Source organism: Pleurodeles waltl, unplaced genomic scaffold (assembly GCF_031143425.1).
Source record: "Pleurodeles waltl isolate 20211129_DDA unplaced genomic scaffold, aPleWal1.hap1.20221129 scaffold_58, whole genome shotgun sequence".
NCBI lineage: Eukaryota > Metazoa > Chordata > Amphibia > Caudata > Salamandridae > Pleurodeles > Pleurodeles waltl.
In genome coordinates, this window is record NW_027150290.1 from 767,448 (window position 1) to 911,626 (window position 144,179).

The following is a 144,179-nucleotide window of genomic DNA, read 5'->3' on the forward strand; positions in this document are numbered from 1 at the left end:
TCTGTGGAGTCCCCCAAGGGTCCTCTCTCAGCCCCACACTCTTCAACATTTATATGATCCCCTTAGCCAACATCCTCCGATCACACGGAATCACTATCCTCTCCTACGCAGATGACACCCAACTCATCCTCTCCCTCACCTGCAACCCCACCACCGCCAAAACCAACCTACACGCAGCTCTCCTCGACACCGCCAACTGGATGACAACTAACCACCTCAAGCTTAACTCCAACAAAACCAAGATTATCATCTTCGGCCCCAACAAAACCATATGGGACGACTCCTGGTGGCCCACCGCCCTAGGACCCGCACCCACCCCACAAACCACGCACGCAACCTCAGCATCATCCTGGACCCCTCCCTCTCCATGACACAGCAAATCAATGCTCTTACCTCCTCCTGTTTCCTCACACTCTAAAAAAAATCCTTCAAATGGATTCCCCCAGAGACCAGGAAGACAGTCACCCATGCACTCATCAGCAGCAGACTAGACTACGGTAACGCCCTCTACGGCGGCACCACACTCACACGCAAACTCCAGAGAATCCAGAACACAGCCGCGCGCCTCGTCCTTGGCCTCCCCCGCCACGAAAGAATCTCACCACACCTCAAAACCCTTCACTGGCTCCCCATAAACAAGAGAATCACATTCACGATCCTGATCCACGCACACAAATCCCTCCACAACACCGGCCCGACATACCTCAACGAAAGAGTGAACTTTCACACTCGCAACCTCCGATCAGCCAACCTCCCCTAGCCACAGTCCCCCGCATCCAAAGCACCACCACAGGAGGCAGGTCCTTCTCCTACCTTGCCCCCAAAACCTGGAACTCCCTCCCCACCCACCTCCGCAAAACCAAAGACCTCCTGCTCTTCAGAAAAAACCTCAAAAAATGGCTGTTCGAACAGTGACCCTCCAGCCTCCGCCCCCCCCCCCCCCACCAAGCACCTTGAGACCCTCACGGGTGAGTAGCACGCTATATAATTTTTTTTTATTGATTGATTGATCGATTATCGCCAGGTCTGATTGCCACTTCCGCTTGCAGAGATATCACCCGGTCGGTGAAGTGACCCTTACCGGTTTGCTGGTTCCTTGCGGTTCCTTTGGTTTCTTGAGTGGTGCCTATACTCAGGAGGGAGTTCTCTGGCTATTTGAGAAGCCTGGAGGTCCTTGGGGTCTTTTGAGGTTGGTACAGTGGTCAGCTCCTCTGCAGCGGTGACTGTCGGGACTCTGGTGCAGCAAGCAGGGGTCTTGGAGCCTCTTCTGGTGCAGCAGTTCCTCTGTTCTCGTCCTGTCGGGTTCTTTTCTTCCAGATTAATCTAAATTCTTGGTCTAGGGGAGCCCACTAAATACTGAATTTAGTGGATGTTTTAGCAGGACCTGGTAGTGTCCAATGGGACACTTATCCTTGGGTGGCTATACCCACCACAGTGACCACTTCCTGTGGGAAGGGTCACTTCCTTGAACCTCATTGGATATTTTCCTGCCATCCAACATGGAGGTAAAGAAATGGGGGGTCCACTTCGCCTGCAAGCCCCTTGGAGACTCCTCCTCCTACCTGTGAGAAGGTAGCCTCTTTCTAGCCTTGTTACCCCCACTTTTGGCCTGTTTGTGAGTGTATGTCAGGATGTTTGTCACTGTTTTCACTGTCTCACTGGGATCCTGATAGCCAGGCCTCAGTGCTCATAGTGAAAACACTATGTTTTCAGTATGGTTGTTATGTGTCACTGGGATCCTGCTGGTCAGGACCCCAGTGCTCATAGGTTTGTGGCCTATATGTATGTGTCACTGGGACCCTGTCACACAGGGCCCCAGTGCTCATAGGTGTGCATGTATATGTTCCCTGTGTGGTGCCTAACTGTCTCACTGAGGCTCTGCTAACCAGAACCTCAGTGGTTATGCTCTCTCATTACTTTCAAATTGTCACTAACAGGCTAGTGACCAATTTTACCAATTTACATTGGCTTACTGGAACACCCTTATAATTCCCTAGTATATGGTACTGAGGTACCCAGGGTATTGGGGTTCCAGGAGATCCCTATGGGCTGCAGCATTTCTTTTGCCACCCATAGGGAGCTCTGACAATTCTTACACAGGCCTGCCACTGCAGCCTGAGTGAATTAACGTCCACGTTATTTCACAGCCATTTTACACTGCACTTAAGTAACTTATAAGTCACCTATATGTCTAACCTTTACCTGGTAAAGGTTAGGTGCAAAGTTACTTAGTGTGAGGGCACCCTGGCACTAGCCAAAGTGCCCCCACATTGTTCAGAGCCAATTCACTGAACTTTGTGAGTGCGGGGACACCATTACACGCGTGCACTACATATAGGTCACTACCTATATGTAGCTTCACCATGGTAACTCCGAATATGGCCATGTAACATGTCTATGATCATGGAATTGCCCCCTCTATGCCATCCTGGCATTGTTGGTACAATTCCATGATCCCAGTGGTCTGTAGCACAGACCCTGGTACTGCCAGACTGCCCTTCCTGGGGTTTCACTGCAGCTGCTGCTGCTGCCAACCCCTCAGACAGGCAGCTGCCCTCCTGGGGTCCAGCCAGGCCTGGCCCAGGATGGCAGAACAAAGAACTTCCTCTGAGAGAGGGTGTGACACCCTCTCCCTTTGGAAAATGGTGTGAAGGCAGGGGAGGAGTAGCCTCCCCCAGCCTCTGGAAATGCTTTGTTGGGCACAGATGTGCCCAATTCTGCATAAGCCAGTCTACACCGGTTCAGGGACCCCTTAGCCCCTGCTCTGGCGCGAAACTGGACAAAGGAAAGGGGAGTGACCACTCCCCTGACCTGCACCTCCCCTGGGAGGTGTCCAGAGCTCCTCCAGTGTGCTCCAGACCTCTGCCATCTTGGAAACAGAGGTGCTGCTGGCGCACTGGACTGCTCTGAGTGGCCAGTGCCACCAGGTGACGTCAGAGACTCCTGCTGATAGGCTCCTTCAGGTGTTAGTAGCCTATCCTCTCTCCTAGGTAGCCAAACCCTCTTTTCTGGCTATTTAGGGTCTCTGTCTCTGGGGAAACTTTAGATAACGAATGCATGAGCTCAGCCGAGATCCTCTGCATCTCTCTCTTCACCTTCTGATAAGGAAACGACCGCTGACCGCGCTGGAAGCCTGCAAACCTGCAACATAGTAGCAAAGACGACTACTGCAACTCTGTAACGCTGATCCTGCCGCCTTCTCGACTGTTTTCCTGCTTGTGCATGCTGTGGGGGTAGCCTGCCTCCTCTCTGCACCAGAAGCTCCGAAGAAATCTCCCGTGGGTCAACGGAATCTTCCCCCTGCAACCGCAGGCACCAAAAAGCTGCATTACCGGTCCCTTGGGTCTCCTCTCAGCACGACGAGCGAGGTCCCTCGAATCCAGCGACGCTGTCCAAGTGACCCCCACAGTCCAGTGACTCTTCAGCCCAAGTTTGGGGGAGGTAAGTCCTTGCCTCACCTCGCTGGGCTGCATTGCTGGGAACCGCGACTTTGCAAGCTACTCCGGCCCCTGTGCACTTCCGGCGGAAATCCTTCGTGCACAGCCAAGCCTGGGTCCACGGCACTCTAACCTGCATTGCACGACTTTCTAAGTTGGTCTCCGGCGACGTGGGACTCCTTTGTGCAACTTCGGCGAGCACCGTTTCACGCATCCTCGTAGTGCCTGTTTCTGGCACTTCTCCGGGTGCTACCTGCTTCAGCGAGGGCTCTTTGTCTTGCTCGACGTCCCTTCTCTCTGCAGGTCCAATTTGCGACCTCCTGGTCCCTCCTGGGCCCCAGCAGCGTCCAAATACGCCAAACGCACGATTTGCGTGTAGCAAGGCTTGTTGGCGTCCTTCCGGCGGGAAAACACTTCTGCACGACTCTCCAAGGCGAGAGGGATCCGTCCATCAAAGGGGAAGTCTCTAGCCCTTTTCGTTCCTGCAGAAACCTCAGCTTCTTCTGTCCAGTCGAAGCTTCTTTGCACCCGCAGCTGGCATTTCCTGGGCATCTGCCCATCTCCGACTTGCTTGTGACTTTTGGACTTGGTCCCCTTGTTCCACAGGTACCCTAGATTGGAAATCCACAGTGTTGCATTGCTGGTTTGTGTCTTTCCTGCATTATTCCTCTAACACGACTCTTTTGTCCTTAGGGGAACTTTAGTGCACTTTGCACTCACTTTTCAGGGTCTTGGGGAGGGTTATTTTTCTAACTCTCACTATTTTCTAATAGTCCCAGCGACCCTCTACAAGGTCACATAGGTTTGGGGTCCATTCGTGGTTCGCATTCCACTTCTGGAGTATATGGTTTGTGTTGCCCCTATCCCTATGTTTCCCCATTGCATCCTATTGTAACTATACATTGTTTGCACTGTTTTCTAAGACTATACTGCATATTTTTGCTATTGTGTATATATATCTTGTGTATATTTTCTATCCTCTCACTGAGGGTACACTCTAAGATACTTTGGCATATTGTCATAAAAATAAAGTACCTTTATTTTTAGTATAACTGTGTATTGTGTTTTCTTATGATATTGTGCATATGATACTAAGTGGTACTGTAGTAGCTTCACACGTCTCCTAGTTCAGCCTAAGCTGCTCTGCTAAGCTACCATTATCTATCAGCCTAAGCTGCTAGACACCCTATACACTAATAAGGGATAACTGGGCCTGGTGCAAGGTGCAAGTACCCCTTGGTACTCACTACAAGCCAGTCCAGCCTCCTACACTACCCTTTGTGTAGTTTCCCATCTTTGCTCCCGCCAAAAGTGGGGGTTGACAAAGGGGGAAGCCATTTGCTGCTAGCGGCAGGCCTGGGGGCTCGAGCTTCAAGGGCAGTAGCCCTTTGAAGCTCACCACCAGGAGAGTGCACATTCCTGAGGGAGGGGGCGTTAGCTCCTCCACCCAGGAAGGACATTGTTTTACAAACCAAAGAGCCATGGCTCTCCCCAGGTTTGTATACTGGTGTGAGAAAGTAGCCTCTTTCTAGCCTTGTTACCCCCACTTTTGGCCTGTTTGTGAGAGTATGTCAGGGTGTTTTCACTGTCTCACTGGGATCCTGCTAGCCAGGGCCCAGTGCTCATAGTGAAAACCCTATGTTTTCAGTATGTTTGTTATGTGTCACTGGGACCCTGCTAGTCAGGACCCCAGTGCTCATAAGTTTGTGGCCTATATGTATGTGTTCCCTGTGTGGTGCCTAACTGTCTCACTGAGGCTCTGCTAACCAGAACCTCAGTGGTTATGCTCTCTCATTTCTTTCAAATTGTCACTAACAGGCTAGTGACCATTTTTACCAATTTACATTGGCTTACTGGAACACCCTTATAATTCCCTAGTATATGGTACTGAGGTACACAAGGTATTGGGGTTCCAGGAGATCCCTATGGGCTGCAGCATTTCTTTTGCCACCCATAGGGAGCTCTGACAATTCTTACACAGGCCTGCCACTGCAGCCTGAGTGAAATAACGTCCACGTTATTTCACAGCCATTTTATACTGCACTTAAGTAACTTATAAGTCACCTATATGTCTAACCTTTACCTGGTAAAGGTTAGGTGCAAAGTTACTTAGTGTGAGGGCACCCTGGCACTAGCCAAGGTGCCCCCACATTGTTCAGGGCCAATTCCCCGGACTTTGTGAGTGCGGGGACACCATTACACGCATGCACTACATATAGGTCACTACCTATATGTAGCTTCACAATGGTAACTCCGAATATGGCCATGTAACATGTCTATGATCATGGAATTGCCCCCTCTATACCATCCTGGCATAGTTGGCACAATCCCATGATCCCAGTGGTCTGTAGCACAGACCCTGGTACTGCCAAACTGCCCTTCCTGGGGTTTCACTGCAGCTGCTGCTGCTGCCAACCCCTCAGACAGGCATCTGCCCTCCTGGGGTCCAGCCAGGCCTGGCCCAGGGTGGCAGAACAAAGGACTTCCTCTGAGAGAGGGTGTTACACCCTCTCCCTTTGGAAAATGGTGTGAAGGCAGGGGAGGAGTAGCCTCCCCCAGCCTCTGGAAATGCTTTCTTGGGCACAGATGTGCCCAATTCTGCATAAGCCAGTCTACACCGGTTCAGGGGACCCCTTAGCCCTGCTCTGGCGCGAAACTGGACAAAGGAAAGGGGAGTGACCCCTCCCCTGACCTGCACCTCCCCTGGGAGGTGTCCAGAGCTCCTCCAGTGTGCTCCAGACCTCTGCCATCTTGGAAACAGAGGTGCTGCTGGCACACTGGACTGCTCTGAGTGGCTAGTGCCACCAGGTGACGTCAGAGACTCCTTCTGATAGGCTCCTTCAGGTGTTGCTAGCCTATCCTCTCTCCTAGGTAGCCAAACCCTCTTTTCTGGCTATTTAGGGTCTCTGTCTCTGGGGAAACTTTAGATAACGAATGCATGAGCTCAGCCGAGTTCCTCTGCATCTCCCTCTTCACCTTCTGATAAGGAATCGACCGCTGACCGCGCTGGAAGCCTGCAAACCTGCAACATAGTAGCAAAGACGACTACTGCAACTCTGTAACGCTGATCCTGCCGCCTTCTCGACTGTTTTCCTGCTTGTGCATGCTGTGGGGGTAGCCTGCCTCCTCTCTGCACCAGAAGCTCCGAAGAAATCTCCCGTGGGTCGACGGAATCTTCCCCCTGCAACCGCAGGCACCAAAAAGCTGCATTACCGGTCCCTTGGGTCTCCTCTCAGCACGACGAGCGAGGTCCCTCGAATCCAGCGACGCTGTCCAAGTGACCCCCACAGTCCAGTGACTCTTCAGCCCAAGTTTGGTGGAGGTAAGTCCTTGCCTCACCTCGCTGGGCTGCATTGCTGGGAACCGCGACTTTGCAGCTACTCCGGCCCCTGTGCACTTCCGGCGGAAATCCTTCGTGCACAGCCAAGCCTGGGTCCACGGCACTCTAACCTGCATTGCACGACTTTCTAAGTTGGTCTCCGGCGACGTGGGACTCCTTTGTGCAACTTCGGCGAGCACCGTTTCACGCATCCTCGTAGTGCCTGTTTCTGGCACTTCTCCGGGTGCTACCTGCTTCAGTGAGGGCTCTTTGTCTTGCTCGACGTACCCTCTCTCTTCAGGTCCAATTTGCGACCTCCTGGTCCCTCCTGGGCCCCAGCAGCGTCCAAAAACGCCAAACGCACGATTTGCGTGTAGCAAGGCTTGTTGGCGTCCTTCCGGCGGGAAAACACTTCTGCACGACTCTCCAAGGCGAGAGGGATCCGTCCACCAAAGGGGAAGTCTCTAGCCCTTTTCGTTCCTGCAGAAACCTCAGCTTCTTCTGTCCAGTCGAAGCTTCTTTGCACCCGCAGCTGGCATTTCCTGGGCATCTGCCCATCTCCGACGTGCTTGTGACTTTTGGACTTGGTCCCCTTGTTCCACAGGTACCCTAGATTGGAAATCCACAGTTGTTGCATTGCTGGTTTGTGTCTTTCCTGCATTATTCCTCTAACACGACTATTTTGTCCTTAGGGGAACTTTAGTGCACTTTGCACTCACTTTTCAGGGTCTTGGGGAGGGTTATTTTTCTAACTCTCACTATTTTCTAATAGTCCCAGCGACCCTCTACAAGGTCACATAGGTTTGGGGTCCATTCGTGGTTCGCATTCCACTTCTGGAGTATATGGTTTGTGTTGCCCCTATCCCTATGTTTCCCCATTGCATCCTATTGTAACTATACATTGTTTGCACTGTTTTCTAATACTATACTGCATATTTTTGCTATTGTGTATATATATCTTGTGTATATTTCCTATCCTCTCACTGAGGGTACACTCTAAGATACTTTGGCATATTGTCATAAAAATAAAGTACCTTTGTTTTTAGTATAACTGTGTATTGTGTTTTCTTATGATATTGTGCATATGACACTAAGTGGTACTGTAGTAGCTTCACACGTCTCCTAGTTCAGCCTAAGCTGCTCTGCTAAGCTACCATTATCTATCAGCCTAAGCTGCTAGACACCCTATACACTAATAAGGGATAACTGGGCCTGGTGCAAGGTGCAAGTACCCCTTGGTACTCACTACAAGCCAGTCCAGCCTCCTACAACTGGCTGTCTGGAAGTGGCAGGCTGGATGGAACCAGTCAGCAACTATGCCAGTTAGGTTAGCTTTTGCAGGGGGCACTTCTAAGGTGACATCTGGGTACTTTTGGGGTTAAATCCAATAATGGTACCAGTTTGAATTTATCATCCTGAGCTGATACCAAACAACTCAGGTTGCAGAGTGGCCATCATGTTGCTGGGGAACTCGTGTTTGACCAGTGTCCAGTACATGCACTTAAATGGCTGCTCTGTTCGCTCACTATGTCCCAGATTTGGCAAGGCCACAGTGGGGCTTATTGCTCATGCAATTATGCCCTCACATATAGTATAGTGCACCCTGCCTTAGGGCTGTAAGGCCTACCAGAGGGGTGACTTACCTAGATCATATGCTGTGTAGGGTGGACAGGGCACACAGGGAATGTACCATGTTGGGTTTACCTTTTTATGTTTGCCCCAGTACACTCAACCTGCACTGGCAGAGCTGGGTGCATCTGGGTGCAGGGCACTTGTGGGTGGCACAATCAGTGCTGCTGCCCTCAGGGGCCTACTCATACTGTCCCAGGCCCTAGGTACTGGGGTAACCATTTACTACGGTCTTACATTGATATGTAAGGGTATGTCCAATTGTGCCAAGCATCACAACCGATTTAGGGAAAGAGCTCTGGCCCAGGGAACCTGGATAGCAGAGGCCCTGGGCACTACAACTTCTACGGCACATCAACATCAGGCAAAAAGTGGGGGCTAACCATGCAAAAAGCGGCCTCCTCTGACACTGATGAATCTCCCCCCTACATTAGTTCAGGATCTACAAGCGCCAAGTATTTGGAGTGGGGACTTCAATGCAGTGCACGACACCACATTAGACAGGTTCATCTCCCCACTACATGGCAATACAGCGGGAAAGAGTGCACAGGCCTTTCAAGCCAGGCCAGATAATGGTCAAATGCACTTCTCTCTGAATCCCCCTAGTGACTGTGAATAAGTCCCCAACAGGGGTACTGCTGAACGCACAAGACAACAATAATAAATCCTTCTCAGATTACTATAGCAAGCTACACAAAGGGACATGCGGGGACGGTCCTCCCCTACAAGATTACTCAGATGGCATCCAGGTACTGCAGCTTGACCCACTGCAATGTTCTATGGAGCTACACGCAACCCAAAACTCTTACAACTGTAGAACCAGGTGTGGGAATTGGGGATCCTACTAGCGACTTTTTGCAAAGCATTGATCTCTGTTCTCCCCAGACCTGGCGGAGACCCTTTAGAGGTGTGTTCTTTCAGACTGCTCTCCTCAAACAGACTGCAAAATTTTGGGGGAAGGTTATAGCTAAAATATTACTACCACTGCTTCCCATGTTGGTACACGCAGCTCAAAACGCCTTTATACCAAATAGGAATATTTTCTTAAACCTACTGCATCTCTTCTGAATCATGGAAGAATCTGAGTGCACAGACCTGTTCCCTACAGCCTCATCTCTTGATATATAGAGAAGGCTTCTGACACCTTAGGGTGGCCCTACCAAACTGCTGTATTAGAGAAAATGGGCTTTGGCCCAGAAATACTACTTTAGATAGGCATATTATATGCCAACCCAGTAGCTCGGGTCCATACATGAGGTGAGATTTCTGACGTGTTCAGTATACACCAGGGCACCAGGCAAGGATTTCTATCATTACCGATCATATCTGCCCTGTGTTTACAGGGTCCACAGTGGGGGGAAACTAAGCGGTGGCAACTAGGAGGCTATTTTGCTGGATGCGGATGTTTGCCTGGTGCACCTCCATGAACCCCAAGGAACATTCCCACAGGCAAAGGAAAAGCTTGAAGATTTCAGAACCATGCCGGGCTTAAAACTGAATTGGACTAAATCCTGCTTGTTCTTATTGCGTAGTCTTACACAAGAGAGCAGGGCTGCATCTCCTGGTTCTGGGATGGTAGTGCGACATATTCAAATATTTGAGGAATATACATATCAATCTGAGGCAGATCTAGTACAAGGGTACCTGGTGGAGGGCTGGCTGGCACGCACAACTCCTCAACATTCTAGGGATCATTTCCCCTCTCTCTCATGGGCAGAATGATGATAGCCAAACTGCTAGTATTACCAAAGATATTGTACCATTTTTCAGCACTGCCTGTCCAGTTACAAAAATGCTTCTATCAAGACCTTAATTCTACCCTTATCAATCTGATTTGGGGATCGGATCAGAAGAAAGCAGCACTGCACAAACTATATGCTCCACTTGAACGAGGGGACTGGGTGCCTCCAACTTCAAACTCTACTGCACCGCAGCCCAATTGCGGTGGGCGACACACAGTCTGCCGGATCCCCCACCTCTTAGCGGTTAGTCCTTTTCCGTAACTTAAGGGCTGCCTTATAGTGGAATGGCTCCTGGACCACTGTCAAGATCCCTCCTGCATTGGCCGCAAGGCCAAAACAGCCAAGTTCTACTGGCGGACATACTTCCAACCTAAGCAGGCTCGTATGCTGTACTCACTTGCTCTACCCCTGTGACACTCTCGGATCTTCACACCCTAAAGGAACATCATAAGGTTGGCCTGCGGACTGAAGCAGGTTGGGCTGCCTGGGAGACCTGTACACACACAAGACTTCTAGAAACTTAGAGAACAATATGATAAAGAATGGAGGTGAATTCTGACTTGTAACCAGAGGCTCACCCTCTCTTGAAGGAACTATTAGCACTTGGGAATGACAGATGAGCGATCACAGACTCCAGCACTATGAACACACCTGCACAGTAAGAAAAATGGGCCGGCAGTGAGGATCAAGACATCCCAGACAAACAATGGTCCACAACAGTGGGATATGTCTGTAAGGTCTCCAGGAACCCCTGCCTAAAATACAGTCAGTTCCACTACCTACACCAGAAGTATCTCACACCTCTGCATTTACACCACATTTTCCCTGGAATCCGCCCCAATTCTCCCCTTTGCATGTGCCTTATGGTGGAATTTTACCACATAGCGTGGATCTGCCCTGTCACAGGGTGATTTGAGGCAAAGGCGCTATCACTGTTAACAGAGATCATGGGATGGGCTCCCTGGACTCCATGACCCCCACCCCTCCAGAGTGCATATCAGGAGTTCTTGCACGTACATGCAAAAACAAATATGTGTAGAAATGTATTGACCTAGCTTTTATACTAGTTAAAAGGCACACAGAAATGGCCTCGAAGACAGCGGATGCCCCCGACATACTGTTGCGGTTGAGGTACCTACTCACCATCACCAGTATAACACGACATTACAGGGTCAATATGTCAATACTGGTAGTGGGTCCAAAAGCCTCCGGAATTTGGCAACGAAGGACTTTTTTAAGAGTGGACATCTTTATTATATGAGGGGACTGGAGACAGCAACGTATTTCCTAGAATTCTGTTCTTGGTGGATAACTCTAGGCTTTGTTAAGAGGTGGCAATGAGTTTATTTAGATAGTCAGTGCGGGAGGCAATGTGCTGGCCACACACATTGAACAAGGCTTCCATGAACTGTGCGAGGATCTCGGTTGGAGAAAGTTACTCATAAGATTCCAAGTGCCACGTCTGCAGTGACCAGGCAAAGCCAAACACTCAAACACAAAAGCATTTCTAGGATGCTGTCATGTGCTTTGTCTCTGTCCCGTTTTTGTGCACAGCATGTTTTGTTTTTCATTCACAAATTTATCCATCTGCATTGAAAGCAACATCCCAACGTACTGTTGTGGTTGAGGTACCTACTCAAATGGGCAACTGCGGAGGTCATGGCCTGGCGCTTGCTTTCTACGCACACAAGGGATACCTCATGCAGCGATGCCTGGGATGCATACAAAGCTGGAAACAGATGACAGGCCACAGTGAACGTCCAGTTTTCTGCTAAAACTGTCAAAAGGAGCCAAGCAAGAACACTCATTTCCCTTCATCCATCTGCACAAGAAGCGATATCACCGGAATTTCCATCAGACATCTGCCGAGGCAGACCTAGTCAAACACCTCTCATTCTTATCCAAAGAACCAATGCTGGCCCGTCATCACCCCAGAAGAAGCAACCCACACCATGAAGTTCATTCTGTCAGGGGCCCCATCGGACCCCTTGCCCACAACACACCTACTCCAGAGCACCGCAACCCATAAGTGCCACGCCCACACCCGTTTGTGATGCTTCCGCCGCTTCCACAACATTGCCAGATGCTTGGAAACTGTCAGAATCCCGGTTGTGCGTGCTCTAGTGCCTGCACCCGAAGCGATCCCTCGCCTACCTCAGGGTTACTCCGGCAAAGCCCAGTGGTTTGCAGAGACCACTGAATGGGGGCCCTGTTGTGAATTCCACTGTGTCCGGTAAAGCCCTGACCTCTGCCTGTGTCGGGGTTTACATTTACTGCAATATGCAAATAATATTGCCTGCTGTGATTCAACGTGAGAGCTAATATTGCCTGTGGTTGCCGCCTTGGACCACTGCCTGTATTGGGGATGTATGCAGTGCGATCTACAATCAATATTCCACGCTGTGATTCTGTGATGATTTAATATGGGAACTATTATTGCACATCATTTATTTCCAGAGAAGTAGTGCGCGCCAGGACCAGGGTTCATCCACCAAGCGCCTTAGATAGTGCCTGGCTAGCTTGGCCAGGTGGATGGAACAGAGGTGCCTCAAATTGAATGCAGAGAAAACTGAAGTAGTGGTGATAGGGAATCAGCCCTCAATCTGGGTCTCGGCTTGGTGGGCAGATGCTCTGGGATCAGTGCTGGTTCCAAAGCAATCATTGAAAAACCTCAGCATCTAGTTACCTCAGCTAGTTTGATGCCAACCTTAACTTTAAAAAACAGATTTCCAGCCTGGCAGGCACCTGCTTTGGCATCCTAAAAATGTTTCGGAAAATCATAGGTTTCCTGGCGGTGGGAAACAGCCTTTCCTACACGGCCAGAGACATGCAGACCTTAACCACGCAATCGTTACCACACTTACCAGACCCACGCATGTGACTGAACCATGCAAATGCGTGGATAAGGCACCATGCATATACGTGGTTCAGGCACACAGCGGGAACAGCCTGGAGAGGAACGTGCTGGAGGGTAAGTAGGCCTGGGGCAGGTTGTAGGTTTTGGGGGTAATTTTTACGGACAAGGTGGGGTCGGAGGGCTTGGGGGAAGGGCAGTTTTGGGGGGAGGGGTCAGGGCATTTTTTTTTGTTAATGGGGTTGGTGTAAGGGCTCAGGGTGGAGGGAGGCCGGGGTAGTTTTTAGGACAGGGCAGGTAGGTTTTAGGATTCAGGGTGGGGCGGGCTTTTGTGGTCGTTTTTAGGACAGGGCGGGCAGGTTTTAGGATTCAGGGTGGGGTTGAGGTAGTTTTTAGGATATGGTGGAGTAGGGTTTAGGGCAGGGATCGGGGTAGTTTTTAGGACAGGGTGGGGTAGGTTTTAGGGTTCTGGGTGGGGGCGGGTCGGGGTGCCTTTAGAACAGGTTGGTGTAGGTTTTAGGGTTTAGGGCAGGGGTTCGGGGTAGTTTTTAGGACAGGGTGGGGTAGGTTTTAGGGTTCATGGCAGGGGGCTGGGGAGGGGTAATTTTAAGGGCTGGGTTGCTTTTAGGGCTTAGGAGGGTGTAGGGCTCAATAGCAGAAGGGTCCATTTTAGGGGCTGCGGTGGGCTGGATTGTAGAATATGGTATCAGGTGTAAGGGGGGCAGGGTGGGGGACAATTGACCACACATGTTCCTTTACCAAACATGCTTTTACAACAAAATTCAATGTTAAGGCATGCATGGTAAAAATGGAGTCATTGTTGAGACCACATTCTTAAGGGATGCGTGGTTCAGGCATGCATGATTGCATCATACAACGCCTGCCAGCAGCTGCCAGGGAAACTGTGGTTCATGCTCTGATCACTTCAAGGCCGGGTTACTGTAATGTACTCTACCTAGGTGCCACAGATTATAAACGCTATTATGGACAAAGTACCTAGCGACAAAACTGTCTTCTGGATTGCTTGTAGCACCAGCCAGACAAGCAGTATTTTGACTATGTGACGTCCCTTGGAATGGTGCCTCCATCAGAGGAGTTCAACACCTGGGGAACTATCTACACAACTACGCATGGCAGACCCTCACTGGCGGTACTACCTGATGTACTAAGGCGAGTACAAACGAGTGCAAACCTGCACCAGCTCTAGATCTAGGAATTAAATGAATGGGAAATTGTAAATCAGTTTCCTCAATCATTCTGAGCAGAGAAGCAGCAGCTTTGTCCATGGATTACCGTTATATTGCGATAGTGGAAACGCAGGTACTGTTTGGCAAAGGATGCTCATGCACATTTGCATTTTTAACTGCACATAGATGATGCGCTTTACATGAGCATCAGGTGCATTATAGACAGACAGATTTATTATTATTTAGAAAATAAGTTGTAGGAAGGTAGCCTCTTTCTAGCCTTGTTACCCCCACTTTTGGCCTGTTTGTGAGTATATGTCAGGCTGTTTTTACTGTCTCACTGAGATCCTGCTAGCCGGGCCCAGTGCTCATAGTGAAAACCCTATGTTGTCAGTGTGTGTGATATGTGTCACTGGGATCCTGCTAGCCAGGACCCCAGTGCTCATAGGTTTGTGGCCTATATGTGTTCCCTGTGTGGTGCCTAACTGTACCACTGAGGATCTGCTAACCAGAACCTCAGTGTTTATGCTCTCTCTGCTTTTAAAATTGTCACTGCAGGCTAGTGACTAATTTTACCAATTCTCATTGGCACACTGGAACACCCTTATAAGTCCCTTGTATATGGTACCTAGGTACCCAGGGTATTGGGTTTCCAGGAGATCCCTATGGGCTGCAGCATTTCTTTTGCCACCCATAGGGAGCTCAGACAATTCTTACACAGGACTGCCACTGCAGCCTGAGTGAAATAACGTCCACGTTATTTCACAGCCATTTATCACTGCACATAAGTAACTTATAAGTCACCTATATGTCTAACCCTCACTGGGTGAAGGTTAGGTGCAAAGTTACTTAGTGTGTGGGCACTCTGGCACTAGCCAAGGTGCCCTCACATTGTTCAAGGCAAATTCCCCGGACTCTGTGAGTGCGGGGACACCATTACAAGCGTGCATGGCCATGTAACATGTCTAGGATCATGGAATTGTCATCCCAATACCATTTTGGTATTGAGGGGACAATTCCATGCATCCCCGGGTCTCTAGCACAGGACCCGGGTACTGCCAAACTGCCTTTCTGTGGTTTCCACTGCAGCTGCTGCTGCTGCCAACCCCTCAGACAGGTTTCTGCCCCCCTGGGGTCTGGGCAGCCCAGTCCCAGGAAGCCAGAACAAAGGATTTCCTATGAGAGAGGGTGTGACACCCTCTCCCTTTGGAAATAGGTGTGAAGGGCTGTGGAGGATTAGCCTCCCCCAGCCTCTGGAAATGCTTTGATGAGCAAAGATGGTGCCCATCTCTGCATAAGCCAGTCTACATCGGTTCAGGGATCCCCCAGCCCTGTTCTGGCAGGAAACTGGACAAAGGAAAGGGGAGTGACTACTCCCCTGACCAGTACCTCCCCAGGGGAGGTGCTCAGAGCTCTTCCAGTGTGTCCCAGACCTCTGCCATCTTGGATTCAGAGGTGTTGGGGCACAATGGACTGCTCTGAGTGGCAAGTGCCAGCAAGTGACGTCAGAGACCTCTCCCGATAGGTGCTTACCTCTTTCAGTAGGTAGCCAAGCCTCCTTTCTCAGTAGCCAAACCTCCTTTTCTGGCTATTTAGGGTCTCTCCTCTTGGCTATTCCTCAGATTACGAATACAAGAGCTCACCAGAGTTCCTCTGCACTTCCCTCTTTGACTTCTGCCAAGGATCGACCGCTGACTGCTCCAGGACGCCGGCAAAATCTCAACAAAGTAGCAAGACGACTACCAGCAACATTGTAGCACCTCATCCTGCCGGCTTTCTCGACTGTTTCCTGGTGGTTCATGTTCTGAGGGCTGTCTGCCTTCACCCTGCACTGGAAGCCAAGAAGAAATCTCCTGTGGGTCGACGGAATCTTCCCCCTGCTAACGCAGGCACCAAAATACTGCATCACCGGTCCTATGGGTCCCCTCTCATCCTGACGAGTGTGGTCCCTGGAACACAGGAGCTGGGCCCAAGTATCTCCCACAGTCCAGTGGCCCTTCTGTCCAAATTTGGTGGAGGTAAGTCCTTGGCTCCCCACGCCAGACAGTAATCATGTGTACTGCGTGATCTGCTTCTGCTCCGGCTTCTGTGCACTTTTCCAAGGATTCCTTTGTGCACAGCCTAGACTGGGTCCCCAGCACTCCGTCCTGCATTGCCCAACTAGCTGAGTTGAAATACGATGTTGTGGGATCCTCAGATCTTCTAAGTGCCTGCTCTGGTACTTCTGCGGGTGTTGCCTGCTTCTGCGGGGGCTCTCTGAGTACCTAAGCGCCCCCTCTGTGTCCTCCTCCAAGTGGCGACATCCTGGTCCTTCCTGGGCCCCAGCAGCACCCAAATTCCTCAACTGCGACTCTTGCAGCTAGCAAGGCTTGTTTGCGGTCTTTCTGCTTGGAAACACTTCTGCAACCTTCAGCACGCCGTGGGACATCTTCCATCCAAAGGAGAAGTTCCTGGCCCCTTCCTTCGTTGCAGAATCTTCGGCTTCTTCCACCCGGAGGCAGCCATTTTGCACCTTCATCCGGGGTTTAGTGGGCTCCTGCCCCCCCTGGACCCTTGCATGACTCTTGGACTTGGTCCCCTTCCTTTACAGGTCCTCAGGTCCAGGAATCCATCTTAAGTGTTTTGCTGGTACTTGTGGTTCTTGCAGAATCCCCTATCACAACTATTCTGTCTTTTTGGGGTAGTAGGGTAACTTTACTCCTACTTTCCAGGGTCTTGGGTTGGGGTATCTTGGACACGATTACTGTTTTCTTACAGTCCCAGCGACCCTCTACAACCTACACTAGGCCTGGGGTCCATTTATGGTTCGCATTCCACTTTTGGAGTATTTGGTTTGTGTTGCCCCTAGGCCTATTTCTACCTATTGCATTCTATTGTGATTCTACATTGTTTGCACTACTTTTCCAACTATTACTTACCTGTTTTTGGTTTGTGTGCATATAATTTGTGTATTACTTACCTCCTAAGTGAGGGTATCCTCTGAGATACTTTTGGCATATTGTCACTAAAATAAAGTACCTTTATTTTTAGTAACTCTGAGTATTGTGTTTTCTTATGATATTTTGCTATGTGATATAAGTGGTATAGTAGGAGCTTTGCATGTCTCATAGTTCAACCTAAGCTGCTCTGCTATGGATACCTCTATCAGCCTAAGCTGCTAGAACATCTCTAATATACTAATAAGGGATAACTGGACCTGGCACAAGGTGTGAGAACCACTTGGTACCCACTATAAGCCAGACCAGCCTCCTACATTGGTGGTACAGTGGTGGGATAAGTACTTGTAACTGCTCTACCACTTTGTCATTTGGTGCTTTTCATAAGAAAATCATATACCAAATAGTTCAGAATATGTACATTGAACCAAAACAGTTTACTTTTCAGCTCTAAAATGTTTTACTAAGTTTCTGAAAAGTTCTGAAAACTTTTAAAAGTTTTCCAAAAGTTTGAAAAAAAAAATTCTCTCTGCTTTCTAAAGTTCTAAAACTTTTTTCTCTCACCATCCTTAAACCTTTACTGTCATGTCTGTAGTAGAGCCCACTCCCAAGACTGTTAATGCAACATATGAGAGTTTAAACTACAAAAGTTTGAGGGGGTCTCTGCCTGGATAGAGGTTTGAATATAGGTAAGAATCCTACAAAAGAGTTTCCCTTCAACATGCTCATTGTAGATGACCAGAACCAGTCTGGCCCATCTCAGGAGAGGTTAGAAAAAGGGGAAGCTTCCCAGTCAGGCTCAGAGGAGTTCCCTGAAGAAGCTAGGGAGGGTTCTTACAAAGTCCTGCCCCCTAGCAGGGCACCTAGTGACACTGGTAGTGTTGAAGCGACGTTACTCAAAGTACAGACCTTCCTTGGCGGCCCGCGGACACGTACAGGAAACGCCATATAATAATGGCTGCAGTATATAAACATAGAAGAGGGCAGCGGGAGCATGCGCAATCGTGGCTTCTTTGCGCATGCTCCCACGGCGCTCTTCTATGTTTACCTACGGCGGCCATTATTTATGGCGTTTCCATGACGATCCTGGAAGCCAAAGCCCCATAAAAGTTAGCGCTTGCAGCTAACTTTTACGGGCTTTTTCGTCTGCTTCCTGTCACCGGCTCCACGTCTGCTGCCCGCCTGCCTGCCTGCCGTTCTACATTTGTGGCATCTTTACAGTGCTTTATTGAGGCATTTGGTTATTTATTTATTTGTTTTTAATGTAGTGTGTGTGTTACTGGGGAAGGGGTGAGAGCAGATGGCGCTGTATGTGTGCGCTGTGTGTGTTACTGGGGTAGGGGTGAGAGCAGATGGCACTGTGCGTGTTACTGGGGTAGGGGTGAGAGCAGATGGTGCTGTGTGTGTGTTACTGGGGTAGGGGTGAGAGCAGATGGCACTGTGTGTGTGCGCTGTGTGTGTGTTACTGGGGTAGGGGTGAGAGCAGATGGCGCTGTGTGTGTGTGTGTTACTGGGGTAGGGGTGAGAGCAGATGGCGCTGTGTGTGTTACTGGGGTAGGGGTGAGAGCAGATGGTGCTGTGTGTGTGTGTTACTGGGGTAGGGGTGAGAGCAGATGGCGCTGTGTGTGTTACTGGGGTAGGGGTGAGAGCAGATTGCGCTGTGTGTGTGTGTTACTGGGGTAGGGGTGAGAGCAGATGGCGCTGTGTGTGATACTGGGGTAGGGGTGAGAGCAGATGGCGCTGTGTGTGTATGGCGCTGTGTGTGTTTAGCAATGTTTTGAAAAAGGGGGCAGGGTGGTTGTGCCCCCTATAAGCCTCGCCCCCCCACCCGCGCTGTCACTTCAGTGCGGCCCTCTGCCGCAAACCATACTGCAATTTTGGCCCCGATAAAAAGTTTGTGAATACCCATGTGTTAGAGGGTCACACATCAGTACAACATCTTTCACTCCTATAGGCCAGGTTACTAGGATCCAGACAGTTAGGGACAGGTCTCCCTCTGAAACATCCCATATTTCCTCTGTGTCTAAACATTCCAAACCCACCCACCCTGAGGATAACTTGATGGAAAGGGAACTCAGAAAGCTGAGGGTAGAAGAGACCAGACTGAAGCTTAAACAGCAGCATTTGACCTTGGATAGGGAATCCCTAGACAGAGAGAGGGAAAGACAGAGGTAGGGGTTAGTTCCCCATGGTGGCAGCAGTAGTATTTCTGATAGCAATCCTGTTAGAGAGCAAGATTCCAGGAATCTGCATAAGATAGTCCCCCCTTACAAGGAGGGGGGTGACATGAATAAGTGGGTGTAGGAGGCTGGACTGGCTTGTAGTGAGTACCAAGGGGTACTTGCACCTTGCACCAGGCCCAGTTATCCCTTATTAGTGTATAGGGTGTCTAGCAGCTTAGGCTGATAGATAATGGTAGCTTAGCAGAGCAGCTTAGGCTGAACTAGGAGACGTGTGAAGCTACTACAGTACCACTTAGTGTCATATGCACAATATCATAAGAAAACACAATACACAGTTATACTAAAAATAAAGGTACTTTATTTTTATGACAATATGCCAAAGTATCTTAGAGTGTACCCTCAGTGAGAGGATAGGAAATATACACAAGATATATATACACAATAGCAAAAATATGCAGTATAGTCTTAGAAAACAGTGCAAACAATGTATAGTTACAATAGGATGCAATGGGGAAACATAGGGATAGGGGCAACACAAACCATATACTCCAGAAGTGGAATGCGAACCACGAATGGACCCCAAACCTATGTGACCTTGTAGAGGGTCGCTGGGACTACTAGAAAATAGTGAGAGTTAGAAAAATAACCCTCCCCAAGACCCTGAAAAGTGGGTGCAAAGTACACCAAAGTTCCCCTAAGGACAAAATAGTCGTGTTAGAGGGAAAATGCAAGGAAAACACAAATCAGCAATGCAACAACGATGGATTCCTGACTGAGGGTACCTGTGGAATAAGGGGACCAAGTCCAAAAGTCACAAGCAACTCGGAGATGGGCAGATGCCCAAGAAATGCTAGCGGTTGGTGCAAAGAAGCTCTTACTAGGCTGAAGAACTGTGAATACTGCAGGAACGACAAGGGCTAGAGACTTCCCCTTTGGAGGATGAATCCCCCACGCCTTGGAGAGTTGTGCAGAAGTGTTTTCCCGCCGGATGGATGCCAACAAGCCTTGCTACACGCAAATCGTGCGTTTGGCGTTTTTGGACGCTGCTGGGGCCCAGGAGGGACCAGGAGGTCGCAAATTGGACCTGCAGAGAGAGGGGACGTCGAGCAAGACAAAGAGCCCTCACTGAAGCAGGTAGCACCCGGAGAAGTGCCAGAAACAGGCACTACGAGGATGCGTGAAACGGTGCTCGCCGAAGTTGCACAAAGGAGTCCCACGTCGCCGGAGACCAACTTAGAAAGTCGTGCAATGCAGGTTAGAGTGCCGTGGACCCAGGCTTGGCTGTGCACGAAGGATTTCCGCCGGAAGTGCACAGGGGCCGGAGTAGCTTGCAAAGTCGCGGTTCCCAGCAATGCAGCCCAGCGAGGTGAGGCAAGGACTTACCTCCACCAAACTTGGGCTGAAGAGTCACTGGACTGTGGGGGTCACTTGGACGGTGTCGCTGGATTCAAGGGACCTCGCTCGTCGTGCTGAGAGGAGACCCAAGGGACCGGTAATGGCTAGTCTTATTGTCCTTCGTTTGGGGGGGGGTTTGTGTAGGAAAGTACCATCTTGCCTGGCATGTTACCCCCATTTTTCACTGTATATATGTTGTTTTAGTTGTATGTGTCACTGGGACCAGCCAGGACCCCAGTGCTCATAAGTGTGCCCTGTATGTGTTCCCTGTGTAATGACTAACTGTCTCACTGAGGCTCTGCTAACCAGAACCTCAGTGGTTATGCTCTCTCACTTCTTTCTAAATTGTCACTAACTGGCTAGTGACCAATTTTACCAATTCACATTAGCATACTGGAACACCCTTATAATTCCCTAGTATATGGTACTAAGGTACCCAGGGTATTGGGGTTCCAGGAGATCCCTATGGGCTGCAGCATTTCTTTTGCCACCCATAGGGAGCTCTGACAATTCTTACACAGGCCTGCCACTGCAGCCTGAGTGAAATAACGTCCACGTTATTTCACAGCCATTTTACACTGCACTTAAGTAACTTATAAGTCACCTATATGTCTAACCTTTACCTGGTAAAGGTTGGGTGCTAAGTTACTTAGTGTGAGGGCACCCTGGCACTAGCCAAGGTGCCCCCACATTGTTCAGGGCAAATTCCCCGACTTTGTGAGTGCGGGACACCATTACATGCGTGCACTACACATAGGTCATTACCTATGTGTAGCTTCACAATGGTAACTCCGAATATGGCCATGTAATATGTCTATGATCATGGAATTGCCCCCTCTATACCATCCTGGCATAGTTGGCACAATCCCATGATCCCAGTGGTCTGTAGCACAGACCCATGTACTGCCAAACTGCCTTTTCAGGGGTTTCACTGCAGCTGCTACTGCTGCCAACCCCACAGACAGGCTTCTGCCCTCCTGGGGTCCAGCCAGGCCTGGCCCAGGATGGCAGAACAAAGGACTTCCTCAGAGAGGGGGTGTCACACCCTCTCCCTTTGGAAAATGGTGTGAAGGCAGGGGAGGAGTAGCCTCCCCCAGCCTCTGGAAATGCTTTCTTGGGCACAGATGTGCCCAATTCTGCATAAGCCAGTTTACACCGGTTCAGGGACCCCTCAGCCCTGCCTGGGCGCGAAACTGGATAAAGGAAAGGGGAGTGACCACTCCCCTGACCTGCACCTCCCCTGGGAGGTGCCCAGAGCTCCTCCCGTGTGCTCCAGACCTCTGCCATCTTGGAAACAGAGGTGCTGCTGGCACACTGGACTGCTCTGAGTGGCCAGTCCAGGCAGGTGACGTCAGAGACTCCTTCTGATAGGCTCCTTCAGGTGTTGCTAGCCTATCCTCTCTCCTAAGTAGCCAAACCCTCTTTTCTGAATAATTGCACGACTTTCTAAGTTGGTCTCCGGCGACGTGGGACTCCTTTGTGTAACTTCGGGTGATCACCGTTTCACGCATCCTCGTAGTGCCTGTTTCTGGCACTTCTCTGGGTGCTACCTGCTGCTAAGAGGGCTCCTTGTCTTGCTCGACATCCCCTCTACCTCCTGGTCCAATTTGCGACCTCCTGGTCCCTCCTGGGCCGCAGCAGCGTCCAAAAACGCTAACCGCACGATTTGCAGCTAGCAAGGCTTGTTGGCGTTCTTTCGGCGGTAAAACACTTCTCCACGACTCTACAAGGCGAGAGGGATCCGTCCTCCAAAGGGGAAGTCTCTAGCCCTTTGCGTTCCTGCAGAAACCGCAGCTTCTTCAGTCCAGTCGAAGCTTCTTTGCACCCGCAGCTGGCATTTCCTGGGCATCTGCCCATCTCAGACTTGCTTGTGACTTTTGGACTTGGTCCCCTTGTTCCACAGGTATCCCAGATTGGAAATCCAGCGTTGTTGCATTGTTGGTTTGTGTCTTTCCTGCCTTATTCCCCTATCACGACTTCTTTGTCCTTTGGGGAACTTTAGTGCACTTTGCACTCACTTTTCAGGGTCTTGGGGTGGGCTATTTTTCTAACCCTCACTATTTTCTAATAGTCCCAGCGACCCTCTACAAGGTCACATAGGTTTGGGGTCCATTCGTGGTTCGCATTCCACTTTTGGTGTATATGGTTTGTGTTGCCCCTATCCCTCTGTGTCCCCATTGCATCCTATTGTAACTATACATTGTTTGCACTGTTTTTTAAGACTATACTGCATATTTTTGGTATTGTGTATATATATCTTGTGTATAATTGCTATCCTCATACTGAGGGTACTCACTGAGATACTTTGGCATATTGTCATAAAAATAAAGTACCTTTATTTTTAGTATAACTGTGTATTGTGTTTTCTTATGATATTGTGCATATGACACTAGTGGTACTGTAGTAGCTTCACAAGTCTCCTAGTTCAGCCTAAGCTGCTCTGCTAAGCTACCATTATCTATCAGCCTAAGCTGCTAGACACCCTATACACTAATAAGGGATACCTGGACCTGGTGCAGAGTGTATGTATCCCTTGGTACCCACTACAAACCAGGCCAGCCTCCTACAGTGTAACAAAGGGACGAGAGGCCTTTTATTGTCCCCTTCACCGGTGGGTGTAAAACTGAAGCACAGCTGAGATACAAGAGAACTGAAGGCTCATATTCAGGGCATCATTCTTCTGCCTTAGAAGCTCCCCCATCACTGAGAGAACTACCATGAGGCCAAACAAGCGTTAGAGATTTTACAACAAGAATACTTGGATATTATATTTAAATATATATAAAAGGGAAACTCTCTACTCTTTGTCTTGACTGTCCCCTTAAAGCCCACCGGCCGCTCTCCCCGCCCCGGCCCCCCAGGCCTCACCTCCTGTGTCACCCCGAAGCTCCCACTTCGTCCTCTGTGAGGAAGTGCTGAAGAGTTTTACTTCCGGGTGACCGGAGGCAGCGACAGCACCAGCAGCTGGTGGGGAGGCCTGATGAGCCGCTCTCAGCAGAGGCAGAAAAGCTTCAGAACCCGGTGAGGGCTCCGAGTAATATAACGTCCGGGTCAGCCGCGGTAGAGGCAGAACAAGCATCAGAAGCTGACGCGCTCCTCTCAGCAGTGGGAATGTAATAGTATCCGGGTCAGCGGCGGCAGAGTCAGCACAAGCAGCGGGTCTCAGCCTCCTCTGTTTCCAGCCTCCTGCAGGGGAGGAAGAGCCCCTGAGGGTCTGTGCAGTTAATCTTCAGACCCTCACAGACCCCGCCACCTCAGACCCCAAATCTGCACCTGCCCCCCCCAGCCCCAGGAGGAGGAGGAGAGAGCCTGGAAATGTCTGCACAGGTTTCTGCTCAGGTAGGAGATTGTCAGCACCTTCTGCTGTGTTTGTAGAAATAGACTGAATAATCCTGGAGGAAATCTCTGCCAGGAGCCGGGCTGAGCTGGGCTCTTCTATCCGGGGACCTCTGGGGGGCTTTCCTTCCGGCCCTGGGGGTGTTTGTGGTCATCATTTGTGTTACAGAGGTGATCTGTGCACTGCATCTTACTGCACTGAGGGATCTGTGCACTGCATCTTACTGCACTGTGGGGAATCTGTGCACTGAACTGCTTCTTACTGTGCTGTGAGGAATCTGTGTACTGCATGTAACTGCACTGTGAGGAATCTTCTGTGCAGTGCACTGCATCTGACTGCACATGAGGAACCTGTGCACTACATCTTACTGCACTGTGAGGAATCTGCGCACTGCATCTTACTGGACTGTGAGGACTCTGTGCACTGCACTGCATGCCACTGCACTGTGAGGAATCTGTACACACTTCACTGCACTGTGAGGAATTTGTGCACTGCACTACATCTTACTACACTGTGAGGAATATATGTACTGCATCTTACTGCACTGTGAGGAATCTTCTGTGCAGTGCACTGCATCTGACTGCACTGTGAGAAATCTGTGCACTCCATTTTACTGCACTGTGAGGATTCTGTGCACTGTGAGGAAAGTGTTCAGTGCACTGCTTCTTACTGCAGTGTGAGTAATCTGTGTACTGCATGTAACTGCACTGTGAGGAATCTGTGCACTACACTGCATCTTACTGCACTGTGAGGAATCAGTGCACTGCATCTTACTGCACTGTGAGGAATCTGTGCAGTGCACTGCATCTAACTGCACTGTGAGTACTCTGTGCGGTTCACCGCATCTTACTGCACTGTGAGGAATCTGTGCAGTGCACTGCATCTAACTGCACTGTGAGTACTCTGTGCGGTTCACCGCATCTTACTGCACTGCACTACATCTTACTACACTGTGAGGAATATATGTACTGCATCTTACTGCACTGTGAGGAATCTTCTGTGTAGTGCACTGCATCTGACTGCACTGTGAGAAATCTGTGCACTCCATTTTACTGCACTGTGAGGATTCTGTGCACTGTGAGGAAAGTGTTCAGTGCACTGCTTCTTACTGCAGTGTGAGTAATCTGTGTACTGCATGTAACTGCACTGTGAGGAATCTGTGCACTACACTGCATCTTACTGCACTGTGAGGAATCAGTGCACTGCATCTTACTGCACTGTGAGGAATCTGTGCAGTGCACTGCATCTAACTGCACTGTGAGTACTCTGTGCGGTTCACCGCATCTTACTGCACTGTGAGGAATCTGTGCACACTGCATTTCATCTTACTGCACTGTGAGGAGTTTCTGCACTGCATGCACTGTAGTTTACTGCACTGTGAGCGATCTGTACACTGCATCTTACCGCACTGTGAGAAGTCTGTGCACACTGCACTGTGAGGAATCTGTGCACTGCATCTTACTGCACTGTGAGGTATCTGTGCCCTGCACTGTGTCTTACTGCACTGTGATGAATCTGCACTGCACTGCATCTTAGTGCAATGTGAGGAATCTGTGCACTGTATCTTACTGTACTGTGAGGAATCTGTGCACACTGCACTGCATCTTACTGCACTGTGAGGATTCTGTGCACACTGCATTTCATCTTACTGCACTGTGAGGAGTTTCTGCACTGCATGCACTGTCCTTTACTGCATTGTGAGCGATCTGACCATGCATCTTACCGCACTATGAGGAGTCTGTGCACACTGCACTGTGAGGAATCTGTGCACTGCATCTTACTGCACTGTGAGGTATCTGTGCGCTGCACTGTGTCTTACTGCACTGTGATGAATCTGCACTGCACTGCATCTTAGTGCACTGTGAGGGATCTGTACACTGCATCGTACTGCACTGTGAGGAATATGTGTACACTGCATTTCATCTTACTGCACTGTGAGCGATCTGTACACTGCATCTTACTGCACTGTGAGGAATCTGTGCACACTGCACTGCATCTTACTGCACTGTGAGGATTCTGTGCACACTGCATTTCATCTTACTGCACTGTGAGGAGTTTCTGCACTGCATGCACTGTAGTTTACTGCACTGTGAGCGATCTGTACACTGCATCTTACTGCACTGTGAGGAATCTGTGCACACTGCACTGCATCTTACTGCACTGTGAGGGATCTGTACACTGCGTCTTACTGCACTGTGAGGAATATGTGCACACCACTGCGTCTTACTGCACTGTGAGGAATCTGTGCACTGCATCTTACTGCACTGTGAGAAATCTGTACTCTGCATATTACTGCACTGCGAGGAATCTGTGCGCACTGCATCTTAATGCATTGTGAGGAATCTGTGCACTGCATCTTACTGCACTGTGAGGAATCAGTGCACTGCATCTTACTGCACTGTGAGGAATCAGTGCACTACATCTTACTGCACTGTGAGGAAACTGTGCACACTGCATTTCATCTTACTGCACTGTGAGGAGTTTCTGCACTGCATGCACTGTAGTTTACTGCACTGTGAGCGATCTGTACACTGCATCTTACCGCACTGTGAGGAATCTGTGCACTGCATCTTACTGCACTATGAGGTATCTGTGTGCTGCACTGTGTCTTACTGCACTGTGATGAATCTGCACTGCACTGCACTGCATCTTAGTGCACTGTGAGGAATCTGTGCACTGTATCTTACTGTACTGTGAGGAATCTGTGCACACTGCACTGCATCTTACTGCACTGTGAGGATTCTGTGCATTGCACTGCATTTTACTGCACTGTGAGTGATCTTTACACTGCATCTTACTGCACTGTGAGGAATCTGTGCACTGCACTGCATCTTACTGTACTGTGAGGAATCTGTGCAGACTGCACTACATCTTACTGCACTGTGAGGATTCTGTGCATTGCACTGCTTCTTACTTCACTGTGAGGGATCTGTAGACTGCGTCTTACTGCACTGTGAGGAATCTGTGCACTGCATTGCATCTTACTGCACTGTGAGAAAGCTGTACTCTGCATATTACTGCACTGCGAGGAATCTGTGCACACTGCATCTTAATGCATTGTGAGGAATCTGTGCACTGCACTGCATTTTACTGCACTGTGAGGAATCTGTGCACTGCATCTTACTGCATTATAAGGAATCTGCACATGCGTCACTGCATCTTACTGCTCTATGGTGAGCTTGTGTCACTGCACTACATCATACTGCACTAGAAGAAATCTGTGCACACTGCACTGCATCTTACTGCACTATGAGGACTCATTGCACATTACACTGCATCTTACTACACTAAGAGGAATCTGTGCATGCTGCACCACATCTTACTGCACTATGAGAACTCTGTGCATGCTGTAGTACATTTTACTTTACTGTGAGAAATCTGTGCTCACTGCATCCTAATGCACTATGAAAAATCTGTGCACGCTGCAGTGCATCTTAGTGCACTATGAGAAATCTGTGCGCACTGCAGTATTTTTTCATCCAGACCCCTTGAGATGTAGATAAGCTTTATCTGTCGATCATACTGTGACCACAGGTGTCCTGGCACTAGTGGACCAAGAACAGACTCATGGAATATAACATACAGACACAGCACAAGCCAACAGGACAGTGCATCAACAGAATAAGTACATTGTCAGATTGTTCCTGAAGCAACTCTGACTTCATAATGGGAAAACATGAGTCCAGGGGCCAAAGGTAGCCCATTCCAAAGGTGGCGACCCTGCTCACTGAAGGTCCTCCGCCTACATCTAGTCCTCCAGAAACAAGAAATAGGATTTACGCCCTGTTGGCTGAATCGCAGATGCCATGTAAGAGTGTGGGCCACCAACTTGTCTGACAGGGACGTTGGACTACCTCTGTGCTTCGTAAAAGGCCTGATGAATAAAACAGAGGATTGTAAAGAGATTTTTTTTGCCTGGGAACCAGTGAAATGATATGATGATATTTCTACAGCACTAGCATCTGCATTACTGATATATTCAGTGCCTGCTGCAGTCTTCCCATCACAGCCTCCAGTAAGCCAAGATAGATAGTCTTCTTGGTAGAGAATAAATGCTCTTACCCCTTCCACTCTCTTAGGAGTGGGGAGTAATGCCAGAATCATTCTAAGGATCCACAGTTGTAAAACACAAGAACAGTTTTTTTCTGTTCATTTGTTGCTTGTAAACAACAAAAGAGTCTCTCAGGGAAGAAAATGGGGTTTCCTATCTGAAGCAGGCCACACCCACATGACCCTGATGTAGGTACAATGCATCCTTAGAGTGTAGTAAAAAGTAGTGCAGTGCAGAGATTTCCTCTTATGTTGCACTCCTTACAATGTAAGTAAAACACAGCATGATGTGCACAGATTCCCTCATTTAGTTAAAACCCCTCACAGTGCTAGTTGTGAGAAAAGGCCTCTTTTTGACATGGTTACCTCCCACTTTGTGCCTGATGTATGATGTAGCCTAGAAATTGTAGGGGTCAGTGCCCCTGCTAACCACGATCCCTGGGCCAGAGCTCTTTCCCTAAAACTGTTGTGATGCATTGACACAATTAGAACGCCTTTATCTTTAGCTTCAGCACTCTGTCCATCATCCTTTTGTGTTGCTAAAGTTGCCCTAAGTGGGAAGGGTATGCCTAAGTGTGGGTCCTGTGTTCACTGTGCTTCTGGATTCAAGCTAGCCTGGCCGAAGAAGGGTGATACCTTGAAACTGGTCCCAGGATGCTTGTTTCTGGTCCAGGGAGGACCTGGCCTGGCAGTTCCGGCTCAACTGTTCCTATGGGGAATAAGGTCAAGACTGATTGGCATATGGCTTGGTCCAAACTGAGGTGGCATGATGAGCAAAAGGACAATGGATTAAACCCATTTCTGTGACTGGGGGTGAGTGTTAGAAAAGTTTCAGCACTCCGTCCATCATCCTTTTGTGTTGCTAAAGTTGCCCTAAGTGGGAAGGGTATCCCTAGACATGGGTCCCGTGCTCACTGTGCCACTGGATTCAAGCTAACCTGGCTGATGAAGGGTGATACCCTGAAACCGGTCCCAGGATGCTTGTTTCTGGTCCAGGGAGTGTAGGAAGCTGGCCTGGTTTATAGTGGGTACCTAAGGTACTTACACCAGGTCCAGTTATCCCTTATTAGTGAAATGTAGGCAGTGTCTAGAAGCCAGGCTCTCTAGGGGTAGTGTGGATGAGCAGCCAAGGCCTATCTAGGAGACATGCTAAACTCATGTAATACCTTTGTAGTCACACAGTACTCACACACATGAAAGAAAATACTCAGTGTTACAAAAATAAAGGTACTTTATTTTGGAGACACAAATGCCAAAAATACCATAGAGACTATACTCCCTTAGGAGGAAAGTAATACACAAATTATATACACTAGTATGCAGAAATAGCTGTAAAAACAGTTAGAAAACAGTGCAAATAGTGAAAATCACAATAGTTAGAAATGGGCTTAGGGGGAACACAAACCATATACCAAGAAAGTGGAATGCGAAAGTCAGTTTCCCACCTAGGCAAGTGTAGTGTGTAGAGGGGTGCTGGGAGTATTAGAAAACATCAAAGGTAAGTAATAGAACCCACACCAGCGCCCAGGAAAGCAGGAGTAAATCACAGAAACCTTCCTAGAACACACAAGAACACGAGAAAGAAGATTATGTAAGAACCAGAAGAGACTGCAAGACACCAACGATGGACTCATGGACCTGAAGACTTGTGGAAGAAGGGGATCAAGTCCAAGAAGCACAGAAGAGTCCAGGAAGAACAGGAGCCCCTGCTAACCCGTATGAAGGTGCAAAAGAAGAGCATTCGGTGAAGAATAGTCAGTACTGCACCCAAGAAGATGGATGCAGGTTACTGGTTGGTGCAGATGATATCCCACGTCGGATGGATGAGTGCAGGCTGGTTTGCGTTGCTGGATTCCACCAACAAGCTTTGGCACATGCAAAGCTCACGGTTAGCGGAAAATGGCGCTGCCCGGGACCAGGAGGGACCTGGTGGACTCTACCCAGGAGAGGGAGACAGAGACGGCTCTCAGCAACTCAGACAGCCCTCAGAAGACCAGATAGCGCTCACAGGAGTCCCACAGCACGGGGGACAAAGTCGGTGCAAAAGGAGGCCCATGCAGTACTACACAAAGGGATCCCACGCCACCGGAGAACCACACAGGAGGCTGTGCATCGCAGGAAAGAGTGCTGGGGGCTGGAGCTGCACGGTGCATGAAGAAGTTCATGGAAAGATGCCATCAAGCCTTGGCAACTGCAAAACATGTGGTGCATGGGGGTACTGTCTTGTGTGGGGAGGCAAGCTCTTACCTCCACCAAAGTTGGACAGTTGGACGCCTGGACTGTCGGGACCACTTCAGTCCACCCCCGTAATGCTGGATCCATGCACTTTATCAGGAGAGGGGACCCAAGCCACCGGTCATCGCTGCAGAGGGGTGTCTGCTGAAGCAGGGAAGGGACTCCTTCACTTCAAGGGAAATTCCTTTGTTCTTCTGGTGTAGGCTGAAGACAGGCTGTCCTCTGAGGATGCAAACAGTTGCAGTTGCTGGCAGAAGCTGGATATACAATGTTGCAGAAGTCGTCTTTGTTTCTTTGTTGCAGTTGTAGAGTTCCTGGAGGGTCCAGATGCAGTTTCTTCATTAAGAAGATGAAGAAAAGGATGCAGAGGATTCCTGCTGGAGTCTTGCAATATAAGGAAACACCCAGAGAGACAGTAAACAGCGCCTAGGGACTTATAAGGGGGCACCAGTATGCCAATTATGAGTGGGATACTGTGTTAACAATATCCAACAATCAATTTAAAAGGAGAGAGAGCAGAAGCACTGGGGTCCTGATTAGCAGGATCCCAGTGACACAGTCAAACACACTGACAAACAGGCCAAAAATGGGGGTAACCTTGCTAGAAAATAGGCTACTTTCTCACACATAGCAGTTGCGCAAGCTCACATACCAGTTCCTATAATGTGTGGTATGGATTGTTTAAGTACCCTATAGATAGCCACTCGTTCTGTTAACAAATGTTTTAATTCTGGAGCAGCTAACTGCGGATGTTATGATGAGGGATGTAACCAACTAACTCCTGCCAAGTAGCGCCTGGAAGGCCTAAGGAACCATTCTAACTGTTCTCACCACAAATGGTAACTCATCCTTCAACAATGCTTGATATTCTTGAAAACCTACGGGGAAACGGTCAGAGGTTTCTAATATTGTGAATGGTTCATAATTTGCAGAAATATCAGGACAGTAGGAGCTCTGCATGTTGTGAAATGTCTAGTTGTAGGATCTACAGGTTCAATATTCTCCCCACAAATACAATATCTGAAAGGGGGTTGTTGCATAGAGACTACTAGAGTTAAGATGCCCTCAGCCTGGGGTACACTTGTCCCGTGAGTTACTGTGTTAATGAACCCCTAAAATTGATTCAAACTGATGAAACTGAAATGGGTATTTTTTTCTAATCTAATCAAGCATTAAGCAAACCCTAAAGTTACTAGGTAACTCCTTAGCTGAGAGGGATGTAATCAATATTATGAAAGGTGCCTCCTTGTTAGTCATAATTGGTCAGGTCTTGTGGGTGCGTCCCAGGGACACTCAAACTCTGCATTATTTATAAGTGAGTTCCCGAGACCTTTTCCCACGTGTGTGACCACACAGAAGAAATCCACACTTACATTTGAGAAGGCTTTAATGAAAATTAATTCCTAGGTGCCAATATTATGAATCCATGTAATCAATATAAACAGAACATACATGAAAACAGCAGCAATAAAACAGTAGATTAGCAAAAATGGCAATGTTATTGATGGTTTTAGATATAATCACTATATGATGGAACGTTCAAGGCCGTAGCTCATTTAAACCTGCTCAGCATGAAGAATGCCTACACAAGCTGGTCAGAAGGAAGGGGCATGTATACTTCAGAAGGTGTTTTGTCAATCTGCTGCTGTGAAAGGCTTTGCATTTCTTATTGGCATTCCATACTCAGAGAGTAGAGAGCTTGAGTCTTACTGAGCTACAAGTCCATGGCCTTTAGGACTGAGATGTTTGCATCTCAAGCCTTATTATCCCTTGAAACCTGAAGATGTCCTCTTTGATGAATTTCCTGTGCGTTCAGGTTGAATACACTTCGCATATTATCTTAGAATGAGTCAGATATCACGTTTTATGATGTTACATGCACAAATTAGCATATGAATTCAGTTGCACAAAAACAAAACCTGTATTTAAAATGAATGAATCTATGAATGAATGCATACTTGAGAAAAATGGAAACATCGCAACGCACAGGATAGTGTTCTGAAAATGCTTTCTGGGTTTGAATGTTTGGCATTCACTGCAGGTTTGTTGCTTGGAATCTAACTAGTAACCTCTAATCCAAACGCCTCACACAGGTCATGGGTTCATTGTTCAGTGTAAGTGATCAGCACATCCTCTTCCCACTGACTGTCTAAATCAGGGGTCGCCAACCTTCTCTGTAATAAGAACTACTTACGCTCAATGAAAATCATCCTGAGCTACTAATATTATTATTGTTGTAATAGTGTTCGCATCAGACAAGATTAATTTAGTGATCATCCCATGCAAGATTACAAGCAGTAATCACCTCAGTACATTGGGGGGGTACCAGTTGTAATGTCAAAAAAGGCTTTCCCAGTTTAGAATGCCTGTACCTAGGTCACACTTAATGGCATCTGCTATGCCCTTCGCACCAAGGTAGTAACATGAGTAAAGCACCTCCTCAGTGCCACAAACTTTATAACTCAAATATCAGCTTTAAATATATTTTGCAAATTTAACTATTTTTTCCAAAAATCAGCATTAGAGTTCTGAAAACACTCATGTTTAGTCTTGTATACACATTTTTTAATTTTTGGATACATTAATTAATTCAAACAAACAAAAGCTTTTAATGTAATAGGGTTGGCTGAACAAAGAAGAGCTACTTAAAAGTAGATGGAGAGCTACCAGTAGCTCATGAGCTACCCATTGGTCTAAATAAACTCATTGCCATCCTGGTAGAAATTGCGTTGATGTTTGACCTGGGTGTAACCTAGAGGCAAAGCATAAAGAATTTGTGCAACACTTCAAAGAGTAAAACAGTGAAAATACTACACAAAAATATTCCACACCAGTTTCGAAAAATAGATCTAAATTTAATATATAAAACAAGAACAAAATGACAAAAATCCATTAAGTAGAAACTGAGTCATGAATTTTTAAAGAGTAAACTGTAAAATAGTGCTTAGTGGAAAGAAGCGCCAACCGGGAATATCTGGTCACCCTGGACCAGGACAAACTCAAAACTTTCAGGCTGACCGCTATGGAGCACGAGTTGGCTACAGGAACCCAGCTAGGCCTGCTGAACGAAAGAACCTTTAAATCCTAGTTGCAGAAGATTGCGTGGGCCCGAACCACAGATGCATCACTCCGCTGCAACGGTTCCAACGAGGCGTGTGATGCAGTGGCAGCTCCTTTATAGGGGACAAAAGGGCGGCGACCCCCCAAACCATCATGCCTCAATCTGCATCTCATTACTAACACATCACAGCTTTTACATAAAACAAACAATCTCACTGATCATTTGTTTACATATAAAAGTGGAATATCATCTTGTGTCACAATATGGCTCCTTTGGCTGTACTGCGCATGTGTCAAGTGTGGGCTGTTACAGCCCATCCTTACACATACACAATACACATCTGACATACTGCACTAGCGTCAGGCAGCTTGTCAGATAATGGCAATATGGGGCCTGTCCATCATGCGCCCTTATGCCCCATCAGAAGTCACAATAATGGAAAAAGACAGCCTCATGTCCTATCTGAGCTTCTGATTGGGCATAAGGGGTTGTGCCTCGCTCTGGTGCCCTGTTTAGTGAATCTGGGCAGTTGCTAGTTGGGAATCGTGACTTTCATGTTGAGGACTACCCCACGTAAGTTTCACCTCGTGTGTATGAGGGGGAGGGTGTCTCTTTTGTTTACGTGACTGTCCATGAGCCTGCACCAGGGTATGTATATGTGAGTGTCTATGAGTCTGCACCAGTGCATGTATATGTGAGTGTCTGCGAGCCTGCACCAGTGTATGTATATGTGAGTGTCTGCGAGCCTGCACCAGTGTATGTATATGTGAGTGTCTATGAGCCTGCACCAGTGCATGTATATGTGAGTGTCTATGAGCCTGCACCAGTGCATGTATATGTGAGTGTCTGTGAGCCTGCACCAGTGCATGTATATGTGACTGTCTATGAGCCTGCACCAGTGTATGTATATGTGAGTGTCTATGAGCCTGCACCAGTGCATGTATATGTGAGTGTCTATGAGCCTGCACCAGTGTATGTATATGTGAGTGTCTGCGAGCCTGCATCAGTGTATGTATATGTGAGTGTCTGCGAGCCTGCACCAGTGCATGTATATGTGAGTGTCTGCGAGCCTGCATCAGTGCATGTATATGTGAGTGTCTGCGAGCCTGCACCAGTGCATGTATATGTGAGTGTCTGCGAGCCTGCATCAGTGCATGTATATGTGAGTGTCTGTGAGCCTGCACCAGTGTATGTATATGTGAGTGTCTGCGAGCCTGCACCAGTGCATGTATATGTGAGTGTCTGTGAGCCTGCACCAGGGTATGTATATGTGAGTGTCTGCGAGCCTGCATCAGTGTATGTATATGTGAGTGTCTATGAGTCTGCACCAGTGCATGTATATGTGAATGTCTATGAGCCTGCACCAGTGCATGTATATGTGAGTGTCTGCGAGCCTGCACCAGTGCATGTATATGTGAGTGTCTGCAAGCCTGCACCAGTGTATGTGTATGTGAGTATCTATGAGCCTGCACCAGTGCATGTATATGTGAGTGTCTAGGAGCCTGCATCAGTGCATGTATATGTGACTGTCTAGGAGCCTGCATCAGTGCATGTATATGTGACTGTCTATGAGTCTGCACCAGTGCATGTATATGTGAGTGTCTGCAAGCCTGCACCAGTGTATGTGTATGTGAGTATCTATGAGCCTGCACCAGTGCATGTATATGTGAGTGTCTAGGAGCCTGCATCAGTGCATGTATATGTGAATGTCTATGAGCCTGCACCAGTGCATGTATATGTGAGTGTCTATGAGCCTGCACCAGTGCATGTATATGTGAGTGTCTGTGAGCCTGCACCAGTGCATGTATATGTGACTGTCTATGAGCCTGCACCAGTGCATGTATATGTGTGTATATGAGCCTGCACCAGTGCATGTATATGTGAGTGTCTGCGAGCCTGCATCCGTGTATGTATATGTGAGTGTCTGTGAGCCTGCACCAGTGTATGTATATGTGAGTGTCTGCGAGCCTGCACCAGTGCATGTATATGTGAGTGTCTGCGAGCCTGCATCAGTGTATGTATATGTGACTGTCTATGAGCCTGCACCAGTGCATGTATATGTGAGTGTCTATGAGCCTGCATCAGTGCATGTATATGTGACTGTCTATGAGCCTGCACCAGTGTATGTATATGTGAGTGTCTATGAGCCTGCACCAGTGGATGTATATGCGAGTGTCTGTGAGCCTGCATCAGTGTATGTATATGTGAGTGTCTGTGAGCCTGCACCAGTGCATGTATATGTGAGTGTCTGCGAGCCTGCACCAGTGTATGTATATGTGAGTGTCTGTGAGCCTGCACCAGTGTATGTATATGTGAGTGTCTATGAGCCTGCACCAGTGTATGTATATGTGAGTGTCTATGAGCCTGCATCAGTGTATGTATATGTGAGTGTCTGTGAGCCTGCATCAGTGTATGTGTATGTATATGTGAGTGTCTGTGAGCCTGCATCAGTGTATGTATATGTGAGTGTCTGTGAGCCTGCATCAGTGTATGTATATGTGAGTGTCTATGAGCCTGCACCAGTGCATGTATATGTGAGTGTCTCTGAGCCTGCATCAATGTATGTATATGTGAGTGTCTATGAGCCTGCACCAGTGCATGTATATGTGAGTGTCTGCGAGCCTGCACCAGTGTATGTATATGTGAGTGTCTATGAGCCTCCACCAGTGCATGTATATGTGAGTGTCTATGAGCCTGCACCAGTGTATGTATATGTGAGTGTCTGGGAGCCTGCATCAGTGTATGTATATGTGAGTGTCTGCGAGCCTGCACCAGTGCATGTATATGTGAGTGTCTGCGAGCCTGCACCAGTGCATGTATATGTGAGTGTCTGCGAGCCTGCACCAGTGCATGTATATGTGAGTGTCTGCGAGCCTGCACCAGTGCATGTATATGTGAGTGTCTGCGAGCCTGCATCAGTGCATGTATATGTTAGTGTCTATGAACCTGCACCAGTGTATGTATATGTGAGTGTCTCTGAGCCTGCACCAGTGTATGTATATGTGAGTGTCTATGAGCCTGCACCAGTGCATGTATATGTGAGTGTCTGTGAGCCTGCACCAGTGTATGTATATGTGAGTGTCTGTGAGCCTGCACCAATGTATGTATATGTGAGTGTCTGTGAGCCTGCATCAGTGTATGTATATGTGAGTGTCTGTGAGCCTGCACCAGTGAATGTATATGTGAGTGTCTGTGAGCCTGCACCAGTGCATGTATACGTGAGTGTCTGTGAGCCTGCACCAGTGCATGTATACGTGAGTGTCTGTGAGCCTGCACCAGTGCATGTATACGTGAGTGTCTATGAGTCTGCACCAGTGCATGTATATGTGAGTGTCTATGAGCCTGCACCAGTGCATGTATACGTGAGTGTCTATGAGCCTGCACCAGTGCATGTATATGTGAGTGTCTATGAGCCTGCACCAGTGCATGTATATGTGAGTGTCTGCGAGCCTGCATCAGTGTATGTATATGTGAGTGTCTGCGAGCCTGCACCAGTGAATGTATATGTGAGTGTCTGCGAGCCTGCACCAGTGTATGTATATGTGAGTGTCTTCGAGCTTGCATCAGTGTATGTATATGTGAGTGTCTCTGAGCCTGCATCAGTGTATGTATATGTGAGTGTCTGGGAGCCTGCATCAGTGTATGTATATGTGAGTGTCTGCGAGCCTGCACCAGTGCATGTATATGTGAGTGTCTGCGAGCCTGCATCAGTGCATGTATATGTGAGTGTCTGCGACCCTGCACCAGTGCATGTATATGTGAGTGTCTGTGAGCCTGCACCAGTGCATGTATATGTGAGTGTCTGCGAGCCTGCATCAGTGCATGTATATGTGAGTGTCTGCGACCCTGCACCAGTGCATGTATATGTTAGTGTCTATGAGTCTGCACCAGGGTATGTATATGTTAGTGTCTATGAGCCTGCACCAGTGCATGTATATGTGAGTGTCTATGAGCCTGCACCAGTGCATGTATATGTGTGTGTCTATGAGTCTGCACCAGGGTATGTATATGTTAGTGTCTATGAGCCTGCACCAGTGTATGTATATGTGAGTGTCTATGAGCCTGCATCAGTGTATGTATATGTGAGTGTCTATGAGCCTGCACCAGTGCATGTATATGTGAGTGTCTATGAGCCTGCACCAGTGTACGTATATGTGAGTGTCTATGAGCCTGCACCAGTGCATGTATATGTGAGTGTCTATGAGTCTGCATTAGTGTATGTATATGTGAGTGTCTGCGAGCCTGCATCAGTGCATGTATATGTGAGTGTCTCTGAGCCTGCATCAGTGCATGTATATGTGAGTGTCTGTGAGCCTGCATCTGTGTATGTATATGTGAGTGTCTGTGAGCCTGCACCAGTGCATGTATATGTGAGTGTCTATGACCCTGCACCAGTGCATGTATATGTGAGTGTCTATGAGCCTGCATCAGTGCATGTATATGTGAGTGTCTGCGACCCTGCACCAGTGCATGTATATGTTAGTGTCTATGAGTCTGCACCAGGGTATGTACATGTTAGTGTCTATGAGCCTGCACCAGTGTATGTATATGTGAGTGTCTATGAGCCTCCACCAGTGTATGTATATGTTAGTGTCTATGAGCCTCCACCAGTGTATGTATATGTTAGTGTCTATGAGCCTGCATCAGTGCATGTATATGTGTCTATGAGCCTGCATCAGTGTATGTATATGTGATGTCTGCGAGCCTGCACCAGTGAATGTATATGTGAGTGTCTATGAGCCTGCACCAGTGTATGTATATGTGAGTGTCTGTGAGCCTGCACCAGTGCATGTATATGTGAGTGTCTGTGAGCCTGCACCAGTGCATGTATATGTGTGTGTCTATGAGTATGCACCAGTGCATGTATATGTGAGTGTCTATGAGCCTGCACCAGTGCATGTATATGTGTGTCTCTGAGCCTGCATCAGTGCATGTATATGTGAGTGTCTGTGAGCCTGCATCAGTGTATGTATATGTGAGTGTCTATGAGCCTGCACCAGTGCATGTATATGTGAGTGTCTATGAGCCTGCACCAGTGTATGTATATGTGAGTGTCTATGAGCCTGCACCAGTGCATGTATATGTGAGTGTCTATGAGCCTGCATCAATGCATGTATATGTGAGTGTCTCTGAGCCTGCATCAGTGCATGTATATGTGAGTGTCTGCGAGCCTGCATCAGTGTATGTATATGTGAGTGTCTGTGAGCCTGCACCAGTGCATGTATATGTGAATGTCCATGAGCCTGCACCAGTGCATGTATATGTGAGTGTCTATGAGCCTGCATCAGTGCATGTATATGTGAGTGTCTGCGACCCTGCACCAGTGCATGTATATGTTAGTGTCTATGAGTCTGCACCAGGGTATGTATATGTTAGTGTCTATGAGCCTGCACCAGTGTATGTATATGTGAGTGTCTATGAGCCTCCACCAGTGTATGTATATGTTAGTGTCTATGAGCCTCCACCAGTGCATGTATATGTGAGTGTCTATGAGCCTGCACCAGTGTATGTATATGTGAGTGTCTATGAGCCTGTTCCAGTGTATATATATGTGAGTGCCTGCGAGCCTGTTCCAGTGTATGTATATGTGAGTGTCTATGATCCTGCACCAGTGCATGTATATGTGAGTGTCTATGAGCCTCCACCAGTGTATGTATATGTTAGTGTCTATGAGCCTCCACCAGTGTATGTATATGTGAGTGTCTATGAGCCTGCATCAGTGTATGTATATGTGAGTGTCTGTGAGCCTGCATCAGTGTATGTGTATGTATATGTGAGTGTCTGTGAGCCTGCATCAGTGTATGTATATGTGAGTGTCTGTGAGCCTGCATCAGTGTATGTATATGTGAGTGTCTATGAGCCTGCACCAGTGCATGTATATGTGAGTGTCTCTGAGCCTGCATCAGTGTATGTATATGTGAGTGTCTATGAGCCTGCACCAGTGCATGTATATGTGAGTGTCTGCGAGCCTGCACCAGTGTATGTATATGTGAGTGTCTATGAGCCTCCACCAGTGCATGTATATGTGAGTGTCTATGAGCCTGCACCAGTGCATGTATATGTGAGTGTCTATGAGCCTGCACCAGTGTATGTATATGTGAGTGTCTATGAGCCTGCACCAGTGCATGTATATGTGAGTGTCTATGAGCCTGCACCAGTGCATGTATATGTGAGTGTCTATGAGCCTGCATCAATGCATGTATATGTGAGTGTCTTCGAGCCTGCACCAGTGCATGTATATGTGAGTGTCTATGAGCCTGCACCAGTGCATGTATACGTGAGTGTCTATGAGCCTGCACCAGTGCATGTATATGTGAGTGTCTATGAGCCTGCACCAGTGCATGTATATGTGAGTGTCTGCGAGCCTGCATCAGTGTATGTATATGTGAGTGTCTGCGAGCCTGCACCAGTGCATGTATATGTGAGTGTCTGCGAGCCTGCACCAGTGTATGTATATGTGAGTGTCTATGAGCCTCCACCAGTGCATGTATATGTGAGTGTCTATGAGCCTGCACCAGTGTATGTATATGTGAGTGTCTGGGAGCCTGCATCAGTGCATGTATATGTGAGTGTCTGCGAGCCTGCACCAGTGCATGTATATGTGAGTGTCTGGGAGCCTGCATCAGTGCACGTATATGTGAGTGTCTGCGAGCCTGCACCAGTGCATGTATATGTGAGTGTCTGCGAGCCTGCATCAGTGCACGTATATGTGAGTGTCTGCGAGCCTGCACCAGTGCACGTATATGTGAGTGTCTGCGAGCCTGCATCAGTCCATGTATATGTGAGTGTCTGCGAGCCTGCACCAGTGTATGTATATGTGAGTGTCTGCGAGCCTGCATCAGTGCATGTATATGTTAGTGTCTATGAACCCGCACCAGTGTATGTATATGTGAGTGTCTGTGAGCCTGCACCAGTGTATGTATATGTGAGTGTCTATGAGCCTGCACCAGTGCATGTATATGTGAGTGTCTATGAGCCTGCACCAGTGTATGTATATGTGAGTGTCTGTGAGCCTGCACCAGTGTATGTATATGTGAGTGTCTATGAGCCTGCATCAGTGTATGTATATGTGAGTGTCTGTGAGCCTGAACCAGTGTATGTATATGTGAGTGTCTGTGAGCCTGCACCAGTGCATTTATACGTGAGTGTGAGCCTGCACCAGTGCATGTATACGTGAGTGTCTGTGAGCCTGCACCAGTGCATGTATACATGAGTGTCTATGAGCCTGCACCAGTGCATGTATATGTGAGTGTCTATGAGCCTGCACCAGTGCATGTATACGTGAGTGTCTATGAGCCTGCACCAGTGCATGTATATGTGAGTGTCTATGAGCCTGCACCAGTGCATGTATATGTGAGTGTCTGCGAGCCTGCATCAGTGTATGTATATGTGAGTGTCTGCGAGCCTGCACCAGTGAATGTATATGTGAGTGTCTGCGAGCCTGCACCAGTGTATGTATATGTGAGTGTCTTCGAGCCTGCATCAGTGTATGTATATGTGAGTGTCTCTGAGCCTGCATCAGTGTATGTATATGTGAGTGTCTGGGAGCCTGCATCAGTGTATGTATATGTGAGTGTCTGCGAGCCTGCACCAGTGCATGTATATGTGAGTGTCTGCGAGCCTGCATCAGTGCATGTATATGTGAGTGTCTGCGACCCTGCACCAGTGCATGTATATGTGAGTGTCTGTGAGCCTGCACCAGTGCATGTATATGTGAGTGTCTGCGAGCCTGCATCAGTGCATGTATATGTGAGTGTCTGCGACCCTGCACCAGTGCATGTATATGTGAGTGTCTATGAGCCTGCACCAGTGCATGTATATGTGTGTGTCTATGAGTCTGCACCAGGGTATGTATATGTTAGTGTCTATGAGCCTGCACCAGTGTATGTATATGTGAGTGTCTATGAGCCTGCATCAGTGTATGTATATGTGAGTGTCTATGAGCCTGCACCAGTGCATGTATATGTGAGTGTCTATGAGCCTGCACCAGTGCATGTATATGTGTGTGTCTATGAGTCTGCACCAGGGTATGTATATGTTAGTGTCTATGAGCCTGCACCAGTGTATGTATATGTGAGTGTCTATGAGCCTGCATCAGTGTATGTATATGTGAGTGTCTATGAGCCTGCACCAGTGCATGTATATGTGAGTGTCTATGAGCCTGCACCAGTGTACGTATATGTGAGTGTCTATGAGCCTGCACCAGTGCATGTATATGTGAGTGTCTATGAGTCTGCATTAGTGTATGTATATGTGAGTGTCTGCGAGCCTGCATCAGTGCATGTATATGTGAGTGTCTCTGAGCCTGCATCAGTGCATGTATATGTGAGTGTCTGTGAGCCTCCATCTGTGTATGTATATTTGAGTGTCTGTGAGCCTGCACCAGTCCATGTATATGTGAGTGTCTATGACCCTGCACCAGTGCATGGTTATGTGAGTGTCTATGAGCCTGCATCAGTGCATGTATATGTGAGTGTCTGCGACCCTGCACCAGTGCATGTATATGTTAGTGTCTATGAGTCTGCACCAGGGTATGTACATGTTAGTGTCTATGAGCCTGCACCAGTGTATGTATATGTGAGTGTCTATGAGCCTCCACCAGTGTATGTATATGTTAGTGTCTATGAGCCTCCACCAGTGTATGTATATGTTAGTGTCTATCAGCCTGCATCAGTGCATGTATATGTGTCTATGAGCCTGCACCAGTGTATGTATCTGTGATGTCTGCGAGCCTGCACCAGTGAATGTATATGTGAGTGTCTATGAGCCTGCACCAGTGTATGTATATGTGAGTGTCTGTGAGCCTGCACCAGTGCATGTATATGTGAGTGTCTGTGAGCCTGCACCAGTGCATGTATATGTGTGTGTCTATGAGTATGCACCAGTGCATGTATATGTGAGTGTCTATGAGCCTGCACCAGTGCATGTATATGTGTGTCTCTGAGCCTGCATCAGTGCATGTATATGTGAGTGTCTGTGAGCCTGCATCAGTGTATGTATATGTGAGTGTCTATGAGCCTGCACCAGTGCATGTATATGTGAGTGTCTATGAGCCTGCACCAGTGTATGTATATGTGAGTGTCTATGAGCCTGCACCAGTGCATGTATATGTGAGTGTCTCTGAGCCTGCATCAGTGCATGTATATGTGAGTGTCTGCGAGCCTGCATCAGTGTATGTATATGTGAGTGTCTGTGAGCCTGCACCAGTGCATGTATATGTGAATGTCCATGAGCCTGCACCAGTGCATGTATATGTGAGTGTCTGCGACCCTGCACCAGTGCATGTATATGTTAGTGTCTATGAGTCTGCACCAGGGTATGTATATGTTAGTGTCTATGAGCCTGCACCAGTGTATGTATATGTGAGTGTCTATGAGCCTCCACCAGAGTATGTATATGTTAGTGTCTATGAGCCTCCACCAGTGCATGTATATGTGAGTGTCTATGAGCCTGCACCAGTGTATGTATATGTGAGTGTCTATGAGCCTGTTCCAGTGTATATATATGTGAGTGCCTGCGAGCCTGTTCCAGTGTATGTATATGTGAGTGTCTATGATCCTGCACCAGTGCATGTATATGTGAGTGTCTATGAGCCTCCACCAGTGTATGTATATGTTAGTGTCTATGAGCCTGCATCAGTGTATGTATATGTGAGTGTCTATGAGCCTGCACCAGTGCATCTATATGTGAGTGTCTATGAGCCTCCACCAGTGTATGTATATGTGAGTGTCTATGAGCCTGCATCAGTGTATGTATATGTGAGTGTCTGTGAGCCTGCATCAGTGTATGTGTATGTATATGTGAGTGTCTGTGAGCCTGCATCAGTGTATGTATATGTGAGTGTCTGTGAGCCTGCATCAGTGTATGTATATGTGAGTGTCTATGAGCCTGCACCAGTGCATGTATATGTGAGTGTCTCTGAGCCTGCATCAGTGTATGTATATGTGAGTGTCTATGAGCCTGCACCAGTGCATGTATATGTGAGTGTCTGCGAGCCTGCACCAGTGTATGTATATGTGAGTGTCTATGAGCCTCCACCAGTGCATGTATATGTGAGTGTCTATGAGCCTGCACCAGTGTATGTATATGTGAGTGTCTGGGAGCCTGCATCAGTGTATGTATATGTGAGTGTCTGCGAGCCTGCACCAGTGCATGTATATGTGAGTGTCTGCGAGCCTGCATCAGTGCATGTATATGTGAGTGTCTGCGAGCCTGCACCAGTGCATGTATATGTGAGTGTCTGCGAGCCTGCATCAGTCCATGTATATGTGAGTGTCTGCGAGCCTGCACCAGTGTATGTATATTAGAGTGTCTGCGAGCCTGCATCAGTGCATGTATATGTTAGTGTCTATGAACCTGCACCAGTGTATGTATATGTGAGTGTCTGTGAGCCTGCATCAGTGTATGTATATGTGAGTGTCTATGAGCCTGCACCAGTGCATGTATATGTGAGTGTCTATGAGCCTGCACCAGTGTATGTATATGTGAGTGTCTGTGAGCCTGCACCTGTGTATGTATATGTGAGTGTCTATGAGCCTGCATCAGTGTATGTATATGTGAGTGTCTGTGAGCCTCCACCAGTGCATGTATACGTGAGTGTCTGTGAGCCTGCACCAGTGCATGTATACGTGAGTGTCTGTGACCCTGCACCAGTGCATGTATACGTGAGTGTCTGTGCATGTATACGTGAGTGTCTGTGAGCCTGCACCAGTGCATGTATACGTGAGTGTCTGTGAGCCTACACCAGTGCATGTATACGTGAGTGTCTATGAGCCTGCACCAGTGCATGTATATGTGAGTGTCTATGAGCCTGCACCAGTGCATGTATACGTGAGTGTCTATGAGCCTGCACCAGTGCATGTATATGTGAGTGTCTATGAGCCTGCACCAGTGCATGTATATGTGAGTGTCTATGAGCCTGCACCAGTGCATGTATATGTGAGTGTCTGCGAGCCTGCATCAGTGTATGTATATGTGAGTGTCTGCGAGCCTGCACCAGTGAATGTATATGTGAGTGTCTGCGAGCCTGCACCAGTGTATGTATATGTGAGTGTCTTCGAGCCTGCATCAGTGTATGTATATGTGAGTGTCTCTGAGCCTGCATCAGTGTATGTATATATGAGTGTCTGGGAGCCTGCATCAGTGTATGTATATGTGAGTGTCTGCGAGCCTGCACCAGTGCATGTATATGTGAGTGTCTGCGAGCCTGCATCAGTGCATGTATATGTGAGTGTCTGCGACCCTGCACCAGTGCATGTATATGTTAGTGTCTATGAGTCTGCACCAGGGTATGTATATGTTAGTGTCTATGAGCCTGCACCAGTGCATGTATATGTGAGTGTCTATGAGCCTGCACCAGTGCATGTATATGTGTGTGTCTATGAGTCTGCACCAGGGTATGTATATGTTAGTGTCTATGAGCCTGCACCAGTGTATGTATATGTGAGTGTCTATGAGCCTGCATCAGTGTATGTATATGTGAGTGTCTATGAGCCTGCACCAGTGCATGTATATGTGAGTGTCTATGAGCCTGCACCAGTGTATGTATATGTGAGTGTCTATGAGCCTGCACCAGTGCATGTATATGTGAGTGTCTATGAGTCTGCATCAGTGTATGTATATGTGAGTGTCTGCGAGCCTGCATTAGTGCATGTATATGTGAGTGTCTCTGAACCTGCATCAGTGCATGTATATGTGAGTGTCTGTGAGCCTGCATCTGTGTATGTATATGTGAGTGTCTGTGAGCCTGCACCAGTGCATGTATATGTGAGTGTCTATGACCCTGCACCAGTGCATGTATATGTGAGTGTCTATGAGCCTGCATCAGTGCATGTATATGTGAGTGTCTGCGACCCTGCACCAGTGCATGTATATGTTATGTCTATGAGTCTGCACCAGGGTATGTACATGTTAGTGTCTATGAGCCTGCACCAGTGTATGTATATGTGAGTGTCTATGAGCCTCCACCAGTGTATGTATATGTTAGTGTCTATGAGCCTCCACCAGTGTATGTATATGTTAGTGTCTATGAGCCTGCACCAGTGCATGTATATGTGAGTGTCTGTGAGCCTGCACCGGTGTATGTATATGCGAGTGTCTGTGAGCCTCCACCAGTGTATGTATATGTGAGTGTCTGAGCCTGCACCAGTGCATGTATATGTGATGTCTGCGAGCCTGCATCAGTGCATGTATATGTGAGTGTCTATGAGCCTGCATCAGTGCATGTATATGTGAGTGTCTGCGAGCCTGCACCAGTGTATGTATATGTGAGTGTCTATGAGCCTCCACCAGTGTATGTATATGTTAGTGTCTATGAGTCTGCACCAGTGCATGTATATGTGAGTGTCTATGAGCCTGCACCAGTGCATGTATATGTGAGAGTCTGCGAGCCTGCATCCGTGCATGTATATGTGAGTGTCTGTGAGCCTGCACCAGTGCATGTATATGTGAGTGTCTGCGAGCCTGCACCAGTGCATGTATATGTGAGTGTCTGCGAGCCTGCATCCGTGTATGTATATGTGAGTGTCTGTGAGCCTGCACCAGTGTATGTATATGTGAGTGTCTGCGAGCCTGCACCAGTGCATGTATATGTGAGTGTCTGTGAGCCTGCACCAGGGTATGTATATGTGAGTGTCTGCGAGCCTGCATCAGTGTATGTATATGTGAGTGTCTATGAGCCTGCACCAGTGCATGTATATGTGAATGTCTATGAGCCTGCATCAGTGCATGTATATGTGACTGTCTATGAGTCTGCACCAGTGCATGTATATGTGAGTGTCTGCAAGCCTGCACCAGTGTATGTGTATGTGAGTATCTATGAGCCTGCACCAGTGCATGTATATGTGAGTGTCTAGGAGCCTGCATCAGTGCATGTATATGTGAGTGTCTATGAGCCTGCACCAGTGCATGTATATGTGAGTGTCTATGACCCTGCACCAGTGCATGTATATGTGAGTGTCTGTGAGCCTGCACCAGTGCATGTATATGTGACTGTCTATGAGCCTGCACCAGTGCATGTATATGTGTGTATATGAGCCTGCACCAGTGCATGTATATGTGAGTGTCTGCGAGCCTGCATCCGTGTATGTATATGTGAGTGTCTGTGAGCCTGCACCAGTGTATGTATATGTGAGTGTCTGCGAGCCTGCACCAGTGCATGTATATGTGAGTGTCTGTGAGCCTGCACCAGTGTATGTATATGTGAGTGTCTGCGAGCCTGCATCAGTGTATGTATATGTGACTGTCTATGAGCCTGCACCAGTGCATGTATATGTGAGTGTCTATGAGCCTGCATCAGTGCATGTATATGTGACTGTCTATGAGCCTGCACCAGTGTATGTATATGTGAGTGTCTATGAGCCTGCACCAGTGGATGTATATGCGAGTGTCTGTGAGCCTGCATCCGTGTATGTATATGTGAGTGTCTGTGAGCCTGCACCAGTGCATGTATATGTGAGTGTCTGCGAGCCTGCACCAGTGTATGTATATGTGAGTGTCTGTGAGCCTGCACCAGTGTATGTATATGTGAGTGTCTATGAGCCTGCACCAGTGTATGTATATGTGAGTGTCTATGAGCCTGCATCAGTGTATGTATTTCGAGTGTCTGTGAGCCTGCATCAGTGTATGTGTATGTATATGTGAGTGTCTGTGAGCCTGCATCAGTGTATGTATATGTGAGTGTCTGTGAGCCTGCATCAGTGTATGTATATGTGAGTGTCTATGAGCCTGCACCAGTGCATGTATATGTGAGTGTCTATGAGCCTGCACCAGTGCATGTATATGTGAGTGTCTAGGAGCCTGCATCAGTGCATGTATATGTGAGTGTCTGCGAGCCTGCACCAGTGCATGTATATGTGAGTGTCTGCGAGCCTGCATCAGTCCATGTATATGTGAGTGTCTGCGAGCCTGCACCAGTGTATGTATATGTGAGTGTCTGCGAGCCTGCATCAGTGCATGTATACGTTAGTGTCTATGAACCTGCACCAGTGTATGTATATGTGAGTGTCTCTGAGCCTGCACCAGTGTATGTATATGTGAGTGTCTATGAGCCTGCACCAGTGCATGTATATGTGAGTGTCTGTGAGCCTGCACCAGTGTATGTATATGTGAGTGTCTGTGAGCCTGCACCAATGTATGTATATTTGAGTGTCTGTGAGCCTGCATCAGTGTATGTATATGTGAGTGTCTGTGAGCCTGCACCAGTGTATGTATATGTGAGTGTCTGTGAGCCTGCACCAGTGCATGTATACGTGAGTGTCTGTGAGCCTGCACCAGTGCATGTATACGTGAGTGTCTGTGAGCCTGCACCAGTGCATGTATACATGAGTGTCTATGAGCCTGCACCAGTGCATGTATATGTGAGTGTCTATGAGCCTGCACCAGTGCATGTATACGTGAGTGTCTATGAGCCTGCACCAGTGCATGTATATGTGAGTGTCTATGAGCCTGCACCAGTGCATGTATATGTGAGTGTCTGCGAGCCTGCATCAGTGTATGTATATGTGAGTGTCTGCGAGCCTGCACCAGTGAATGTATATGCGAGTGTCTGCGAGCCTGCACCAGTGTATGTATATGTGAGTGTCTTCGAGCCTGCATCAGTGTATGTATATGTGAGTGTCTCTGAGCCTGCATCAGTGTATGTATATGTGAGTGTCTGGGAGCCTGCATCAGTGTATGTATATGTGAGTGTCTGCGAGCCTGCACCAGTGCATGTATATGTGAGTGTCTGCGAGCCTGCATCAGTGCATGTATATGTGAGTGTCTGCTACCCTGTACCAGTGCATGTATATGTGAGTGTCTGTGAGCCTGCACCAGTGCATGTATATGTGAGTGTCTGCGAGCCTGCATCAGTGCATGTATATGTGAGTGTCTGCGACCCTGCACCAGTGCATGTATATGTTAGTGTCTATGAGTCTGCACCAGGGTATGTATATGTTAGTGTCTATGAGCCTGCACCAGTGCATGTATATGTGAGTGTCTATGAGCCTGCACCAGTGCATGTATATGTGTGTGTCTATGAGTCTGCACCAGGGTATGTATATGTTAGTGTCTATGAGCCTGCACCAGTGTATGTATATGTGAGTGTCTATGAGCCTGCATCAGTGTATGTATATGTGAGTGTCTATGAGCCTGCACCAGTGCATGTATATGTGAGTGTCTATGAGCCTGCACCAGTGTACGTATATGTGAGTGTCTATGAGCCTGCACCAGTGCATGTATATGTGAGTGTCTATGAGTCTGCATTAGTGTATGTATATGTGAGTGTCTGCGAGCCTGCATCAGTGCATGTATATGTGAGTGTCTCTGAGCCTGCATCAGTGCATGTATATGTGAGTGTCTGTGAGCCTGCATCTGTGTATGTATATGTGAGTGTCTGTGAGCCTGCACCAGTGCATGTATATGTGAGTGTCTATGACCCTGCACCAGTGCATGTATATGTGAGTGTCTATGAGCCTGCATCAGTGCATGTATATGTGAGTGTCTGCGACCCTGCACCAGTGCATGTATATGTTAGTGTCTATGAGTCTGCACCAGGGTATGTACATGTTAGTGTCTATGAGCCTGCACCAGTGTATGTATATGTGAGTGTCTATGAGCCTCCACCAGTGTATGTATATGTTAGTGTCTATGAGCCTCCACCAGTGTATGTATATGTTAGTGTCTATGAGCCTGCATCAGTGCATGTATATGTGTCTATGAGCCTGCACCAGTGTATGTATATGTGATGTCTGCGAGCCTGCACCAGTGAATGTATATGTGAGTGTCTATGAGCCTGCACCAGTGTATGTATATGTGAGTGTCTGTGAGCCTGCACCAGTGCATGTATATGTGAGTGTCTGTGAGCCTGCACCAGTGCATGTATATGTGTGTGTCTATGAGTATGAACCAGTGCATGTATATGTGAGTGTCTATGAGCCTGCACCAGTGCATGTATATGTGTGTCTCTGAGCCTGCATCAGTGCATGTATATGTGAGTGTCTGTGAGCCTGCATCAGTGTATGTATATGTGAGTGTCTATGAGCCTGCACCAGTGCATGTATATGTGAGTGTCTATGAGCCTGCACCAGTGTATGTATATGTGAGTGTCTATGAGCCTGCACCAGTGCATGTATATGTGAGTGTCTATGAGCCTGCATCAATGCATGTATATGTGAGTGTCTCTGAGCCTGCATCAGTGCATGTATATGTGAGTGTCTGCGAGCCTGCATCAGTGTATGTATATGTGAGTGTCTGTGAGCCTGCACCAGTGCATGTATATGTGAATGTCCATGAGCCTGCACCAGTGCATGTATATGTGAGTGTCTATGAGCCTGCATCAGTGCATGTATATGTGAGTGTCTGCGACCCTGCACCAGTGCATGTATATGTTAGTGTCTATGAGTCTGCACCAGGGTATGTATATGTTAGTGTCTATGAGCCTGCACCAGTGTATGTATATGTGAGTGTCTATGAGCCTCCACCAGTGTATGTATATGTTAGTGTCTATGAGCCTCCACCAGTGCATGTATATGTGAGTGTCTATGAGCCTGCACCAGTGTATGTATATGTGAGTGTCTATGAGCCTGTTCCAGTGTATATATATGTGAGTGCCTGCGAGCCTGTTCCAGTGTATGTATATGTGAGTGTCTATGATCCTGCACCAGTGCATGTATATGTGAGTGTCTATGAGCCTCCACCAGTGTATGTATATGTTAGTGTCTATGAGCCTGCATCAGTGTATGTATATGTGAGTGTCTATGAGCCTGCACCAGTGCATCTATATGTGAGTGTCTATGAGCCTGCATCAGTGTATGTATATGTGAGTGTCTGTGAGCCTGCATCAGTGTATGTGTATGTATATGTGAGTGTCTGTGAGCCTGCATCAGTGTATGTATATGTGAGTGTCTGTGAGCCTGCATCAGTGTATGTATATGTGAGTGTCTATGAGCCTGCACCAGTGCATGTATATGTGAGTGTCACTGAGCCTGCATCAGTGTATGTATATGTGAGTGTCTATGAGCCTGCACCAGTGCATGTATATGTGAGTGTCTAGGAGCCTGCATCAGTGCATGTATATGTGAGTGTCTATGAGCCTGCACCAGTGCATGTATATGTGAGTGTCTATGAGCCTGCACCAGTGCATGTATATGTGAGTGTCTGTGAGCCTGCACCAGTGCATGTATATGTGTCTGTCTATGAGCCTGCACCAGTGCATGCATATGTGTGTATATGAGCCTGCACCAGTGTATGTATATGTGAGTGTCTTCGAGCCTGCACCAGTGCATGTATATGTGAGTGTCTATGAGCCTGCACCAGTGCATGTATACGTGAGTGTCTATGAGCCTGCACCAGTGCATGTATATGTGAGTGTCTATGAGCCTGCACCAGTGCATGTATATGTGAGTGTCTGCGAGCCTGCATCAGTGTATGTATATGTGAGTGTCTGCGAGCCTGCCCCAGTGAATGTATATGTGAGTGTCTGCGAGCCTGCACCAGTGTATGTATATGTGAGTGTCTTCGAGCCTGCATCAGTGTATGTATATGTGAGTGTCTCTGAGCCTGCATCAGTGTATGTATATGTGAGTGTCTGGGAGCCTGCATCAGTGTATGTATATGTGAGTGTCTGGGAGCCTGCACCAGTGCATGTATATGTGAGTGTCTGCGAGCCTGCATCAGTGCATGTATATGTGAGTGTCTGCGACCCTGCACCAGTGCATGTATATGTGAGTGTCTGTGAGCCTGCACCAGTGCATGTATATGTGAGTGTCTGCGAGCCTGCATCAGTGCATGTATATGTGAGTGTCTGCGACCCTGCACCAGTGCATGTATATGTTAGTGTCTATGAGCCTGCACCAGTGCATGTATATGTCAGTGTCTTAGAGCCTGCACCAGTGCATGTATATGTGTGTGTCTATGAGTCTGCACCAGGCTTTGTATATGTTAGTGTCTATGAGCCTGCACCAGTGTATGTATATGTGAGTGTCTATGAGCCTGCATCAGTGTATGTATATGTGAGTGTCTATGAGCCTGCACCAGTGCATGTATATGTGAGTGTCTATGAGCCTGCACCAGTGTACGTATATGTGAGTGTCTATGAGCCTGCACCAGTGCATGTATATGTGAGTGTCTATGAGTCTGCATTAGTGTATGTATATGTGAGTGTCTGCGAGCCTGCATCAGTGCATGTATATGTGAGTGTCTCTGAGCCTGCATCAGTGCATGTATATGTGAGTGTCTGTGAGCCTGCATCTGTGTATGTATATGTGAGTGTCTGTGAGCCTGCACCAGTGCATGTATATGTGAGTGTCTATGACCCTGCACCAGTGCATGGTTATGTGAGTGTCTATGAGCCTGCATCAGTGCATGTATATGTGAGTGTCTGCGACCCTGCACCAGTGCATGTATATGTTAGTGTCTTTGAGTCTGCACCAGGGTATGTACATGTTAGTGTCTATGAGCCTGCACCAGTGTATGTATATGTGAGTGTCTATGAGCCTCCACCAGTGTATGTATATGTTAGTGTCTATGAGCCTCCACCAGTGTATGTATATGTTAGTGTCTATGAGCCTGCATCAGTGCATGTATATGTGTCTATGAGCCTGCACCAGTGTATGTATATGTGATGTCTGCGAGCCTGCACCAGTTAATGTATATGTGAGTGTCTATGAGCCTGCACCAGTGTATGTATATGTGAGTGTCTGTGAGCCTGCACCAGTGCATGTATATGTGAGTGTCTGTGAGCCTGCACCAGTGCATGTATATGTGTGTGTCTATGAGTATGCACCAGTGCATGTATATGTGAGTGTCTATGAGCCTGCACCAGTGCATGTATATGTGTGTCTCTGAGCCTGCATCAGTGCATGTATATGTGAGTGTCTGTGAGCCTGCATCAGTGTATGTATATGTGAGTGTCTATGAGCCTGCACCAGTGCATGTATTTGTGAGTGTCTATGAGCCTGCACCAGTGTATGTATATGTGAGTGTCTATGAGCCTGCACCAGTGCATGTATATGTGAGTGTCTATGAGCCTGCATCAATGCATGTATATGTGAGTGTCTCTGAGCCTGCATCAGTGCATGTATATGTGAGTGTCTGCGAGCCTGCATCAGTGTATGTATATGTGAGTGTCTGTGAGCCTGCACCAGTGCATGTATATGTGAGTGTCTATGAGCCTGCATCAGTGCATGTATATGTGAGTGTCTGCGACCCTGCACCAGTGCATGTATATGTTAGTGTCTATGAGTCTGCACCAGGGTATGTATATGTTAGTGTCTATGAGCCTGCACCAGTGTATGTATATGTGAGTGTCTATGAGCCTCCACCAGTGTATGTATATGTTAGTGTCTATGAGCCTCCACCAGTGCATGTATATGTGAGTGTCTATGAGCCTGCACCAGTGTATGTATATGTGAGTGTCTATGAGCCTGTTCCAGTGTATATATATGTGAGTGCCTGCGAGCCTGTTCCATTGTATGTATATGTGAGTGTCTATGATCCTGCACCAGTGCATGTATATGTGAGTGTCTATGAGCCTCCACCAGTGTATGTATATGTTAGTGTCTATGAGCCTGCATCAGTGTATGTATATGTGAGTGTCTATGAGCCTGCACCAGTGCATCTATATGTGAGTGTCTATGAGCCTCCACCAGTGTATGTATATGTGAGTGTCTATGAGCCTGCATCAGTGTATGTATATGTGAGTGTCTGTGAGCCTGCATCAGTGTATGTGTATGTATATGTGAGTGTCTGTGAGCCTGCATCAGTGTATGTATATGTGAGTGTCTGTGAGCCTGCATCAGTGTATGTATATGTGAGTGTCTATGAGCCTGCACCAGTGCATGTATATGTGAGTGTCTCTGAGCCTGCATCAGTGTATGTATATGTGAGTGTCTATGAGCCTGCACCAGTGCATGTATATGTGAGTGTCTAGGAGCCTGCATCAGTGCATGTATATGTGAGTGTCTATGAGCCTGCACCAGTGCATGTATATGTGAGTGTCTATGAGCCTGCACCAGTGCATGTATATGTGAGTGTCTGTGAGCCTGCACCAGTGCATGTATATGTGTCTGTCTATGAGCCTGCACCAGTGCATGCATATGTGTGTATATGAGCCTGCACCAGTGTATGTATATGTGAGTGTCTTCGAGCCTGCACCAGTGCATGTACATGTGAGTGTCTATGAGCCTGCACCAGTGCATGTATACGTGAGTGTCTATGAGCCTGCACCAGTGCATGTATATGTGAGTGTCTATGAGCCTGCACCAGTGCATGTATATGTGAGTGTCTGCGAGCCTGCATCAGTGTATGTATATGTGAGTGTCTGCGAGCCTGCACCAGTGAATGTATATGTGAGTGTCTGCGAGCCTGCACCAGTGTATGTATATGTGAGTGTCTTCGAGCCTGCATCAGTGTATGTATATGTGAGTGTCTCTGAGCCTGCATCAGTGTATGTATATGTGAGTGTCTGGGAGCCTGCATCAGTGTATGTATATGTGAGTGTCTGGGAGCCTGCACCAGTGCATGTATATGTGAGTGTCTGCGAGCCTGCATCAGTGCATGTATATGTGAGTGTCTGCGACCCTGCACCAGTGCATGTATATGTGAGTGTCTGTGAGCCTGCACCAGTGCATGTATATGTGAGTGTCTGCGAGCCTGCATCAGTGCATGTATATGTGAGTGTCTGCGACCCTGCACCAGTGCATGTATATGTTAGTGTCTATGAGCCTGCACCAGTGCATGTATATGTGAGTGTCTATGAGCCTGCACCAGTGCATGTATATGTGTGTGTCTATGAGTCTGCACCAGGGTATGTATATGTTAGTGTCTATGAGCCTGCACCAGTGTATGTATATGTGAGTGTCTATGAGCCTGCATCAGTGTATGTATATGTGAGTGTCTATGAGCCTGCACCAGTGCATGTATATATGAGTGTCTATGAGCCTGCACCAGTGTACGTATATGCGAGTGTCTATGAGCCTGCACCAGTGCATGTATATGTGAGTGTCTATGAGTCTGCATTAGTGTATGTATATGTGAGTGTCTGCGAGCCTGCATCAGTGCATGTATATGTGAGTGTCTCTGAGCCTGCATCAGTGCATGTATATGTGAGTGTCTGTGAGCCTGCATCTGTGTATGTATATGTGAGTGTCTGTGAGCCTGCACCAGTGCATGTATATGTGAGTGTCTATGACTCTGCACCAGTGCATGGTTATGTGAGTGTCTATGAGCCTGCATCAGTGCATGTATATGTGAGTGTCTGCGACCCTGCACCAGTGCATGTATATGTTAGTGTCTTTGAGTCTGCACCAGGGTATGTACATGTTAGTGTCTATGAGCCTGCACCAGTGTATGTATATGTGAGTGTCTATGAGCCTCCACCAGTGTATGTATATGTTAGTGTCTATGAGCCTCCACCAGTGTATGTATATGTTAGTGTCTATGAGCCTGCATCAGTGCATGTATATGTGTCTATGAGCCTGCACCAGTGTATGTATATGTGATGTCTGCGAGCCTGCACCAGTGAATGTATATGTGAGTGTCTATGAGCCTGCACCAGTGTATGTATATGTGAGTGTCTGTGAGCATGCACCAGTGCATGTATATGTGAGTGTCTGTGAGCCTGCACCAGTGCATGTATATGTGTGTGTCTATGAGTATGCACCAGTGCATGTATATGTGAGTGTCTATGAGCCTGCACCAGTGCATGTATATGTGTGTCTCTGAGCCTGCATCAGTGCATGTATATGTGAGTGTCTGTGAGCCTGCATCAGTGTATGTATATGTGAGTGTCTATGAGCCTGCACCAGTGCATGTATTTGTGAGTGTCTATGAGCCTGCACCAGTGTATGTATATGTGAGTGTCTATGAGCCTGCACCAGTGCATGTATATGTGAGTGTCTATGAGCCTGCATCAATGCATGTATATGTGAGTGTCTCTGAGCCTGCATCAGTGCATGTATATGTGAGTGTCTGCGAGCCTGCATCAGTGTATGTATATGTGAGTGTCTGTGAGCCTGCACCAGTGCATGTATATGTGAATGTCCATGAGCCTGCACCAGTGCATGTATATGTTAGTGTCTATGAACCTGCACCAGTGTATGTATATGTGAGGGTCTGCGACCCTGCACCAGTGCTTGTATATGTTAGTGTCTATGAGTCTGCACCAGGGTATGTATATGTTAGTGTCTATGAGCCTGCACCAGTGTATGTATATGTGAGTGTCTATGAGCCTCCACCAGTGTATGTATATGTTAGTGTCTATGAGCCTCCACCAGTGCATGTATATGTGAGTGTCTATGAGCCTGCACCAGTGTATGTATATGTGAGTGTCTATGAGCCTGTTCCAGTGTATATATATGTGAGTGCCTGCGAGCCTGTTCCAGTGTATGTATATGTGAGTGTCTATGATCCTGCACCAGTGCATGTATATGTGAGTGTCTATGAGCCTCCACCAGTGTATGTATATGTTAGTCTCTATGAGCCTGCATCAGTGTATGTATATGTGAGTGTCTATGAGCCTGCACCAGTGCATCTATATGTGAGTGTCTATGAGCCTCCACCAGTGTATGTATATGTGAGTGTCTATGAGCCTGCATCAGTGTATGTATATGTGAGTGTCTGTGAGCCTGCATCAGTGTATGTGTATGTATATGTGAGTGTCTGTGAGCCTGCATCAGTGTATGTATATGTGAGTGTCTGTGAGCCTGCATCAGTGTATGTATATGTGAGTGTCTATGAGCCTGCACCAGTGCATGTATATGTGAGTGTCTCTGAGCCTGCATCAGTGTATGTATATGTGAGTGTCTATGAGCCTGCACCAGTGCATGTATATGTGAGTGTCTGCGAGCCTGCACCAGTGTATGTATATGAGAGTGTCTATGAGCCTCCATCAGTGCATGTATATGTGAGTGTCTGTGAGCCTGCATCTGTGTATGTATATGTGAGTGTCTGTGAGCCTGCACCAGTGCATGTATATGTGAGTGTCTATGACCCTGCACCAGTGCATGTATATGTGAGTGTCTATGAGCCTGCATCAGTGCATGTATATGTGAGTGTCTGCGACCCTGCACCAGTGCATGTATATGTTAGTGTCTATGAGTCTGCACCAGGGTATGTACATGTTAGTGTCTATGAGCCTGCACCAGTGTATGTATATGTGAGTGTCTATGAGCCTCCTCCAGTGTATGTATATGTTAGTGTCTATGAGCCTCCACCAGTGTATGTATATGTTAGTGTCTATGAGCCTGCATCAGTGCATGTATATGTGTCTATGAGCCTGCACCAGTGTATGTATATGTGATGTCTGCGAGCCTGCACCAGTGAATGTATATGTGAGTGTCTATGAGCCTGCACCAGTGTATGTATATGTGAGTGTCTGTGAGCCTGCACCAGTGCATGTATATGTGAGTGTCTGTGAGCCTGCACCAGTGCATGTATATGTGTGTGTCTATGAGTATGCACAAGTGCATGTATATGTGAGTGTCTATGAGCCTGCACCAGTGCATGTATATGTGAGTGTCTATGAGCCTGCACCAGTGTATGTATATGTGAGTGTCTATGAGCCTGCACCAGTGCATGTATATGTGAGTGTCTATGAGCCTGCATAAATGCATGTATATGTGAGTGTCTCTGAGCCTGCATCAGTGCATGTATATGTGAGTGTCTGCGAGCCTGCATCAGTGTATGTATATGTGAGTGTCTGTGAGCCTGCACCAGTGCATGTATATGTGAATGTCTATGAGCCTGCACCAGTGCATGTATATGTGAGTGTCTATGAGCCTGCATCAGTGCATGTATATGTGAGTGTCTGCGAGCCTGCATCAGTGTATGTATATGTTAGTGTCTATGAGTCTGCACCAGGGTATGTATATGTTAGTGTCTATGAGCCTGCACCAGTGTATGTATATGTGAGTGTCTATGAGCCTCCACCAGTGTATGTATATGTTAGTGTCTATGAGCCTCCACCAGTGCATGTATATGTGAGTGTCTATGAGCCTGCACCAGTGTATGTATATGTGAGTGTCTATGAGCCTGTTCCAGTGTATATATATGTGAGTGCCTGCGAGCCTGTTCCAGTGTATGTATATGTGAGTGTCTATGATCCTGCACCAGTGCATGTATATGTGAGTGTCTATGAGCCTACACCAGTGTATGTATATGTGAGTGTCTATGAGCCTGTTCCAGTGTATATATATGTGAGTGCCTGCGAGCCTGTTCCAGTGTATGTATATGTGAGTGTCTATGATCCTGCACCAGTGTATGTATATGTTAGTGTCTATGAGCCTGCATCAGTGTATGTATATGTGAGTGTCTATGAGCCTGCACCAGTGCATCTATATGTGAGTGTCTATGAGCCTCCACCAGTGTATGTATATGTGAGTGTCTATGAGCCTGCACCAGTGTATGTATATGTGAGTGTCTGCGAGCCTGCATCAGTGTATGTATACGTGAGTGTCTATGAGCCTGCACCAGTGCATGTATATGTGAGTGTATGTATGCGTGACATTGTACAGAAATGTGTCAGTATACGTTTAAAACATGTCCTTGTGGTCATGCTACCTGTCACGGGAGGCAGTGAGTGTAGTCTAGGTCCAAATGATTGGAACTTCCCAGGAAGCTATGGAGAACGTTTCAAGCTATCCTCGACCCCACACAAAACCTTTCTGACAGCGCCCCACAGAAACAAACAGTGCCAGAGGTAAGAGGCCTCAGCGGAGGTGATGCTAGGGGGCGGGTGCTGCTGACTGGTTCTTATCTCATTCAGAAGGATAGGATGCCTCAGCGGGAGGTCATGCTAGGGGGCGGGTGCTGCTGACAGGTTCTTATCTCATTCAGAAGGATAGGAGGCCTCAGCGGAGGTCATGCTAGGGGGAGTGCTGCGGACAGGTTCTTATCTCATTCGGAAGGATAGGAGGCCTCAGCGGAGGTCATGCTGGGGGGGGTGTGCTGCTGACAGGTTCTTATCTCATTCAGAAGGATAGGAGGCCTCAGCGGGAGGTCATGCTAGGGGGCGGGTGCTGCTGACTGGTTCTTATCTCATTCAGCAGGATAGGAGGCCTCAGCGAGAGGTCATGCTAGGGAGCGGGTGCTGCTGACTGGTTCTTATCTCATTCAGCAGGATAGGGGGCCTTAGCGGAGGTCTTGCTGGGGGGGGTGCTGCTGACTGGTTCTTATCTCATTCAGCAGGATAGGAGGCCTCAGCGGGAGGTCATGCTGGGGGGGTGCTGCGGACAGGTTCTTATCTCATTCAGAAGGATAGGAGGCCTCAGCAGAGGTCATCCTGGGGGGGGGGGGGCGCTGCTGACTGGTTCTTATCTCATTCAGAAGCATAAGTGGGTTAGTGCATCTCCTAAACAATATCTGAAAAGCCTCTGCCATCCAAAAAAAAGTCCACATTTCCTCTGACCAGCTCTTTACTTCCCTTTGTTGCTCCCTCTCCACTTATTCCTTCTCCCCCCTTTATGTTGTTTTTTCCTTTTTCATGTTCTCTTCGTTCATGTTCCTTGTTCTGCCATGGTGCTCCCCTTTCCTCTTTGTCTTTCTTGCTCTTTTCTTTCTCATCTTCCCTTTCTTGCTTTCCTCTCTCCCCTCTACCTTTTCTTCCTTCTCTTTTTTTGTCTTTTTACCTCTCACCTTCCCATAACACTTGATTTCTTGTGTTCCTTCTTTTACTCTTTCTCTCCTTATCTTCTCCCCTTTCCTTCTCATGTTTTCATGCCCTCTCTTTGCTTTTGTGTGTCCCTTTCCCCATCCGCTGTGCTCTTTCCTTTCTTCCCTTCTGTATTCCCTTATTTTATTTTCTTCTCCAATTGTTTACTCTATTTTCCTTCTTGTTGTCTTCCCCTCTTCATTACAGCTCTTCACATTTTGTTAATCTCTACAGTACCTCTCTCTCTCCTTTTCTCGCCTCTCCTTTCGTTTGCGGTCCTCTTTCTTCACATTCTTTACTTCACCACATATTTTCATTGCATCCTCTTCTCTCGCCCCCTTCGTTCTGCTGTCCCCCTTTCTCTGTCTTTCTCCTCTCCTCTTTCCTTTTCATTTCTTCTCTAATTTGTGTCTCCTCTTAATTTGCTCTACCTCATTTTCTCTTAATTTCCTTTCCTCCACTTTTGGTCTTTTCTCCTCTTCCTTTTCTCATTTCCTTTCTCTTTCTGCTCTCTTGCTTTTATCTCATCACTTTTCATGATCACTTTCCTCATCCCCCTTTTCTTGCTTTTATCTCATCACTTTTCATGTTCCCTTTCCTCATCTCCCTTTTCTTGCTTTTATCTCATCACTTTTCATGTTCCCTTTCCTCATCTCCCTTTTCTTGCTTTTATCTCATCACATTTAATGATCCCTGTTCACTTTCTTCCTGTTGCCACCAATTACTTACCGTTTCCATTGGTGACTCCATAATCTTCTGCTCTTCCTTTCTTCTCGCTGTTTGAAAGCAAATCATAACTCCTGATCTCTACACACACTCAGCGTACTCGACAGCGGCACATAACGGATAACCTCACTGTAGGAAAGTAGCCTCTTTATAGCCTTGTTACCCCCACTTTTGGCCTGTTTGTAAGTATATGTCAGGGTGTTTTTACTGTCTCACTGGGATCCTGCTTGCCAGGGCCCCAGTGCTCATAGTGGAAACCCTATGTTGTCAGTGTGTTTGATATATGTCACTGGGATTCTGCTAGTCAGGACCCCGGTGCTCATAAGTTTATGGCCTATATGTGTTCCCTGTGTGGTGCCTAACTCTATCACTGAGGCTCTGCTAACCAGAACCTCAGTGTTTATGCTCTCTCTGCTTTTAAAATTGTCACTGCAGGCTAGTGACTAATGTTACCAATTCTGAGTGGCACACTGGAACACCCTTATAATTCCCTAGTATATGGTACCTAGGTACCCAGGGTATTGGGGTTCCAGGAAATCCCTATGAGCTGCAGCATTTCTTTTGCCACCCATAGGGAGCTCAGACAATTCTTACACAGGACTGCCACTGCAGCCTGAGTGAAATAACGTCCACGTTATTTCACAGCCATTTTACACTGCACTGAAGTAACTTATAAGTCACCTAGATGTCTAACCCTCACTTAGTGAAGGTTAGGTGCAAAGTTACTTAGTGTGTGGGCACCCTGGCACTAGCCAAGGTGCCTCCACATTGTTCAGGGCAAATTCCCCAGACTTGGGAGTGCAGGGACACCATTACACGCGTGCACTACATATAGGTCAATACCCATATGTAGCATCACCATGGTAACTCCAAACATGGCCATGTAACATGTCTAGAAACGTGGAATTGTCACCCCAATACCATTCTGGTATTGGGGGGACAATTCCATGCATCCCCGGGTCTCCAGCATAGAGCCCTGGTACTGTCAAACTAACTTTCCGGGGTCTCCACTGCAGCTAATGCTGCTGCCAACCCCTCAGACAGGTTTCTGCCCCCCTGGGGCATGGGCAGCCCGGTCCCAGGAAGGCAGAACATAGGATTTCCTCTGAGAGAGGGTGTTACACCCTCTCACTTTGGAATATATGTGAAGGGCCTGGGAGGAATAGCCTCTCCTGGCCTCTGGAAATGCTTTGAAGGGCACAGATGGTACCCTCCTTGCATAAGCCAGTCTACATCAGTTCAGGGATCCCCCCAGCCCTGCTCTGGCGCAAAACTGGACAAAGGAAAGGGAAGTGACCACTCCCCTGACCAGCACCTCCCAGGGGAGGTGCCCAGAGCTCGTTCAGGGTGTCCCAGACCTCTGCCATCTTGGATGCAGAGGTGTGAGGGCACAATGGACAGCTCTGAGTGGCCAGTGCCACCAGGTGATGTCAGAGACCCCTCCTGATAGGTGCTTGCCTTTCTCTGTAGCCAATCCTTCTCTGTGGGCTATTTAGGGTCTTTCCTGTGGGTATCTCACCAGATAATGAATGCAAGAGCTCACCAGAGTTCCTCTGCACTTCCCTCTTTGACTTCTGCCAAGGATCGACCGCTGACTGCTCCAGGACGCCTGCATAACCACAACAAAGTAGCAAGAAGACTACCAGCAACATTGTAGCGCCTCATCCTGCCCGATTTCTCGACTGTTTCCTGGTGGTGCATGCTCTGAGGGCTGTCTGCCTTCACCCTGCACTGGAAGCCAAGAAGAAATCTCCTGTGGGTCGACGGAATCTTCCCCCTGCTAACGCAGGCACCAAACGTCTGCATCACCGGTCCTCTGGGTCCCCTCTCATCCTGACAAGCGTGGTCCCTGGAACACAGAAGCTGGGTCCAAGTGTCTTCGACAGTCCAGTTGCCCTTCTGAGGCGATGTATCAGTTCAGATTAGCACTGAGGCTGCATTGCAGAGCTGTAGAGTCATTGTCGAGGCTGCCATCAACAACAGATGTGAGGAAAACATTGCACAGTGTGGTTCTGAAGGTGTCGTGCTGGTTTCAAGATGCTGCAATGCAAGTCTGTTGCATCGGTTCCGACCCACACAGTGATGATGATGCACCAGTTCTGTTTCACACAACAGCAACGATGCTTCGGTTCTGCTCCAACAACAGAGTATGCGTCGGTCGCAGTGGAGCAAACACCTTAGGCCCACTTCCATAGGTCCTGGACTAGCGTGGTACCACTTGGCAGGGCAGGGTCACAGATGGCAGACTCCAGGTGCAGAAGCAGGGTGGTTGAAAGTCTTATATCTCAGAGACTTCAGATCAGGAGGCTATTCATCTAGATCAGGGGGTCACTCTGGGTTCAAGTGATGTAGGTCCAGCCCTTCTCACCCAGGCAGGGGTACAGCAGGTAGCAGGGCAGGAGTCCTGCAAAGCAGCAGTCCTTCAGCAGCGCAACAGGGCTTCTTCCTGGCAGAGTATACACAGGTCTAGAAGTGTAGTGAGTTGGCAGTGTGAGAGTTCCAGTACCTATACCCAGTGGGGCCTTTGAAGTGGGGGAGACTTCAAAGATAGGCATTTGAAGTGCACATATGTCCTCTCTTCCTGCCCTGACTCCTGCCTTACTACAGGGGGTAATGCAGCCCTTTGTGTGGGGACAGGATGCAGCCTATTTAGGTGTATGTGAGGCTGGATCCAGCTACTCCCATCCTGCCAGGATGGCACATCAAGTCACACCTAAGCTTCCATTGTGTGTGGTTGTCTAGGGGGAGTACACAAAGCCCAGCTATCACCCACTGCAGACAAGTGATCACAGAAAGGCAGCAGATACAAATTGGCTAAAGTCGAAAAATACCTATGTTCTAAAATTGGCATGTCCAGAATTGCAATTTAAAATCCTACTTCACTAGAAGTTGTGATTTTAAATTGCGGTCCCAGAGGCACCAAACCCGAACATTTTATCTCTTCCAGATTGCTAATTACATTTATAAGAGGTAATAAGGTAATCCCAATGTTATCATATGTAAGAGAAAGGCCTTGCGGTAGTGAAAAAACAGTTCTGGAGTGGTTCATTACCAAACCATGTAAAACGTAAAACTGCATGTCCTGCCTTTTAAATACATTTCACCCTGCCCTCTGGGTTGTCAAGGGCCTACCCTAGGGGTGATTTATATGTATAAAAAGGGAAGGTTTGAGCCTGGTGAAGGGGTTATTTGGCCATGTTGACATGGCATTGTAAAACTGCCCACACAGGCTTCAGTGGCAGGCCTGAGACATGGTTAAAGGGCTAATTAAGTCAGTGGTACAAACAGCACCGCAGGGCCAGTAGTAGAATTTAATTTTCAGGCCCTGGGCATGTGTAGTGCACTTTACTAGGGACTTATAAGTAAATTAAATATGCCAGTTGGAGATCACCCAAAATCGTCAAACCATTCCTAATACCAGCAAAAACGAGGTCAGAAAAAATGGAAGAGGTGGGCAAAATGTTGGGGTAAGAGCACCCTCAGGATGTCAGGTCCAGCACATCCCGTCACAAAGGCTTGAACTATCCAGCAAGAACAGAACTTTAGGTTGAGAGATGCTGCATCAAGTCCCCTAATTTGATAAAGACATCCACCCTCAAAAGGTCTTTATGTTGCAGTACCCTGACGATTCGGGACCCAGTAGCAATTCATATTAGACTGGTTCTATCCCTGTAAGTGCTCAAATCAGAACTCAAAAAGGGCCTCTTATCTAAGTTCTAGATTATATCTTTTTTAAGACTGATCCCTTGGAGATGCAGGGTTTCTTTTCTCCGTATTTCCCCTTCTGCATTTTCAAAATTCATACTCAAAGAGATAATTTCTATTCACTGCTACCAAGGTGCAACCTTCCTGTGGAGCCTAACATAATACATATTAGAGGTGCATCCTATCAATAAAAGAGTCCTTTCCAAGTTCTCAGTTATGCCCAGTTCTTCACTTTATTTTCCTTTTGTCTTTAAAAACACCAGAAATCAACAGCAAGCAACAGCCAACATGTTTCGTCCATACAAGTGGACTTTATGGCCCTCATTACAACCCTGGCGGTAAAGTCCACTGACCGCCGTGCGGACGGTCGCCAACATACCGTGTCCGTGGTGGAAATCCTCTATGGGTATTATGACCCACAGTTAGAAATCCTCCACAATACAGACACACACAAAAGTCTGCCACACCAAAGGTCAGTGATAAATTGGCGGTACCAAAACCTACACCTTTACGCCAACAGGAATACGCCCACACTATCATGACCCACGAATCAACGCGATGGTCATTCAACCGCGGTAAACCATTGGCTGTACACACCGCTTTGCTCAAAATACACACACACTTGTAAAACACAACCACATTGGACAATTCAAAATACACACACCTGATACACATATGCACACAACACCCTCACACCCAATCCAATATAAAACATACACCCACATTACCCACAACCCCTTAAAACGAAAAGTTTTGAAGATGCAGAGAGACAGAAAAGCAAAGAGCACACCAGCATCCAGAGGCACACAACACCATCACTCATACACCATCCACGCACAAAACACCACACACCCCAAAACATCACCCCACACATCACATCACATCACACACACCACATCATGGCACCTCAAAGACACCCCAGGTTTTCTGAGGAGGTGCTCAGGGTCATGGTGGAGGAAATCATCCGGGTGGAGCCACAGCTATTCGGATCACAGGTGCAGCAGACATCCATTGCTAAGAAGATTGAGCTATGGCAGAGAATTGTCGACCGGGTCAATGCAGTGGGACAGCATCCAAGAACATGGGATGTCATCAGGAAGAGGTGGAATGACCTACGGGGGAAGGTACATTCCATGGTATCCAATCACCAGGTAGCCGTACAGAGGACTGGCGGTGGACCCCCACCTCCTCCCCCACAACTAACAACATGGGAGGAGCAAGTCTTGGCAATAATGCATCCTGAGGGCCTCGCAGGAGTAGCAGGAGGACTGGACTCTGGTAAGCCAAATCTTTACTACTATATCCCCCCACCCTACCTGCATGGCACCACAAACACCTACCCTCACACCCATCACTTCACCACCTCACATATACCCCACTATCACAACCCACCCATCCCAATACCAAGCCCTGCATGTTACACCAATGCATGGACACCCATCACAGACCTGCCTGGACACCCATCACCAAAGCATGTCCAAAGGAGAGACTCACCAGGGCACACAATCACCACTCACAGAAGGGCCAAGGCGATATTGCAAGCACAGTAATAGAGGGAAACACACCCATTGCACAAGATGGCACACACAGATACAATAACAATGCATTTACACCCCAACCGCTCCCCTATACAACGTCACCTGGCAGGAGGTGCCAGCCATATCCAGTCCCCCCACAGAAGAGGCCCACGGTGACGACAGCCGCTCTGCACGCCTGTATCAAGCCCGGCCCATCAGGGACCTCTGGAGAGTCGGTTCCCCTGCCACAGTCCCAAACCACCACAGAACCTCCCCCTCAGGAAACACCACCACAGCATCCACCCAGCGGGCCCATGCCACTGTCCCCAGGACATGTCAATCAGCAGTGTGTCCACCACTACAGGGACCCCAGGCAAACCCACTAACCCAAGACAAGCAGGGACCTGGGGTCAGTGGCAGTGGGCACACGGTTCAGGGGACAGAGGCACAGGATAACAGGGAAGCTGGGAGGGCTGCTGTGCGACAGGGGGAGGACCAGCCCCGGCATTCTCAAACATCATGGTAGCATACCACCATTCCCAGGAGACCATGGGCATGGTACTGGCCAAGTTTCAGGAGACCCAGCGGCTGCAGGAGGGACAGAATCTGGGGATCAGGGAGGACTTGAAGTCCATTAACACCACCCTGGTCACCATTGCAGGGGTGCTGGCAGACATGGGCAACACCATGAAGGAGACAGTGGCATACTACCGGGCCACTGACACCAGCCTGAACGATGATCAGCCTTCCACATCTGCCGGCGCTAGTGGACAGGAGGCCCCGCAGCAGGAACAACGGCCCACCAGCACCCCACCCCCTGCAGAAGGAGAACCACCCCGCAAACGGTCCCTGCGATCCAGGCGGAAGACAGAGAACATTGCCAAGACCCCGCCAGGAAATAAGACTCTCCTGTGTATCACCCTTGTGTCCCACTCTGTCACCCTGTCCACCTTTAACTGACATTGTTCCACTTCCTAAGCCCCATTGGACAATGCACCTGTGATACCAAGAGACTGGATCCTACTATGGACCTTCCTCCACCATCACCCCAGCCCCTTCCAAATACCCCTATACACATTAGCCCCTAAATAAACACCCTTGAATCACAAACCAATCTGGAGTCAGTCGGTACTTTCACAAATGTATAATTACAACTTCTTCCCCAAATATCAATGTAAATGTTCATTTGCACATACCAATGTATGACAGTTGTTGGGCAGTAGTAAATATAGCAGAAGGCAGACTGAGGTACCCAGATCTGTGAAATGGAAAGCCAAAGTGAACAGTCAGTGTCCATACACAGAGGTTAAGAGGCTGACTTATACAATGTCCTACAATAGTCAGATATGAGATGAGCAGTGCCAGTCTCTTACCTGTGTCTCACTGGAAGTACTGCATGATGATGTTGTTTCGGTTGTCAATATCTTCTTCTTCTGCCTCCTCTTCCTCACTGTCCACAGACTCCACAGCTGCCACAAGACCAACATCAGGCCCATCCTCCTGCAGAAAAAGCACCTGGTGCAACATGCAGCATGCCACGATTACCTGGCACACCTTCTTCGGCGAGTAGTATAGGGAGCCACTTGTTAGATGGAGGCACCGGAATCTGGCCTTCAGGAGGCCGAAAGTTCGCTCAATAGTATGCCTAGTTCACCCATGTGCCTCATTGTAGCGTTCCTCTGCCCTTGTCCTGGCAATCCTCACGGGGTCAGTAGCCATGAGAGGCTGGGGTACCCAGAGTCACCTGCAAATGTTGAGGGAAATCTGTTATACACACATTAACCCTCAGTGACTACCTCATACCCAGACACCTATCCATACTGTGTGGGGACCTTGGGCTCACCTATTAGCCACATCCGGGGCCCCTGGAGTTGGCCCATCACATAAGGGATGCTGCTATTCCTCAAAATGTAAGCGTCATGTACAGAGCCAGGATACTTGGCATTCACATGAGAGATGTAGTGGTCTGCCAAACACACCATCTGCACATTCATAGAATGGAAGCTTTTTCAATTTCTGTACAGCTGTTCATTTCTGCGGGGGGATAAATGCCACATGTGTACCATCAATGGCACCAATTATGTTGGGGATATGTCCCAGGGCATAGAAGCCAGCTTTCACTGTGGGCAAATCCTCCACCTGGAGGAATACGATGTAGCTGCACATGTGTTTCAGCAGGGCTGACAACACTCTGGTCAACAGGTTAGAAAACATTGGCTGAGACATCCCTGATGCCATAGCCACTGTAGTTTGAAACACAAACTACAACACAACACAATTGAACACAATGTACAAGAGCCTGATTTGGGCAGATGGGCACTCCGTCACAAAGGGACAGGTATCCTGTCCACCCTATTGAAAGTGCATTATATCCTGTGACAATTGTAATTAGGCAGACGTGATCTGTCACGTTTTGAAGCAATAACCTGTCCAACAAACTCCAAATTAGGTCCTAATTCTGCGTCAAGTTGTATAAGGAGCGAGAACCAGCGTTATAGAAAGATTGGCTAGAAGCAGATATAGGGCCTGATTTAGAAGTTGGTGGCCGGGAATACTCCTTCACAAATGTGACTGATAACCCGTCCGCCCTATTAAAAGTGCATAATATCCTGTGGTAAGTGTAAGAAGGTGGACAGGATATCTGTCATGTTTTGAGGCAATAACCTGCCTGACAAACTCTAAATCAGGCCCTAAGTCTGCAACAAGTGTTGTAGAAGGAGCGTGAACCAGCATTATAGGAAAGGGCCCTAGAAGCAGATATAGAACAGATGATGGAGAAAATGCTTAACAAATCAAACAGTCACCCCCAGTCACAGAGCTGGGTTTAATCCATCATGTGTTGCTCGTCATGCCATTCCAGGTCATATGCAAATCTGCCTCGGCCCTGCTCCCCATGGGAACTGTCCATCCTGAAATAGCAATTCTGGTTCTCCCTGAAATGGAAACAAGCATCCTGGGACTGGATTTGGGGTATCACCCATCATCAGCTAGGCTAGCTGGAGCCTTTCATCATAGCGAGCACAGGACTCACATCTGGGCATACCTTCCCACGTAGGGCAACAAAAGCAAAAAGAATAGGTGATGGCTGGGTCTAAACTGGGGTGGCATGGTGAGCAAAAAAAACGATAGATTAAACCCAGATCTGTGACTGGTGGTTCATGTTTGGTTTGTTCTGTACTCCGTCTATCGTCATTTTCTTTTTGCTTTTATCGCCTAAGTTGCCCTTCAAAAGACAGGAATTTGATGTCTTGTCTTCTGTTGGTCCCGAAGAGGCCTCGAACTCTTAAGGTCAAAATGCGTCAACCTATCTTTTGTAACAGAGGCGTTACTGCAAGATGAACGATGATGCAGATTTCATGAGGGAAGGTCTGAACCAATTAATAGACTTTGCTATTGGTTTCACCTACCCTCCCTTTTTTGCTACGTCCAGATGGATCATAGACTCGAAATATATTTGATGTACCACCTTTTCTAAAAACAATGAATGTTTGGAAAGACAAGGAATGTACAAATAACAAAAGCATTAGGTGTTGCTTTGTCATTGGTTATTCATGTACATGTAATTCTTTTTATAATGTGTTTGTTTTATGTGGTTTGCATTGTTATTTATTTCGTTGATAATAAAAAGAAATCAATAACAAGTACATAATTGATTGAACAGAAAGTCATGGGTTGTATCAATTATGTGGTTGAATAATTTGAGATGATAAATTCATAGTAACGCAATCAAATTAAGCACGATTTGCAACCAAGTCATTTGGATATTTTCCTCACACTTTCCACATTACCTGTTTGTGCTAAAACAAAGGAGCAGCTCCTTCCATGTGTGGCTACCATTTGCCCTTCAAAGGCGGCTTCCCTGTTGAAGCTTGCCTTTTGGGCGCTCACCTACTCTGCCCATCCTGTCTGGAGGAGTTCACACCTCTTTCCTTGGCAGGTCCTTTGTTCCTCTTCCTGAGAAGGCTACCTCGAGGACAGCATCTTTTGTGCAACAATAACCGGCTACTTTTGTACAAGAGTCACATTATATTCTACTTGAGCAACAAGTCAGTTTCATACAATGATTTGTTTAATAAGTTGAAGTACCATATTTAGTAGTATAATTTGGAAGGTAGCACTGCTGAGTTGTTAGAGTGTAATTCCACACTCGCCAATGGGGCTACTAGCCTTTCCACAGTGAAACAATGATGTGGAGTTTTTACTGTTAGGACACATAGGCCCTCATTACAACCCTGGCGGTCGGTGATAATGCGGCAGTAATACCACTAACAGGCCGGCGGTCAAAAAATAGAATCACGAACATGGTGGAAACCGCCAACACAGACAGCCACTTTAACACTCCGACCGCCACGGCGGTAGCAAAAAACACCGCGGCGGACACTGACAACCGACAGGCGGAACACAAAGAACCACCCACACTATTAAAAGGCACCAATCCGCCAGCTTTTCTGGGGCGGTACCAACGCCATCAAAAGCACGGCAGAAACAGTCTTTGGAAGGGAAACCACTCACCTCACGACACTCAACGAAGAACCAGGACGCCATGGAGCCCGAACTTCAGGTCCTGTCCATGTTGCTGTATCTCTTAATACACCACGAAGTGGAAAGAAGGCGGCAGCGGGGACGACCACAGTGAGTACTGCACCTAGCACACAGGCGAGGGGAGGAGGGAAAAGAAAGTCCCACACACACATGCAAAACGCAACACCCCCACCCCCAACACACACACACATATCCAATAACATCACTGATACACCCCGTCACCCCCTGGAAGAACGCAAGGACCAAACGGAATGAGTTTAACTAGTGTAATATTCGAACAATCAGATAGCCCAAGAGAACAGCAAATAATCAGAATACACAAATAATTACAGCAAGTACACAAGTCCGTACACTGTCCCATCAAATGTCCGTGGACCAGTGGACCTGCCTCAAAACGAAGAGAACACTGCAGGAGCATCAGGTCGATAAAAAAACAGGCACCTCAAGGGGAAGGGGAGGGGGGCACCTCAGCTGGATGATGGTACGATGCCACTGCTCCTCGAGCGGGCTCCATGCCCACTTCCTGCTCCTGGGGAGTGCAAAGCCACAGTCTCTCAAGATGGTGGTTTATCCACTGCTTGGTCCTGGGGAGTGCAAAGCCACAGTCTCCTCAAGTGGGTGGTTTGCCCACTGCTTGGTCCTGGGGAGTGCAAAGGCACGGTCTCTCAAGTGGGTGGTTTTCCCACTGCTTGGTCCTGGGGAGTGCAAAGCCACAGTCTCTCAAGTCGGTGACATGTTCCACTGGTTCTGGAGGGGGCTTTGTGCCCAGAGTGTTTCATCCTCCCAAGGACTGTGTTAGTGGATGTTTTTCTCCAGAGTGCTTCATCCTGCCAAGGACTGTGTTAGTGGATGTTTTTCCCCACTGGTTCTGGAGGGGGCTTTGTGCCCAGAGTGCTTCATCCTGCCAAGGACTGTGTTAGTGGATGCATTTCTCCACTGGTTCCGGAGGGGGCTTTGTGCCCATAGTACTTCATCCTGCCAAGGACTGTGTTAATGGATGCATTTCGCCACTGGTTCTGGAGGGGGCTTTGTGCCCAGAGTGCTCCATCCTTCCCAGGACTGTATTAGTGGATGTATTTCTCCACTGGTTCTGGAGGGGGCTTTGTGCCCAGAGTGCTTCATCGTGCCAAGGACTGTGTTAGTGGATGCTTTTCTCCACTGGTTCTGGAGGGGGCTTTGTGCCCAGTGATGCTGCACCTGGGGTATGGCATGTTGACTTCGTCTCACCTGGGTGTCACAGCCACACGATGTACACGGAACAGGTAGCATGATATTCCATGGAGGCAGACCTACACTCCATCCTGCGGCGACTTAGGCTGCCAATTGCTGGTTTGTGTCAGTGCTGGAGGTGGTGTCTCAAGTGGCGTGTCCAGGGTGCAGGACGTCACCTGCAGACTCTGACGGCTGCACACTGGGGATGGGGCTGACGTCCGACAGAGTGGCATCGGCTGTGCACGTGGCTTTGCTGATGATGGTGAAGGCGGCGGTAGCTGCAGCGGAGATGATGCCAGTGCTGGCCGTGGTGCAAGTGACTGTTGGGGTGGATGGAGACACCATACCGTCTCCGGCAGCGTCGGATGGCTGATCCTTGGGGAGGATGCTGCAGACTGATGTTGTGGCAGGGACGGTGCAGGTGGCGGTCGGAGCGGCGGTGGTGACTGTGGTGCATGTGGCTGCCATCCCTGATGATTTGGTGGTCACCAGCCCCTTCCCAGGTGAAATTGTGCCCAGAGGTGATGTGCCCTTTGGCTTGTGGCCCTTCCCCATCTTGACAGCCACTGCAGGGACCTTGGCACTGTCAACTCTGTGTTTGTGCAAGGTCTTGCTGGGTGGGTAGTGTGACTGTCCCCTGCTGGAAGCAGGTCCCTTTTTTGAGCTTTGCAGGTGGTGGAATACGGTGGTCCTTCATTTATGTCGGTAGCACACTGGCAGCTCTGACGGGTGCCCCCTTTGACCGTACTGGAGTAGCAGGGACCACAGTGGATGCAGATTTGGTGGCTGAGGTGCTGGGCTGGGATCTAGACATCCTGGCCCTAGGAAAAGGATGGGGTGGAGGTGTAGGGAAGAGCTCCAGGTTAGCTAGGTAAATTTGTTTGGATACACTGTAATGGGAAGATGGAGGGGGTTTGGGGGAGGAGGAAGAGTTAGAGGTTGTAGGAGGTGTACGTCTGCTGAGTTTGGGTGAAGGTGCATTGTTTGGAGGCTGTTGTGAGGTGGATGGCTGTTGAGTGGGTGTGTGCCTGCGTTTGTGTACTTTGGGAGAAGGGCTCACAGAAACACTGGGAGAGGACATAGGAGACGTGTGAATGGTAGTGGGAGTGGTGATTGCACGTGAGCAGTGTGTAGTGATGGGCGTGCTGGTGATGGAGGTAGTGGCTGAGGATGTAGTACATGCAGGTGTGAGTGGAGACGAGACTGGGAGGGAGGTGGAGGACGTGGAGGAGGGGGACACAGTGGAGGCAGTGGATGTTGGTGTGTCTTCATGGGTATGGTGCTTGTGTGAGTGCCTGTGGATGTGTGGTGCTTATGTTTTCCTGAGCCACTTTTGTGTGTTGATGTGTGTGCATGCTGGTCTGATGGTGTGCTTGGGATAGGCTGAGGTAGAGGGGATTGCATCTGGGTAGTGGAAGTTGGAGGGGGAGGCTGGACGCAGGGACAATGGCTGCCATCAGTGCAGAGGCCAGAGCCTGAAATGCTCTCTGTTGGGCCGCCACGCCAGAATGAATACCCTCCACGTATGCATTTGTTTGCTGCAAATGCCTCTCAACACCCTGGATGGCATTCAGAATGGTTGACTGCCCAACAGTGAGGGATCTGAGGAGGTCAATAGCCTCCTCACTGAGGGCAGCAGGGCTGACTGGGGCAGGGCCTGAGGTGCCTGGGGTGAAGGAGATATCCACCCTCCTGTGTGAGCGGGCAGGGGAAACACGCTGAGGAGCTGCTGGGAGGACGGTGCTGGTAGGGGGTGGTGGCGGCTGTACCTGTTGTTGGGGTGGGCACAGAAGTGCCTGCCACCACAAGAGAGCTCCCATCAGAGGAGGAGTTGCTGTCGCTGGTATTCCCTCCTGTCCCCGTCATGGAGCTCCCCTCGCCCTCTGTCCCACTGGTGCCTTTACCCTCCATGGATTCACCCTCCTGGGCTATGTGGTATGCAGCTCCCTCCATCTCCGGTGCCACTGCTCCTCCGCCAGATAATGCTAATGCGCAAAAGGACAGGGTGACAAAACAAGAAGGGGGGGGCAAGACAGAGGAGACACATGGTTAATGCCATAAACACCATTACCGTTGGCGGACACAACACACAGGGAGCAGCCCTATGCACTGGGCCATGCACTAGCAGTTAGTAGGAAAATCACCTGCCCGTGGGGGACTATGCCTAACACCATTTGCTGCACACCTGGAACCCACAGGAGCCTGACTAGTTGTAGATGCCCAGTAACACTATTGGGGTTGGAGTGCCACAGAGCCAGCCTAACAAGGGACCTACCCTACCAAGTTTGCCCTGGCCTAGGGGAACCCACAGCCCACATCCCCCACCCAGACACCTCGTAAATCGCGCAGAGTCAGCTGAATGAGACTGTACTCACCCCCTTGTGGCTGCTGTGAAGCCCTTAAGCGCCCATCCAACTCCTGATATGCCACCGCCAGGATCCGGAACATCAGGGGGGTCATGGTGCGACAGGCACCTCTTCCACGTTGGGAGGCCATCTTCTTGCTCCAGCGGCGCAGGTCCTCCCATCTCTTGTGGCAGTGGGTGCTCCGTCCATGATAGACCCCCAGGGTCCGCACTTCCTTGGCGATGGCACGCCAAATACCCTTCTTCTGGTGAGCGCTGACGTAGAGGAAAGGTACAGGATGAAAGGAAATTACTCTCCCGTCCGGACCTTCTTACTCATTGGCCACCAGTTCCCTCCCATGCCCTGACGCACATACACTCACCATCCTCACATGCAGGCCTCAGCCCCCCCCACATGTATCTTCTATCCACACCACTCTATATATTCATGGCCCATGCATCATGTTCACAGTGTACTCACCTGTTTGTCTAGAGGACCGTAGGGTAGCGTGTACTGGGGGAGGACCCCATCCACCAGTCTGTCCAACTCCTCCGCGGTGAAGGCAGGGGCCCTTTCCCCAGACACATGAGCCATTGTTGCTTCCAGACTGAGGTCACAGCAGCACTTGCTGCGTAAGTCCTCTCCTGTTAAAGGTCAGGTATCAAGTGAGTGAACAGATAGAAAGTGGCGGTCACATCCGCGGCGGTGCATACCGTCATCGCTGGAATACATTGTCACTGGCTCTTGGAACCCATAGGGCTTAATGATAACCAATGCTAAATTGCGTGGCGGTCTTTGACCGCCTACCGCAACACTGCACAATGCTAGCGCAGTTACCTCATTTCCCCTTGTCCCTCCTTACAGGTCAGGCAGCCGCCATTTCAGGGGGGCACATGGCATGGCACCTAACTGCGTCACAGCACATTTTGGCAGAAATACGGACAAAGCACGGCACACGCGGATTTGCTCACATTACAGCAAAAACACTTGTGCAACCTATGTGGTCCATGACTCTCTGCTCACCATTCTCCTCCATAGGGCACATCCGCTGGGGCAGATGATGAGATGGCATCATCCTCCGGTGTACAGACCCCTGGTGGACCTGTCGACAATGGAAGACAGACACATCATTATCACCTACAGAGTTGATCATGCAACAATCCAAGACCTGTGTGCCCAATTGGAGCCAGACCTGATGTCAGCTATCGGCTATCCCACAGGAATACCCCCTCTAGTGCAGGTCCTGTCAGTGCTACATTTCCTGGCAAGTGGCTCCTTTCAAACTACAGTGGCCATGGCATCAGGGATGTCTCAGCCAATGTTTTCTAACGTGTTGACCAGAGTGTTGTCAGCCCTGCTGAAACACATGTGCAGCTACATCGTATTCGCCCAGGTGGAGGATTTGCCCACAGTGAAAGCTGGCTTCTATGCCCTGGAACATATCCCCAACATAATTGGTGCCATTGATGGTACACATGTGACATTTATCCCCCCGCAGAAATGAACAGCTGTACAGAAATTGAAAAAGCTTCCATTCTATGAATGTGCAGATGGTGTGTTTGGCAGACCACTACATCTCTCATGTGAATGCCAAGTATCCTGGCTCTGTACATGACGCTTACATTTTGAGGAATAGCAGCATCCCTTATGTGATGGGCCAACTCCAGGGGCCCCGGTGTGGCTAACAGGTGAGCCCAAGGTCCCCACACAGTATGGATAGGTGTCTGGGTATGAGGTAGTCACTGAGGGTTAATGTGTGTCTAACAGATTTCCCTCAACATTTGCAGGTGACTCTGGGTACCCCAGCCTCTCATGGCTACTGACCCCAGTGAGGAATGCCAGGACAAGGGCAGAGGAACGCTACAATGAGGCACATGGGCGAACTAGGCATACTATTGAGCAGACTTTCGGCCTCCTGAAGGCCAGATTCCGGTGCCTCCATCTAACAGGTGGCTCCCTATACTACTTACCGAAGAAGGTGTGCCAGATAATCGTGGCATGCTGCATGTTGCACCAGGTGCCTTTTCTGCAGGAGGATAGGCCTGATGTTGGTCTTGTGGCAGCTGTGGAGTCTGTGGACAGTGAGGAAGAGGAGGCAGAAGAAGAAGATATTGACAACCGAAACAACATCATCATGCAGTACTTCCAGTGAGACACAGGTAAGAGACTGGCACCGCTCATCTCATATCTGACTACTGTAGGACATTGTATAAGTCAGCCTCTTAACCTCTATGTATGGACACTGACTGTTCACTTTGGCTTTCCATTTCACAGATCTGGGTACCTCAGTCTGCATTCTGCTATATTTACTACTGCCCAGCAACTGTCATACATTGGTATGTGCAAATGAACATTTACATTGATGTTTGGGGAAGAAGTTGTAATTATACATTTGTGAAAGTACAGACTGACTCCAGATTGGTTTGTGATTGAAGGGTGTTTATTTAGGGGCTAATGTGTATAGGGGTATGTGGAAGGGGCTGGGGTGATGGTGGAGGAAGGTCCATAGTAGGATCCAGTCTCTTGGTATCACAGGTGCGTTGTCCAATGGGGCATAGGAAGTGGAACAATGTCAGTTAAAGGTGGACAGGGTGACAGAGTGGGACACAAGGGTGACACTCAGGAGAGTCTTATTTCCTGGCGGGGGTCTTGGCAATGTTCTCTGTCTTCCGCCTGGATCGCAGGGACCGTTTGCGGGGTGGTTCTCCTTCTGCAGGGGGTGGGGTGCTGGTGGCCCATTGTTCCTGTTGCGGGGCCTCCTGTCCACTAGCGCCGGCAGACGTGGAAGGCTGATCATTGTTCGGGCTGGTGTTAGTGGCCCGGTAGTATGCCATTGTCTCCCTCATGGTGTTGGCCATGTCTACCAGCACCCCTGCAATGGTGACCAGGGTGGTGTTAATGGCCTTCAAGTCCTCCCTGATCCCCAGGTTCTTTCCCTCCTGCTGCCACTGGGTCTCCTGAAACTTGGCCAGTACCATGCCCATGGTCTCCTGGGAATGGTGGTATGCTACCATGATGTTTGAGAGTGCTGGGGCTGGTCCTCCCACTGTCGCACAGCAGCCCTCCCAGCTTCCCTGTTATCCTGTGCCTCTGTCCCCTGAACCGTGTGCCCACTGCCACTGACCCCAGGTCCCTGATTGTCTTGGGTTAGTGGGTTTGCCTGGGGTCCCTGTAGTGCTGGACACACTGCTGATTGACGTGTCCTGGGGACAGTGGCATGGACCCGCTGGGTGGGTGCTGTGGTGGTGTTTCCTGAGGGGGAGGTTCTGTGGTGGTTTGGGACTGTGGCAGGGGAACCGACTCTCCAGAGGTCCCTGATGGGCCGGGCTGGTCATCTTGATCCAGGCGTGTAGAGCTGCTGTCGTCACTGTGGGCCTCTTCTGTGGGGGGACTGGATATGGCTGGCACCTCCTGCCAGGTGACGTTGTGTAGGGGACCGGTTGGGGTGTAAATGCATTGTTATTGTATCTGTGTGTGCCATCTTGTGCAATGGGTGTGTTTCCCTCTATTACTGTGCTTGCAATATCACCTTGGCCCTTCTGTGAGTGGTGATTGTGTGCCCTGGGTGAGTCTCTCCTTTGGACATGCTTTGGTGATGGGTGTCTAGGCAGGTCTGTGATGGGTGTCAATGCATTGGTGTAACATGCAGGGCTTGGTATTGGGATGGGTGGGTTGTGATAGTGGGGTATATGTGAGGTGGTGAAGTGATGGGTGTGAGGGTAGGTGTTTGTGGTGCCATGCAGGTAGGGTGGGGGATATAGTAGTAAAGATTTGGCTTACCAGAGTCCAGTCCTCCTGCTACTCCTGCGAGGCCCTCAGGATGCATTATTGCCAAGACTTGCTCCTCCCATGTTGTTAGTTGTGGGGGAGGAGGTGGGGGTCCACCGCCAGTCCTCTGTACGGCTACCTGGTGTCTGGATACCATGGAATGTACCTTCCCCCATAGGTCGTTCCACCTCTTCCTGATGACATCCCATGTTCTGGGTGGGGGATGTGGGCTGTGGGTTCCCCTAGGCCAGGGAAAACTTGGTAGGGTAGGTCCCTTGTTAGACAGGCTCTGAGGCACTCCAACCCCAATAGTGTTAGTGGGCATCTACAACTAGTCAGGCTCCTGTGGGTTCAAGGCGTGCAGCAAATGGTGTTAGGCATAGTTCCCACGGGAAGGTGATTTTCCTACTAACTGCTAGTGCATGGCCCAGTGCATAGGGCTGCTCCCTGTGTGTTGTGTCCGCCAACGGTAATGGTGTTGATGGCATTGACCATGTGTCTCCTCTGTCTTGCCCCCCCTTCTTGTTTTGTCACCCTGTCCTTTTGTGCATTAGCATCATCTGGCGGAGGAGCAGTGGCACCGGAGATGGAGGGAGCTGCATCCCACGTAGCCCAGGAGGGTGAATCCACGTAGGGTAAAGGCACCAGTGGGACAGAGGGTGAGGGGAGCTCCACGACGGGGACAGGAGGGGATACCAGCAACAGCAACTCCTCCTCTGATGGGAGCTCTCTTGCGGTGGCAGGCACCTCTGTGCCCACCCCAACAACAGGTACAGCCGCCACCACCCCCTACCAGCACCGTCCTCCCAGCAGCCCCTCAGCGTGTTTCCCGTGCCCGCTCACCCAGGAGGGTGGACATCTCCTTCACCCCAGGCACCTCAGGCCCTGCCCCAGTCAGCCCTGCTGCCCTCAGTGAGGAGGCTATTGACCTCCTGAGATCCCTCACTGTTGGGCAGTCAACCATTCTGAATGCCATCCAGGGTGTTGAGAGGCATTTGCAGCAAACAAATGCATACGTGGAGGGTATTCATTCTGGCATGGCGGCCCAACAGAGAGCATTTCAGGTTCTGGCCTCTGCACTGATGGCAGCCATTGTCCCTGCATCCAGCCTCCCCCCTCCAACTTCCACTACCCAGACGCAATCCCCTCTACCTCAGCCTATCCCAAGCACACCATCAGACCAGCATGCACACACATCAACACACAAAAGTGGCTCAGGAAAACATAAGCACCACACATCCACAGGCACTCACACAAGCACCATACCCATGAAGACACACCAACATCCACTGCTTCCACTGTGTCCCCCTCCTCCACGTCCTCCACCTCCCTCCCAGTCTCGTCTACACTCACACCTGCATGTACTACATCCTCAGCCACTACCTCCATCACCAGCATGCCCATCACTACACACTGCTCACGTGCAATCACCACTCCCACTACCATTCACACGTCTCCTGTGTCCTCTCCCAGTGTGTCTGTGAGCCCTCCTCCCAAAGTACACAAACGCAGGCACACACCCACTCAACAGCCATCCACCTCACAACAGCCTCCAACCCATGCACCTTCACCCAAACTCAGCAGACGTACACCTCCTACAACCACTAACTCTTCCTCCTCCCCTAAACCCCCTCCATCTTCCCATCCCAGTGTATCCAAACAAATTTACCTAGCTAACCCGGAGCTCTTCCCTACACCTCCACCCCGTCCTTCTCCTAGGGCCAGGATGTCTAGATCCCAGCCCAGCACCTCAGCCACCAAATCTGCATCCGCTGTGGTCCCTGCTACTCCAGTACGGTCAAAGGGGGCACCCGTCAGAGCTGCCAGTGTGCTACCGACATAAAAGAAGGACCACCCTATTCCACCACCTGCAAAGCTCAAAAAGGGACCGGCTTCCAGCAGGGGACAGTCACACTACCCACCCAGCAAGGCCTTGCACAAACACAGAGTTGACAGTGCCAAAGTCCCTGCAGTGGCTGTCAAGATGGGGAAGGGCCACAAGCCAAAGGGCACATCACCTCTGGGCACAATTTCACCTGGGAAGGGGCTGGTGACCACCAAATCATCAGGGATGGCAGCCACATGCATCCCAGTCACCACCGCCGCTCCGACCGCCACCTGCACCGTCGCTGCCACAACGTCAGTTTGCAGTATCCTCCCCAAGGATCAGCCATCCGACGCTGCCGGAGACGGTATGGTGTCTCCATCCACCCCAACAGTCACTTGCACCACGGCCAGCACTGGCATCATCTCCGCCGCAGCCACCGCCGCCTGCACCATCATCAGCAATGCCACGTGCACAGCCGATGCCACTCTGTCGGACGTCAGCCCCATCCCCAGTGTGCAGCCGTCAGAGTCTGCAGGTGACGTCCTGCACCCTGGACACGCCACTTGAGACACCACCTCCAGCACTGACACAAACCAGCAATTGGCAGCCTAAGTCGCGCAGGATGGAGTGTAGGCCTGCCTCCATGGAATATCATGCTACCTGTTCCGGGTACATCGTGTGGCTGTGACACCCAGGTGAGACGAAGTCAACATGCCATACCCCAGGTGCAGCATCACTGGGCACAAAGCCCCCTCCAGAACCAGTGGAGAAAAGCATCCACTAACACAGTCCTTGGCACGATGAAGCACTCTGGGCACAAAGCCCCCTCCAGAACCAATGGAGAAAAACATCCACTAACACAGTCCTGGGCAGGATGAAGCCCTCTGGGCACAAAGCCCCCTCCAGAACCAGTGGTGAAATGCATCCATTAACACAGTCCTTGGCAGGATGAAGTACTATGGGCACAAAGCCCCCTCCGGAACCAGTGGATAAATGCATCCACTAACACAGTCCTTGGCAGGATGAAGCACTCTGGGCACAAAGCCCCCTCCAGAACCAGTGGGGAAAAACATCCACTAACACAGTCCTTGGCAGGATGAAGCACTCTGGAGAAAAACATCCACTAACACAGTCCTTGGGAGGATGAAACACTCTGGGCACAAAGCCCCCTCCAGAACCAGTGGAACATGTCACCGACTTGAGAGACTGTGGCTTTGCACTCCCCAGGACCAAGCAGTGGGCAAACCACCCACTTGAGAGACTTGAGTGACTGTGGCTTTGCACTCCCCAGGACCAAGCAGTGGGCAAACCACCCTCTTGAGAGACTGTGGCTTTGCACTCCCCAGGACCAAGCAGTGGGTAAACCACCCACTTGAGAGACTGTGGCTTTGCACTCCCCAGGAGCAGGAAGTGGGCATGGAGCCCCCTCGAGGAGCAGTGGCATCGTACCATCATCCAGCTGAGGTGCCCCCCTCCCCTTCCCCTTGAGGTGCCTGTTTTTCTATCGACCTGATGCTCCTGCAGTGTTCTCTTCGTTTTGAGGCAGGTGTCATGTGTGGGCTTCGCCCATGCTTTTTGGGACCACTGGTCCACAGACATTTGATGGGACAGTGTACGGACTTGTGTACTTGCTGTAATTATTTGTGTATACCGATTATTTGCTGTTGTCTTGGGCTATCTGATTGTTCGAATATTACACTAGTTAAACTCATTCCGTTTGGTCCTTGCGTTCTTCCGGGGGGTGACGGGGTGTATCAGTGATGTTATTGGATATGTGTGTGTGTGTTGGGGATCGGGGTGTTGCGTTTTGCGTGTGTGTGTGTGGGACTTTCTTTTCCCTCCTCCACACCCCTGTGTGCTAGGTGCAGTACTCACTGTGGTCGTCCCCGCTGCCGCCTTCTTTCCACTTCGTGGTGTATTAAGAGATACAGCAACATGGACAGGACCTGAAGTTCGGGCTCCATGGCGTCCTGGTTCTTCGTTGAGTGTCGTGAGGTGAGTGGTTTCCCTTCCAAAGACTGTTTCTGCCGTGCTTTTGATGGCGTTGGTACCGCCCCAGAAAAGCTGGCGGATTGGTGCCTTTTAATAGTGTGGGTGGTTCTTTGTGTTCCGCCTGTCGGTTGTCAGTGTCCGCCGCGGTGTTTTTTGCTACCGCCGTGGCGGTCGGAGTGTTAAAGTGGCTGTCTGTGTTGGCGGTTTCCACCATGTTCGTGATTCTATTTTTTGACCGCCGGCCTGTTAGTGGTATTACTGCCGCATTATCACCGACCGCCAGGGTTGTAATGAGGGCCTATGTGTCCTAACAGTAAAAACTCCACATCATTGTTTCACTGTGGAAAGGCTAGTAGCCCCATTGGCGAGTGTGGAATTACACTCTAACAACTCAGCAGTGCTACCTTCCAAATTATACTACTAAATATGGTACTTCAACTTATTAAACAAATCATTGTATGAAACTGACTTGTTGCTCAAGTAGAATATAATGTGACTCTTGTACAAAAGTAGCCGGTTATTGTTGCACAAAAGATGCTGTCCTCGAGGTAGCCTTCTCAGGAAGAGGAACAAAGGACCTGCCAAGGAAAGAGGTGTGAACTCCTCCAGACAGGATGGCCAGAGTAGGTGAGCGCCCAAAAGGCAAGCTTCAACAGGGAAGCCGCCTTTGAAGGGCAAATGGTAGCCACACATGGAAGGAGCTGCTCCTTTGTTTTAGCACAAACAGGTAATGTGGAAAGTGTGAGGAAAATATCCAAATGACTTGACTGCAAATCGTGCTTAATTCGATTGCGTTACTATGAATTTATCATCTCAAATTATTCAACCACATAATTGATACAACCCATGACTTTCTGTTCAATCACTTATGTACTTGTTATTGACTTCTTTTCATTATCAAATAAATAACAATGCAAACCACATAAAATTGAACAGCAACAAACACATTATAAAAAGAATTACATGTACATGAATAACCAATGACAAAGCAACACCTAATGCTTTTGTTATTTGTACATTCATACGTATACAATTATTCCTTGTCTTTCCAAACATTCATTGTTTTTAGAAAAGGTGGTACATCAAATATATTTTGAGTCTATGATCCATCCGGACGTAGCAAAAAAGGGATGGTAAGTGAAACCAATAGCAAAGTCTATTAATTGTTCAGACCTTCCCTCATGAAATCTGCATCATCGTTCATCTTGCAGTAACGCCTCTGTTGACACATTTTGACCTTAAGAGTTCGAGGCCTCTTCAGGACCAACAGAAGACAAGAAATCAAATTCCTGTCTTTTGAAGGGCAACTTAGGGCGATAAAAGCAAAAAGAAAAGACGATAGACGGAGCACGGAACAAATCAAACATTAACCACCAGTCACAGATCTGGGTTTAATCTATCGTTTATTTTGCTCACCATGCCACCCCAGTTTAGACCCAGCCATCACCTATTCTTTTTGCTTTTGTTGCCCTACGTGGGAAGGTATGCCCAGATGTGAGTCCTGTGCTCGCTATGATGAAAGGCTCCAGCTAGCCTAGCTGATGATGGGTGATACCCCAAATCCAGTCCCAGGATGCTTGTTTCAATTTCAGGGAGAACCAGAATTGCCATTTCAGGCTGGACAGTTCCCATGGGGAGCAGGATCGAGGCAGATTTGCATAGGACTGGGTCCAACCTGGAATGGCATGACGAGCAACACATGATAGATTAAACCCAGCTCTGTGACTGGGGGTGACTGTTTGATTTGTTAAGCATTTTCTCCATCATCTGTTCTTTTTGCTTTTGTCACCCTAAGTGGAAAGTGTATGCCCAGACGTGGGTTTCATGCTCACTGTACTACTGGATTCAACCTAGCCTGGCTTATGAGAAGTGATACCCCAAAACCGGTCCCAGGATGCTTGTTCCGTTTCCAGGGAGGAAATGGCTTGGCAGTTCTGGCTGGTCTGTTCCCATGGAGAGCAAGGTCAAGACTGCTTTGCATATTGCTGAGTCCGAACTGGGGTGGCATGGTGAGCAAATAAACAATGGAATAAACCCAGCTCTGTGACTGGGGGATGAATCTTTGATTTGTTCTGCATTCCATCCATCATCTGTACTTTTTGTTTTTGTCGCCCTAAGTGGGAAGGGTAATCCCAGACGTGGGTCCTGTGCTCACTGTGCCAGTGAATTCAAGCTAGCTTGACTGATGAGGGGTGATATCATGAAACTGGTCCCAGGATGCTTGTTTCCAGTCCAGGGAAGCCCTGGCCTGGCAGTTTGGGCTGCACTGTTCCCATCGGGAGCAGGGTCAAGACTGATTTGCCTTTAGCCATATTGTTCACCTCCACCACAAAACTCCATGTGTCTTCCCGACTTCCGCAATGGCTTTATTCCTGCAAGTCCCAGCAGCGCTGAGATAATACAGTGCCTTTAATAAAATTGAGACTTTCCAACACTGAAAAGACACTGAACACAATGTACAACAAGAGCCTGATTTGGGCAGATGGGCACTCCGTCACAAAGGGACAGGTATCCTGTCCTCCCTAATGAAAGTGCATTATATCATGTGACAATTGTAATAAGGCGGACGTGATCTGTCACGTTTTGAAGCAATAACCTGTCCAACAAACTCCAAATCAGGTCCTAAGTCTGCGTCAAGTTGTAGAAGGAGCGAGAACCAGCGTTATAGAAAGATTGGCTAGAAGCAGATATAGGGCCTGAATTGGTGGCAGGGAATACTCCTTCTCAAATGTGACTGATATCCCGTCTGCCCTATTAAAAGTGCATAATATCCTGTGGTAAGTGTAAGAAGGCGGACGGGATATCTGTCACGGCAATAACCTGCCCGACAAACTCTAAATCAGGCCCTAAGTCTGCAACAAGTGTTGTAGAAGGAGCGTGAACCAGCATTATAGGAAGGGGCCCTAGAAGCAAATATAGTCCGAGAGTGACTGAAAGAGGGATCTGAGTTTGAGAGAGAGGGCTGATAGCAAATGAACCCTTCAGTCTTTTCTTGGAAGCCCCAAGAGTGTTTCCTAGGATGCTTTTGTCTTCATATTGCCTGATACCTGAACCCTCACCTGGATCTCCACCTCGAGGCAGGCTGCCTCCAGGGGTTGTGTTTCCTGAGGCTCTGCTCCCCTCAACTAAAGGGCCAAAGTGGTAACACCCACGCAGCTAGCGCCCGTGTGAGGCAGCAGGAATAGGATGCACTGTACACCAGTACCCCGCCCAGTACAGATGGAAGCAGACCCAGAGAGGAACACACACCTATCTGTGCGCCTCCTGTGTTTATACCTCATAAGGTTTGTACCTTATAAGCAGCTACCTGCGCACCTCCTCTGTTTATACCTCATAAGCACCTACCTGTGCATCTCTTCTCTTTATACCTCATAAGCACCTACCTGTGCACCTCCTCTGTACCTTGTAAACACTTTCCTGTGCACCTCTTCTCTTTGTATTTCATAAGCACCTACCTGTGCACCTCATTGATTTCTACCTTATAAGCACCTGCCTCTGTACCTCCTCTGTGTTTACCTCATAAGTTCCTATGTGTGCACCTCCACTGTTTGTACCTCATAGGCATGTTCATAAGCATCTACCTGTGCGTCTCCTCTGTTTATGCCTCATAAGCACCTACCTGTGCACCTCCTCTGTACCTTGTAAACACTTTCCTGTGCACCTCTTCTCTTTGTATTTCATAAGCACCTACCTGTGCACCTCATTGATTTCTACCTTATAAGCACCTGCCTCTGTACCTTCTCTGTGTGTACCTCATAAGTACCTATGTGTGCATCTCCACTGTCTGTACCTCATAAGTACCTATGTGTGCACCTCCACTGTTTGTACTTCATAGGCATGTTGATAAGCAGCTACCTGTGCGCCTCCTCTGTTTATACCTCATAAGCACCTACCTGTGCGCCTCCTCTGTTTATACCTCATAAGCACCTACCTGTGCGCCTCCTCTGTTTATACCTCATAAGCACTTACCTGTGCACCTCCTGTTTATCCCTCATAAGCACCAACCTGTGCACATCATCTCTTTGTATTTCATAAGCACCAATCTGTACACCTCCTATGTGTGTAACTCATACATGCCTACCTCTGCACCTGCTCTGTTGTTGCCCCATACATGTGCACCTACTCTGTACCTCATAAACACCTCCTGTGCACCTCCTCTGTTTTGAACTCATACACACCTACCTCTGCACCTTTTCTGTTCCTCCTAAGTACCTACCTATGCGCCTCCTCTGGTTGTACCTCGCAGGCAAGCTTCTGGAATGAAGCTTCTAATCCCGGTGCTGACAACCGTGGCCCTTTGACTATCAGGCCATTATCTGACTTCTGCTGAACGCTGCAGAGTGAGTGCACAGTCATAGGGGCGTAGGGGAGCTGAAGGACCGGAAATGAGGTAACTTGAATATAAGAAATATTGAAAGCTAGAAATGCTGAATCATCTGTGGACAAGTCACACCTCCTCCCACTCTGCTGAATGCTCAGCCAGTCACAAACGAGCAGCTTGAGCCCTAAACGGACAACATTAAGTCAGAAAACATGTGATGGTAGAAAAGGGGAAAAAAGATTTATAGGCACACATCTATGGCGGGGATATGTGAGGTAAATTATTGGTTTGGATGGATTCTCTATAGGGACTAGACGGCAGCTATTGTTGAACCTTAAATGCTACGAATCAATGTTTGTTTGCCTTATCTGTGCAAATAATGTAAATGTCAGGCATTACAACGAACCCCTCATTCTGTTTTACAAAAAGGCCCTGGAAGGAGCTGTATCTTACAGCCCTTCGTCTACTTTAGGAAGAACTAAAGACTTGCTTTTTAAGTTGTGTCTCAGGGCCAGCATCAGGCCCTATAAACTCTGCTAGTTTGAGGGAGATGGGCAGATGTTATGGCAATAGAAAGCCCACCCCAACTCGCAATAATGCTCCAATCATCCAGGGTAGAAAAAAACAGTATTGCTTGAACCGGGGAGCTGTTGAAAGTGTCAAAGGAGACTTGATGAACAGTAAGGTGAAGACAGGAGTTGGCATTTGAGCTGGTCCAATGTGAACAGGAAAGCACTGCTTTAAAGTGTGAATCGAGTTATTATTATTATATACTTCCTGAAGAGTTACCTTTGTTATATAGTTCCTGAAGAGTTACCTTTGTTATATAGTTCCTGAAGAGTTACTGAAATAACAGCAGCCCAGCCCGATCCCTCTCTTTTTCCACAATCAGTTCTTGTTTAAATGAAATCTTGTCCCTGTGTATCTACCTGAAGCTGCGCCAGTAGCACATGGGCGCTCCCCTCCTTTACTGAGTTACACTGTGACAACGGGTAAATCACCTCCAAATAAATATTCTGTATTCACATTCCATTATGTTTCCATTTGGTAATTATTATTTTTTTATATCTTTACATCCAGCAGAAAACAAGCCTTGAATGCATGAAATTATTATGAATAATGAAGATAAAACTGCAAATCTGCAAAAAACAGTCACTAGCAATGAGCTTCGGTATTCAGGAAAACATCAATGCAGTCGGCAGCAGAGGAACCTGCACATAAACTGATCCTGGAAGAAGCCGTCAAGGGCAATTCAGTGGATGTAAGAGTCTGAGCTGTGCACCTCAACACCACGAGACGAAGAAATGACTGCTTGAAAATGAAGGCAGCAACAACAATAACAAGCTACCTCTTGTATAAACACGTGTCCAACACCAGCTTTGATCATGGGATCAGTATGATGTGGTTATAGCAGTACTTTGTGTTCTAAAATGATAACAGACCATCATTCAGTGCTCTAGGTGTATTGTAAACCCCTTCTGACCAAACCACAGCAACCAGAGAAGAGCACAACGGAGGGGTAGAAGAGAAGAGGAGTTTTGCTGTCTATGGACTGTCCCAATTTGCACCGGCCAGAAGGAAGATGAATCGTTACCCGCAAGCGTGCATAGCCATAATCCAATCTGAGTAAGGCACAACCACCTACAACATACTTTATACATATTATGAGTGTGGCACGTATTTAATGGCTATTGAACGATAGTTTTAATTCAGAAACCAAACGTGCAAGTGCTTTATCAGCCATATGGCTCATCAGGAAACACAGTCTTGGGATGTAGACAAATATATAACCGACCCACAGACACTAACCAAGAAAAACAAATCATACACATTTAGCGAGCGCTTTAGTTTCTCATCTCAATTAAGGCACCATCAGCAAACTCACACAGGAAAAAAAACATTCAAGTCCAGTGAATGTGTGAAGAGTATCAGTCAATTACCAGAATTACAGAGACATCAGCAAACACACAGAGGGGAAAAACCATACAAGTGCAGTGAATGCGTGAAGAGCTTTAGTCGACCATCACTCCTAAAACAGCATCAACGAACACACACCGGGGAAAAACCATTCAAGTGCAGTGAATGTGTGAAGAGCTTTAGTCGACCATCACTCCTAAAACAGCATCAACGAACACACACTGGGGAAAGACCATTCAAGTGCAGTGAATGTGTAAAGAGCTTTAGTCAGCTATCACACCTACGAAAACATCAGCGAACACACACAGGGGAAAAACCATATCATTGCACTGAATGTGGAAGTAGTTATAGTGATTCTTCACAACTCAGGATTCATCAGCGAAAACACACAGGGGAAAAGCCATTCAAGTGCAGTGAATGCATGAAGAGCTTTAGTCGATTATCATTCCTTCAAAGTCATCAGCGAACACACACAGGGGAAAAGCCATTCAAGTGCAGTGAATGTCTGAAGCGCTTTAGTCACTTATCAAACCTAAAAAGACATCAGCGCTCACACACAGGGGAAAAGCCATTCAAGTGCAGTGAATGTGGCAGCACTTTTAGCTATGCTTCATCATTAGAAATTCATCAGCAAACACACACAGGGGAAAAACCATTCAAATGCAGTGAATGTGTGAAGTGCTTTAGTCAGTTATCACACCTACAGAGACATCAGCGCACACACACTGGGGTAAAACCCCTAACATTGTTGTGAATCCGGCAGTAGTTTTAGTGACTCTTCACCATTAAAGAGTCATCAGCGAATGCACGCAGGAGAAAAAAGATTGAAGTGCAGTGAATTGTATGAAGAGCTTTAGTCACTTATCAGGCCTACAAAGGCATCACCGAATACACACGGGAAAAATATAAAGGTGCAGTGAATGTATGAAGAGACTCATTTGATTATCAAAACTACGAAGACATCAGCAAACACACAGAGGGAAAACAATACCATTACAATCAACGTGGAAGTAGGTTTAGGAACGTGCCAACATTAAGGATTCATCAGCGAACATTCACAGAGGAACAGCCTTTCAATTACCCTGAATGTGTGAAGAGTTTTAGTTTACCGGGCCTACAAATATATCAAGGAACACACACACAGCGGAAAAGCCATTCAAGTGCAGTGAATTGTATGAAGAGCTTTAGTCTGTCATCAGGCCTACAAAGACATCACCGAATACACACAGGGGAAAAACATAAAGGTGCAGTGAATGTATGAAGAGACTCATTTGATTATCAAAACTACGAAGACATCAGCAAACACACAGGGGAAAAACAATACTATTACGGTCAATGTGGAAGTAGGTTTAGGAACGTGCCAACATTAAGGATTCATCAGCGAACACTCCTAGAGGAACAGCCTTTCAATTGCCCTGAATGTGTGAAGAGCTTTAGTTTACCAGGCCTACAAATATATCAAGGAACACACACAGTGGAAATCCATTCAAGTGCAGTGAATGTGTGAGGAGCTTTAGTCAAATGCAATGAATGTGAAAATAGTTTTAGTGACTTTTCAACATTAAGGATTCATCAGTGGACACACACTGGGGAAAAGCCTCTCGAGTGCAGTGAATGTGTAAATAGCTTTTGTCAATTGTTAAACCTATTGGTACATCAGCAGAAACACACAGAAGAAAAACAAACACATTGCAATGAATGTAAGAACTGCTTTAGATTAATTGTATATAAATGTGTTTTATGAGTTTCTTATTTACAGAGAGTCATTCAACCAAATCGTAATTGGGTAAAGGACAGAATCAGGCATGATGGCACAGTTCTTGATAGGAATTATTGTGGAATGAAGAGGCCCAGTAAAAAGAGTTTCTCATAAAACTATGAGCGCCATGAACGGGTGAAGAGTGAGCAGTGATAAAGTTATGGTTGTCTGAGGGTCTGATTGTTGTGGAAACAAAGATCACATCTAGAACTTTGTTCTACCTATGTCTCGAGCAAACTCTGCTTTTTGTGCTTTTTTTGCATAAAATGGGAGGCTGTGCATCTGAGCCCAGTAAGAACATGCAGTGAAAAAATTCTAGCAAATGCAAACCATGTAGCTACTCCACAGCCATGTAACGTCCCTGTAACCTTTGTTTTTTTCAGTCAATTCCTAAGATTTTTTTAAAATTCTATTTTCTAAGTATAACATCCCTGTAACCTTTGTTTTTTCAGCGAAGAAAGTATTGTATCCTGACTTAGCTCACGTTTAGCCTTGTTCAAAAGAGACATTTTAACATTTTACACATAGTGAGTTCACTTTCATGTACTTTAACACGCTATAAGACTGTCCCACATACAAAAATATTGGCGGTATAATTATAGTGCTTATGGACGTGTTGTCAGGGCTCTGGAGATGGGAAACTCCATTGGTAAAATGTACATATTACTGCTAACAAATGCTGCTGCAGTTTATGTATTAATCCAGAGCATATACCTTGCTTTTACATAATGTTTGCTGAATCATTTACACATTGAATCAGTTGATGCATCCGCTCGTTCTTTGGGCCTTCTAACTAAGTCTGACCCTTAGCTCGGCTTGGCTCCTCCCATGAATTTTGTGACTTGCTGAGCTCTTATTTTTACCAGAATTAAACCACTGAACCAGCAGATTTTATTTGAAGAATGTGGTGAAATAGTTATATCCCACATCAAAAACATATCATTGCTAGGACCATGAATTGCTCACCCAGCAACTCCTCTTCACACCGGTTGTCCCTTATTCTCAAATGTTCAGAAGGATTTGTTGTATGAATGTCAGAAGTGACAGTGACATTCATGAAGCTAAAGCAAGAAGGAGTGTGTGGCAGATAGAGAGAGGGAACAAGAGATAAAGGGAGCGAGACAAAGAAAGAGGGAGAAAAAAGAAAGAAAGTGCGAAATAGAAGGGGAGGAGCGGCGAGTGAAAATAGGCAGAAGAAGCAGCCAAATACTTGTCAGTGTGTGACACCACTAGAGGAACGGCTTGAATACCTGTGAATTTATATATTTATTTTCAATACCCATAGACTAACGTCATGCCAATAAACAGGGCACAATTTGTGAGGAAGAAAAGGAGGGGGACACTTCTCATATGCAAATCACAATGATGTCACATGTAGTGATGTCACAAAAAGTGATGTCAGGCCCTTATAATAATTCTCACATAAAAGACTGATGGCCTATTTTAAAAACAAGAAACATACAATAATGTTAAAAGAACATTTTGGTTTTACTTTTTATACATCATGTTTTTCCCACTATCTGTAACTAAACTCGGCTGAAATTGTAAATATTATTAAACAGATATGTGGAACTTGGAAATATTTTTAAACAACTTTCAGTAAAGTAAAATGTGCTGGTAATTTGTGTTTGTTTCCTGATGGTGTTCTTTACCCAGCTCCAAATCACAAAGGTGTTTCACATTTACAGTGCATCAAGCAGAAGAAGGGTTCATCTTGTCACGTTCTCTGTTCCTCTCTTGTGCCATTCACACAATTAAAGAGGTGGTGCTGGTGGAACGGGTAGTTACAAAAACTCTGATGCCAGTATTTGCAGATGCAAGAACCTGCAGAGCCATCCGCCAGGTAACACCTCTCAGTCGCAGGCTAGGGCGCAAGGTGGAACTGAGTCCCTTTTCTACAAAATAGTGGGGGCCTCCAAAAACTGCGGCCTTCCCGACATTTGCCATGCTGATAAAGCAATAGTGAATTTGAGTAATGAACGATGAATTAAATTGACAGAAAGAAATGAGAGACAGAGAACAAGAGAGTGAGATGCAGAAAGTATGGTGTAAGAGAAAATGAAAAAAGAGACATGAGACAAGGAGGAAATACAAATGGTTCACCTTTGGTAGATCATGCCCTTCTGTACATAGGACCCTTTTCCTGTTATTTATATATAAAATAAATTTAAAAAGATGGCAGTATCTGCCTTGCCGAGCACCACGATTCAAGGCAAATTTAGATGTACACTCCCCTGCGGGCCCATAACGGACAGTAGCTGTAAGGTCCAAATGCAAGTCTCTAAGAAAAGTAACCAGCGTTTTATCAAAACCACACCCATCAATATGTTTCAGAGCTTAGTCCTGTTCACCTTGTCCAATGCTGAGCTGAAGTCCATGAACCCCAAATGAAGGGAGCCCGCCTTTGCCTTGGTGTACTTGGCTATAAGTAGGTAGAGATTAAGACCTTGGCCCATGTTGCCCTTCCCAGGCTGACAGCTGTGATACACATCGAACAAATGTTCATGTTTACTAGCCCACACAGTTAACCTACTCAACATAACTCTCTCAGTTACTCTAACTGTTGATTCTATCAATGAAATTGGCCCATAACAGCAGGGGTCATCCATGTTGCCCTTTTTATGTTTCGCCTAGGCAGCGCATGCTCTATCTCTTCGAGACATGTAGTTATCTATTCTGTGGAGTAAGTGCACACCCATTGCTGCCTGTTACTTTTAATCTCATAAATGTGAGTGTTTTTACCTATTTAGCCATGCACTTACATTCTTGTGGCGCTAGAGCCAGAAGTGCTGACTTTGGAACTGGGGAACCAGGTTCGAGTCTCAGGGTCAGCGCGGCATCCCATGGTTCTGGGCAAATCACTCAATCTCCCTGTGCCGGGGTGTATGCAATCTGCAGTCATGCATCTGCTGGCTTAGGCTAGCATCAACAACAAACATTTGCAAAGCCAATAGGTCTACAGTGGCAGCCAAAAAGCAAGACCTATTGGCTTTGCCAGTGCTTGGTAAAGACTGGAATGATAACAGAATTTGACCACGAGGGAGGAATACCTCTCTGGATGCTTTGTTGACATAAAGGGTTAGGAGGGATGCCCATAAATCAATGTTAGATTTAAAAACATTGAGTGATACAGCATCAGGACCTGGGGCTTTGTTCTTTGGAAGGTCGACTATAGCATCCGTAACCTCTTCCCTATTAAATATGAAAGGAGGGCCTGTGGTAGGGAGTGAGGACATATTCCGATGCGCATCCATGGTACCATTAAGGGCGGGAGCATCCTAGATGGATATATAGAGCTTAAGACAGGATTCTGGGTTAATGAGCTGGGAAAGAGTGTCCCTTGGAGATGGTGATAAAAAGGGGCAATTGATAGCACCCCAAACTTTAGAGCAGTCTTTAGGCTTTCAAGAGACCACCACGTCTTCCCAGACTTCTTGTTTTAAGACGTGTTTCCTTCTCTTGATGACAAGGTCATAATCCTGATGATACATTTTGACTTTGGGTTTGTCTCTTGGCTTCTCCTTCAGAGCCTCCAAAAGCTTTTTATGGGTAAAAGTGCAAGTAAGATCAAACCATTGAGTGGATTTGGGAGTTCACTGGAGGAGAGGGCCAACCTTACTTTGGTGCAAATAGTACAATAGGAAGTTAAAATATCCTCGTCAAGAGCACTTTCATTCGGACAAGTGAAAAACCTGTCCGAGCACTCCCTAAACCGCTTACAATAAAGCTGACCTTGTCCTAACTACTTCTGCATCTTTAGTAGAAACCCACCCACACAAAGTGTGATTAAAGGATACAGAATAAAAAAGTTTCTAGCTATCGCGTCAAGAATTTTCAATTCTATTAAGGACACGGAGGCGAGGATTATGCTTCTCTTCCTTTACTGGTCAAAATACAGCAGCCAAAGAGTTAACAATAGTAAACTACAAATCCCATAAACATTAGTGGTCCAGACTGCCCAATCCCAGGCAAGCCCCAACTATAAGAGTCTCCATGACAACCGCTCCTCCTCTTTCGTTGCGAAAGATGAATCACATTTCACTCCTTCACACTTGCCACTGAACACGTAGGTGAACTCGAAAAACACAACAGAAAAGATCAAATCTCAGACCGAAACTTCAATCTCCTTTGGAAACGGTACCTAAATGGAAAGAAATGCACTGTAATAATTTTGGAAATGAATTAATCTTAAGGGGAGGGGGGGACATGAATTTGAAAAACACTTCATCATCACAAATTTGTATGTGAATAATCCAACATCAGACATTGTAATTGTCAGTAAAATACGGGTGGGATAATCCTCGCCTCTGTGTCCTTAATAGAATTGAAAATTCTTGACGCGATAGCTAGAAAATGTTTTATTCTATGTCAGGACCGGAAGCTTCGGATTATGCTAGTTTAAAGCAGATCCACCACATTAGATGCAATATCCACAGTGGGCTTATGATAAAATACTTTAAATGTATTATCTAAAGACCAATCCACCGCTGCCATGATATCCGCTAATCTGGAACCCGCTCCAAAGGATTTGGAAGCCATAGCTCCCCTAATGGAGTGAGCCCCAAACACCGAGGTATCAATACCAGCTTCTCCCAAAAGCCAGTTGACCCATCTAGCCAACGTGGCTGACGAGACAGGACCAAATGGCCTCTGAAGGGATATTAACAATTGATCTCCTGCATCTCTTCGAGACTCACGGGTAATATTCTCATAAACTTTCAAGCATTGAACTATACATAATATCTGATTATGAGGAAAGGCTGGGTATGAAATACATCTTGATGCATTCTTTGTTCTTCTAGAAATAGTAAATGAAACTCCCGTAGGAGTAAATACTCTACCTGTCAGATCCAAAGCCTTTACATCTGAGACGCGTCTGCATGAAATAAGGCATAAAAGAACATTCAGTTTGGCCAATAGCTGTTTGCGTGACAAATCATCATTGTAAGGCCAGGACCTAATAAAACGAAGGACAATATCCACGTCCCACAAAACTGAATAACGTGTTTGAGGAGGTTTTACCATCCGAATACCTCGAAGAATTTTAGAAATCAATGGATGCTCACCAACATGTTTACCATCCACATGGGGATGTCCTGCCGAAATTGCAGATCTGAAATTATTAATCGTTCTGTAGGCAAGACCCTGTGTAGCCAAATCTGAAAGAAAATTAGCTATCATGGAAATCTGGGCCCCCATGGGATCACTATCCCGTTCACTGCACCAACACACCCATCTCTTCCAGGATGCCTCATATTGTTTATGGGTGGAGGGGTCCCAGGATTGAGACAAAAAGAACAAAGAGTCTCCTGAAACTCCCGGCACTTGCCATTGGCTCCTGAAAGTCTCCATGCCATGAGATGTAGTTGTTTCTTAATGACTAGAGGATGAGGGGATCCCGAGGGATCCAGAAGAAGGGACTGGAATAACGGCAGACGTACTGGGGGTGCACATGATAGTGCCATCGCCACCGGAAACCACGCTAACACTATATCTGCCATTTGTCTCTTTACCTGAGCCAGGACCCTCTGAATCATAGAGGAAGGGGGAAAAGCATAATGAATGTTATGAGACCAATTTTGGAGAAAGGCGTCCGTTCCCACAGCTACTGGGTCCGGTCTTCAGCTGAAAAATCTCAGAAGCTGGGTATTGAGTCGAGACACAAACAGGTCTGTTCCACAGGGACCCCATCTTTTCGCTAGATTCTGAAACAATGAATGATGCAGCATCCAATCGCTGCTGTCCTTCAAAAATCGTGAATTCCAGTCTGCCACCACATTGGTTCGACCCGGAATGTACTCTGCTAATACATTTATCTGGTTCTGAAGGCAGTAATGCCAAAAGTCCCTGGCAATCTCCGCCAGCATGTGAGATTTGGTACCTCCCAGGCGGTTGATATATCTCACTGCTGATACATTGTCCATCCTCAACAGAATGCAACGGCTGGCCTTGTCGGGAGAGAGCGAACGAATCGCAAACGCTCCCGCTAGCACTTCTAAACAGTTGATGTGGAGGTTCAGTTGCTCCGAGGACCAACGGCTCCCGTCTCCACTGAGCCACAACGAGCTCCCCAGCGCCTGGCGTCTGATTCTATGATCATCTCCGGAGAGGATGCAAAGATGGCTCTGCCATTCCAAGCCTCCGTGATGAAGCCACCAGATAATCTCTGTTTTGTCTTCCTCTGATAATGGGATCTGATCTGTATAAGATAGACCTTTGTGCAGGTGCAATATCTTTAGGCGTTGGAGAGCCCTGTAGTGTAAAGGGCCTGGGAAGATCGCCTGAATGGAAGAAGCCAGAAGCCCTACCAGTCGGGCTAAAATCCGTAATGATATAGTTGGAGAGACAAGGGCTTTCCGTAATTCTTTCTTGATTGACGCTCGTTTCGCTGGAGGTAGTTTGAGCTGAGCCTGAATAGAATCCACTTGAGAACCTAAGAATTCTATACTTTGCGAGGGAAGCGTTACCAACTTCTCGCTGTTGATCAAGAACCCCAGATCTTGAAGAATTTGAATCGCCCAGGAGAGATGAAGGGCGACCAACTCCCTGGATTGTGCCATGATCAAAATATCATCTAGATAAATGATGAGGCGAACGCCTCTTTCTCGAAGGAATTGGGCCACCGGACGGAGGAGTTTCGTGAAGCACCATGGGGTGGGAGAAAGACCAAAGGGGAGAACCTTGAATTCATACCATAGGTGTTTTCACTGAAACTGAAGGAACTGCCGATGCAGGGAAAAAATGGGGACCGAAAGATAGGCGTCTTTGAGATCTAGCTGCACTAACCAATCTTTCTCTTGAAGGAGATCCCTCAACATATGGATACCTTCCACCTTGAAATGATGGTAGACTATCCAATGATTGAAGTCCTTCAGATTTAACACCAAGCGAAAACTTCCTCCTTTCTTTTGCACTAGAAAAATTGTACTGACGAACCCTTTTGGATGAGGGATTGTAGATACAATTGCTTGTTTGCACAGCAGACTTTCGATTTCTGCGTCCATAAAATTGCTTTCTGCTAGGGAAAAAAGGAGAGGAAACAGAGGGCAACTCTGTCGAGGGGTGTTGTAAAATTCTAGTTTGTAACCTCGGACAGTCTGAAGGACCCAAGGGTCTTGAGAAATGCGCTCCCATGTTTGAGCGTGTTTCTCCAATCTCCCCCCAAGAATCACTATCAAAAAATGAATAATTCTCACCTGCATTGGTATCTTGGGCCCGATCTGAACCTCGGTTTCTGAAGCCACGTCCACGGCCTCGCAGGCCTCTGGAGGGATAGAAGCCTGAAGGTTGGTAGTATCCCTGACCTCTAGGAGCATAGTTGGGAGAGGTCTGCTGGAAACCACGGCCTGGCGCTCGACCTCTGTAGCGTCCGGCCCTGTTAAAAAGGCCACCTGTGAACATTTGTTTCATGGAGGATTGGGCTTTGTCAAGGGCTGTAAAGGTGGAGACGTACTTGCCCAAGTCTTTCACAAATTTCTCTCTGAATAGGAGACCATTAGCTAGGGGTCCCGGTTCAGTGGGTGCCAACTCCGCTAATTTAGGGTCTATCCGCATGAGAAAAGATTTTCTGCGTTCGGAAGACATGGCGCAACTCGCATTCCCTAGAAGACAGATGGCTCTTTGGGCCCATTCGAGAACAGTTTGAGGATCTAAGATCGAGTTGGTTTCTTTAGCTTGCACTGCGAGATCCAGAATCTTTGTAATGGGACCGGACAATCTCTCCTCCATTTGTTCAGGGACAGGACCTTCCACTTCCTCTTGGTAATATTCATCCTCCCCGGCAAAATAAGCCATGACAGGATACAAATGGAGTTCAAAGGGGAGAGGCAGCCCCAGCAGGTAAATTGACTCTTTGATAAAGAGTATAATCCAAGTTTTGCACAAGTGATATCTTTTTTATATTTATTTATTTTATTTTTAGGGCCCAACATCATGTGGAGGGAGCACCTGCAAAAACCTCTTAGGCGAGGCATGAACGTTTATTCGCCCCGTCGGGTGTTCAAGAGGGCAGAGATATCTGTTTTGCGCTCCACGCGCTGCTGAGACGGATACTCCATTGAAAATCGGAATATCCGGCTCCGCGCATGCGCGGACCGAAAAGAGCTTGGAAATAGAGAGCAGACTGCTCTCTTGGTGCGGCACTCGCTCGGTCTCCCTTGGAGACCGAGTAAAACCAAGTTTCCCTCGGCCCCGCGAGCGCAGATGAGTAGAATAAACTGCGTCGCAGGCGGGAAGAACTTTTGTCAATGAAGCGCGATTGGGAGGAAATCACAGTTCCCGACGCGCACACACCTTAAAACACTATAAATCAATCGGGAAGACACGATTCTCGTCTTCCGACAATCGAGTGCCGCTTCGCCCTGCTCCCGCTCCACGGGTCCCAGTAATAACACAATACAGACAATACATATATTCAATACCGTATATAGAAGAAAAAGAGAGGACTCAACTTCGGCTGCGCAGCAGCATAGAAAGAGGAGGAGCGGTTGTCATGGAGACTCTTATAGTTGGGGCTTGCCTGGGATTGGGCAGTCTGGACTACTAATGTTTATGGGATTTGTAGTTTTTGTAGTTTACTATTGTTAACTCTTTGGCTGCTGTATTTTGATCAGTAAAGGAAGAGAAGCATAATCCGAAGCCTCCGGTCCTGACATAGAATTAATTTCCCAGTAAAAACTGGCACAAAGAGGATTACGGTTGCTTTTGGAAACCCCAAACACCTCAAAGTTCACAAATAAGGTTGGAAGACTAGAGGAGACAAAATCAAATAAATAACAGCGTGGCAGCCCCTCCCGGAACAGGTAGGCATTCTAGGAGTGGGATTGGTATTTGCTTTCGTAGCCTGTACCAAAGCCAGGTTAAAGTTGTTTGAAATAGCGTTTAAGGACTCACCCTGAGAGGAATGTCTAAAGCGTTGAGTGGCTGGCGGTAAAGAGGACCAAGTACATACATCACGTTTATGGCAGGAATCACACAAGTGAGTGTTAAAATCACAGAACAAAGATATTTATCCAGAAAGCCTCTCAAATGCAAGAAATTGGCATTTTGAGAAAGGTTTGGATTGTCATTCCAAATGTTAACAAGTAAAATATTACCAGGATTCTGAAAGGAAGGACAGACAGCGGATTAATTTGAAGAACCAGCAACTACTTGGTGGCACAACATTTCAGGCTCAGAAAGATAGAAACTGTGAGACCCCCTTTAGCTCTGTCCCAGCTGGAGCCTGCTGCGGGAAGAAAATATCCCTTTTAGCCCTCCCGTAGAAAGTTGTTAGATGTCTTCAAAGTTTCTTACTGGGATATAATGTTATGTTTTCTCAACAGGGAGAACCACCCAACATCATCAGTATTTTTGGACAATCCTGCCACATTCCTGCTTAAAATAACAAAATCCACCGTAATTGTTGGATTCTGACAATCCTGACGTCAGCATTACTATCAATATAGGCACTATTAGGAGGCAGTCAGTTGTTGTCATTGAGCAAGCTCGAAGGATCAAACCTATTAAAGGTAGGGACACTTTGGGATAAATTACTATTAACAGCACCCCCCTGAACAGTGGAAGGAAGTTGATGGGACATAGAAAGGATAGGTGGATTAGTCACAGACTTATAGCACAAAGGCAGGGGTAAGACACTGGCACAAGGTGTCAGAAAGGTCCAACAGTAGGCGGCCAGTAACATAACGATTGTTGAAATTCATGATAATACAGTCCCCAACCATGGTCTTGGTTTGCTTGCCTAGCCAATTGACTCTATGTGCCATGATGATGAAATTAGTTCTAGTTTTCTTAAACACCCTTCTAACCAATGAACTATTTTGCGGAATATATTCACTGGTGCCTGATAAAGACGGCCTCCTCACAGGTACTGCTCCTTTGGGGAGACCCTGACCAAAGATATGAGCATCATCCCCTCCAGTGGGGCCAGACCCAGCTGTGCTGTTAATCGTACCCTTAGGATCAGAGTCTATGTGTCATGAAGCAGCTGACTTGGCAACCGAACACCCACGATTATCCGCTCAGAATCCTTCAGTGATGATGGCGGGTTAAGTATTAGTCAGCATGCCCCTCACAGTGGCTGGCTGAATGGGGTGTAGTACTTTTGCCTGCTTAGAGAGCGCAGCCTCCAGCTTCGCCAACCTGTCATGGCACACCGCAAATAATATTATTATCAGGTTCTCCAGTTTGCTAAATTAACTTGTAAACAAATCGCCCACAATCTCAAAAGGCAATGCAGAATTTTTTGGTGCCCAACACTCGCAGCTCTCTTCTTTTTCCTGGTAAGCTGGGGGGGCTGGAGATGAAACAGAGCCCGTAGCTGGGGATTGGTGGATTTGGCTTTAACTGTGTGTGAAATGCCCTTTGGAATCAACCCAATGACCACATTTGACTTGGGAACATCCCCCACGGGCACAGTCCTAACACTGGTGAATTTGAGGATTGACTCTCAGACACACCGCCCTCTGCCTGAGCCCTTCCACTGGCACACAGTGCCCTCTGGCCAGTCCCCTCCCCTGGCACACACTGCCCCTCCCCATGCACACACCACCCTCTGGCTGGTCCCCTCCCCTGGCACACACAACCCTCTGCCCAATCCCCTCACCTGGCACACACTACCCTCTGCTCCCCCCTCTGGGACACAGTACCCTCTGCCCGGGCCCCTCCCCTGGCACATACTGCCCACTGCTTCCTACCCTGGCACACACCACCCTCTGCCCAGATACCTCCCCTGGTACACAGCCCTCTGCCCGGGCCCCTCCCTTGGCACACACCGGCCTTGCCCCCTCTGTCACATACTGCCCTCTGTCCCCTCCCCTGACACACACTGCCTTCACTCTGGTCCCCTCCCCAGTCACACATCACCCTCTTCCCCCTCCCCTGGCACACACCACCTTCTGCCCAGTCCTCTCCCCTGGCACACACCGCCCTCTGTCCCCCCTCTTCCCCCTCCCCTGCTGCACACCGCCATCTGCTCTCTCCCCTGGCACATCATCCCCTGCTTCTCCCCACCCCTAGCGTGGGCCACCCCCCCTTCCCTGACACACACCACCCACTGCCCCCTCCCCTGGCACACACCGCCGATTGCCCCCTACCTTTGTAAACACCACGCACTGCCCCCTCCCCAGGCACACAGCACCCTCTGCCCCCTCCCCTGACACCCACCACCATCTGGCAGATCCTCTCCCCTGGCACACACCACCCTCTGCCCTCCTCCTCTGGCAAACAGTGCCCTCTGCCCCCTCCCCTGGCACACAGTGTCCTCTGCACCCCCCTCTCCTGACACACACCGCCCACTGCCAACTCCCCTGGCTCACACCACTCTCAGCTTCCCCCTCCCCTGGCATACACCACCCTCGACCTGATCCTCTCTCCTGGGACACACGGCCCTCTGCCCTGCCACATCTTCTGGCAAACACCGTCCTCTGCCCAGGGCCCACACCTTCCTCTCCCTGGCTGGTGAATCTTTATTGTTTAGTTAATAAAAACCATAACAATCAATGCATTGTATACAATATATAAAATTCTATAAAAGAAAGGACAAACAAAAGGAGAAAATTCTATAAAATTTTGAAGAAAAAAATTAAATAAAAATAAATTCTAGAGCAGTTGAGGGGTGGGGTGACCATTAAACTAACTTTGCAGACATTTGATGCCCGTGGTGCGGTTGATGTTACATGCTAACTCAATGTGTACAGTCTGAGAACCTGCTGTTGCGCCTACAGGCTTTTCTTTTGCCTTTTTAACTCAGTCATCTTAAAATGTGTCCTTCCACATGCTATAACATTGTCACAACTTTAATACGCGACTAATAAAATAAATGAACACTTAAAAGTGAGCCAACTGTCAGCTAGGGTGTGTCCTAAATAGTAAGTTTACGCTTGCGGTGTGGACAGTCAAAAAGTTGATGAATCTGCAGATTGACTGCGGATCGTGAGGGTCAAACATTGACATAACTGCTGGCCGACAGGAACGAGTCCCATTCCTCTCGAAGACTGGTTTTAGCAGTTGTCGTCGTGCTTCCTTTTAGGCCGGGCAAATACAAATCAGATGGACCATGTCTTCCTTGGGACCTTTACATAACCTACAGGAAGATTCTCCTCCATTCTTCCAAGATGGTTGGTACGCTCTGGATGGTAGAGCGCCTAGACGAGGAGCCAGAAAACGACGCTTGATATGTAGTGCGAAAGTTGAAATCAAATATTGTGATGGCGCAAAGGTGCTGTAAGTGTGCATAAGAAGCCAGGCGTGCAAGTGTTGTGCAAATTTAGATTTATCAGCTAGAAAGGACTGCAATCCCATATCCTTTTTTAACGCTCGACACAACAGTGTATATGAGATGTTGGAGTCACACAGATGCATCATTTCTGTCTCTTGCAGAGAATTGTACAGATTTACATACTGATTTTGGATTGTTGCTCACTGAATACCATAAAGCCATGACTAGGGGGCTGGTCATATTTTTTTCTTATTTTGTACCAGGACTTTATTGTATGCGCTTTCCTGCCCAACTGCTGTTGTATTAAGCCAAATTCTAGTCTGACCTGTGCGGGAGAATCAGAGCCAGGACGTTTAAAGACCTGCTTATAGTTTATTATTTGTTGTTGGTCCAGTAGCGGGCGTCTTTCCCATATAAAGCCTCGCTTCCGTATGTAGTGGCTGGGAGGAATTTGGCCAACATAACAGACAGTAACAGCTTATACGATGGGCCATTTAATCTTTTTGCAACGGTACAGAAAGCAAACGTTAAGGCTTCGCACTTCTGTGCAATGTAGCGCTTCTGCGGCGCGAGATTGGCCATATTATCGATGATGATGCCAAGGTATTTATATCATCGAGTTGTTTCAAGGGTAATGCCATTCAACTTTATATTGTTGGCTAGGTTCAAAGGACATCCCATGGACATGGTTTTGGTGTTAACTTCTAATTTGTTTGTCTTTGCGTATTCACCTAAAGTAGTGACCAACCGCTGCAGCCCTATTTTCGTGTGGCTTAGCAGAACAATATTGTCAGCGTGTGAAAGGTGTGATAGGGTCAAACTTCCCATCCTTGGAGAGTGCGAGTTGGTTGCATCCAGCTTCAAGGAGAGATCTGCCGTGAAAAGGTTGAAGAGGTGCGGGGCCAAAACACAGCCCTGTTTTAATCCTATATTTGTCGGTATCCTAGAAATTGTTGAGCCATCTGTTACCTTGACCTGCACCCAAGTTTTATCGTATAGCATTTCTATGCATCTAAGAGTTCGCTCTTGCAGGCCCCACCTTCGCAATTTGCTCCAGAGAAGTGCTCTATCGACTCGGTCAACAGCACTTTTGAAGTCCACAAAACATAAATATAGTTTTTTCTTTAAGCATTTTTCTCAGTTGGCAATGTCTCCTAGTGTAAGGATGTTAATCACTGTACCATATCCCTTCCTAAAACCAGTTTGATTCAAAGGAACCAGGTTGTTTGAGTTTGACCAATTGAGCAGGTCGGCCAGGACTAAGGTGGCGAAGTATTTGGCCTCGCTGTCAATTAACGCTATCAATCTGTAACTGGCTGGGTTTGCTCTACAGCCCCCTTTGAATATTGGGTTAATGATTGTGTTACACTCAACTTCAGTATACAGGATTGACAGTGTTGTTGACCAATATTCAGGGTCAGCCTTAAAGACAGCTTGCGGAAGACCATTAGAACCAGGGGCCCGTCCCTGCGACCCTTCCTGATGGCTAGGGCGACGTTCTTGGCACTAAACGCTGTCCCACTCTGACTGACGTTTGTGAGTTTTATTGACTCCTTCAGAGGCTGATTTACTTCAGATGAGGGTGGTTTGAAGAAAATGTTGGCAAGGTATTCCACCCATTTTCCTTCTGGGACTGATGTGAAGTTTATTGTTCTCACCTGCCGACCGATTCCATTCACTGTTGACCAAAAGGCCCTTGAATTAGCCTTCCTTGAATTATGAAGTAATTTGAGCCAGAAGTCGTCCTCCTTTTTGGTTCGCATTTGCCATACCTGATTCTTGTAATTTTTATTTGGGCGCATCGGGTTGCTGTAGGATAGCTATCTTTTATTAGTCTAAGGTTGCGCCTCAGTTCCTTCCTTAGTTGTAAAATGTTTACTGGTAGGTTTGAAGACCTTGCCTGATTATAATGTGGCAATTGATGCCTGGCGAGGCCAAGAGAGGGTACTGACTGAAGAAAAGTGGCCCACGCTTCCACTGTTGGTAGGTCCTGGCATATTGCCAAATGAAGCAAAGATTTTATGTTTTTACACAGCCTTGGTAATGAAGACTTCGACCAGATCAGGCGGTTTAGGTTGATAGATGTTATTGTTCCTAGTTCTTTTATAGCTGGAAGAAGGCACGGAGCGTTCCAAACGAGTTCTATGTGCTGAAATGAGTGGTCACTATGGAAAAGTAGGTTTAATTTTAAATTTGCTAACATGAGCTAGCAAAGGAAGTGACACGGCTGTATAATCTATTATTGTCACGGACTTTGCACTATGATGAGTAAAGCTTTGCGGGGCGTCATCGTTGATCCTGCCATTTAGTACCCTCATACTCATGTGCTCTAGTGCCTCTACCAGTTGTTTACCCCATGTGTCCAGTCTTTTCTGCGCTGGCAGTGTTTGCAGCGGCACTGACCACATGGCATTTTCAGCTGCCAGTTGCTCATCTTGTTCTGGAGTGTGCATTAAGTTAGCATTGAAGTCGTCTGTCACTAATATGCCCCATGCTGGATTAGCGCATCTTATCTCTTCCACCCTATTCAATAATTCATCATAGAGCAGTACTTTCCGATTTTTCCGCGGATGGGCATAGACATTAAAAATGACTAGCGGGGCGTGCTGATTATTACTAAAGGTGATTTTATTGGCCTGCAGGTCGGTCTTTGAGAAAGCCAACTGCTCTGTTGATACAAGTAGTGCCGTTGAAATGTATGTGGCTAGACCACCGCTTGGCCTACCTGATTTCTTTGATTTTTTGGCACTAATGTGGTGCGAGTAGCCTCCTAATTCGATTGGGTCCTCCAGCCATGTTTCTTGAAGCAGGATTAAAGAATAATTGCAACTAGTCATTGCTGTGAACCCATCTGATACTATAGTTTTTGCACCGGTGATGTTCCAGGACATTATGGTGACAGCCAAACTTTGATCTGTGTTTACTGCATTTAATGCGCTAGGTCAATTGTTTTTCCTCGAATTTAAAGTGTGAGCCATCCATCGCCATTCATCTCGCTCTCCCTTCAGAACAGTTGGGGGGCCACTGTTGTTTTTTAAGTATGGTGCCTTCCATTTAAACTGCCTTTGTTCCAGTTCCCCGGATTCCAGGTCCCCTACGAATTCATTGGCCGTTGGCAATTTATCTCTAGAATTTAACAATAGGGGAAAGAGATAGCGTTGACTAGATGGTTCTGAAAGCCGTATGCCCCAAATTTCGAATTGCTGTTTGACTGCCATAATTAATGTAGCAATATCACTTTTTCTCCACTTTGTTAGAGTTTGCTCCAGCCCACTTTGAGCGCTGCCAGGGAGGAATTTCACCGATGTCAAGTCTGCGGATATGATTTTCTTAGTTGATGGGAACTCGGCGAGAAGCCTCAGAATGTTACCCCTATTTAAGCTGTCTTGATGGCCTCGTGATTTATATTGCGGGGTAAAAAGGATCTGCCTTAATTCCCGGTCATTCTTGGTGGCCTGAGTGGATTGTAATTGGGGGGGGTGATCGATATTTCTCTGTGTCGATGGCCTTCTTAACTGGCCCCCCTCCGACTGGCTACTATTTGGTACCCTGTCTAACGTAGGTATTTGTTTGATTGAGGAAACTTTGTTTAAGAAATTGGTTGTCGAAGTTTGGATATTATGAAACATAACTATAGTTTTTGTAAGCCCTTGATTGTTTGTGATTGTAACCACCCTAGAGGGGTGGCTGTGACTTGGGCTTGTTGTCTGGAGCTCTTCACTGCTGATGTTACTAATGCCGGATTGCGAGCCGTATGCTGAGAGTGAGAGTTTATGAGTCTGATTTACGGACCGTGCTTTTGCCTCATCAGTTATTTTTCTTGAAGGTGGGTTGTAATTTGGTCAATTGCCCAACATTGTATCTGGGTCAATTTCTATGACTTGCATAGCACCAGCTTGGGTGCTAGATCCTTTCCATGGGTGTAACTTGAGGCTCAACATAATGCCTGCTGTGGTACCCAGGGAGGTTGCTGCGAATTGTGTGGCAGCTGCGTGCAAAGTGATGGCTTGGCAAGGTGATACTTGATGCACAAGTTACTTCTTGTTCTTACCGAATAGACTAGCAGCTGATGCCGCTGTGTGTGGGACGTCCTTTGGTCCTAATATTCCAGCTGTTATTGACCATAGTTGGTCCCTTCTCGGTATTGGAGCGTCTGGTTTATTTGGAGATTTTTCGCTACTCGTGTGCGTTTTTTCCCTTAGACACTTCTGTCGGGGTGCCTGGTCCAGAACTTTCCTCACCCTAAACTCCGAGGCGTGCGGGTTAAACTGAAATTGTACTGTCGGCTGGGACATTTTGTGTACAGCTGACTTTGGTGAAGTGGCAGTTGGTGACGGACCTAAACCATTGACTGCCCCACCCCTTGTGGCTTTACCGTGATTTGGGGCCTTCTGATTCCCTGAAGACCCGGAGCCTTGGGTTTGTGGTTTCTGGAGCACCGAAAATATTGGGTAAAGATTATCATTAACTGCTTTGGCACTTGTTTGTTTCCTTGCCTTCCTGGCTCGCTTTTTTTGTCTCTTAGTTAGGGGTTTCGGTTTGCGAGCTGGGTGCTCGTTTGTACACTCAGAATTAGTGGCCACTATTTCTTTCAGCTGTGACAATTCATCCGTACTAATTGAGTATATACCCTCTGTATTTACCTCATTTTTTGTAGGACTACTTTTGTAAGCATGGCGTCTTTTGAAGTCTGACTTTATAACCTGAATCGTGGTTTGTATTATTGAAAGTTGCTTCATTGATGTTGCTTGTTTTAACTTTCTGCAGTATCTCTGTTAAAATAGATGGTAACATGCTTAGTTTGTCTATTACTGGGCCACAGTTGCAAAAGACTTGCTGTTGACTAGATATATGTTCCAATGGCCGGATGGCCAGCAGATCCAGCTTGCGATTGATGTCGGCAATGTGTATTGCCATAACATTCATTAGGTCCATTTGTAAGTCAAGCTTATCTGACTGCATGTTAAGAGCCGTCATCGAAGTGTGTAGAGCATTTAACAGTGAGGCATGCAGTTGAGTGAGATCTTCCATTTCGCTGCTCGGATAACCTGCTTGAGAGGAACTTTTGGAATACATTTTTTTGCCTTCTCTATTGATAGTCTTCGGGGAAGAAATGGTCAGGATACTTCTTGCCATTGCTACAACGTCATATTGTGGTTTCCTTATACCACTCGAAATTTCCATATTTGAGTTAAGCGGCCTTTCTTGTTGCAGTATCAAGGAACTGTGTTCAGTGCTAACCACCAGTAGCAGTTTGCTTAAATATTGATCTTTAGGATTGATTAGGTCAAGGGCTTTTAGGTCCAATGCTTCACCTAGATCTTTATTGTTTGTTATTGAGAGTGACTGCAACCAAGAGTCTTCCATTTTTTTCCTGTAGATGCTTCAAAGCCCGTATCCAATCTCTCATTGCTCCCCTGGGTATTAAGATTTGACCGCGAGATGGGGATCGATTGTTGGTGCATTCCCTCATGCACAATGTCGTTGTGTACCTCTATTGAGATACTTGTGGAGAGTAGAAGCTCTGTGTTACTAGGATTAATAGATGCACCCTGCTGTTGGTCACTTTAAGAAGATTCCCTCTCTTGAACATGAACCTGGGCCGTGGTCACAATACTGCCCGCCTGCAGATTTTTACACAGTGTTGGGCTGCTAGTGACCCTGGAGATGTTTAGTCGTTCGTGAGCTGTGCGGTCATTATGTACTTCGGGAGCCAGACTCTTTGAAGCTTCCTGGACGGGTAAATCGGCCCCTAATTGTTGAGTGGGATTTGTTGGTACCTCGAGACTCAACTGCCCAGTGGCCATTGGTTGTGGAACCAAAGGGGTTGGCAGGCCCACGTCGGTGTCAAGATTTGAGAAGAAGGCTTGACTCAACTCTACTAAGCAATTATAGACCAATTGCTCTCCTCCCTTTAGCATCTAAAATAATTGAAAAACACATCAACAGACAAGTGACAGGCTTTCTTGAAGACCATAAGCTTCTTTATCACACTCAAATGGGCTTCAGACCTCAGCATAGTACTGAAACTGCCCTCGAGGCCATTACAGAAGACACACAACAATGGCTAGATGCAGGTGGATATGCAGCAATCATTCTTTTGGACTTGAGCTCCGCATTCGATACTGTGGATCATAACATATTGTTTCAAAGAATATCACATGCAGGAATCAAGGGACCACTTTTAAATGACTCTCCTCTTTTTTGAGAGATAGGACCTTTCAAGTCTTTTTAATATCTATATGTTCCCATTGGCTACAATCGTAGAACCCTACGGTCTATCCTTAGTATCCAAGTCCCCTGCTCCAGCTCCAAAAGGGTTAAAAGACCTCCACCGCCAAAAGAGAATATAAAAAGTCTAGGTTTTTGGTTGGACTCTCGCCTCACAATGGAATGTCATTTCAAAAAACTTGCGGCTACCTGTTTCAGTCTGTTAAGAATCCTTAGGAAAATCTTTAAGGTTCTCCCATTTCCAGCCAAAAGACTCATTATCCAGGCCCTTATACTGTCACTCCTAGACTATGAGAATGTTCCCTTCTCGAGCTCCCCTTGTTACTATCAAAGAGATTGCAGGTGGTGCAAAATGCAGATGCCCGCTTACTCATGAACACCCCTAGACATCTTTCTGCCAAACCAGCCTTAGTCTCTTTCCTCTGGCTCCCCATTGAACAACGTATCAAAGCCATGTGTACTGTGCACAGAGCCGTTCACAATAAGGGTCCAGCCTTCCTCAGGTGGATTGTTACATTTTATACTCCTCAGAGGTCGCTTAGATCATCATCAGCTTCTCTAATTAACACTCCTCGTGTTAAGAAAGCCAGACGGGGAGGCAGATCCTTGGCTTTGAGAGCCGCCAATCTCTATAATTTACTTCTTCTGGAACTTTTCAGTATAGGCCCTCATTTAGTTTGTTGGTTTCTCTTCAGCGCTGGTAAGCCTTTGGGTAGCCATGCACTTTATAAATCCAGTAAACTAAACTAAACTAAACTAAACTACCTTACCTTAGGGGAGACCTATATGTAAAAAAAGGGAAGTTTAAGGCTTGGCAAGTACTTTCAAATGCCAAATCAAAGTGGCAGTGAAACTGCACACACAGGCCCTGCAATGGCAGGCCTGAGACATGGATAGGGGGCTACTTAAGTGGGTGGCACAATCAGTGCTGCAGGCCCACTAGTAGCATTTAATTTACAGGCCCTGGGTACATGTAGAGCACTTTACTGGGGACTCATAAGTAAATCAAATATGCCAATTGGGGATGAATCAATGATACCATGTTTAAGGAGAGAGCACATGCACTTTAGATATGGTTAGCAGTGGTAAAGTGTGCAGAGTCCTAAAACCAGCAAAAACAGTGTCAAAAAAGTGGAAGGAGGCTGGCAAAAATTTTGGGGATGTCCACCCTAAGGCTGTCAGGTGTAACAAAGATCTCTCCACCATCACCCTTCAGAAGAGAAGAGACTTTCTCCCAGTGACATCCTACCTTAGAGAGAAAGGCGCCTTCTATTTGTGGGGGCCTCCATTCCGTCTCATATTCCACTGTAAGGGGCAGCTCCACCAACTTCGCTCACTGTCCACTGACCTTCTGGGCATTGACAGAGACACGAATGTGGAGGGCAGACCCAACACAGTGAACCGTAGAGGCTCCAGGAACTCTCACTGACGCAAGTGGCAATCCCCTTCCAGAGCTTTGAATCCAGATATGGACTCTATGGTGCAAGAAAGAAGAGCAGTGCTGGAGACGATGGATGGCAACCCTGATCTACTAGAAACAGACGGAGAACAGCGGGCCAGGTGTCAAGCACTTGGAATGGCTCGGGTGCGCTGTGGGTGCGAAGAAGAAGGAGGAGACACAGGGAGGAAGGGGAGCTGCTGGAACACTGACCCCGATCCCACATACCGAGGGAAGACAATGGCTCAGACGTGGGCCTATTCTTGCCCCAGGACATTATTCTTGTTCTTGTTTACATTTACTAATGGGAATACAGGTTGAGCATACTCACGGTGGCTTCTTAGACTTTCCGAAAAGAAACTATTCACTACCAGGGGGAACTACACACTACTAACACGCATCAGGAATATAAAGGTCACAACATGGGGCGAAGCCCTTACACAACCTCCCATTACACATGATCCACTACAGATAGTAACACTCACTGTGAAGGGCCTCAATAATCCTGTGAAACGAAGTGCCATTCTTTCATACCTGGAACACACAAACACAGACAAATGCAGGAGACACACCTCCTTGAAAAAGACTGGCACCTCCTGAAATGTAGGGCCTTCCAGCAACAATTTCACTCTTCAGCAAACAGTAAAACGGCAGGTGTGGCAATCCTCATTTCTAAATCCTTTAAGGGGCGGGTGGAGGATAAAATAGCGGAGATTAAGGGGCGGCTATTGGTACTTCACATAGGTATAGGGGAGCAGACCCCTGCACTCAGGGCAGCCCAAGTATTACAAGACATGGACACCTACCTGGAAAAACAACTAACTAGATTTCTTGCCTACACAATTCTAAGACTATTCAATGCACTCACATTCCTGCCTAAATCTCATAAGGGTCAATGCATCAGCCTAGCCCTAGGAGCAGCACATCAGACGATCCTAGCACACTAGGGCCCGACCACAGCACCCATGCACCTGGCTTGGCTTCACATACTGGCATATTCTAGGTATAGAAAAGCTTTGCTTGGTTTTGACATCACAAGGGGACTCCTACATTGAGCTATGGAAAACATTTATTGCACTTTTGTCCCAAGAGTCCTGGGAAACTACATGCCCTAAATACCTGAGGTTGTTTCGTCTCCCTTTCTAAGGCATGTCTGAGTGTCCCTGTGGGGAGGGAGACAAGAGGGAGGGAGGGTTAGTTTAATTACCAGTCCATTTTGATTTTTTTTATTCCTTCTGTGTTTATTATTTTAATGTTTATGTGCAGAATAGCTGTGTAAACGTACCTTACCAATAATAAAAAGATTTAGACCATAAACTAGCTACAGTATATTTTTCCGTGGTGCTTGTCGCATGTTCCATGGTCACAAAAGCCTTTTGTATGTTAGTCCTTGTCCTAGGCCCACCCACAAATCCAATGTGATCTGTGTCAATCAGTGTCTTAGCTGCCTTCGCTAGTCTCCTGTCATGATTTTCCTCAAAATCTTTGCATCTACATTTACTAAGACAGACATCGTCCACTGGATGAAGGACAACTACCTGAAGCTCAACTCGGGGGCAAGACAGAGGTACTGAGTTTCAGAAACTAAAGCTCCCCATGGGATGCATCTTAGTGGCCCTCAGAACTGGAACATACTCGTACCCTCACTGACCAAGCCAGGAACCTAGGCATGATTCTGGACAAGTTAAACATGAAGACTCAGGTGAAATCCTCCTCCTCCTCCTTCTTCTTCATCCTCTGCATGCTTCGTAAGACATTCAAATAACTACCCCGAACATCAAGACGCTACATCACTGAGGCCCTCATCTCCAACCGACTGGATTATTTCAACACTCCCCAGGCAGGGACTGCAACTCACCTCCCCGATGACTACAGCCCATACAGAATGCCACAGCCAGATTTGTCCTGGATTGCACTAGACAACCCACATCACCCCTTACTTCAGGGAACTCCACTGGCTCCCTGTACAGAAATGATGCCAGTTCAAGCTACTGACCCATGCATACAAGGCCCTACACAACTGCGGACCTGCCTTCTTGAACCACCGCCTGAACTTCTATCAGGGCACCCGACACCTCCGCTCTGCATCCCTGTCTCTACCCTAACCCCCAGCATCCGACGTAGAGATACAGAGGTTGCTCCTTCCCCTACCTAGCTACCCTTACATCTACGGACCTCCCCATCTCTTCCAGAGATCCGAAAGTCCCTGAAGACCTAGCTATTTAGCTAATCAACTGGACCCTGCCAGTGCCTGGATACTCACAACGGGTGACAAGTAGCTCTCTACAAATCTACTGGTTGATCTGGTTGATTAGCATGGATAATGGCCAATAATACACTCTAGTACATCTCTTCTAACCTTTGGAAGAACTAGTGTTTGTGCTTCTTGTTACATGTCTGTTAACCGTCCCCGTGTCAGTGCTTCATAATACATGTTTACAACTCCACGGCCAGTAATCCTGCATACTCTTTTTTAAAAATGATGTGTATTGTTTTACAAGATAAAGCACAACATTCCTCTTTCAACTGTACACTTTTGCCACAAATATCACAATATATCTCCCATAGTGGATTAGACTGACCGTACATGTAAGTCATTGCGTGGTCCCCCTGATCCTTCAGGGGTCTTGTCTTACTCCCAATTATGGGAGGTGGGTTTCTCCCCTGCATGATCTGGTCTGATGATGTGGATGCCTCTTACCTCAAGAGAAGGCTCAGGTGATGCCCAGGTTCCCAAATCAAGTCCATAGTACGTTCTAACGCCTCTCATACCTGCTCTGATTTTCTAGGATACCCCCTAGCCACATAAGTAACACTCCCCGTCGGCATACAAGTGGTCAGGCCGGTTATCCGGTTATCTTTAATTGGGGCCACATGGCTTCCCCCATTGGCTCGCAATGTCCCATTTTGTTGGCACAGACCCCAATGTACGAAACGGTAGTTGTGCCCTGGGTATAGCTACGTCCCCTGGTATACCGAAAATAGCAACATGTGGGGTATCTGGGGCAGACGCCCCTGGTAACCCCTAAATTACATCCATTCAACTCAGTCAAGACTTTAACATCAAGAGGGACTGGAATCACTTTCTTCCACTTCCCTTCTTTATATGGAACTGATTTATCACAGCTGATCCTATATCCTACGGCCACTGAGAGGACCTCTGGTGTGGACATCTTGAGATCAGAAATGTACAACAGGATGTCATTGGCTTACAGTGATATCTTTTCTGGTTTACCCACCACCTCGGGTACACACACAGCATCTCCCATGACCTGTAGCCAATACGCCAACGGCACCATGCAGAGGGGAACAGAAGAGGATCAGGGCACAACCGTCTAGGTTCTTATCCCAGTGTGAATGTCTCCAATAAAACTTTGTTTACCATCACCTCCGCTGTCGGTTCTTGTACAATAGCTTCACCAAGCGGCAAAAGACTGGACCAAATCCGAATCGTCTTAAGAACCTGGAAAAGGTACGTCCAGTTTATGGAAACAAGCTCCTTTTGGGCATCTAGGAGTTCTTGGTCTAAATATTCCTGCTGCCAGCATCTAGTTTAGGGATTGTCAGTTCGCCAAGGAAAGCTATAGTGTCCAGCAGTATTGTATGAAGGTGTCTGATGTGTCCTTGTCTGCACTGACCTGGGATCCATCCTCGCCTGTAAGTTCTCCCACTCATCTAGCTTCCTCGTCTCTCCTGCTTAACCAGGCCATAAGGTATCCCGCCATGCTTCCATTTTGGACAGTTTCCTCTGGGTGGCTGTTTTTCACCATCTGGTGGGTCAGTGCATGATAAGCTTTATACGTGGCTTCTTATCGGTGCAATACTGACTGCTCTCTGGCTGCTGCGTAACTATCTTCATTTTTTTAATCTCCCTTTCTAGATCAGCGATTTGTACATTCTTCCATTTCTTCTTCCGGTCTGTGACATTTTGCTACTTGTCCCAGAGGACTGTCTTATAGGCAGCGGTCAGTGTTATGTGACAGGATAGAGAAAAATCACAGTGCCTTGTGCCGGCTCTTCAGGCCTCTACTGTAGGGTAAAGATACAACACAGAACATTGTGGTTGGCTCCTCAGCCTCAACAGCATGGTAAAGACACGACACAGTGCCTTGTGCGGTCTCTCTCTTCAGGCCTCCACTATAAAGAAATGACACAGCACTTTGTGGCAGGCCCTTCAGGCCTCAATGGCAGGTTAAAGACATGACACAGCACCTCGTGGTGGTCGCTTCAGGCCTCCATTGCAGGGTAAAGATACAACACAGCACCTTGTGGCAGGCTCTTCAGGCCTCCGCTGCAGGGTAAAGAAATGACACAGTGCCTTGTCACTTTACTCCACACTCTAAATGAGGCCCCTGTGGTCACCTGGCCATCTAGAAGGGATGAATTCAGGGCGCAATATCCGGATAATGTTGTGGAAGCATGTTTTATTTTATGTGTAATCCATCTTGTCTTGCTCATGTTTTGTAATATTTAATGATGACAAATGTCTGTAAAGTGTGTTCATTTAGGAGGCTGGCCTGGTGTGTGGTGGGTACATATGGTACTTACACTTTATACCAGGACCAGGTATCCCTTATTAGGGTAGTGTAGTCAGTGTCTAGAAGCCAGGTTCTCTAGAGGTAGCTGTGGATGAGCAGCCAAGGCTTATCTAGACATGCAGGGCTCATGCAATACCACTGTAGTCACACACAGTACTTAAACACATGAAAGAAAACACTCAGGCCCATATTTATACTTTTTTAGCGCCGCACTTGCGTCATTTTTTGACGCAAAAGCGGCGCAAACTTGCAAAATACAATTGTATTTTGCATGTTTGCGCCGTTTTTGCGTCAAAAAGTGGCGCAAATGAAGGCGCTAAAAAAGTATAAATATGGGCCTCAGTGTTACAAAAATAAAGGTACTTTATTTTGGTGCCACAAATACCAAAAATACCATACTCCCTTAGGAGGTAAGTAATACACACATTATATCCACTAGTATGCAAATAGGCATAAAACGGCTAGAAATCAGTGCAATTAGTGAAAATCACAATAGAGAGAAATAGCCCTAGGGGGAGCACAAAACATATACTAAAAAAGTGGAATGCGAGAGTCTGTCCCCCAACTAGGTAAGTGGAGTATGTAGAGGGGAGCTGGGACTACTAGGAAAGCCCAAAGGTAAGTACCACAACCCACCCCAGCGACCAGGAAAGCAGGAGTAAATCACAGTAAATTCCCCAGAACACCCACTTGGTAGAAAAGAAGAATAACGCAAAGCCGAGAAGAGACTGCAAGACACCAACAGTGGATTCCTGGACAGGAGGACCTGTGGAAGAAGGAGACAACGTCCAACAAGCACAGCAGAGTCCAGGAAGGGCAGGAGCCCCTACCCACCCGACTGAAGGTGCAAGAGATGAGTCGACGGTGAGGAAGAAGAGTCAGCACTGCACACAAGAAGATGAAGTTGAGTTCCTGGAGGATGCAGGTGATGTCCCATGCCAGAAGGGGGATTGCAGTCAGGTTTGCGTCTTCGGATTCCCCCAGCAAGCCTTGGCACATGCAAAACTCGAGGTTAGCAGAAAGTGGAGCTGCCCGGGACCAGGAAGGACCAGGTGGACTCTACCCAGGAGGGCAAGTCAGAGGGGACCCTCAGCAGCACAGAGAGCCCACAGAACCACAGGCAACACCCACAGGAGTCCCATAGGATGGGGACACGAAAGTTGAAGAAGGGGCCCACGCAGCACTACGAAAAGGGCTCCCACGCCGCCGGAGAACCACTCAGGGAGCTGTACGTCGCAGGATGGAGTGCTGGAGGCTGGAACTTCAAGATGCCTGAAGATTCCTTGGAAAAGATGCCAACAAGACTTGGCAGTAGCAAAGGATGCGGTGTACGTGGGTACTGTCCTGCGTGGGCAGGCAAGGGCCTACCTCCACCCAAGTAGGACAGCTGGAAGAGAGGACCGTCGGGACCACTTCAGTCCACCGCCCGTGATGCAGGATTTACGCAGATCAGCAGAAGAGGGGATCCAGACAGCTGGTCTTCGTTGCAGTTGGTGCCTGCAGAAGCAGGGGAGTGACTCCTTCACCTCAAGGGAGAGTCCTTCTCTTTCTGGTGCAGGCTGAAGATAGGCTGTCTTCAGAGGATGCACGACTGGGGAAATGTTGCAGTTGCTGGAAGGAGCCATGGATACAATGTTGCAGAAGGACTATTGCTTCTTTGTTGCAACTTGTCGAGTCCTGGTGCATCCAGGTGCAGTTCTTCAGTCAGAAGTCGAAGTGAAGGTTGCAGAGGAGTCTTGCAAACCGAATCTGAGGCACCACCCAAGAGAGAGATCCTAAATAGCCCTGAAAGGGGGATTGGTCACCTAGCTGGGGGACCACCTATCGGGCGGAGCTCTGACATCACCTGCTGGCACCATCCACTCAGATGCTCCCAGAGTTCCCCGCCAACCTTGAATCCAAGATGGCAAAACCCAGGCACCCTCTGGAGGAGCTCTGAGCACTACCCCTGGGGTGGTGATGGACAGTGGAGTGGTCACTCCCCTTTCCTTTGTCCAGTGTTGTGCCAGAGCAGGGACTGGGGGGTCCCTAAACTCGTGTAGACTGGTTTATGCAAGGAGGGCACCAAATGTGCCCTTCAACGCATTACCAGTGGCTTGGGAAGCTACCCCTCCCAGGCCTGTAACACCTATTTCCAAAGGAAGAGGGTGTAACACCCCTCTCTCAAAGGAAATCCTTTGTTCTGCCTTCCTGGGCTTGAGCTTCTCAAGCAAAAGGAGGGCAGAATCCAGTCTGGGAGGTGGCAGCAGCCTGGGCTGCCCAGAAACCCTCAGAAGGCTGTAATGGCAATACTGGGGGTCCTCTAAGGAGCCCCCAGAGTGCATGGAATCATACAACCAAAAGCATTGGGGTATGATTCCAACATGTTTGATACCAAACATTCCTATGTTCGGAGTTACCATTAAGTAGTTACTATGCCCAGTGAACGCGTAAAATGTTGTCCCCGTACTCACAAAGTCCAGGAAAATGGGCCTGGCGTTCGTGGGGGCACCTCTGCTATTGCAGGGGTGCCCTCACACACAGGTACTTTGCACCCTGCCCTCTGGGCTAGAAGGCCTGCCATAGGGGTGACTTAGAAGTGACCTGGTGCAGTGAAAAGTGGCATTGAAAGTGCAATGGCAGTCCTGCAGAAGCCTTTGCTTGGGCTCCCTATGGGTGGCATAATATATGCTGCAGCCAATTGCCTGGGTACCCAGGTACCGTATACTAGAGACTTATAATGGGGCACCAATGTGCCAGTTATGGGATGTAATACAGAGTTTTGGGAGAGAGAGCATAATCACTGGGGTCCTGGTTAGAAGGATCCCATTGAACACAGTAAACCACACTGACATCAGGCAGACAAATGGGGTAACCATACCAAGAAAGAGGGCACTTTCCTACAGTTCAGAATTGGGATGACTGCAGATAAAGTAAGGCTTGCTTAAAAGAGACACCTCACATGACATACGTTACTTTATTCTCCAAGCAACAGCCAGATATCTGGATGTTCACATAGATCTGAGGCCAAGAGCCTGTGTTTGATTGGATAGGGGTTGTGAAGAAATTGTTTTGTCAATGCCTTGGAAAGTCCCACCCATTTGAGTAATGTGAAGGTCACGCTTGTGGTCAACTTGTATCACGCTGCCATCATGAAATGGATCAAACATACTAACTTACTGGACATCTGCGGATGGGGCAATAACTAGCGAAATCGGTTTTGTTGAAGAGGAGCTGGGTCTGGGTGCATCCGTTGACATTCAACACTCAAATTCCCCACTGTTAGGACACTGCCTGTAGTGGATGTTCCCAAGTCAAATGTGACATTCGGGTCACTTCCCACATGCAGTTGAGGCCATTATCCAACAACTCCCAGCTATGGGTTCTGTCTCACCTTCGGCCTCCATCTTACCAGGAAAAAGAAGAAAGCTGCCAGTGTTGGGTCACCAAAATGTTCTGCATTGCCTTTTGAGGTTGTGGGTGATTTGCTTGCAAGTTACTTTAGCAGACTGGAGAACTTCATTACCACACCCTTCGCGGTGTGCCACAACAGGTTGGCCAAGCTGGAGGCTTCTCTCACTAAGTAGGCAAAAGTATCCCATCCCATTGAGCCAGCCACTGTGAGGGCCATGTCAACTAATACTTACCCTCCAGCATCAGAGCAGGACTGTGAGCCGATAACGGTGGACGTTCAGCTCACCATGTCAGCCCAGTCATCTAATCCACGACACGTAGACTCTGCAGCTAAGGATACCATTAACAGCACAGACATGTCTGGAAGGGGATGACGCTCATATCTTTGGTCAGGCTTTCTCCAAAGGAGCAGTACCTGTGAGGAGGCCACCTTCTTCTGCCCCCAGTGGTGGCAGCGGGGACCATAGCTCTATCTGCTTTAACCTTGACTTGCCTTCTCCAGGCCCCAGTAGTGGCAGTGGGGACACTAGCTTTATCTGCTTTAACCTTGACTTGCCTTCTTCTGCCCCCAGTAGTGGCAGCGGGGATCCTAGCTTTATCTGCTTTAACCTTGACTTGCCTTCTCCAGGCCCGAGTGGTGGCAGCGGGGACCCTAGCTCTATCTACTTTAACCTTGACTTGCCTTCTTCTGCCCCCAGTAGTGGCAGCGGGGACCCTAGCTCTATCTGCTTTAACCATGACTTGCCTTCTTCGGCCACCAGTAGTGGCAGCGGGGACCCTAGCTCTATCTTCTTTAACCTTGACTTGCCTTCTTAAGCCACCAGTAGTGGCAGTGGAAACCCTAGCTCTATCTGCTTTAACCTTGACTTGCCTTCTTCAGCCCCTTGCTGCAGCACTGTATGTAATTGTTCTTGCTAACGTGCCCCCCCACCTAAAATCTGGGCCGATTGAATACATTCTGCAGCTCAGAAACAAAATAGTTCATTGGTTGGAGGGGCGCCTAAGAGAAAACTTGAACCTGCATATGTCCATCATTAAGGCACGTAGAGTCAGTTGGCTAGGCGAACAACCCAAAATCATGATTGGGGATTCTATTAGCATGAATTTCAACAGCCCTTATGTTGCTGGCCGCGTACTGTTGGACCTTTCCGACACCTTGTGCTAGTGGCTGACCCCTGCCTTTGTGCTATTTCTATAGGTCTGTGACTAATCCACGTATCCTTTCTATATCCCATCAACTTCCTTCCACTGTTCAGGTGGGTGCTGTTATTAGTAATTTATCCCAAAGTGTCCCTACCTTTAATAGGTTTGATCCTTTGAGCTCACTCAATGGCAACAATTGACTGCCTCCTAATACTGCCTATGTTGATAGCACTGCTGATGTCAGGGGTTGTCAGAATCCAATGATTAAGGTGGATTTTGTTATTTTAAGCAGGAATGTGGCAGGATTGTACAAAAATACTGATGATGTTGGGTGGTTCTCCCTGTTGAAAAAAAATAACATTATATACCAGCAAGAAACTTTGAAGACATCTAACAACTTTCTATTTTGAGGGCCATAAGGGATTTTTTCTTCCTACAGCAGGCTTCAGCTCGGGCAGAGCTAAAAGTGTTCTTACAGTTTTTACTGTTGCCCCAAGCAAGAAGTTACTGGATCTTCAAATTAACTCACTGTCTGTCTTTCCTTTCAGAATTCTGGTAATATTTTACTTGATGGTTTGATCTTACTTTCACTTTTACCATAAAAAGCGTTTGGAGGCTCTGAAGGAGAAGCCAAGACACAAACTCAAAGTGAAATGTGTCATCAGGATTATGACCTTGTCATCAAGAGAAGGAAAGATGTATTAAGACAAGAAGTCTGGGAAGACCTGGTGATCTCTTGTAAGCATAAAGACTGCTCTAAAGTTTGGGCTACTATCAATTGCCCCTTTTTATCTTCAAGGAGCACTATTTCCCAGCTTATTAACCCAGAGTCCTGGCTTAAGCAGTACATATCCATCTAGGATGCTCCCGCCTTTAATGGTACCATGGATGCGCATCAGGATATGTCCTCACTCCCTACCACAGGCCCTCCTTTGACATTTAGCAGGGAAGAGGTTCCGGATGCTATAGTCAACCTTCCAAAGAATAAAGCCCCAGGTAATGATGCTGTACCACTCGTAACATTGATTTATGGGCATCCCTTCTAACCCGTTAGGTCAACACAGCTATTCAGAGAGGTATTCCTCCCTCGATGTCAAATTCTGTTATCATTCCAGTCTTTACCAAGCACTGGCAAAGCCAATAGGTCTTGCTTTTTGGCTGCCACTGTAGACCTATTCCCTTTGCAAATGTTTGTTGTTGATGCTAGCCTGAGCCAGCAGAAGCATTACTGCAGATTGCGTACACCCCGGCACAGGGAGATTGAGTGATTTGCCCAGAATCACAGGATGTCGCACCGATCCTGAGACTCAAACCTGGTTCCCAGTTCCATAGTCGACACTTCTGGCTGTAGCGCCACAAGAATGTAAGTGCATGGCTAAATACGGAGAGGGGTGCACTGCTGGAGACGCATCCACCAACACAGATCCTCCTTGGCGGCAGGTGGGAAACATAATTCTGCATGGAACAATTTGAATTGGAAAATAAAGCAAACAGCAGAGAGTATGTCTCACTGTTTTTTGGCAGCGCACACTAACCTCATTCAGAACTGTGGAGCGGAGATAAAGACCGAGAAGAGCGCAGAGCCAAATAGCAGTCAATCGACACGAGATAATAAATTCTGTGAGGGACAGGACCTCTGCCAGCTGTTTTGTTTGTTGCTGCCATGGAGGAACGTTTTGGTCATTTTACATCACAAAGCTATGGTAACCCATCATGTACCTGCTCGTGTGTGCAGAGCCTTCTCCTGTACCTCTCTGCAGAGGCTGCTGCTGTCTGTTGTTTGTTGAATTGTTTCCTTTCTTCCATCGTCGCCGCAACACAACCAGTCCTCAAAACAAAATCAAAGAGCTATGAAGTGGCCAGCGCTTCAGTTGGAATGGGGGAGAATAAATAGAGATCAGTGCGTGTGGGAGGAGGAGAAGAAAAAGACACGGGGAAGAGAAGAAATAGGATTTGGGTGGGTGAGAAAAAAGTAAACAAGAACTAGAGATTGCTCTGATAAAAAATGTAGGCCCAGATTTAAGTAAAGTGGTGCTTCATTACATGAAGTGCCATTTTTCTTGCGCCCCATTGTGCCACTAATGCACCAAGGCCCATATTTATACTTTTTTACGCAAACCAGCGTATAAACAGAGTATAAATATGCCCCCACGTGTGCGCCGTATTAATGATATGGCGCACCATGGAGCACGTTAGGATTAATAGCGTCATGATTTTGGCACTAATCCTGCAAAGTACATAGAGACCCATTATAAACAATGGTGTGCCTCAATTTAATGCCAGCACTGAGCTGGCATTAAAAATGATAAGAAAAATGGTGCAGTGGAATCTCACAGATTCCACTGGGCCATTTTTCTGGGCCCCCTAATGGAGGAACGCCCCCTTGCATGCATTATGTCTGGCGCAGGCATAATGTGGCGCCAGGGTTTACAAAGTGGCGCAATGCATGTATTGCTCCACTTTGTAAATTTGGCACAATGTTTTTGCCAACCTAACGAGAACATTAATGTAAAAAAATTACGCTAATATGGTGCTAGGTGGTGCTAGGCTCTTCTTAAATTTGGGTCATAGTACCCATGGTTGCAAATCATTGCAGGAGCCAAAAGAATAAATGAAGGAGATCAGAAGCTCAGCGCGGGCTGCAGAAGAGGAACAAGCCCATCAAGCAGGAGGGAGGAGGAAGGGGCACTGCAGGAAGCCGGCGAGAGCAGGGGGAGGAGTGAGCAGAGCCAGCAATAAGGAGAGGAAGTGTGGTGGCCATGAAGTGGGCGCTGCCCAGGGCAAGGGACAGAAAACTGCACACTTGTGGGAAGTGCTCATGAAAATGAAACAAGCCTCGAGTGAAGCGGGCATGAGGGAGTGCGGTAGCGGCTGGATGCCAAACTTGCGTTCAACTTTGACGGGAGCATCTGTGTTACCATTCTAAACCTGAAAATGAGTTAAAGTTGACATAAAAAGTAGTGCGCTGACAAATATATACATTAAGAACAGAGTAAGCGTACATGTAACATGGGTAGTTGCCATGGGAGGAAACCAAGCAACGAAAGGAGAGACAAATACAACTGACCAGTAAAAAACTCACACTGACGAGATTAAAAGCAACGGGCAGCAAAGGGGATGCACTTACTCTACAGAATAGATAACATTTCTTGAGGAGAGAGAGCATGCGCTGCCTAGACGAAACATAAAAAGGGCAACAAGGATGGCCCCTGCTGTTACAGGCCCATTTCATTGAAAGAATCAAGAGTGAGAGTAATTGGGAGAGTTCTATTGAGTAGGTTAACTGTGTGGGCTAGTGAACATGAGCTTTTCTCTGATGTATAATACAGCTTCCAGCCTGGGAAGGGCAACGTGGGTCAAGGTTTTAATCTCTACCTACTCGTAGTGAAGTACACCAAGGCAAAGGCAGGCTCCCTTCATTTGGGGTTCATGGACTTCAGCTCAGCTTTGGACAAGGTTCACAGGACTAAGCTCTGAAACATATTGATGTGTGTGGGTTTTGATAAAATGCTGGTTACTTTTCATAGAGACTTGCATTTGGACCTTACAGTTACTGTGTGTTATGGGCCCGCTGGAGAGTGTACATCTAAATTTTCCTTGAATCGTGGTGTTAGATAAGGCTGGATACCGGCACCTTTTTATTTATTTTCTATATAAATAACCTGAAAAGGGTCCTATCTACAGAAGGGCATGATCTACCAAGAGAGAACCGTTTGTATTTCCTCCTTGTCTCATGTCTCTTTTTTCATTTTCTCTTCCACCATACTTTCTGCATCTTGCTCTCTTGTGCTCTTTCTCTCATTTCTTTCTGTCAATTTAATTCATTGTACATTACTCAAATTCAATATTGCTTTATCAGCATGGCAAACGTCGGGAGTGGCAGCAGTTTTTGGAGGCCCCTGCTATTTTGTAGAAAAGGGACTCAGTTCCACCTTGCGCCCCAGCCTGTGACTGAGAGGTGTTACCTGGTGGATGGCTCTGCAGTTTCTGGCATCTGCAAATACTGGCATCAGAGTGTTTGTAACTACCCGTCCCACCAGTACCAGCCCCTTTAATTGTGTGAATGGCACAAGAGAGGAACAGAGAACGTGACAAGATGAACCCTTCTACTGCTTGACGCACTGTAAATGTGAAACACCTTTGTGATTTGGAGCTGGGTAAAGAACACCATCAGGAAACAAACATAAATTGCCAGCACATTTTATTTATTTGCTGAAAGGTATTTAAAAATCTAATTCCCAAGTTCCACATATCTGTTTAATAATATTTACACTTTCAGCCATTTCCAAGTTTAGTTACAGATTGATAGTGGGAAAAACATGATGCATAAAAAGTAAAACCAAAATGTTCTTTCAACATTATTTTATGTTTCTTGTTTTTAAAATAGGCCGTCGACCTTTCATGTGAGGATTATTATAAGGGCCTGACATCACTTTTTGTGACATCACTACATGTGACATCATTGTGATTTGCATATGAGAAGTGTCCCCCTCCCTTTCTTCCTCACAACTTGTGCCCTGTTTATTGGCATGACGTTAGTCTATGGGTATTGAAAATAAATATATAAATTCACAAGTATTCAAGACGTTCCTCTAGTGGTGTCACACACTGACAAGTATTTGGGTGCTTCACTTGCTGTTCCCCCTCCTTCTATTTCTCACTTTCTTTCATTTCGCTCCCTCTTTCTTTGTCTCGCTCCCTTTATCTCTCTTTTGCCCTCTATATCTGCCACACACTCCTTCTTGCTTTAGCTTCATGAATGTCTCTGTCACTTCTGACACTCAGACAACAAACCCCTCTGAACATTTGAGAATAAGGGACAACCGGTGTGAAGAGGAGTTGCCAGGTGAGCAATTGATCGTCCTAGCAATTAAATGTTTTTGATGTGGGATTTAACTATTTCACCACATTCTTCAAACAGAATCTGCTGGTTAATTGGTTTCATTCTGGTAAAAATAAGAGCTCGGCAAGTCACAAAATTCATGGGAGGAGCCAAGCCGAGCTTTGGGTCAGACTTAGTTATAAGGCCCAAAGAACGAGCGGATGCTTCAACTGATTCAGTGCGTAAATGATGCAGCAAACATTATGTAAGAGCAGGGTATACTCTTTTGGATTACAAATCCTGAACACCTGTGCTTCACTTTAGTTCAATACATATACTGAAGCGGCATTTGTTAATAGTAATATATACATTTTACCAATGGAGGTTCCCATCTCCAGAGCCCTGACAACACGTCCATGAGCGAAACAATAGGTGACAATTTGTCATCTGCACTGTATTTATACTGCCAATATTTTTGTATGTGGGACAGTCTTATAGCATGTTAAACTACATGAAAGTGAACGCAGTATGTGTAAAATGTTAAAATGTCTTTTTTGAACAAGGCTAAACGTGAGATAAGTCAGGATATAATAATTTCTTCACTGAAAAAAACAAAGATTACAGAGATGGTATACTTAGAAAATAGAATTAAAAAAAAACTTAGGAATTGACTGAAAAAAACAAAGGATATAGGGGCGTTATATGGCTGTGGAAAAGCTACAGAGTTTGCATTTGCTAGAATTTTAGCACCTCATGTTCTTACTGGGCTCAGAGGCACAGCCTCCCATTTTAAGAAAAAAAGCACATAAAGCAGAGTTTGTTCGAGACATAGGAAGAACAAAGTTCTAGATGTGATCTTTGCAGGTGCGTTTCCACCCTCAGACAACCACAACTTTTTCCCCTTGCTCACCCTTCACCCGTTCATGGTTCTCATAGTACTATGAAAAACTTTGTAGTGGGCTCCTTCATTCCACAATAATTCCTATAATGAATTGTGCCATCATTTCCCGATTCTGTCCTTTAACTAGTTAGGATTTGGTTGAATGACTCTCTGTAAATAAGAAACTCATAAAACACATTAATATACAATTAATCTAACAGTGACTCATTTACATAGTGAGTAGTGAGCCAAGATCCAGCTCAATGTTAAATATCCCTGGGAAGTGCCACTAGGATGGGTGCATTGACAGGTGCATGTGAGGATGGACATTAGCATTGCTTCTTCCATGTCAGGGCTTGGGTGGTAAATATCGTGCACTGCAAGCATTAACCCTGAGAGTTACAGCTCACATTCTGCTGCTTTTACGTCTTGTGCTTTTGGACACTGTTCTCCGGCTACTGCCAGTGAATCATCAATGTTGTATGAAAATGACCAAACACCACGATCAGCTGTGAACATTCACCAGCATGTGCTTGTTAAACTAGTTCTTCTTGCAGGGACTCAGTCGAGGTGTGTTGGGTTTATGGGTTTTATCACTAACCCCTCAAGTTAGCTGAAAGTACCCTTGTTAGTCCCAGTATTGTTCAGAGTGCTGCCTTTACAGGTAGCAGGACAGGTGTGCTTGGATGTTTTTCTTTGCAACTGAATAAAAACCAACAATGTTTCTTTAATTTTAGTCAACAATGTGCTAGTCTCCCAGTGTGCTTCCTGGTATGTCATGTTGTTTTGTTATGTGTGCAAAAGTGAACAATCACTGAGAATAGCCACGTTATATAATTCTACAGGTATCGATATTTGTGTTTTTTCTTTTCTGACTAGACGGGTCTTCTATGATCTGGTATTTGAATGTCCCACATCATTGACATTTTATCTTTCTCTGTAATTCCTTCATGTTAAAATAACTGCACCTTTTTGCTCATGTCTATGTCCTCAGATGGTTCAATATTATTGTTAATCTTCTTAAGTTCTTTCCAGACTCGCTGCACCTCTAGGATTTTTTCCATGTGAGTGAAATGAAAGTGTGTGTTCGCTGAGGACTGTGTGGAATCGAAAATTGACAAAAGCTCTTCACAATTTCAGTGCACTTCTAGGTCTTCCCACTGTGTGTTTGCTCATGACTTCTAGAGAGCTGATAATTGACAAAAGCAGTTCTGACATTCATTGCAATGTTTTTGTTTTTCTTCTGTGTGTGTTTGCTGATGTACCAATAAGTTTAATAACTGACAAAAGCTATCCACACATTCACTGCACCAGAAAGGCTTTTCCTCAGTGTGTGTCCACTGATGAATCCTTAATGTTGAAAAGTCACTAAAACAATTTTCACATTCATTGCATTTGACTAAAGCGCCTCACACATTCACTGCACTTAAATGGCTTTTCCGCTATGTGTGTGTTCCTTGATATATTTGTAGGCCTGGTAAACTAAAGCTCTTCACACATTTGGGGCAATTGAAAGGCTGTTCCCCTGTGAATGTTTGCTGATGAATCCTTAATGTTGGCACGTTCCTAATCCTACTTCCACATTGATTGTAATAGTATTGTTTATCCCGTGTGTTAGCTGATGTCTTCGGAGTTTTGATAATCAACTGATCCTATTCACACATTTACTGCACCTTTATGGTTTTCCCTGGTGTGTATTCGTTGATGCTTTTGTAGGCCTGATAAGTGACTAAGTGGGTCATGACGACCCTGGCGGCCGGCAGGAACACTGGCGGTAATACCGCCAACAGGCTGGCGGTGTTCCGCCAGTGTATTATGACTGTAGTGCATTAGCCATGGCCATAATGCCGGCCCTTCCATTGTACCGTCAGGCTTCTGCCGAGCGGTCATAATCCCCAGCCAGGCTAGCTAGCCAGGACCCCAGTGCTCATAGGTTTGTGGCCTATATGTGTTCCCTGTGTGGTGCCTAACTGTATCACTGAGGCTCTGCTAACCAGAACCTCAGTGTTTATGCTCTCTCTGCTTTTAAATTTGTCACTGCAGGCTAGTGACTAATTTTACCAATTCTCATTGGCACACTGAAACACCCTTATAATTCCCTAGTATATGGTACCTAGGTACCCAGTGTATTGGGGTTCCAGAAGATCCCTATGGGCTGCAGCATTTCTTTTGCCACCCATAGGGAGCTCAGACAATTCGTACACAGGCCTGCCCCTGCAGCCTGAGGGAAATAATGTCCACGTTATTTCACAGCCATTTTACACTGCACTTAAGTAACTTATAAGTCACCTTTATGTCTAACCCTCACTTGGTGAAGGTTAGGTGCAAAGTTACTTAGTGTGTGGGCACCCTGACACTAGCCAAGGTGCCCCCACATTGTTCAGGGCAAATTCCCTGGAATTTGTGAGTGTGGGGACACCATTACACTTGTGCACTACATATAGGTCAATACCTATATGTAGCGTCACCATGGTAACTCCGAACATGGCCATGTAACATGTCTAGGATCATGAAACTGCCTTTCCGGGGACTCCACTGCAGCTGCCAACCCATCAGACAGGTTTCTGCCCCCCTGGGGCCTGGGCAGCCTGGTCCCAGGAAGGCAGAACAAAGGATTTCCTCTGAGAGAGGGTGTTACACCCTCTCCCTTTGGAAATAGGTGTGAAGGGCTGGGGAGGAGTAGCCTCCCTCCGCCTCTGTAAATGCTTTGATGGGCACAGATGGTGCCCATCTCTGCATAAGCCAGTCTACACTGGTTCAGGGATCCCCCAGCCCTGCTCTGGCGCAAAACTGGACAAAGGAAAGGGGAGTGACCACTCCCCTGACCAGTACCTCCCAGGGGAGGAGCCCAGGGCTCCTCCAGTGTGTCCCAGACCTCTGCCATCTTGGATTCAGAGGTGTTTGGACACAATGGACAGCTCTGAGTGGCCAATGCCAGCAGGTGACATCAGAGACCCCTCCTGATAGGTGCTTACCTCTTTCAGTAGCCAAACCTCCTTTTTTATGGAAATTTAGGGTCTCTCCTCTGGGCTATTCCTCAGATAACGAATGCAAGAGCTTACCAGAGTTCCTCTGCACTTACCTCTTCAACTTCTGCCAAGGATCGACCACCGACTGCTCCAGGACGCTTGCAAAACCGCAACAAAGTAGCAAGATGACTACCAGCAACATTGTAGTGCCTATTCCTGCCGGCTTTCTCGACTGGTTCCTGGTGGTGCATGTTCTGAGGGCTGTCTGCCTTCACCCTGCACTGGAAGCCAAGAAGAAATCTCCCGTGGGTTGACGGAGTCTTCCCCCTGCTAACGCAGGCACCAAATTTCTGCATCACTGGTCCTCTGGGTCCCCTCTCATCCTGACAAGTGTGGTCCCTGGAACACAGGAGCTGGGTCCAAGTGTCTCCCACAGTCCAGTGGCCCTTCTGTCCAAATTTGTGGCGGTAAGTCCTTGCCTCCCCACGACAGACAGTAATCCTGTGTACTGCCTGATCTGCAGCTGGCCCGGCTTCTGTGCACTTTTCCAAGGATTCCTTTGTGCACAGCCTAGCCTGTGTCCCCAGCACTCTGTCCTGCATTGCCCAACTTGCTGAGTTGGACTCCGACGTCGTGGGACCTTCCTTTGTGATTCTGAGTCGACCGCTGTCCTCAGATTTTCTAAGTGCTTGTTCCGGTACTTCTGCGGGTGCTGCCTGCTTCTGCCAGGGCTCTTTGAGTTGCTGAGCGCCCCCTCCATCTCCTCCTCAAAGGGGCGACATCCTGGTCCTTCCTGGTCCCCAACAGCACCCAAAATCCTCAACTGCGACACTTGCAGCTAGCAAGGCTTGTTTGCAGTCTTTCTGCGTGGAAACAACTCTGCATCCTCCAGCACGCCGTGGGACATCTTCTGACCAAAGGAGAAGTTCTTGGCACCTTCCGTCGTTGAAGAATCTTCAGCTTCTTCCACCCGGAGGCAGCCCCTTTGCACCTTCATCTGGGGTTTAGTGGGCTCCTGCCCCCCGGACACTTGTGTGACTCTTGGACTTGGTCCCCTTCCTTTACACGTCCCCAGGTCCAGGAATCTGTCTTCAGTGTTTTGCTGGTGGTTGTTGTTCTTGCAGAATCCCCTATCTCGACTTTACTGTCTCCCTGGGGTAGTAGGGTAACTTTACTCCTACTTTTCAGGGTCTTGGGGTGGGGTATCTTGGACACCCTTAGTGTTTTCTAACAGTCTCAGCGACCCTCTACAACCTACACTAGGCCTGGGGTGCATTCGTGGTTCGCATTCCACTTTTGGTGTACATTGTCTGTGTTGCCCCATGCCTATTTCTACCTATTGCATCCTATTGTGATTCTACATTGTTTGCACTACTTTTCTAACTGTTACTTACCTGATTTTGGTTTGTGTGCATATCATTTGTGTATATTACTTACCTCCTAAGGGAGTATATCCTCTGAGATACTTTTGGCATATTGTCACTAAAATAAAGTACCTTTATTTTTAGTAACTCTGAGTATTGTGTTTTCTTGTGAAATAGTGCTATATGATATAAGTGGTATAGTAGGAGCTTTGCATGTCTCCTAGTTCAGCCTAAGCTGCTCTGCTATAGCTACCTCTATCAGCCTAAGCTGCTAGAAACACCTCTATTTTACTAATAAGGGATAACTGGACCTGGCACAAGGTGTAAGTACCACAAGGTACCCACTATAAGCCAGGCCAGTCTCCTACACCAGGGCAGCGCTATAAGCAGCTCTGCCCTGGGGATTATGAATCCCCAACCGCCAGCCTGTCCATGGCGGTAAACCACGCCATGGAAAGGCTGGCGGTAAGGGGGAATCACGGTGCCCCTGGGGGGCCCCTGCACTGCCCATGCACTTGGCATGGGTAGTGCAGGGGCCCCCAGGCACAGCCCCATCGCGCATTTCACTGCCTGAAATACGGGCAGTGTAATGCGCAACAGGTGCTGCTGCACCCACTGTACTTCAACATTGCCGCCAGCTCTATTATGAGCCGGCTTCAATGTCGATGTGGCTTGTCCGCTGGCCCAGCGGAAATGTCAAAATAGGGTGCCACGGATACCGCCAGCACTGTTCATACAATTCACTGCACTTCAATGTTTTTTCTCCTGTGTGCATTCGCTGATGATTCCTTAATGCTGAAGGGTCACTAAAACTACTGCCGCATTCACTACAATTTTAAGGATTTTCCCCCGTGTGTGTGCGCTGATGTCTATGTAGGTGTGATAACTTACTAAAACTATTCCCACATTCACTGCACTTGAATGGTATTTCCCCTGTGTGTGTTCGCTGATGAGTCCCTAATGATGAAGCATAACTAAAAGTGCTGCCACATTCACTGCATTTGAATGGCTTTTCCACTGTGTGTGTTCGTTGATGATTCCTTAATGATGAAGAGTAAATAAAAGCGCTGCCACATTCACTGCACTTGAATGGTTTCTCCCCTGTGTGTGTTCGCTGGTGTGTTTTTAGGTTTGATAACTGACTAAAGCTCTTCACACACTCACTGCACTTGAATGGTTTTTCCCCAGTGTGTGTTCGCTGATGAATCCTTAATGATGAAGAGTAAACAAAAGCGCTGCCACATTCACTGCACTTGAATGGTTTTTCCCCTGTGTGCGTGCGCTGATGTCTTTTTAGTTTTGATAATTGACTAAAGCTCTTCACACATTCACTGCACTTGAATGTTTTTTCCCCTTTGTGTGTTTGCTGGTGAATCATTAATGTTGAAGGGTAAGTAAAAGCGCTGCCACATTCACTGCACTTGAATGGTTTCTCCCCTGTGTGTGTTCGCTGGTGTGTTTTTAGGTTTGATAACTGACTAAAGCTCTTCAGACATTCACTGCACTTGAATGGTTTTTCCCCAGTGTGTGTTCGCTGATGACTCCTTAATGATGAAGAGTAAATAAAAGCGCTGCCACATTCACTGCACTTGAAGGGCTTTTCCCCTGTGTGTGTGCGCTGATGTCTTTTTAGGTTTGATAAGTGACTAAAGCTCTTCAGACATTCATTGCACTTGAATGGTTTTTCCCCTGTGTGTGTTCGCTGATGAATCCTTAATGATGAAGAGTAAATAAAAGCGCTGCCACATTCACTGCACTTGAATGGTTTCTCCCCTGTGTGTGTTCGCTGATGTCTTTGTAATTGTGATGACATACTAAAGCACTTTGCACATTCACTGCACTTGAATGGTTTCTCCCCTGTGTGTGTTCGCCGATGTCTTTGTAATTGGGATTCCCCTGTGTGTGTTCGCTGATGTCTTTGTAATTGTGATGACATACTAAAGCACTTTGCACATTCACTGCACTTGAATGGTTTCTCCCCTGTGTGTGTTCGCTGATGTCTTTGTAATTGTGATGACATACTAAAGCACTTTGCACATGCACTGCACTTGAATGGTTTTTCCCCTGTGTGTGCTTGCTGGTGTCTTCGTAGGTGTGATGACATACTAAAGCACTTTGCACATTCACTGCACTTGAATGGTTTTTCCCCTGTGTGTGTTTGCTGATGAATCCTGAGTTGTGAAGAATCACTAAAACTACTTTCACATTCAGTGCAATGGTATGGCTTTTCCCCTGTGTGTGTTTGATGATGTCTTTGGAGGTGTGATGATTGACTAAAGCTCTTCACGCATTCACTGCACTTGTATGGTTTTTCCCCCTCTGTGTGTTTGCTGATGTCTCTGTAAGTCTGGTATTTGACTGATGCTCTTCACACAATCACTGGACTTGAATGTTTTTTTTTTCTGTGTGAGTTTTCTGATGGTGCTTTAATTGAGATGAGAAACTAAAACTCTCACTAAATGTCTATGATTTGTTTTTCTTGGTTAGCGTCTCTGGTCGGTTATATATTTGTCTACAGCCCAAGTCTGTGCTTCCTAATGAGCCATTAGGCTGATAAAGCACTTGCACGTTTGATTTCTGAATTACAACTAACGTTCAATAGCCATTAAATACATGCCACACTCATAATATATATAAAATATATTGTAGGTGGTTGTGACTTTAGATTGGATTATGGCTATGCACGCTTGCGGGTAAAGATTAATCTCCCTTCTGGCCGGTGCAAATTGGAACAGTCTGTTGTATTGTAGACAGCAGAACTCCTCTTCTCTTCTACCCCTCTGTTGTTTGGCTCCACTCTGTTGGGCTTTTCTCTGGTTGCTGTGATTTGGCCAGGAAGAGTTTAGAATACACGCAGAGCATTGAATTATGGTCTGTTCTCACTTTAGAAAACAAAGCACTGCTGTAACATCATACTGATCACATGACCAAAGCTGGTGTTGGACACATGTTTATACAAGAGGTAGGTTGTTGTTGTTGTTGCTGCCTTCATTTTCAAGCAGTAATTTCTTCGTCTTGTGGTGTTGAGGTGCACAGCTCAAACTCTTATATCCCCTGAATTGCCCTTAAATGCTTCTTCCAGGATCAGTTTATGTGCAAGTTTCTCAGTTGCTGTCTGTATTGATGTTTTCCTGAATACCGGAGCTCATTGTTGGTGACTGTTCTTTGCAAATCTGCAGTTTTGTCTTCTTTATTCATAATAATGTCATGCATTCAAGGCTTATTTTCTGTTGGATGTGAAGATATTAAAAATTACTAAATGGAAATGTGAATACATAATATTGAACTGGTTGTAAATTACATCTCTACTTTACCGTCTTTGAAACTTAGCAAGGAATACTTCACCATACACGGATATTTAAATAAAAGTTTTGTTGAACATGTCACAACGTATTAACTTCCGAAAAGGGGGTGATTTACCAGCGTTCACAGAGTAACTTAGTAAAGGAAGGACGCTCACGGAGCACCTGTGTGCTACATCTCACATGGTATTAACCTCTGAAAAGGAGGTGGTTTACCAGTGTTCCCGGAGTAACTTAGTAAAGGAAGGACGCTCATGGAGCACCTATGTGGTACTGGCGCTGCTTTAGGTATATGCACATGGATTAGATTTAATTTAAATAATTGATTGCGGAAAAACAGAGGGATCAGGCTGGGCTGCTGTTATCTAATAACTCTTCAGGAAATATATAACAAAGGTAACTCTTCAGGAAGTATATAACAAAAATACCTCAATTCACACACTTCAAATAAATGCTTCCCTGTTCACATTGGATCAGCTCAAATACCAACTCCTGTCTTCACCTTACTGTTCATCAAGTCACCTTTGACACTTTCAAAAGCTCCCCTGGTTCAAGCATTACTGTTTTTTTCTAACCTGAAAGATTGGAGCATTATTGCGAGTTGAGGTGGGCTACCTATTGCCATAACACCTGCCCATCTCGCTCAAACTAGCAGAGCTTATAGTGCCTGATTCTGGCCCTGAGAGACAACTTTAAAAGATGCAGCTCCTTCCAGGGCCTTTTTGTAAAACAGAATGAGTGGTTGATTGTAACGCCCGGCCTTTACATTATACGCAGAGATAAGGCAAACAAACATTCATTCATATAATTTATTATTCAACAATATCAGTCATTAAGAGAATCCATCACAACTAATAATTCACCGGATATATCCCCGCAACGGATGTGTGCATTTAACCTTTTTCCTCTTTTTCTGCCTTCACGTGGTATCTGATTTAATGTTGTAAGTTTGGGACCTAGGATGCTCCTTTGTGACTGGATGGGCATTGGGCAGATCGGTGTGAGTTATCCACAGGTGAGGCTGCATTTCTACCTTTCCATATTTCTTATATTCAAGTTTACCTCATTTCCTGTCCTTCAGCTCCCCTACGTCTGGACACTCACTCTGCAGCGTTCAGCAGAAGTCAGATAATGGCCTTACAGTCAAGAGGCCACGGCTGTCAGCGTAGGGATTACAAGCTTATTTTTGGAAGCTCGCCTGTGAGGTACAAACAGAGGAGGCACATAGGTATTTGTCTATGAGGTACAAACAGAGAAGGTGCAGCGGTAGGTGCTTAGGAGGAACAGAAGAGGTGCAGAGGTAGGTGCGAATGAGGTACAAACAGAGGAGGCGAACAGGTAGGTGTTCATGAGGTACAAACAGAGGAGGCGTACAGGTAGACGTGTATGAGTTACAAGCATAGAAGGTGCATAGGTAGGTGCATGTGAGGTAGAAACAGGAGGTGCACATGTAGGGGCTTATGAGCTACAAACAGAGGAGACACACAGGTAGGTGCCTATGAAGTACATAGAGAGACGGTGCAGAGGTAGGTGTTTCTGAGGTATAAACAGAGGAGGCGCACAGGTAGATGCTTATAAGCTACAAACAGAGGAGGTTCACATGTAGATGCCTATGAGGGAGTGAATGTTTGATTTGTTCTGTATTCCTTCCATCATCTGTTCTTTTTGCTTTTGTCGTCCGAAGGTCAGGCACCAGACTACCTCTGCTCCAGCCGGTAGCGCCTCTCTTTGACCCCTTGCCAACTTCAGATGTGATGCTCTCTGCCGCATCCTTCTGGGAAGCGCTGGCAAGTTGGGAATTCTCTCACTCTTTGCCAAGGAAATAGCACTATTGATGCCCATGTGAAACGTGTGTGTCTATGGGGCATGCATGGGCACTTGGCTCTACCTGTTCTTTCTGTACACAGGAGGCGTGCACCCTGCACTCCATCCACCCACATTTCAATCTGCGTTTTGCCTGCTACGTAGTGGAAAGGTGTTAACCAAAAGTAATTACCATACAGCATGGTCAACAACAGTACAAACTTCCCCATATGCGAGATCGACTAAAGAATAGCTGGCAGTAGCATACACTTTGTCAAACCCCCAGAATAATTACATGTGTAATCTGACTGACTGATGGAACGTTTGCAGTTTTTTTTTTCACCACCATCTTAATTACATTTTGTTCGCATTGAAAATAATTTCAGCGTAGTGGGAGAGAAAAATCAGGTAAAATTGCTAAAAAACCGATCAGACAGCAACTGTAAAAGAAAATTGCAATTTTTGCTCTTTAGTACCGAGACGTTAGGTTACACCTAATTTTCTTATTTTTTTCCCCCAAAAAAATGTACCTGATTTGCTTCTAACCTAGGCACAATTTGACAAATCTAAACAAAATCTGGCATAAAACTGGAATTTATTTTTTAGTCCAGTTCGATCTGCTAATAACTGTGGCACAGTTTGATAAATCGGCACAGAATTTAGCAGAGTATTAGGACACTTGTAATAGGCCTCAAGAAAATGACAGAAGGCCTACTCTGATCAACACACGACGTAGAAAACAAATGTGCAGAAGTGTACATGATACATGAAAAGTACAAGCCTCGGTTTGAATACAATGATCACGTAGGGATGCAGGGACAGAAAGGAGAATGAAGAGAGAGTCCAGGTGCAGAGTAAAAGCAGTCACAGTCCGACTTCGCATGCCATAGATAATTTAGAAGGACTCATATATAAAGCAGAGTCTGAGCCACTTTCTGATATCAGGGTTAGGAGAAGGGATACATCATGACAGGCTGAAAGGGAGACACGGCACTAGATGTTTGTGTTTCAAGGTTGGCAGGGAGTGGCAGACAGACTGTAAAACTTCAAAGTTGGTAGACGTGTAGGGAGGACATATTGATAGAGTTCAAAGGGTAGGATCGAAGGTCACTGTGTATGTAGGAAGATATATATGTATTATATCTGTTATTGCTGCATTTTAGTAACAGGTAGTCAGATAGCGTTTAAAGAATTATAGTCTTTGTTAATTGTAAATGTAATGAAGGAGGTGGAACTTAGGTGCCCACCAAGAGCATAAAAATCGCTGATTGTAAGAGCTGAGTTGAGTGTGGCTTCAGTTACACAACTGTGCTGTACTCCCGGCCATATTTTAATTACTTATAAATATTCTCAATTATTATTAGAATTGTGTCACTTCTTTATTTCTGACAAAAACTCAACTACATTTTGGCGAATGGCAGCCAGGAGCCCGCTACTTCCACAAATCCCTGGATGCAGCTGAAGGAAGCACCGCCGGTGATGCTTCAATAGAACATTGCGCTCAAACCAGGTGAGAATTACACCTGTCTGTTCAAGCGGACGGGTGAAATTCCAGAGCCTGCTTACCAAAAAAGTAGGAAGGGTTGGGCTTCAAACTCTGATAGTTAAAAGTGCATAATTCTGTTGTAATTGTAGTATGTGGAAGTAAGTGCATGCAGGATTTGTGTGTTTTAAAAAAAATATAATGTTGATGTAGAAATGAAATGTGATATCCCGGCCAGGCTGGAAGACACACTATTGCCCATATTATGGCAATGGCGGTAAATCCCACTTACCGCTACGCTGACTACTGACAACATACCGCTGCAGCGGCAGATATCCGTATATCATGACACACACACACACCAATACGTCACTATTTAGCCACACACACACAAGTCCGCCACACCAAAAGTCAGTGATAAACCGGCGGTATCAAAACCCACACCGTTACGCCAAAAGAACAACGCCCATCACATTATGACCAACGAATCACCACGGCGGACATTCAATGGCGGTAAACCATTGGCGGTACATACCGCCACGCTCAAAATACACACACACATACCAAGCAGCACAACATTGGACAATTCAAGCTACACACACTTGACACCCATACACACACCACACCCACGCACACCACTATAAAATACACACCCACAGTACCCACAACCCTTTACCATTACAAACAATTGCGACAAGATAGACACCACGACCACAGACAAGACCAGAGCCACACACCACAATCACCTATACACCACCCACGCACCTCACAACATGTAGGAAGGGTTGTGTTGAGTGAAATAACATCCACGTTATTTCACAGCCATTTTTCACTGCACTTAAGTAACTTATAAGTCACCTATATGTCTAACCCTCACGTAGTGAAGGTTAGGTGCAAAGTTACTAAGTGTGAGGGCACCCTGGCACTAGCCAAGGTGCCCCCACATAGTTCAGGGCAATTTCCCTGGACTTTGTGAGTGCGGGGAAACCATTGCACGCGTGCACTACACATGGATCAATACCTATATTTAGCTTCACAATGGTAACTCCGAATATGGCCATGTAACATGTCTAAGATCATGGAATTGTCCCCCCATGCCAAATCTGGTATTGGGGTGCCAATCCCATGCATCTCCTGGGCTCCAGCATTGTCCCCGGGTACTGCCAAACTAGCTCTCTGGGGTTTTCACTGCAGCTACCGCTGCTGCCAACCCACAGACAGGCGTCTGCCCTCCTGGGGTCTGGGCAGCCCAGTCCCAGGAAGACAGAACAAAGTATTTCCTCTGAGAGAGGGTGTTACACCCTCTCCCTTTGGAAATAGGTGTTAAGGGCCTGAGAGGAGTAGCCTCTCCTGGCCTCTGGGAATGCTTTGAAGGGCACAGATGGTGCCCTCCTTGCATAAACCAGTCTACACCGGTTCAGGGATCCCCCAGCCCCTGCTCTGGCGCGAAATTGGACAAAGGAAAGGGGAGTGACCACTCCCCTTTCCATCACCACCCAGGGGTGGTGCTCAGAGCTCCCCTAGTGTGTCCCAGACCTCTGCCATCTTGAATGCAGAGGTGTGAGGGCACAATGGAGACATCTGAGTGGCCAGTGCCAGCAGGTGACATCAGAGACCCCTCCTGATAGGTGCTTACCTGGTTAGGTGGCCAATCCTCCTCTGAGGGCTATTTAGGGTCTCTCATGTGGGTTTCTCGTCAGATAACGAATGCAAGAGCTCACCAGAGTTCCTCTGCATCTCCCTCTCCGACTTCTGCCAAGGATTGACCACTGACTGCTCCAGGACGCCTGCATAACCGCAACAAAGTAGCAAAAAGACTACCAGCAACATTGTAGCGCCTCATCCTGCTGGCTTTCTCAACTGTTTCCTGGTGGTGCATGCTCTGAGGGCTGTCTGCCTTCACACTGCACTGGAAGCCAAGAAGAAATCTCCTGTGGGTCGACAGAATCTTCCCTCTGCTAACGCAGGCACCAAACGTCTGCATCACCGGTCCTCTGGGTCCCCTCTTGTAGGAAAGTACTATCTTGCCTTGCAAGTTACCCCCATATTTCACTGTATATATGTTGTTTTAGTGTATGTGTCACTGGGACCCTGCCAGCCAGGGCCCCAGTGCTCATAAGTGTGCCCTGTATGTGTTCCCTGTGTGATGACTAACTATCTCACTGAGGCTCTGCTAACCAGAACCTCAGTGGTTATGCTCTCCCTGCTTTCCAAATTGTCACTAACAGGCTAGTGACTAATTTCACCAATTCACATTGGCATACTGGAACACCCTTATAATTCCCTAGTATATGGTACTAAGGTACCCAGGGTATTGGGGTTCCAGGAGATCCCTATGGGCTGCAGCATTTCTTTTGCCACCCATAGTGGCTGACTATTCTTACACAAGCCTGCCAGTGCAGCCTGAGTGAAATAACGTCCACGTTATTTCACAGCCATTTACCACTGCACTTAAGTAACTTATAAGTCACCTGTATGTCTAACCTTCACCTGGTAAAGGTTGGTGTGAGAAAGTAGCCTCTTTCTAGCCTTGTTACCCCCACTTTTGGCCTGTTTGTGAGTGTATGTCAGGGTGTTTGTCACTGTTTTCACTGTCTCACTGGGATCCTGATGGCCAGGCCCCAGTGCTCATAGTGAAAACACTATGGGGGTTATTCTAACTTTGGAGGAGGTGTTAATCCGTCCCAAAAGTGACGGAAAAGTGACGGATTTACCACCAGCCGTATTACGAGTCCATTATATCCTATGGAACTCGTAATACGGCTGGTGGTATATCCGTCACTTTACCGTCACTTTTGGGACGGATTAACACTCCTCCAAAGTTAGAATAACCCCCTATGTTTTCAGTATGTTTGTTATGTGGCACTGGGACCCTGCTAGTCAGGACCCCAGTGCTCATAGGTTTGTGGCCTATATGTATGTGTCACTGGGACCCTGTCACACAGGGCCCCAGTGCTCATAAGTGTGCATGTATATGTTCCCTGTGTGGTGCCTAACTGTCTCACTGAGGCTCTGCTAACCAGAACCTCAGTGGTTATGCTCTCTCATTACTTTCAAATTGTCACTAACAGGCTAGTGACCAATTTTACCAATTTACATTGGCTTACTGGAACACCCTTATAATTCCCTAGTATATGGTACTGAGGTACCCAGGGTATTGGGGTTCCAGGAGATCCCTATGGGCTGCAGCATTTCTTTTGCCACCCATAGGGAGCTCTGACAATTCTTACACAGGCCTGCCACTGCAGCCTGAGTGAAATAATGCACACTTTATTTCACAGCCATTTTTCACTGCACTTAAGTAACTTATAAGTCACCTATATGTCTAACCTTTACCTGGTAAAGGTTAGGTGCAAAGTTACTTAGTGTGAGGGCACCCTGGCACTAGCCAAGGTGCCCCCACATTGTTCAGAGCCAATTCCCTGAACTTTGTGAGTGCGGGGACACCATTACACGCGTGCACTACATATAGGTCACTACCTATATGTAGCTTCACCATGGTAACTCCGAATATGGCCATGTAACATGTCTATGATCATGGAATTGCCCCCTCTATGCCATCCTGGCATAGTTGGCACAATCCCATGCTCCCAGTGGTCTGTAGCACAGACCCTGGCACTGCCAAACTGCCTTTTCAGGGGTTACACTGCAGCTGCTGCTGCTGCCAGCCCCTCAGACAGGCAGCTGCCCTCATGGGGTCCAGCCAGGCCTGGCCCAGGATGGCAGAACAAAGAACTTCCTCTGAGAGAGGGTGTGACACCCTCTCCCTTTGGAAAATGGTGTGAAGGCAGGGGAGGAGTAGCCTCCCCCAGCCTCTGGAAATGCTTTGTTGGGCACAGATGTGCCCAATTCTGCATAAGCCAGTCTACACCGGTTCAGGGGCCCCTTAGCCCCTGCTCTGGCGCGAAACTGGACAAAGGAAAGGGGAGTGACCACTCCCCTGACCTGCACCTCCCAGGGGAGGTGCCCAGAGCTCCTCCAGCATGCCCCAGACCTCTGCCATCTTGGATTCAGAGGTGTGCTGGCACACTGGACTGCTCTGAGTGGCCAGGGCCAGCAGGTGACGTCAGAGACTCCTTCTGATAGGCTCTTACCTTTCTTACTAGCCTATCCTCCTTCCTAGGTAGCCAAACCTCCTTTTCTGGCTATTTAGGGTCTCTTCTTTGGGGAATTCTTGAGATAACGAATGCAAGAGCTCACCAGAGTTCCTCTGCATCTCCCTCTTCACCTTCTGCCAAAGGATCGACCGCTGACTGCTCAGGACGCCTGCAAAACCGCAACAAAGTAGCAAAGACGACTACTGCAACCTTGTATCGCTTCATCCTGCCGGCTTTCTCAACTGTTTCCTGGTGGTGCATGCTCTGGGGGTAGCCTGCCTCCTTCTTGCACCAGGATCTCTGAAGAAATCTCCTGTGGGTCGATGGAATCTTCCACCTGCAACCGCAGGCAACAAAAGCTGCATTACCGGTCCCTTGGGTCTCCTCTCAGCACGACGAGCGAGGTCCCTCGAATCCAGCGACGCTGTCCAAGTGACCCCCACAGTCCAGTGACTCTTCAGCCCAAGTTTGGTGGAGGTAAGTCCTTGCCTCACCTCGCTGGGCTGCATTGCTGGGAACCGCGACTTTGCAGCTACTCCGGCCCCTGTGCACTTCCGGCGGAAATCCTTTGTGCACAGCCAAGCCTGGGTCCACGGCACTCTAACCTGCATTGCACGACTTTCTAAGTTGGTCTCCGGCGACGTGGGACTCCTTTGTGCAACTTCGGCGAGCACCGTTTCACGCATCCTCGTAGTGCCTATTTCTGGCACTTCTCCGGGTGCTACCTGCTTCAGTGAAGGCTCTTTGTCTTGCTCGACGTCCCCTCTCTCTTTAGGTCCAATTTGCGACCACCTGGTCCCTCCTGGGCCCCAGCAGCGTCCAAAAACGCCAAACGCACGATTTGCGTGTAGCAAGGCTTGTTGGCGTCCTTCCGGCGGGAAAACACTTCTGCACGACTCCCCAAGGCGAGAGGGATCCGTCCACCAAAGGGGAAGTCTCTAGCCCTTTTTGTTCCTGCAGAAACCTCAGCTTCTTCTGTCCAGTCGAAGCTTCTTTGCACCCGCAGCTGGCATTTCCTGGGCATCTGCCCATCTCCGACTTGCTTGTGACTTTTGGACTTGGTCCCCTTGTTCCACAGGTACCCTAGATTGGAAATCCACAGTTGTTGCATTGCTGGTTTGTGTCTTTCCTGCATTATTCCTCTAACACGACTATTTTGTCCTTAGGGGAACTTTAGTGCACTTTGCACTCACTTTTCAGGGTCTTGGGGAGGGTTATTTTTCTAACTCTCACTATTTTCTAATAGTCCCAGCGACCCTCTACAAGGTCACATAGGTTTGGGGTCCATTCGTGGTTCGCATTCCACTTTTGGAGTATATGGTTTGTGTTGCCCCTATCCCTATGTTTCCCCATTGTATCCTATTATAACTATACATTGTTTGCACTGTTTTCTAAGACTATACTGCATATTTTTGCTATTGTGTATATATATCTTGTGTATATTTCCTATCCTCTCACTGAGGGTACACTCTAAGATACTTTGGCATATTGTCATAAAAATAAAGTACCTTTATTTTTAGTATAACTGTGTATTGTGTTTTCTTATGATATTGTGCATATGACACTAAGTGGTACTGTAGTAGCTTCACACGTCTCCTAGTTCAGCCTAAGCTGCTCTGCTAAGCTACCATTATCTATCAGCCTAAGCTGCTAGACACCCTATACACTAATAAGGGATAACTGGGCCTGGTGCAAGGTGCAAGTACCCCTTGGTACTCACTACAAGCCAGTCCAGCCTCCTACATTGGTTGTGCAGTGGTGGGATAAGTGCTTGAGACTACTTACCACTCTTGTCATTGTACTTTTCATAAGAGAAAAATATACAAAACAAGGTCAGTGTATATACACATAGCCAAAAAGTTTTGCATTTCCTCTTTTCACTCTTTTCTAAGTGCTGAAAAGTACTCCTAAACTTTCAAAAAGTTCTTAAAAGTTTAAAAAGTTTTTTTTTCTGTCTTTCCAAAAAAGTTCTGAAAACTTTTGTCTCTTTCTCTATCACTTTAACTCTCTCTAAAAAATGTCTGGCACAGGCCAAAGTGTTGATCTGTCCAAACTTGCATATGACAACCTTAGCTGGAAAAGAGCAAGGAGTCTCTGTATAGAGAGAGGTTTGAGTGTAGGGAAGAATCCTGCCTTGGAACTGTTAATTAACATGCTTAGAGAAAAGGATAAGGCCAGAGGTGGCCCATCTGTTGAAAAAGTACCTAATAGTTCCCAATCTGATTCAGGGACTCCCCCAGGAAAAGATTCAGGAAAGAAACTTCCTAGCCTGCCCATTACTAGACAATCTAGCATAGATGGTAATGATGATGAGCCACACCAAAGAAATAGTGTTGTCTCACATCATAGCAAAAGCATTTATTCTCACCATACTGGTAGTAATGTTTCTGTAAACCAAGCTGTTAAGTTGGCTTCTGTAAGGGACAGGTCTCCTTCTGTTCATTCCCATCATAGCTCTGTTTCTAGAAATGTCCCTCCCACCAACCCTGATGACAGAATGTTAGAGAGGGAACTCAATAAGTTGAGGGTGGAACAAACCAGACTGAAGCTTAAAAAGCAACAGCTGGATTTGGATAGACAGTCTTTTGAATTAGAGAAGGAAAGACAGAAGTTGGGTTTAGATACCCATGGTGGCAGCAGCAGTATTCCCCATAGTCATCCTGCAAAAGAGCATGATTCCAGGAATCTGCACAAGATAGTTCCCCCTTATAAGGAGGGGGATGACATTAACAAGTGGTTTGCTGCACTTGAGAGGGCCTGTGTTGTACAGGATGTCCCTCAAAGGCAGTGGGCTGCTATCCTATGGCTATCATTTAGTGGAAAAGGTAGGGATAGGCTCCTTACTGTGAAAGAAAATGATGCCAATAATTTCCAAGTTCTTAAGAATGCACTCCTGGATGGTTATGGCTTAACCACTGAACAGTACAGGATAAAGTTCAGAGAGACCAAAAAGGAGTCTTCACAAGACTGGGTTGATTTCATTGACCATTCAGTGAAGGCCCTGGAGGGGTGGTTACATGGCAGTAAAGTTACTGATTATGACAGCCTGTATAACTTAATCCTGAGAGAGCATATTCTTAATAATTGTGTGTCTGATTTGTTGCACCAGTACTTGGTGGACTCTGATCTGACCTCTCCCCAAGAATTGGGAAAGAAGGCAGACAAATGGGTCAGAACAAGAGTGAACAGAAAAGTTCATACAGGGGGTGACAAAGATGGCAACAAAAAGAAGGATGGTAAGTCTTCTGACAAAGGTGGGGACAAATCTAAAAATGAGTCTTCATCAGGCCCACAAAAACACTCTGGTGGGGGTGGTGGGTCCAAATCCTCCTTTAATCAGAACAAGGAAAAGAAACCATGGTGCTATTTATGTAAAATAAAAGGCCATTGGACAACAGATCCCAGTTGTCCAAAGAAAGGCACCACAGCTCCTACCACTACAACCCCTACTGCTACACCTAGTGTCCCTACTAATAGCAGTGGTGGTGGGAGCAAACCTACTAAAAGCCAATCCAAGGGAGTAGCTGGGCTCACTTTTGGTAATTTAGTTGGGGTTGGTCTGATTAGGGAGACCACAGAGGCTACTTTAGTCTCTGAAGGGGCTATTGATTTAGCCACTTTGGTTGCTTGCCCCCATAACTTGGAGAAGTACAAGCAACTCACCCTAATAAATGGTGTTGAGGTCCAGGCCCACAGGGACACAGGTGCCAGTGTCACAATGGTGATTGAGAAACTGGTGCACCCTGAACAACACATACTTGGACACCAGTACCAAGTAACCGATGCTCACAACATAACACAAAGCCACCCCATGGCTGTTGTAAATCTCAACTGGGGGGGGGTAACTGGTCCAAAGAAAGTTGTGGTAGCTTCAGATTTACCTGTAGACTGTCTATTAGGGAATGATTTGGAGACATCAGCTTGGTCAGATGTGGAGTTGGAGGCCCATGCAGCAATGCTGGGCATCCCAGGGCATATTTTTGCTTTGACAAGGGCTCAGGCCAAAAAGCAAAAAGGACAGGGAAGCTTGGATCCTGGAACAATGGACCAAGTGCTCCCTAAAACTAGGGCTAGTAGAAGCAAACCACTTCCTACTATCCCTCCCTCTACAGTGGATTCTACTTCTGAGGAAGAAGAATTCCCTCCCTGTGCAGAACCTACACTAGAGGAGCTGGAAGCAGACACTGCTGAGCTTTTGGGTAAAGGGGGGCCTGCCAGAGAGGAGCTGAGTGTGGCACAGCAAACCTGTCCCACATTAGAGGGTCTCAGACAGCAAGCTGTCAAACAGGCTAATGGTGATGTCAGTGACTCTCACAGAGTTTACTGGGAGGACAACCTCTTGTACACTGAGCATAGGGATCCTAAACCTGGAGCTGCCAGGAGATTAGTGATTCCACAGGAGTACAGAAAGTTCCTCCTAACACTGGCACATGACATTCCCCTAGCTGGGCACCTGGGTCAAATGAAAACTTGGGACAGATTGGTTCCACTGTTTCATTGGCCTAGGATGTCTGAGGGCACAAAATAATTTTGTAAGTCCTGTGAAACCTGTCAAGCCAGTGGCAAGACAGGTGGCACCCCAAAGGCACCCCTTATCCCACTGCCTGTGGTTGGGGTTCCCTTTGAAAGGGTAGGGGTTGACATAGTTGGCCCCCTTGACCCTCCTACTGCTTCAGGCAATAGGTTTATCTTAGTGGTAGTGGACCATGCCACAAGATATCCTGAAGCAATTCCTTTAAGGACCACTACAGCTCCTGCAGTGGCAAAGGCCCTCTTGGGAATATTTTCCAGGGTGGGCTTCCCAAAGGAAGTAGTATCAGACAGAGGAAGCAACTTCATGTCTGCATACTTAAAGGCCATGTGGAAGGAGTGTGGTGTAACTTACAAGTTCACAACACCCTATCATCCACAAACAAATGGACTGGTGGAGAGATTTAATAAAACTCTCAAAGGCATGATTATGGGACTCCCTGAAAAACTCCGCAGGAGATGGGATATCCTTCTACCATGCCTCCTTTTTGCCTACAGGGAGGTACCCCAGAAAGGAGTGAGCTTCAGCCCCTTTGAACTTCTTTTTGGACACCCTGTTAGGGGTCCACTCACACTTGTAAAGGAGGGTTGGGAACAACCTTTAAAAGCTCCTAAGCAGGATATTGTGGATTATGTACTTGGCCTCAGATCAAGGATGGCTGAGTACATGAAAAAGGCCAGTAAAAACCTTCAGGCCAGCCAAGAGCTCCAGAAGCAATGGCATGATCAGAAGGCTGTTTTGGTTCAGTACCAACCAGGGCAGAAAGTGTGGGTCTTGGAGCCTGTGGCCCCAAGAGCACTCCAAGATAAATGGAGTGGACCCCACACAATTGTTGAAAAGAAGGGTGAAGTCACCTACTTGGTTGACTTAGGCACTGCCAGGAGTCCCCTTAGGGTGCTCCATGTCAACCGCCTGAAACCCTACTATGACAGGGCTGATCTCACCCTGCTCATGGCAACAGATGAGGGACAGGAAGAAGACAGTGATCCTCTACCTGATCTCTTCTCTTCCACAGATCAAGATGCTCTTGTGGAAGGTGTAGTTTTGGCTGATTGTCTTACTGCTGAGCAGAAAGACAATTGCATAAATCTCCTAGGACAATTTTCAGAACTCTTCTCCACTGTGCCAGGCACCACTTCTTGGTGTGAGCACACTATAGATACTGGAGACAGTTTACCTGTCAAAAGTAAGATCTATAGGCAGCCTGACCATGTCAGGGACTGCATAAAGCAAGAAGTTCAGAAAATGTTGGAACTAGGAGTGGTTGAGCACTCTGACAGTCCATGGGCTTCTCCTGTGGTACTGGTACCAAAACCCAATTCTAAAGATGGAAAGAAGGAAATG

The 144,179-nt window shown here is 47.3% G+C and overlaps 2 protein-coding genes across 3 annotated transcripts; one reads left to right on the top strand and one right to left on the bottom strand.

Annotated features, from left to right (window-relative positions):
• Positions 1–23,836: 23,836 nt before the first annotated feature.
• LOC138278797 (oocyte zinc finger protein XlCOF6-like) lies at positions 23,837–90,242 on the top strand. 2 transcript variants are annotated; one of them, XM_069219312.1, is made up of 2 exons: positions 23,837–24,021; positions 86,029–90,242. In XM_069219312.1, the coding sequence occupies exon 2, from the start codon at positions 86,693–86,695 to the stop codon at positions 87,617–87,619; it is 927 nt and encodes a 308-aa protein (XP_069075413.1). In that variant the 5' UTR covers positions 23,837–24,021; positions 86,029–86,692; the 3' UTR covers positions 87,620–90,242. The 2 variants fall into 2 exon arrangements, with proteins under 2 accessions (XP_069075413.1, XP_069075414.1); XM_069219313.1 differs by having other exon boundaries at positions 23,843–24,021; positions 86,032–90,236.
• Positions 90,243–128,454: 38,212 nt separating this feature from the next.
• On the bottom strand, positions 128,455–129,723 carry LOC138278796 (zinc finger protein 665-like). Its single transcript, XM_069219311.1, has one exon. The coding sequence runs from the start codon at positions 129,721–129,723 to the stop codon at positions 128,455–128,457; it is 1,269 nt and encodes a 422-aa protein (XP_069075412.1).
• Between the last annotated feature and the right edge of the window lie 14,456 nt (positions 129,724–144,179).

Coding starts and splice junctions, on each gene's coding strand:
- LOC138278797 (XM_069219312.1), top strand. CDS start 86,693: ATGGCTCATCAGGAAACACAGTCTTGGGATGTAGACAAATATATAACC.
- LOC138278796 (XM_069219311.1), bottom strand. CDS start 129,723: ATGTCATCACACCTACGAAGACACCAGCAAGCACACACAGGGGAAAAA.